The sequence below is a fragment of the Pimephales promelas genome, chromosome 7, assembly GCF_988280905.1.
Source record: "Pimephales promelas chromosome 7, fPimPro1.hap1.1, whole genome shotgun sequence".
Lineage (NCBI taxonomy): Eukaryota > Metazoa > Chordata > Actinopteri > Cypriniformes > Leuciscidae > Pimephales > Pimephales promelas.
Genome location: NC_142775.1, coordinates 3,723,418 through 3,867,596, shown reverse-complemented (window position 1 = coordinate 3,867,596; position 144,179 = coordinate 3,723,418). Strand labels below are relative to the sequence as shown.

The window sequence follows — 144,179 nt, the reverse complement described above, 5'->3', positions numbered from 1 at the left end:
GACTAGGGTGTGTCCTGTAGGGTAGTGGTGGGTGGGACACAGGCCACACCCTAGATTGCCAAAAAACGACAAACAATTTAAAAAAAAATCGTAAAATAAAATCCAAAATACAGTTTTGTTTGTAATGAAACAAAGTCAAATACATTTTCAAATGACAAAGCGCAACTAATACCTGACAGTTCACCCCAAGTAAACTTGAAGTTTGGACTAGGGTGTGTCCTGTAGGGTAGTGGTGGGTGGGACACAGGCCACACCCTAGATTGCCAAAAATTGACAAACAATTAAAAAGAAAAATGGTCAAATAAAATCTAAAATATAGTTTTATTTGTAATGAAACAAAGTCAAATACATTTTCAAATGACAAAGCGCAACTAATACCTGACAGTTCACCCCAAGTAAACTTGGAGTTAGGACTAGGGTGTGTCCTGTAGGGTAGTGGTGGGTTGGACACAGGCCACACCCTAGATTGCCAAAAATTGACAAACAATTAAAAAGAAAATGGTCAAATAAAATCTAAAATATAGTTTTATTTATAATGAAACAAAGTCAAATACATTTTCAAATGACAAAGCGCAACTAATACCTGACAGTTCACCCCAAGTAAACTTGGAGTTAGGACTAGGGTGTGTCCTGTAGGGTAGTGGTGGGTGGGACACAGGCCACACCCTAGATTGCCAAAAATTGACAAACAATTAAAAAAAAAAGGTCAAATAAAATCTAAAATATAGTTTTGTTTGTAATGAAACAAAGTCAAATACATTTTCAAATGACAAAGCGCAACTAATACCTGACAGTTCACCCCAAGTAAACTTGGAGTTTGGACTAGGGTGTGTCCTGTATTGTAGTGGTGGGTGGGACACAGGCCACACCCTAGATTGCCAAAAATTGCCAAACAATTAAAAAAAAATGGTCAAATAAAATCTAAAATATAGTTTTGTTTGTAATGAAACAAAGTCAAATACATTTTCAAATGACAAAGCGCAACTAATACCCGACAGTTCACCCCAAGTAAACTTGGAGTTAGGACTAGGGTGTGTCCTGTAGGGTAGTGGTGGGTGGGACACAGGCCACACCCTAGATTGCCAAAAATTGCCAAACAATTAAAAAAAAAAAGGTCAAATAAAATCTAAAATATAGTTTTGTTTGTAATGAAACAAAGTCAAATACATTTTCAAATGACAAAGCGCAACTAATACCTGACAGTTCACCCCAAGTAAACTTGAAGTTAGGACTAGGGTGTGTCCTGTAGGGTTGTGGTGGGTGGGACACAGGCCACACCCTAGATTGCCAAAAATCGACAAACAATTTAAAAAAATCGTAAAATAAAATCTAAAATATAGTTTTGTTTGTAATGAAACAAAGTCAAACACATTTTCAAATGACAAAGCGCAACTAACACCCAGATATAATTGTTTTAAAATAGAAAATCTGTGGTTAATTTGCTTTTTCGTCGCAATGGCTCCTAGCTCTGGTGCAGTCCTCTGGGTTGAACTGACCAATTATTTGCCCATGGAACAGTCTGTCTTAGTCTGCATCCAGAAAACCTGTATCCGTCTTCACAGTTAGGTAAAAGATGCCATTTCAGTTCAGCTAAGTAGGGAAGTTGTAGTGTTGCACTATGTGCGGGGAAATTAGCAATGGACAAAAAGCGCACTGCGCATTGTATATCTTGGAAAGTTAGAAAATTAGACAAAGCTGGCAGTTCACCCTAAGTAAACACTTGGAGTTAGGACTAGGGTGTGTCCTGTAAGGTAGTGGTGGGTAGGACACAGGCCACACCCTAGATTGCCAAAAAACGACAAACAATTAAAAAGAAAAATAGTCAAATAAAATCTAAAATATAGTTTTGTTTGTAATGAAACAAAGTCAAATACATTTTCAAATGACAAAGCGCAACTAATACCTGACAGTTCACCCCAAGTAAACTTGGAGTTAGGACTAGGGTGTGTCCTGTAGGGTAGTGGTGGGTGGGACACAGGCCACACCCTAGATTGCCAAAAATTGACAAACAATTAAAAAGAAAAATAGTCAAATAAAATCTAAAATATAGTTTTATTTGTAATGAAACAAAGTCAAATACATTTTCAAATGACAAAGCGCAACTAATACCTGACAGTTCACCCCAAGTAAACTTGGAGTTAGGACTAGGGTGTGTCCTGTAGGGTTGTGGTGGGTGGGACACAGGCCACACCCTAGATTGCCAAAAAACTACAAACAATTAAATAAAATGATCAAATAAAATGTAAAATATAGTTTTGTTTGAAATGAAACAAAGTCAAACACAATTTCAAATGACAAAGCGCAACTAATACCCAGATATAATTGTTTTAAAATAGAAAATCTGTGGTTAATTTGACTTTTCGTCGCAATGGCTCCTAGCTCTGGTGCAGTCCTCTGGGTTGAACTGACCAATTATTAGGCGATGCTGGATGGCCCTCGGTGGACGCCTCGACGCTCCCCCGCACCCGGTGGACGGCGACGGCTCCTCGGGTGCCTTGGGCAGACGGCAGGAGTCCCCCGCTCCCTGCTCCTCACCTTAACTGGCGGATGGCAGCAGGCTCCGGCCCACAGCAAGCGGCGGTGACTCCTCCTCTCCCTCCCGGAAGGCAGCCGCCCCTCCATTCCCAGGCGGTCGGCGGTGAGCTCGGCGTTCCACCGGCAACGCACCCCAGCGCCCCGCCTCGAGTGTCCATGGCAGCGAGTCCCCCGCTCCCTGCTCCTCCCCTTATGCGGCGGACGGCAGCAGGCTCCGGCCCACGGCGAGCGTCGGCGACTCGCGCACCATGCTCGATGGCACTGCCGATTCCCCACAGCGGCGATGACTTTTGGACAGCCTTGGAAAGTTAGAAAATTAGACAAAGCTGGCAGTTCACCCCACGTAAACACTTGGAGTTAGGACTAGGGTGTGTCCTGTAAGGTAGTGGTGGGTGGGACACAGGCCACACCCTAGATTGCCAAAAAACGACAAACAATTTAAAAAAAAATCGTAAAATAAAATCCAAAATATAGTTTTGTTTGTAATGAAACAAAGTCAAATACATTTTCAAATGACAAAGCGCAACTAATACCTGACAGTTCACCCCAAGTAAACTTGGAGTTTGGACTAGGGTGTGTCCTGTAGGGTAGTGGTGGGTGGGACACAGGCCACACCCTAGATTGCCAAAAATTGACAAACAATTAAAAAGAAAATGGTCAAATAAAATCTAAAATATAGTTTTATTTGTAATGAAACAAAGTCAAATACATTTTCAAATGACAAAGTGCAACTAATACCTGACAGTTCACCCCAAGTAAACTTGGAGTTAGGACTAGGGTGTGTCCTGTAGGGTAGTGGTGGGTGGGACACAGGCCACACCCTAGATTGCCAAAAATTGCCAAACAATTAAAAAAAAAAATGGTCAAATAAAATCTAAAATATAGTTTTGTTTGTAATGAAACAAAGTCAAATACATTTTCAAATGACAAAGCGCAACTAATACCTGACAGTTCACCCCAAGTAAACTTGGAGTTAGGACTAGGGTGTGTCCTGTAGGGTAGTGGTGGGTGGGACACAGGCCACACCCTAGATTGCCAAAAAATGACAAACAATTAAAAAAAATGGTCAAATAAAATCTAAAATATAGTTTTGTTTGTAATTAAACAAAATCAAATACATTTTCAAATGACAAAGCGCAACTAATACCCAGATATAATTGTTTTAAAATAGAAAATCTGTGGTTAATTAGCTTTTTCGACGCAATGGCTCCTAGCTCTGGTGCAGTCCTCTGGGTTGAACTGACCAATTATTTGCCCATGGAACAGTCTGTCTTAGTCTGCATCCAGAAAACCTGTATCCGTCTTCACAGTTAGGTAAAAGCTGCCATTTCAGTTCAGCTAAGTAGGGAAGTTGTAGTGTTGCACTATGTGCGGGGAAATTAGCAATGGACAAAAAGCGCACTGCGCATTGTATATCTTGGAAAGTTAGAAAATTAGACAAAGCTGGCAGTTCACCCCAAGTAAACACTTGGAGTTAGGACTAGGGTGTGTCCTGTAAGGTAGTGGTGGGTGGGACACAGGCCACACCCTAGATTGCCAAAAAACGACAAACAATTAAAAAAAAATCGTAAAATAAAATCCAAAATATAGTTTTGTTTGTAATGAAACAAAGTCAAACACAATTTCAAATGACAAAGCGCAACTAATACCCAGATATAATTGTTTAAAAATAGAAAATCTGTGGTTAATTTGACTTTTCGTCGCAATGGCTCCTAGCTCTGGTGCAGTCCTCTGGGTTGAACTGACCAATTATTAGGCGATGCTGGATGGCCCTCGGTGGACGCCTCCACGCTCCCCCGCACCCGGTGGACGGCGACGGCTCCTCGGGTGCCTTGGGCAGACGGCAGGAGTCCCCCGCTCCCTGCTCCTCCCCTTAACTGGCGGATGGCAGCAGGCTCCGGCCCACGGCAAGTGGCGGTGACTCCTCCTCTCCCTCCCGGAAGGCAGCCGCCCCTCCATTCCCAGGCGGTCGGCGGTGAGCTCGGCGTACCACCGGCAACGCACCCCAGCGCCCCGCCTCGAGTGTCCATGGCAGCGAGTCCCCCGCTCCCTGCTCCTCCCCTTATGCGGCGGACGGCAGCAGGCTCCGGCCCACGGCGAGCGTCGGCGACTCGCGCACCATGCTCGATGGCACTGCCGATTCCCCACAGCGGCGATGACTCTCGGACAGCCTTGGAAAGTTAGAAAATTAGACAAAGCTGGCAGTTCACCCCACGTAAACACTTGGAGTTAGGACTAGGGTGTGTCCTGTAAGGTAGTGGTGGGTGGGACACAGGCCACACCCTAGATTGCCAAAAAACGACAAACAATTTAAAAAAAATCGTAAAATAAAATCCAAAATATAGTTTTGTTTGTAATGAAACAAAGTCAAATACATTTTCAAATGACAAAGCGCAACTAATACCTGACAGTTCACCCCAAGTAAACTTGGAGTTTGGACTAGGGTGTGTCCTGTAGGGTAGTGGTGGGTGGGACACAGGCCACACCCTAGATTGCCAAAAATTGACAAACAATTAAAAAAAAAATTATAAAATAAAATCCAAAATATAGTTTTGTTTGTAATGAAACAAAGTCAAATACATTTTCAAATGACAAAGTGCAACTAATACCTGACAGTTCACCCCAAGTAAACTTGGAGTTAGGACTAGGGTGTGTCCTGTAGGGTAGTGGTGGGTTGGACATGGGCCACACCCTAGATTGGCAAAAATTGACAAACAATTAAAAAGAAAAAGGTCAAATAAAATCTAAAATATAGTTTTGTTTGTAATGGAACAAAGTCAAATACATTTTGAAATGACAAAGCGCAACTAATACCTGACAGTTCACCCCAAGTAAACTTGGAGTTTGGACTAGGGTGTGTCCTGTAGGGTAGTGGTGGGTGGGACACAGGCCACACCCTAGATTGCCAAAAATTGCCAAACAATTAAAAAAAAAATGGTTAAATAAAATCTAAAATATAGTTTTGTTTGTAATGAAACAAAGTCAAATACATTTTCAAATGACAAAGCGCAACTAATACCTGACAGTTCACCCCAAGTAAACTTGGAGTTAGGACTAGGGTGTGTCCTGTAGGGTAGTGGTGGGTGGGACACAGGCCACACCCTAGATTGCCAAAAAATGACAAACAATTAAAAAAAAATGGTCAAATAAAATCTAAAATATAGTTTTATTTGTAATTAAACAAAGTCAAATACATTTTCAAATGACAAAGCGCAACTAATACCCAGATATAATTGTTTTAAAATAGAAAATCTGTGGTAATTAGCTTTTTCGTCGCAATGGCTCCTAGCTCTGGTGCAGTCCTCTGGGTTGAACTGACCAATTATTTGCCCATGGAACAGTCTGTCTTAGTCTGCATCCAGAAAACCTGTATCCGTCTTCACAGTTAGGTAAAAGCTGCCATTTCAGTTCAGCTAAGTAGGGAAGTTGTAGTGTTGCACTATGTGCGGGGAAATTAGCAATGGACAAAAAGCGCACTGCGCATTGTATATCTTGGAAAGTTAGAAAATTAGACAAAGCTGGCAGTTCACCCCAAGTAAACACTTGGAGTTAGGACTAGGGTGTGTCCTGTAAGGTAGTGGTGGGTGGGACACAGGCCACACCCTAGATTGCCAAAAAACGACAAACAATTAAAAAAAAATCGTAAAATAAAATCCAAAATATAGTTTTGTTTGTAATGAAACAAAGTCAAACACAATTTCAAATGACAAAGCGCAACTAAAACCCAGATATAATTGTTTTAAAATAGAAAATCTGTGGTTAATTTGACTTTTCGTCGCAATGGCTCCTAGCTCTGGTGCAGTCCTCTGGGTTGAACTGACCAATTATTAGGCGATGCTGGATGGCCCTCGGTGGACGCCTCGATGCTCCCCCGCACCCGGTGGACGGCGACGGCTCCTCGGGTGCCTTGGGCAGACGGCAGGAGTCCCCCGCTCCCTGCTCCTCCCCTTAACTGGCGGATGGCAGCAGGCTCCGGCCCACGGCAAGCGGCGGTGACTCCTCCTCTCCCTCCCGGAAGGCAGCCGCCCCTCCATTCCCAGGCGGTCGGCGGTGAGCTCGGCGTACCACCGGCAACGCACCCCAGCGCCCCGCCTCGAGTGTCCATGGCAGCGAGTCCCCCGCTCCCTGCTCCTCCCCTTATGCGGCGGACGGCAGCAGGCTCCGGCCCACGGCGAGCGTCGGCGACTCGCGCACCATGCTCGATGGCACTGCCGATTCCCCACAGCGGCGATGACTCTCGGACAGCCTTGGAAAGTTAGAAAATTAGACAAAGCTGGCAGTTCACCCCACGTAAACACTTGGAGTTAGGACTAGGGTGTGTCCTGTAAGGTAGTGGTGGGTGGGACACAGGCCACACCCTAGATTGCCAAAAAACGACAAACAATTAAAAAACAAATCGTAAAATAAAATCCAAAATATAGTTTTGTTTGTAATGAAACAAAGTCAAATACATTTTCAAATGACAAAGCGCAACTAATACCTGACAGTTCACCCCAAGTAAACTTGGAGTTTGGACTAGGGTGTGTCCTGTAGGGTAGTGGTGGGTGGGACACAGGCCACACCCTAGATTGCCAAAAATTGACAAACAATTAAAAAGAAAAATGGTCAAATAAAATCTAAAATATAGTTTTATTTGTAATGAAACAAAGTCAAATACATTTTCAAATGACAAAGCGCAAGTAATACCTGACAGTTCACCCCAAGTAAACTTGGAGTTAGGACTAGGGTGTGTCCTGTAGGGTAGTGGTGGGTGGGACACAGGCCACACCCTAGATTGCCAAAAATTGACAAACAATTTAAAAAAAAAGGTCAAATAGAATCTAAAATATAGTTTTGTTTGTAATGAAACAAATTCAAATACATTTTCAAATGACAAAGCGCAACTAATACCTGACAGTTCACCCCAAGTAAACTTGGAGTTTGGACTAGGGTGTGTCCTGTAGGGTAGTGGTGGGTGGAACACAGGCCACACCCTAGATTGCCAAAAATTGACAAACAATTAAAAAAAAATGGTCAAATAAAATCTAAAATATAGTTTTGTTTGTAATTAAACAAAGTCAAATACATTTTCAAATGACAAAGCGCAACTAATACCTGACAGTTCACCCCAAGTAAACTTGGAGTTTGGACTAGGGTGTGTCCTGTAGGGTAGTGGTGGGTGGGACACAGGCCACACCCTAGATTGCCAAAAAACGACAAACAATTTAAAAAAAAATCGTAAAATAAAATCCAAAATATAGTTTTGTTTGTAATTAAACAAAGTCAAATACATTTTCAAATGACAAAGCGCAACTAATACCTGACAGTTCACCCCAAGTAAACTTGGAGTTTGGACTAGGGTGTGTCCTGTAGGGTAGTGGTGGGTGGGACACAGGCCACACCCTAGATTGCCAAAAATTGACAAACAATTAAAAAAGAAAAATGGTCAAATAAAATCTAAAATATAGTTTTATTTGTAATGAAACAAAGTCAAATACATTTTCAAATGACAAAGCGCAACTAATACCTGACAGTTCACCCCAAGTAAACTTGGAGTTAGGACTAGGGTGTGTCCTGTAGGGTAGTGGTGGGTGGGACAAAGGCCACACCCTAGATTGCCAAAAATTGACAAACAATTAAAAAAAAAAAGGTCAAATAGAATCTAAAATATAGTTTTGTTTGTAATGAAACAAAGTCAAATACATTTTCAAATGACAAAGCGCAACTAATACCTGACAGTTCACCCCAAGTAAACTTGGAGTTAGGACTAGGGTGTGTCCTGTAGGGTAGTGGTGGGTGGAACACAGGCCACACCCTAGATTGCCAAAAATTGACAAACAATTAAAAAAAAAAAGGTCAAATAAAATCTAAAATATAGTTTTGTTTGTAATGAAACAAAGTCAAATACATTTTCAAATGACAAAGCGCAACTAATACCCAGATATAATTGTTTTAAAATAGAAAATCTGTGGTTAATTAGCTTTTTCGTCGCAATGGCTCCTAGCTCTGGTGCAGTCCTCTGGGTTGAACTGACCAATTATTTGCCCATGGAACAGTCTGTCTTAGTCTGCATCCAGAAAACCTGTATCCGTCTTCACAGTTAGGTAAAAGCTGCCATTTCAGTTCAGCTAAGTAGGGAAGTTGTAGTGTTGCACTATGTGCGGGGAAATTAGCAATGGACAAAAAGCGCACTGCGCATTGTATATCTTGGAAAGTTAGAAAATTAGACAAAGCTGGCAGTTCACCCCAAGTAAACACTTGGAGTTAGGACTAGGGTGTGTCCTGTAGGGTAGTGGTGGGTGGGACACAGGCCACACCCTAGATTGCCAAAAAACGACAAACAATTAAAAAAAAAACTCTCAAAATAAAATCCAAAATATAGTTTTGTTTGTAATGAAACAAAGTCAAACACAATTTCAAATGACAAAGCGCAACTAATACCCAGATATAATTGTTTTAAAATAGAAAATCTGTGGTTAATTTGACTTTTCGTCGCAATGGCTCCTAGCTCTGGTGCAGTCCTCTGGGTTGAACTGACCAATTATTAGGCGATGCTGGATGGCCCTCGGTGGACGCCTCGACGCTCCCCCGCACCCGGTGGACGGCGACGGCTCCTCGGGTGCCTTGGGCAGACGGCAGGAGTCCCCCGCTCCCTGCTCCTCCCCTTAACTGGCGGATGGCAGCAGGCTCCGGCCCACGGCAAGTGGCGGTGACTCCTCCTCTCCCTCCCGGAAGGCAGCCGCCCCTCCATTCCCAGGCGGTCGGCGGTGAGCTCGGCGTACCACCGGCAACGCACCCCAGCGCCCCGCCTCGAGTGTCCATGGCAGCGAGTCCCCCGCTCCCTGCTCCTCCCCTTATGCGGCGGACGGCAGCAGGCTCCGGCCCACGGCGAGCGTCGGCGACTCGCACACCATGCTCGATGGCACTGCCGATTCCCCACAGCGGCGATGACTCTCGGACAGCCTTGGAAAGTTAGAAAATTAGACAAAGCTGGCAGTTCACCCCACGTAAACACTTGGAGTTAGGACTAGGGTGTGTCCTGTAAGGTAGTGGTGGGTGGGACACAGGCCACACCCTAGATTGCCAAAAAACGACAAACAATTTTAAAAAAATCGTAAAATAAAATCCAAAATATAGTTTTGTTTGTAATGAAACAAAGTCAAATACATTTTCAAATGACAAAGCGCAACTAATACCTGACAGTTCACCCCAAGTAAACTTGGAGTTAGGACTAGGGTGTGTCCTGTAGGGTAGTGGTGGGTGGGACAAAGGCCACACCCTAGATTGCCAAAAATTGACAAACAATTAAAAAAAAAAAGGTCAAATAGAATCTAAAACATAGTTTTGTTTGTAATGAAACAAAGTCAAATACATTTTCAAATGACAAAGCGCAACTAATACCTGACAGTTCACCCCAAGTAAACTTGGAGTTTGGACTAGGGTGTGTCCTGTAGGGTAGTGGTGGGTGGAACACAGGCCACACCCTAGATTGCCAAAAATTGACAAACAATTAAAAAAAAAAGGTCAAATAAAATCTAAAATATAGTTTTGTTTGTAATGAAACAAAGTCAAATACATTTTCAAATGACAAAGCGCAACTAATATCTGACAGTTCACCCCAAGTAAACTTGGAGTTAGGACTAGGGTGTGTCCTGTAGGGTAGTGGTGGGTGGGACACAGGCCACACCCTAGATTGCCAAAAATTGACAAACAATTTAAAAAAAAAATGGTCAAATAAAATCTAAAATATAGTTTTATTTATAATGAAACAAAGTCAAATACATTTTCAAATGACAAAGCGCAACTAATACCCAGATATAATTGTTTTAAAATAGAAAATCTGTGGTTAATTAGCTTTTTCGTCGCAATGGCTCCTAGCTCTGGTGCAGTCCTCTGGGTTGAACTGACCAATTATTTGCCCATGGAACAGTCTGTCTTAGTCTGCATCCAGAAAACCTGTATCCGTCTTCACAGTTAGGTAAAAGCTGCCATTTCAGTTCAGCTAAGTAGGGAAGTTGTAGTGTTGCACTATGTGCGGGGAAATTAGCAATGGACAAAAAGCGCACTGCGCATTGTATATCTTGGAAAGTTAGAAAATTAGACAAAGCTGGCAGTTCACCCCAAGTAAACACTTGGAGTTAGGACTAGGGTGTGTCCTGTAAGGTAGTGGTGGGTGGGACATAGGCCACACCCTAGATTGCCAAAAAACGACAAACAATTAAAAAAAAATCGTAAAATAAAATCCAAAATATAGTTTTGTTTGTAATGAAACAAAGTCAAACACAATTTCAAATGACAAAGCGCAACTAATACCCAGATATAATTGTTTTAAAATAGAAAATCTGTGGTTAATTTGATTTTTCGTCGCAATGGCTCCTAGCTCTGGTGCAGTCCTCTGGGTTGAACTGACCAATAATTAGGCGATGCTGGATGGCCCTCGGTGGACGCCTCGATGCTCCCCCGCACCCGGTGGACGGCGACGGCTCCTCGGGTGCCTTGGGCAGACGGCAGGAGTCCCCCGCTCCCTGCTCCTCCCCTTAACTGGCGGATGGCAGCAGGCTCCGGCCCACGGCAAGCGGCGGTGACTCCTCCTCTCCCTCCCGGAAGGCAGCCGCCCCTCCATTCCCAGGCGGTCGGCGGTGAGCTCGGCGTACCACCGGCAACGCACCCCAGCGCCCCGCCTCGAGCATCCATGGCCGCGAGTCCCCCGCTCCCTGCTCCTCCCCTTATGCGGTTTGACGGCAGCAGGCTCCGGCCCACGGCGAGCGTCGGCGACTCTCGCACCATGCTCGATGGCACTGCCGATTCCCCACAGCGGCGATGACTCTCGGACAGCCTTGGAAAGTTAGAAAATTAGACAAAGCTGGCAGTTCACCCCACGTAAACACTTGGAGTTAGGACTAGGGTGTGTCCTGTAAGGTAGTGGTGGGTGGGACACAGGCCACACCCTAGATTGCCAAAAAACGACAAACAATTTAAAAAAAAATCATAAAATAAAATCCAAAATATAGTTTTGTTTGTAATGAAACAAAGTCAAATACATTTTCAAATGACAAAGCGCAACTAATACCTGACAGTTCACCCCAAGTAAACTTGGAGTTTGGACTAGGGTGTGTCCTGTAGGGTAGTGGTGGGTGGGACACAGGCCACACCCTAGATTGCCAAAAATTGACAAACAATTAAAAAGAAAAATGGTCAAATAAAATCTAAAATATAGTTTTATTTGTAATGAAACAAAGTCAAATACATTTTCAAATGACAAAGCGCAACTAATACCTGACAGTTCACCCCAAGTAAACTTGGAATTAGGACTAGGGTGTGTCCTGTAGGGTAGTGGTGGGTGGGACACAGGCCACACCCTAGATTGCCAAAAATTGACAAACAATTAAAAAAAAATCATAAAATAAAATCCAAAATATAGTTTTGTTTGTAATGAAACAAAGTCAAATAAATTTTTTAAATGACAAAGCGCAACTAATACCTGACAGTTCACCCCAAGTAAACTTGGAGTTTGGACTAGGGTGTGTCCTGTAGGGTAGTGGTGGGTGGGACACAGGCCACACCCTAGATTGCCAAAAATTGCCAAACAATTAAAAAAAAAATGGTCAAATAAAATCTAAAATATAGTTTTGTTTGTAATGAAACAAAGTCAAATACATTTTCAAATGACAAAGCGCAACTAATACCTGACAGTTCACCCCAAGTAAACTTGGAGTTAGGACTAGGGTGTGTCCTGTAGGGTAGTGGTGGGTGGGACACAGGCCACACCCTAGATTGCCAAAAATTGACAAACAATTAAAAAGAAAAATGGTCAAATAAAATCCAAAATACAGTTTTGTTTGTAATGAAACAAAGTCAAATACATTTTCAAATGACAAAGCGCAACTAATACCTGACAGTTCACCCCAAGTAAACTTGAAGTTTGGACTAGGGTGTGTCCTGTAGGGTAGTGGTGGGTGGGACACAGGCCACACCCTAGATTGCCAAAAATTGACAAACAATTAAAAAGAAAAATGGTCAAATAAAATCTAAAATATAGTTTTATTTGTAATGAAACAAAGTCAAATACATTTTCAAATGACAAAGCGCAACTAATACCTGACAGTTCACCCCAAGTAAACTTGGAGTTAGGACTAGGGTGTGTCCTGTAGGGTAGTGGTGGGTTGGACACAGGCCACACCCTAGATTGCCAAAAATTGACAAACAATTAAAAAAAAAAAGGTCAAATAAAATCCAAAATATAGTTTTGTTTGTAATTAAACAAAGTCAAATACATTTTCAAATGACAAAGCGCAACTAATACCTGACAGTTCACCCCAAGTAAACTTGGAGTTAGGACTAGGGTGTGTCCTGTAGGGTAGTGGTGGGTTGGACACAGGCCACACCCTAGATTGCCAAAAATTGACAAACAATTAAAAAGAAAATGGTCAAATAAAATCTAAAATATAGTTTTATTTATAATGAAACAAAGTCAAATACATTTTCAAATGACAAAGTGCAACTAATACCTGACAGTTCACCCCAAGTAAACTTGGAGTTAGGACTAGGGTGTGTCCTGTAGGGTAGTGGTGGGTGGGACACAGGCCACACCCTAGATTGCCAAAAATTGACAAACAATTAAAAAAAAAAAGGTCAAATAAAATCTAAAATATAGTTTTGTTTGTAATGAAACAAAGTCAAATACATTTTCAAATGACAAAGCGCAACTAATACCTGACAGTTCACCCCAAGTAAACTTGGAGTTTGGACTAGGGTGTGTCCTGTATTGTAGTGGTGGGTGGGACACAGGCCACACCCTAGATTGCCAAAAATTGCCAAACAATTAAAAAAAAATGGTCAAATAAAATCTAAAATATAGTTTTGTTTGTAATGAAACAAAGTCAAATACATTTTCAAATGACAAAGCGCAACTAATACCTGACAGTTCACCCCAAGTAAACTTGGAGTTAGGACTAGGGTGTGTCCTGTAGGGTAGTGGTGGGTGGGACACAGGCCACACCCTAGATTGCCAAAAAATGACAAACAATTAAAAAAAAAAAGGTCAAATAAAATCCAAAATATAGTTTTGTTTGTAATGAAACAAAGTCAAATACATTTTCAAATGACAAAGTGCAACTAATACCTGACAGTTCACCCCAAGTAAACTTGGAGTTAGGACTAGGGTGTGTCCTGTAGGGTAGTGGTGGGTTGGACACAGGCCACACCCTAGATTGCCAAAAATTGACAAACAATTAAAAAGAAAATGGTCAAATAAAATCTAAAATATAGTTTTGTTTGTAATGAAACAAAGTCAAATACATTTTCAAATGACAAAGCGCAACTAATACCTGACAGTTCACCCCAAGTAAACTTGGAGTTAGGACTAGGGTGTGTCCTGTAGGGTAGTGGTGGGTGGGACACAGGCCACACCCTAGATTGCCAAAAATTGCCAAACAATTAAAAAAAAAAAGGTCAAATAAAATCTAAAATATAGTTTTGTTTGTAATGAAACAAAGTCAAATACATTTTCAAATGACAAAGCGCAACTAATACCTGACAGTTCACCCCAAGTAAACTTGGAGTTTGGACTAGGGTGTGTCCTGTAGGGTAGTGGTGGGTGGGACACAGGCCACACCCTAGATTGCCAAAAATTGACAAACAATTAAAAAAAAAATTATAAAATAAAATCCAAAATATAGTTTTGTTTGTAATGAAACAAAGTCAAATACATTTTCAAATGACAAAGTGCAACTAATACCTGACAGTTCACCCCAAGTAAACTTGGAGTTAGGACTAGGGTGTGTCCTGTAGGGTAGTGGTGGGTTGGACACGGGCCACACCCTAGATTGCCAAAAATTGACAAACAATTAAAAAGAAAAATGGTCAAATAAAATCTAAAATATAGTTTTATTTGTAATGAAACAAAGTCAAATACATTTTCAAATGACAAAGCGCAACTAATACCTGACAGTTCACCCCAAGTAAACTTGGAGTTAGGACTAGGGTGTGTCCTGTAGGGTAGTGGTGGGTGGGACACAGGCCACACCCTAGATTGCCAAAAATTGACAAACAATTAAAAAAAAAAAGGTCAAATAAAATCTAAAATATAGTTTTGTTTGTAATGAAACAAAGTCAAATACATTTTGAAATGACAAAGCGCAACTAATACCTGACAGTTCACCCCAAGTAAACTTGGAGTTTGGACTAGGGTGTGTCCTGTAGGGTAGTGGTGGGTGGGACACAGGCCACACCCTAGATTGCCAAAAATTGCCAAACAATTAAAAAAGAAATGGTTAAATAAAATCTAAAATATAGTTTTGTTTGTAATGAAACAAAGTCAAATACATTTTCAAATGACAAAGCGCAACTAATACCTGACAGTTCACCCCAAGTAAACTTGGAGTTAGGACTAGGGTGTGTCCTGTAGGGTAGTGGTGGGTGGGACACAGGCCACACCCTAGATTGCCAAAAAATGACAAACAATTAAAAAAAAATGGTCAAATAAAATCTAAAATATAGTTTTGTTTGTAATTAAACAAAGTCATATACATTTTCAAATGATAAAGCGCAACTAATACCTAGATATAATTGTTTTAAAATAGAAAATCTGTGGTTAATTAGCTTTTTCGTCGCAATGGCTCTTAGCTCTGGTGCAGTCCTCTGGGTTGAACTGACCAATTATTTGCCCATGGAACAGTCTGTCTTAGTCTGCATCCAGAAAACCTGTATCCGTCTTCACAGTTAGGTAAAAGCTGCCATTTCAGTTCAGCTAAGTAGGGAAGTTGTAGTGTTGCACTATGTGCGGGGAAATTAGCAATGGACAAAAAGCGCACTGCGCATTGTATATCTTGGAAAGTTAGAAAATTAGACAAAGCTGGCAGTTCACCCCAAGTAAACACTTGGAGTTAGGACTAGGGTGTGTCCTGTAAGGTAGTGGTGGGTGGGACACAGGCCACACCCTAGATTGCCAAAAAACGACAAACAATTAAAAAAAAAAATCGTAAAATAAAATCCAAAATATAGTTTTGTTTGTAATGAAACAAAGTCAAACACAATTTCAAATGACAAAGCGCAACTAAAACCCAGATATAATTGTTTTAAAATAGAAAATCTGTGGTTAATTTGACTTTTCGTCGCAATGGCTCCTAGCTCTGGTGCAGTCCTCTGGGTTGAACTGACCAATTATTAGGCGATGCTGGATGGCCCTCGGTGGACGCCTCGATGCTCCCCCGCACCCGGTGGACGGCGACGGCTCCTCGGGTGCCTTGGGCAGACGGCAGGAGTCCTCCGCTCCCTGCTCCTCCCCTTAACTGGCGGATGGCAGCAGGCTCCAGCCCACGGCAAGTGGCGGTGACTCCTCCTCTCCCTCCCGGAAGGCAGCCGCCCCTCCATTCCCAGGCGGTCGGCGGTGAGCTCGGCGTACCACCGGCAACGCACCCCAGCGCCCCGCCTCGAGTGTCCATGGCAGCGAGTCCCCCGCTCCCTGCTCCTCCCCTTATGCGGCGGACGGCAGCAGGCTCCGGCCCACGGCGAGCGTCGGCGACTCGCGCACCATGCTCGATGGCACTGCCGATTCCCCACAGCGGCGATGACTCTCGGACAGCTTTGGAAAGTTAGAAAATTAGACAAAGCTGGCAGTTCACCCCACGTAAACACTTGGAGTTAGGACTAGGGTGTGTCCTGTAAGGTAGTGGTGGGTGGGACACAGGCCACACCCTAGATTGCCAAAAAACGACAAACAATTTAAAAAGAAATCGTAAAATAAAATCCAAAATATAGTTTTGTTTGTAATGAAACAAAGTCAAATACATTTTCAAATGACAAAGCGCAACTAATACCTGACAGTTCACCCCAAGTAAACTTGGAGTTTGGACTAGGGTGTGTCCTGTAGGGTAGTGGTGGGTGGGACACAGGCCACACCCTAGATTGCCAAAAATTGACAAACAATTAAAAAGAAAAATGGTCAAATAAAATCTAAAATATAGTTTTATTTGTAATGAAACAAAGTCAAATACATTTTCAAATGACAAAGCGCAACTAATACCTGACAGTTCACCCCAAGTAAACTTGGAGTTAGGACTAGGGTGTGTCCTGTAGGGTAGTGGTGGGTGGGACACAGGCCACACCCTAGATTGCCAAAAATTGACAAACAATTAAAAAACAAAGGTCAAATAGAATCTAAAATATAGTTTTGTTTGTAATTAAACAAAGTCAAATACATTTTCAAATGACAAAGCGCAACTAATACCTGACAGTTCACCCCAAGTAAACTTGGAGTTAGGACTAGGGTGTGTCCTGTAGGGTAGTGGTGGGTGGGACACAGGCCACACCCTAGATTGCCAAAAATTGACAAACAATTTAAAAAAAAATGGTCAAATAAAATCTAAAATATAGTTTTGTTTGTAATGAAACAAAGTCAAATACATTTTCAAATGACAAAGCGCAACTAATACCTGACAGTTCACCCCAAGTAAACTTGGAGTTTGGACTAGGGTGTGTCCTGTAAGGTAGTGGTGGGTGGGACACAGGCCACACCCTAGATTGCCAAAAAACGACAAACAATTAAAAAAAAAATCGTAAAATAAAATCCAAAATATAGTTTTGTTTGTAATGAAACAAAGTCAAACACAATTTCAAATGACAAAGCGCAACTAATACCCAGATATAATTGTTTTAAAATAGAAAATCTGTGGTTAATTTGACTTTTCGTCGCAATGGCTCCTAGCTCTGGTGCAGTCCTCTGGGTTGAACTGACCAATTATTAGGCGATGCTGGATGGCCCTCGGTGGACGCCTCGATGCTCCCCCGCACCCGGTGGACGGCGACGGCTCCTCGGGTGCCTTGGGCAGACGGCAGGAGTCCCCCGCTCCCTGCTCCTCCCCTTAACTGGCGGATGGCAGCAGGCTCCGGCCCACGGCAAGTGGCGGTGACTCCTCCTCTCCCTCCCGGAAGGCAGCCGCCCCTCCATTCCCAGGCGGTCGATGGTGAGCTCGGCGTTCCACCGGCAACGCACCCCAGCGCCCCGCCTCGAGTGTCCATGGCAGCGAGTCCCCCGCTCCCTGCTCCTCCCCTTATGCGGCGGACGGCAGCAGGCTCCGGCCCACGGCGAGCGTAGGCGACTCGCACACCATGCTCGATGGCACTGCCGATTCCCCACAGCGGCGATGACTCTCGGACAGCCTTGGAAAGTTAGAAAATTAGACAAAGCTGGCAGTTCACCCCACTTAAACACTTGGAGTTAGGTCTAGGGTGTGTCCTTTAAGGTAGTGGTGGGTGGGACACAGGCCACACCGTAGATTGCCAAAAAACGACAAACAATTTAAAAACAAATCGTAAAATAAAATCCAAAATATAGTTTTGTTTGTAATGAAACAAAGTCAAACACAATTTCAAATGACAAAGCGCAACTAATACCCAGATATAATTGTTTTAAAATAGAAAATCTGTGGTTAATTTGACTTTTCGTCGCAATGGCTCCTAGCTCTGGTGCAGTCCTCTGGGTTGAACTGACCAATTATTAGGCGATGCTGGATGGCCCTCGGTGGACGCCTCGATGCTCCCCCGCACCCGGTGGACGGCGACGGCTCCTCGGGTGCCTTGGGCAGACGGCAGGAGTCCCCCGCTCCCTGCTCCTCCCCTTAACTGGCGGATGGCAGCAGGCTCCGGCCCACGGCAAGTGGCGGTGACTCCTCCTCTCCCTCCCGGAAGGCAGCCGCCCCTCCATTCCCAGGCGGTCGGCGGTGAGCTCGGCGTTCCACCGGCAACGCACCCCAGTGCCCCGCCTCGAGTGTCCATGGCAGCGAGTCCCCCGCTCCCTGCTCCTCCCCTTATGCGGCGGACGGCAGCAGGCTCCGGCCCACGGCGAGCGTCGGCGACTCGCACACCATGCTCGATGGCACTGCCGATTCCCCACAGCGGCGATGACTCTCGGACAGCCTTGGAAAGTTAGAAAATTAGACAAAGCTGGCAGTTCACCCCACGTAAACACTTGGAGTTAGGACTAGGGTGTGTCCTGTAAGGTAGTGTTGGGTGGGACACAGGCCACACCCTAGATTGCCAAAAAACGACAAACAATTTAAAAAAAAATCGTAAAATAAAATCCAAAATATAGTTTTGTTTGTAATTAAAAAAGTCAAATACATTTTCAAATGACAAAGCGCAACTAATACCTGACAGTTCACCCCAAGTAAACTTGGAGTTTGGACTAGGGTGTGTCCTGTAGGGTAGTGGTGGGTGGGACACAGGCCACACCCTAGATTGCCAAAAATTGACAAACAATTAAAAAGAAAAATGGTCAAATAAAATCTAAAATATAGTTTTATTTGTAATGAAACAAAGTCAAATACATTTTCAAATGACAAAGCGCAACTAATACCTGACAGTTCACCCCAAGTAAACTTGGAGTTAGGACTAGGGTGTGTCCTGTAGGGTAGTGGTGGGTGGGACAAAGGCCACACCCTAGATTGCCAAAAATTGACAAACAATTAAAAAAAAAAAGGTCAAATAGAATCTAAAATATAGTTTTGTTTGTAATGAAACAAAGTCAAATACATTTTCAAATGACAAAGCGCAACTAATACCTGACAGTTTACCCCAAGTAAACTTGGAGTTTGGACTAGGGTGTGTCCTGTAGGGTAGTGGTGGGTGGAACACAGGCCACACCCTAGATTGCCAAAAATTGACAAACAATTAAAAAAAAAAAGTCAAATAAAATCTAAAATATAGTTTTGTTTGTAATGAAACAAAGTCAAATACATTTTCAAATGACAAAGCGCAACTAATATCTGACAGTTCACCCCAAGTAAACTTGGAGTTAGGACTAGGGTGTGTCCTGTAGGGTAGTGGTGGGTGGGACACAGGCCACACCCTAGATTGCCAAAAATTGACAAACAATTTAAAAAAAAATGGTCAAATAAAATCTAAAATATAGTTTTGTTTGTAATTAAACAAAGTCAAATACATTTTCAAATGACAAAGCGCAACTAATACCCAGATATAATTGTTTTAAAATAGAAAATCTGTGGTTAATTAGCTTTTTCGTCGCAATGGCTCCTAGCTCTGGTGCAGTCCTCTGGGTTGAACTGACCAATTATTTGCCCATGGAACAGTCTGTCTTAGTCTGCATCCAGAAAACCTGTATCCTTCTTCACAGTTAGGTAAAAGCTGCCATTTCAGTTCAGCTAAGTAGGGAAGTAGTAGTGTTGCACTATGTGCGGGGAAATTAGCAATGGACAAAAAGCGCACTGCGCATTGTATATCTTGGAAAGTTAGAAAATTAGACAAAGCTGGCATTTCACCCCAAGTAAACACTTGGAGTTAGGACTAGGGTGTGTCCTGTAAGGTAGTGGTGGGTGGGACACAGGCCACACCCTAGATTGCCAAAAAACGACAAACAATTAAAAACAAATCGTAAAATAAAATCCAAAATATAGTTTTGTTTGTAATGAAACAAAGTCAAACACAATTTCAAATGACAAAGCGCAACTAATACCCAGATATAATTGTTTTAAAATAGAAAATCTGTGGTTGATTTGACTTTTCGTCGCAATGGCTCCTAGCTCTGGTGCAGTCCTCTGGGTTGAACTGACCAATTATTAGGCGATGCTGGATGGCCCTCGGTGGACGCTTCGATGCTCCCCCGCACCCGGTGGACGGCGACGGCTCCTCGGGTGCCTTGGGCAGACGGCAGGAGTCCCCCGCTCCCTGCTCCTCCCCTTAACTGGTGGATGGCAGCAGGCTCCGGCCTTCGGCAAGCGGCGGTGACTCCTCCTCTCCCTCCCGGAAGGCAGCCGCCCCTCCATTCCCAGGCGGTCGGCGGTGAGCTCGGCGTACCACCGGCAACGCACCCCAGCGCCCCGCCTCGAGCGTCCATGGCCGCGAGTCCCCCGCTCCCTGCTCCTCCCCTTATGCTGCGGACGGCAGCAGGCTCCGGCCCACGGCGAGCGGCGGCGACTCGCGCACCATGCTCGATGGCACTGCCGATTCCCCACAGCGGCGATGACTCTCGGACAGCCTTGGAAAGTTAGAAAATTAGACAAAGCTGGCAGTTCACCCCACGTAAACACTTGGAGTTAGGACTAGGGTGTGTCCTGTAAGGTAGTGGTGGGTGGGACACAGGCCACACCCTAGATTGCCAAAAAACGACAAACAATTTAAAAAAAATCGTAAAATAAAATCCAAAATATAGTTTTGTTTGTAATGAAACAAAGTCAAATACATTTTCAAATGACAAAGCGCAACTAATACCTGACAGTTCACCCCAAGTAAACTTGGAGTTAGGACTAGGGTGTGTCCTGTAGGGTAGTGGTGGGTGGAACACAGGCCACACCCTAGATTGCCAAAAATTGACAAACAATTAAAAAAAAATGGTCAAATAAAATCTAAAATATAGTTTTGTTTGTAATTAAACAAAGTCAAATACATTTTCAAATGACAAAGCGCAACTAATACCTGACAGTTCACCCCAAGTAAACTTGGAGTTAGGACTAGGGTGTGTCCTGTAGGGTAGTGGTGGGTGGGACACAGGCCACACCCTAGATTGCCAAAAATTGACAAACAATTTAAAAAAAAAAGGTCAAATAAAATCTAAAATATAGTTTTGTTTGTAATGAAACAAAGTCAAATACATTTTCAAATGACAAAGCGCAACTAATACCTGACAGTTCACCCCAAGTAAACTTGGAGTTTGGACTAGGGTGTGTCCTACAGGGTAGTGGTGGGTGGGACACAGGCCACACCCTATATTGCCAAAAATTGACAAACAATTAAAAAAAAAAAGGTAAAAAAAAATCTAAAATATAGTTTTGTTTGTAATGAAACAAAGTCAATTACATTTTCAAATGACAAAGCGCAACTAATACCTGACAGTTCACCCCAAGTAAACTTGGAGTTTGGACTAGGGTGTGTCCTGTAAGGTAGTGGTGGGTGGGACACAGGCCACACCCTAGATTGCCAAAAAACCACAAACAATTACAAAAAAATTCGTAAAATAAAATCCAAAATATAGTTTTGTTTGTAATGAAACAAAGTCAAATACATTTTCAAATGACAAAGCGCAACTAATACCTGACAGTTCACCCCAAGTAAACTTGGAGTTTGGACTAGGGTGTGTCCTGTAGGGTAGTGGTGGGTGGGACACAGGCCACACCCTAGATTGCCAAAAAACGACAAACAATTTAAAAAAAATCGTAAAATAAAATCCAAAATACAGTTTTGTTTGTAATGAAACAAAGTCAAATACATTTTCAAATGACAAAGCGCAACTAATACCTGACAGTTCACCCCAAGTAAACTTGAAGTTTGGACTAGGGTGTGTCCTGTAGGGTAGTGGTGGGTGGGACACAGGCCACACCCTAGATTGCCAAAAATTGACAAACAATTAAAAAGAAAAATGGTCAAATAAAATCTAAAATATAGTTTTATTTGTAATGAAACAAAGTCAAATACATTTTCAAATGACAAAGCGCAACTAATACCTGACAGTTCACCCCAAGTAAACTTGGAGTTAGGACTAGGGTGTGTCCTGTAGGGTAGTGGTGGGTGGGACACAGGCCACACCCTAGATTGCCAAAAATTGACAAACAATTAAAAAAAAAAAGGTCAAATAGAATCTAAAATATAGTTTTGTTTGTAATGAAACAAAGTCAAATACATTTTCAAATGACAAAGCGCAACTAATACCTGACAGTTCACCCCAAGTAAACTTGGAGTTTGGACTAGGGTGTGTCCTGTAGGGTAGTGGTGGGTGGAACACAGGCCACACCCTAGATTGCCAAAAATTGACAAACAATTTAAAAAAAATGGTCAAATAAAATCTAAAATATAGTTTTGTTTGTAATTAAACAAAGTCAAATACATTTTCAAATGACAAAGCGCAACTAATACCTGACAGTTCACCCCAAGTAAACTTGGAGTTTGGACTAGGGTGTGTCCTGTAAGGTAGTGGTGGGTGGGACACAGGCCACACCCTAGATTGCCAAAAAACCACAAACAATTAAAAAAAAAATCGTAAAATAAAATCCAAAATATAGTTTTGTTTGTAATGAAACAAAGTCAAATACATTTTCAAATGACAAAGCGCAACTAATACCTGACAGTTCACCCCAAGTAAACTTGGAGTTTGGACTAGGGTGTGTCCTGTAGGGTAGTGGTGGGTGGGACACAGGCCACACCCTAGATTGCCAAAAAACGACAAACAATTTAAAAAAAAATCGTAAAATAAAATCCAAAATACAGTTTTGTTTGTAATGAAACAAAGTCAAATACATTTTCAAATGACAAAGCGCAACTAATACCTGACAGTTCACCCCAAGTAAACTTGAAGTTTGGACTAGGGTGTGTCCTGTAGGGTAGTGGTGGGTGGGACACAGGCCACACCCTAGATTGCCAAAAATTGACAAACAATTAAAAAGAAAAATGGTCAAATAAAATCTAAAATATAGTTTTATTTGTAATGAAACAAAGTCAAATACATTTTCAAATGACAAAGCGCAACTAATACCTGACAGTTCACCCCAAGTAAACTTGGAGTTAGGACTAGGGTGTGTCCTGTAGGGTAGTGGTGGGTTGGACACAGGCCACACCCTAGATTGCCAAAAATTGACAAACAATTAAAAAAAAAAAGGTCAAATAAAATCCAAAATATAGTTTTGTTTGTAATGAAACAAAGTCAAATACATTTTCAAATGACAAAGTGCAACTAATACCTGACAGTTCACCCCAAGTAAACTTGGAGTTAGGACTAGGGTGTGTCCTGTAGGGTAGTGGTGGGTTGGACACAGGCCACACCCTAGATTGCCAAAAATTGACAAACAATTAAAAAGAAAATGGTCAAATAAAATCTAAAATATAGTTTTATTTATAATGAAACAAAGTCAAATACATTTTCAAATGACAAAGCGCAACTAATACCTGACAGTTCACCCCAAGTAAACTTGGAGTTAGGACTAGGGTGTGTCCTGTAGGGTAGTGGTGGGTGGGACACAGGCCACACCCTAGATTGCCAAAAATTGACAAACAATTAAAAAAAAAAAGGTCAAATAAAATCTAAAATATAGTTTTGTTTGTAATGAAACAAAGTCAAATACATTTTCAAATGACAAAGCGCAACTAATACCTGACAGTTCACCCCAAGTAAACTTGGAGTTTGGACTAGGGTGTGTCCTGTATTGTAGTGGTGGGTGGGACACAGGCCACACCCTAGATTGCCAAAAATTGCCAAACAATTAAAAAAAAATGGTCAAATAAAATCTAAAATATAGTTTTGTTTGTAATGAAACAAAGTCAAATACATTTTCAAATGACAAAGCGCAACTAATACCTGACAGTTCACCCCAAGTAAACTTGGAGTTAGGACTAGGGTGTGTCCTGTAGGGTAGTGGTGGGTGGGACACAGGCCACACCCTAGATTGCCAAAAAATGACAAACAATTAAAAAAAAAAAGGTCAAATAAAATCCAAAATATAGTTTTGTTTGTAATGAAACAAAGTCAAATACATTTTCAAATGACAAAGTGCAACTAATACCTGACAGTTCACCCCAAGTAAACTTGGAGTTTGGACTAGGGTGTGTCCTGTAGGGTAGTGGTGGGTTGGACACAGGCCACACCCTAGATTGCCAAAAATTGACAAACAATTAAAAAGAAAATGGTCAAATAAAATCTAAAATATAGTTTTGTTTGTAATGAAACAAAGTCAAATACATTTTCAAATGACAAAGCGCAACTAATACCTGACAGTTCACCCCAAGTAAACTTGGAGTTAGGACTAGGGTGTGTCCTGTAGGGTAGTGGTGGGTGGGACACAGGCCACACCCTAGATTGCCAAAAATTGCCAAACAATTAAAAAAAAAATGGTCAAATAAAATCTAAAATATAGTTTTGTTTGTAATGAAACAAAGTCAAATACATTTTCAAATGACAAAGCGCAACTAATACCTGACAGTTCACCCCAAGTAAACTTGGAGTTTGGACTAGGGTGTGTCCTGTAGGGTAGTGGTGGGTGGGACACAGGCCACACCCTAGATTGCCAAAAATTGACAAACAATTAAAAAAAAAATTATAAAATAAAATCCAAAATATAGTTTTGTTTGTAATGAAACAAAGTCAAATACATTTTCAAATGACAAAGTGCAACTAATACCTGACAGTTCACCCCAAGTAAACTTGGAGTTAGGACTAGGGTGTGTCCTGTAGGGTAGTGGTGGGTTGGACACGGGCCACACCCTAGATTGCCAAAAATTGACAAACAATTAAAAAGAAAAATGGTCAAATAAAATCTAAAATATAGTTTTATTTGTAATGAAACAAAGTCAAATACATTTTCAAATGACAAAGCGCAACTAATACCTGACAGTTCACCCCAAGTAAACTTGGAGTTAGGACTAGGGTGTGTCCTGTAGGGTAGTGGTGGGTGGGACACAGGCCACACCCTAGATTGCCAAAAATTGACAAACAATTAAAAAAAAAAAGGTCAAATAAAATCTAAAATATAGTTTTGTTTGTAATGAAACAAAGTCAAATACATTTTGAAATGACAAAGCGCAACTAATACCTGACAGTTCACCCCAAGTAAACTTGGAGTTTGGACTAGGGTGTGTCCTGTAGGGTAGTGGTGGGTGGGACACAGGCCACACCCTAGATTGCCAAAAATTGCCAAACAATTAAAAAAAAAATGGTTAAATAAAATCTAAAATATAGTTTTGTTTGTAATGAAACAAAGTCAAATACATTTTCAAATGACAAAGCGCAACTAATACCTGACAGTTCACCCCAAGTAAACTTGGAGTTAGGACTAGGGTGTGTCCTGTAGGGTAGTGGTGGGTGGGACACAGGCCACACCCTAGATTGCCAAAAAATGACAAACAATTAAAAAAAATGGTCAAATAAAATCTAAAATATAGTTTTGTTTGTAATGAAACAAAGTCAAATACATTTTCAAATGACAAAGCGCAACTAATACCCAGATATAATTGTTTTAAAATAGAAAATCTGTGGTTAATTAGCTTTTTCGTCGCAATGGCTCCTAGCTCTGGTGCAGTCCTCTGGGTTGAACTGACCAATTATTTGCCCATGGAACAGTCTGTCTTAGTCTGCATCCAGAAATCCTGTATCCGTCTTCACAGTTAGGTAAAAGCTGCCATTTCAGTTCAGCTAAGTAGGGAAGTTGTAGTGTTGCACTATGTGCGGGGAAATTAGCAATGGACAAAAAGCGCACTGCGCATTGTATATCTTGGAAAGTTAGAAAATTAGACAAAGCTGGCAGTTCACCCCAAGTAAACACTTGGAGTTAGGACTAGGGTGTGTCCTGTAAGGTAGTGGTGGGTGGGACACAGGCCACACCCTAGATTGCCAAAAAACGACAAACAATTAAAAGAAATCGTAAAATAAAATCCAAAATATAGTTTTGTTTGTAATGAAACAAAGTCAAACACAATTTCAAATGACAAAGCGCAACTAATACCCAGATATAATTGTTTTAAAATAGAAAATCTGTGGTTAATTTGACTTTTCGTCGCAATGGCTCCTAGCTCTGGTGCAGTCCTCTGGGTTGAACTGACCAATTATTAGGCGATGCTGGATGGCCCTCGGTGGACGCCTCGACGCTCCCCCGCACCCGGTGGACGGCGACAGCTCCTCGGGTGCCTTGGGCAGACGGCAGGAGTCCCCCGCTCCCTGCTCCTCCCCTTAACTGGCGGATGGCAGCAGGCTCCGGCCCACGGCAAGTGGCGGTGACTCCTCCTCTCCCTCCCGGAAGGCAGCCGCCCCTCCATTCCCAGGCGGTCGGCGGTGAGCTCGGCGTACCACCGGCAACGCACCCCAGCGCCCCGCCTCAAGTGTCCATGGCAGCGAGTCCCCCGCTCCCTGCTCCTCCCCTTATGCGGCGGACGGCAGCAGGCTCCGGCCCACGGCGAGCGTCGGCGACTCGCACACCATGCTCGATGGCACTGCCGATTCCCCACAGCGGCGATGACTCTCGGACAGCCTTGGAAAGTTAGAAAATTAGACAAAGCTGGCAGTTCACCCCACGTAAACACTTGGAGTTAGGACTAGGGTGTGTCCTGTAAGGTAGTGGTGGGTGGGACACAGGCCACACCCTAGATTGCCAAAAAACAACAAACAATTTTAAAAAAATCGTAAAATAAAATCCAAAATATAGTTTTGTTTGTAATGAAACAAAGTCAAATACATTTTCAAATGACAAAGCGCAACTAATACCTGACAGTTCACCCCAAGTAAACTTGGAGTTAGGACTAGGGTGTGTCCTGTAGGGTAGTGGTGGGTGGGACAAAGGCCACACCCTAGATTGCCAAAAATTGACAAACAATTAAAAAAAAAAAGGTCAAATAGAATCTAAAACATAGTTTTGTTTGTAATGAAACAAAGTCAAATACATTTTCAAATGACAAAGCGCAACTAATACCTGACAGTTCACCCCAAGTAAACTTGGAGTTTGGACTAGGGTGTGTCCTGTAGGGTAGTGGTGGGTGGAACACAGGCCACACCCTAGATTGCCAAAAATTGACAAACAATTAAAAAAAAAAGGTCAAATAAAATCTAAAATATAGTTTTGTTTGTAATGAAACAAAGTCAAATACATTTTCAAATGACAAAGCGCAACTAATATCTGACAGTTCACCCCAAGTAAACTTGGAGTTAGGACTAGGGTGTGTCCTGTAGGGTAGTGGTGGGTGGGACACAGGCCACACCCTAGATTGCCAAAAATTGACAAACAATTTAAAAAAAAAATGGTCAAATAAAATCTAAAATATAGTTTTATTTATAATGAAACAAAGTCAAATACATTTTCAAATGACAAAGCGCAACTAATACCCAGATATAATTGTTTTAAAATAGAAAATCTGTGGTTAATTAGCTTTTTCGTCGCAATGGCTCCTAGCTCTGGTGCAGTCCTCTGGGTTGAACTGACCAATTATTTGCCCATGGAACAGTCTGTCTTAGTCTGCATCCAGAAAACCTGTATCCGTCTTCACAGTTAGGTAAAAGCTGCCATTTCAGTTCAGCTAAGTAGGGAAGTTGTAGTGTTGCACTATGTGCGGGGAAATTAGCAATGGACAAAAAGCGCACTGCGCATTGTATATCTTGGAAAGTTAGAAAATTAGACAAAGCTGGCAGTTCACCCCAAGTAAACACTTGGAGTTAGGACTAGGGTGTGTCCTGTAAGGTAGTGGTGGGTGGGACATAGGCCACACCCTAGATTGCCAAAAAACGACAAACAATTAAAAAAAAATCGTAAAATAAAATCCAAAATATAGTTTTGTTTGTAATGAAACAAAGTCAAACACAATTTCAAATGACAAAGCGCAACTAATACCCAGATATAATTGTTTTAAAATAGAAAATCTGTGGTTAATTTGATTTTTCGTCGCAATGGCTCCTAGCTCTGGTGCAGTCCTCTGGGTTGAACTGACCAATAATTAGGCGATGCTGGATGGCCCTCGGTGGACGCCTCGATGCTCCCCCGCACCCGGTGGACGGCGACGGCTCCTCGGGTGCCTTGGGCAGACGGCAGGAGTCCCCCGCTCCCTGCTCCTCCCCTTAACTGGCGGATGGCAGCAGGCTCCGGCCCACGGCAAGCGGCGGTGACTCCTCCTCTCCCTCCCGGAAGGCAGCCGCCCCTCCATTCCCAGGCGGTCGGCGGTGAGCTCGGCGTACCACCGGCAACGCACCCCAGCGCCCCGCCTCGAGCATCCATGGCCGCGAGTCCCCCGCTCCCTGCTCCTCCCCTTATGCGGTTTGACGGCAGCAGGCTCCGGCCCACGGCGAGCGTCGGCGACTCTCGCACCATGCTCGATGGCACTGCCGATTCCCCACAGCGGCGATGACTCTCGGACAGCCTTGGAAAGTTAGAAAATTAGACAAAGCTGGCAGTTCACCCCACGTAAACACTTGGAGTTAGGACTAGGGTGTGTCCTGTAAGGTAGTGGTGGGTGGGACACAGGCCACACCCTAGATTGCCAAAAAACGACAAACAATTTAAAAAAAAATCATAAAATAAAATCCAAAATATAGTTTTGTTTGTAATGAAACAAAGTCAAATACATTTTCAAATGACAAAGCGCAACTAATACCTGACAGTTCACCCCAAGTAAACTTGGAGTTTGGACTAGGGTGTGTCCTGTAGGGTAGTGGTGGGTGGGACACAGGCCACACCCTAGATTGCCAAAAATTGCCAAACAATTAAAAAAAAAATGGTCAAATAAAATCTAAAATATAGTTTTGTTTGTAATGAAACAAAGTCAAATACATTTTCAAATGACAAAGCGCAACTAATACCTGACAGTTCACCCCAAGTAAACTTGGAGTTTGGACTAGGGTGTGTCCTGTAGGGTAGTGGTGGGTGGGACACAGGCCACACCCTAGATTGCCAAAAATTGACAAACAATTAAAAAGAAAAATGGTCAAATAAAATCTAAAATATAGTTTTATTTGTAATGAAACAAAGTCAAATACATTTTCAAATGACAAAGCGCAACTAATACCTGACAGTTCACCCCAAGTAAACTTGGAATTAGGACTAGGGTGTGTCCTGTAGGGTAGTGGTGGGTGGGACACAGGCCACACCCTAGATTGCCAAAAATTGACAAACAATTAAAAAAAAATCATAAAATAAAATCCAAAATATAGTTTTGTTTGTAATGAAACAAAGTCAAATAAATTTTTTAAATGACAAAGCGCAACTAATACCTGACAGTTCACCCCAAGTAAACTTGGAGTTTGGACTAGGGTGTGTCCTGTAGGGTAGTGGTGGGTGGGACACAGGCCACACCCTAGATTGCCAAAAATTGCCAAACAATTAAAAAAAAAATGGTCAAATAAAATCTAAAATATAGTTTTGTTTGTAATGAAACAAAGTCAAATACATTTTCAAATGACAAAGCGCAACTAATACCTGACAGTTCACCCCAAGTAAACTTGGAGTTAGGACTAGGGTGTGTCCTGTAGGGTAGTGGTGGGTGGGACACAGGCCACACCCTAGATTGCCAAAAAATGACAAACAATTAAAAAAAAATGGTCAAATAAAATCTAAAATATAGTTTTGTTTGTAATTAAACAAAGTCAAATACATTTTCAAATGACAAAGCGCAACTAATACCCAGATATAATTGTTTTAAAATAGAAAATCTGTGGTTAATTAGCTTTTTCGTCGCAATGGCTCCTAGCTCTGGTGCAGTCCTCTGGGTTGAACTGACCAATTATTTGCCCATGGAACAGTCTGTCTTAGTCTGCATCCAGAAAACCTGTATCCGTCTTCACAGTTAGGTAAAAGCTGCCATTTCAGTTCAGCTAAGTAGGGAAGTTGTAGTGTTGCACTATGTGCGGGGAAATTAGCAATGGACAAAAAGCGCACTGCGCATTGTATATCTTGGAAAGTTATAAAATTAGACAAAGCTGGCAGTTCACCCCAAGTAAACACTTGGAGTTAGGACTAGGGTGTGTCCTGTAAGGTAGTGGTGGGTGGGACACAGGCCACACCCTAGATTGCCAAAAAACGACAAACAATTAAAAAAAAAAGGTCAAATAAAATCTAAAATATAGTTTTGTTTGTAATGAAACAAAGTCAAATACATTTTCAAATGACAAAGCGCAACTAATACCTGACAGTTCACCCCAAGTAAACTTGGAGTTTGGACTAGGGTGTGTCCTGTAGGGTAGTGGTGGGTGGAACACAGGCCACACCCTAGATTGCCAAAAATTGACAAACAATTAAAAAAAAATGGTCAAATAAAATCTAAAATATAGTTTTGTTTGTAATTAAACAAAGTCAAATACATTTTCAAATGACAAAGCGCAACTAATACCTGACAGTTCACCCCAAGTAAACTTGGAGTTAGGACTAGGGTGTGTCCTGTAGGGTAGTGGTGGGTGGGACACAGGCCACACCCTAGATTGCCAAAAATTGACAAACAATTTAAAAAAAAATGGTCAAATAAAATCTAAAATATAGTTTTGTTTGTAATGAAACAAAGTCAAATACATTTTCAAATGACAAAGCGCAACTAATACCTGACAGTTCACCCCAAGTAAACTTGGAGTTTGGACTAGGGTGTGTCCTGTAAGGTAGTGGTGGGTGGGACACAGGCCACACCCTAGATTGCCAAAAAACCACAAACAATTAAAAAAAAAATCGTAAAATAAAATCCAAAATATAGTTTTGTTTGTAATGAAACAAAGTCAAATACATTTTCAAATGACAAAGCGCAACTAATACCTGACAGTTCACCCCAAGTAAACTTGGAGTTTGGACTAGGGTGTGTCCTGTAGGGTAGTGGTGGGTGGGACACAGGCCACACCCTAGATTGCCAAAAAACGACAAACAATTTAAAAAAAAATCGTAAAATAAAATCCAAAATACAGTTTTGTTTGTAATGAAACAAAGTCAAATACATTTTCAAATGACAAAGCGCAACTAATACCTGACAGTTCACCCCAAGTAAACTTGAAGTTTGGACTAGGGTGTGTCCTGTAGGGTAGTGGTGGGTGGGACACAGGCCACACCCTAGATTGCCAAAAATTGACAAACAATTAAAAAGAAAAATGGTCAAATAAAATCTAAAATATAGTTTTATTTGTAATGAAACAAAGTCAAATACATTTTCAAATGACAAAGCGCAACTAATACCTGACAGTTCACCCCAAGTAAACTTGGAGTTAGGACTAGGGTGTGTCCTGTAGGGTAGTGGTGGGTTGGACACAGGCCACACCCTAGATTGCCAAAAATTGACAAACAATTAAAAAGAAAATGGTCAAATAAAATCTAAAATATAGTTTTATTTATAATGAAACAAAGTCAAATACATTTTCAAATGACAAAGCGCAACTAATACCTGACAGTTCACCCCAAGTAAACTTGGAGTTAGGACTAGGGTGTGTCCTGTAGGGTAGTGGTGGGTGGGACACAGGCCACACCCTAGATTGCCAAAAATTGACAAACAATTAAAAAAAAAAGGTCAAATAAAATCTAAAATATAGTTTTGTTTGTAATGAAACAAAGTCAAATACATTTTCAAATGACAAAGCGCAACTAATACCTGACAGTTCACCCCAAGTAAACTTGGAGTTTGGACTAGGGTGTGTCCTGTATTGTAGTGGTGGGTGGGACACAGGCCACACCCTAGATTGCCAAAAATTGCCAAACAATTAAAAAAAAATGGTCAAATAAAATCTAAAATATAGTTTTGTTTGTAATGAAACAAAGTCAAATACATTTTCAAATGACAAAGCGCAACTAATACCCGACAGTTCACCCCAAGTAAACTTGGAGTTAGGACTAGGGTGTGTCCTGTAGGGTAGTGGTGGGTGGGACACAGGCCACACCCTAGATTGCCAAAAATTGCCAAACAATTAAAAAAAAAAAGGTCAAATAAAATCTAAAATATAGTTTTGTTTGTAATGAAACAAAGTCAAATACATTTTCAAATGACAAAGCGCAACTAATACCTGACAGTTCACCCCAAGTAAACTTGGAGTTAGGACTAGGGTGTGTCCTGTAGGGTAGTGGTGGGTGGGACACAGGCCACACCCTAGATTGCCAAAAAACGACAAACAATTAAAAAAAAAATGGTCAAATAAAATCTAAAATATAGTTTTGTTTGTAATTAAACAAAGTCAAATACATTTTCAAATGACAAAGCGCAACTAATACCCAGATATAATTGTTTTAAAATAGAAAATCTGTGGTTAATTAGCTTTTTCGTCGCAATGGCTCCTAGCTCTGGTGCAGTCCTCTGGGTTGAACTGACCAATTATTTGCCCATGGAACAGTCTGTCTTAGTCTGCATCCAGAAATCCTGTATCCGTCTTCACAGTTAGGTAAAAGCTGCCATTTCAGTTCAGCTAAGTAGGGAAGTTGTAGTGTTGCACTATGTGCGGGGAAATTAGCAATGGACAAAAAGCGCACTGCGCATTGTATATCTTGGAAAGTTAGAAAATTAGACAAAGCTGGCAGTTCACCCCAAGTAAACACTTGGAGTTAGGACTAGGGTGTGTCCTGTAAGGTAGTGGTGGGTGGGACACAGGCCACACCCTAGATTGCCAAAAAACGACAAACAATTAAAAACAAATCGTAAAATAAAATCCAAAATATAGTTTTGTTTGTAATGAAACAAAGTCAAACACAATTTCAAATGACAAAGCGCAACTAATACCCAGATATAATTGTTTTAAAATAGAAAATCTGTGGTTAATTTGACTTTTCGTCGCAATGGCTCCTAGCTCTGGTGCAGTCCTCTGGGTTGAACTGACCAATTATTAGGCGATGCTGGATGGCCCTCGGTGGACGCCTCGATGCTCCCCCGCACCCGGTGGACGGCGACGGCTCCTCGGGTGCCTTGGGCAGACGGCAGGAGTCCCCCGCTCCCTGCTCCTCCCCTTAACTGGCGGATGGCAGCAGGCTCCGGCCCACAGCAAGTGGCGGTGACTCCTCCTCTCCCTCCCGGAAGGCAGCCGCCCCTCCATTCCCAGGCGGTCGGCGGTGAGCTCGGCGTTCCACCGGCAACGCACCCCAGCGCCCCGCCTCGAGTGTCCATGGCAGCGAGTCCCCCGCTCCCTGCTCCTCCCCTTATGCGGCGGACGGCAGCAGGCTCCGGCCCATGGCGAGCGTCGGCGACTCGCACACCATGCTCGATGGCACTGCCGATTCCCCACAGCGGCGATGACTCTCGGACAGCCTTGGAAAGTTAGAAAATTAGACAAAGCTGGCAGTTCACCCCACGTAAACACTTGGAGTTTGGACTAGGGTGTGTCCTGTAGGGTAGTGGTGGGTGGGACACAGGCCACACCCTAGATTGCCAAAAAACGACAAACAATTTAAAAAAAAATCGTAAAATAAAATCCAAAATACAGTTTTGTTTGTAATGAAACAAAGTCAAATACATTTTCAAATGACAAAGCGCAACTAATACCTGACAGTTCACCCCAAGTAAACTTGGAGTTTGGACTAGGGTGTGTCCTGTAGGGTAGTGGTGGGTGGGACACAGGCCACACCCTAGATTGCCAAAAAACGACAAACAATTTAAAAAAAAATCGTAAAATAAAATCCAAAATACAGTTTTGTTTGTAATGAAACAAAGTCAAATACATTTTCAAATGACAAAGCGCAACTAATACCTGACAGTTCACCCCAAGTAAACTTGAAGTTTGGACTAGGGTGTGTCCTGTAGGGTAGTGGTGGGTGGGACACAGGCCACACCCTAGATTGCCAAAAATTGACAAACAATTAAAAAGAAAAATGGTCAAATAAAATCTAAAATATAGTTTTATTTGTAATGAAACAAAGTCAAATACATTTTCAAATGACAAAGCGCAACTAATACCTGACAGTTCACCCCAAGTAAACTTGGAGTTAGGACTAGGGTGTGTCCTGTAGGGTAGTGGTGGGTTGGACACAGGCCACACCCTAGATTGCCAAAAATTGACAAACAATTAAAAAGAAAATGGTCAAATAAAATCTAAAATATAGTTTTATTTATAATGAAACAAAGTCAAATACATTTTCAAATGACAAAGCGCAACTAATACCTGACAGTTCACCCCAAGTAAACTTGGAGTTAGGACTAGGGTGTGTCCTGTAGGGTAGTGGTGGGTGGGACACAGGCCACACCCTAGATTGCCAAAAATTGACAAACAATTAAAAAAAAAAGGTCAAATAAAATCTAAAATATAGTTTTGTTTGTAATGAAACAAAGTCAAATACATTTTCAAATGACAAAGCGCAACTAATACCTGACAGTTCACCCCAAGTAAACTTGGAGTTTGGACTAGGGTGTGTCCTGTATTGTAGTGGTGGGTGGGACACAGGCCACACCCTAGATTGCCAAAAATTGCCAAACAATTAAAAAAAAATGGTCAAATAAAATCTAAAATATAGTTTTGTTTGTAATGAAACAAAGTCAAATACATTTTCAAATGACAAAGCGCAACTAATACCCGACAGTTCACCCCAAGTAAACTTGGAGTTAGGACTAGGGTGTGTCCTGTAGGGTAGTGGTGGGTGGGACACAGGCCACACCCTAGATTGCCAAAAATTGCCAAACAATTAAAAAAAAAAAGGTCAAATAAAATCTAAAATATAGTTTTGTTTGTAATGAAACAAAGTCAAATACATTTTCAAATGACAAAGCGCAACTAATACCTGACAGTTCACCCCAAGTAAACTTGGAGTTAGGACTAGGGTGTGTCCTGTAGGGTAGTGGTGGGTGGGACACAGGCCACACCCTAGATTGCCAAAAAACGACAAACAATTAAAAAAAAAATGGTCAAATAAAATCTAAAATATAGTTTTGTTTGTAATTAAACAAAGTCAAATACATTTTCAAATGACAAAGCGCAACTAATACCCAGATATAATTGTTTTAAAATAGAAAATCTGTGGTTAATTAGCTTTTTCGTCGCAATGGCTCCTAGCTCTGGTGCAGTCCTCTGGGTTGAACTGACCAATTATTTGCCCATGGAACAGTCTGTCTTAGTCTGCATCCAGAAATCCTGTATCCGTCTTCACAGTTAGGTAAAAGCTGCCATTTCAGTTCAGCTAAGTAGGGAAGTTGTAGTGTTGCACTATGTGCGGGGAAATTAGCAATGGACAAAAAGCGCACTGCGCATTGTATATCTTGGAAAGTTAGAAAATTAGACAAAGCTGGCAGTTCACCCCAAGTAAACACTTGGAGTTAGGACTAGGGTGTGTCCTGTAAGGTAGTGGTGGGTGGGACACAGGCCACACCCTAGATTGCCAAAAAACGACAAACAATTAAAAACAAATCGTAAAATAAAATCCAAAATATAGTTTTGTTTGTAATGAAACAAAGTCAAACACAATTTCAAATGACAAAGCGCAACTAATACCCAGATATAATTGTTTTAAAATAGAAAATCTGTGGTTAATTTGACTTTTCGTCGCAATGGCTCCTAGCTCTGGTGCAGTCCTCTGGGTTGAACTGACCAATTATTAGGCGATGCTGGATGGCCCTCGGTGGACGCCTCGATGCTCCCCCGCACCCGGTGGACGGCGACGGCTCCTCGGGTGCCTTGGGCAGACGGCAGGAGTCCCCCGCTCCCTGCTCCTCCCCTTAACTGGCGGATGGCAGCAGGCTCCGGCCCACAGCAAGTGGCGGTGACTCCTCCTCTCCCTCCCGGAAGGCAGCCGCCCCTCCATTCCCAGGCGGTCGGCGGTGAGCTCGGCGTTCCACCGGCAACGCACCCCAGCGCCCCGCCTCGAGTGTCCATGGCAGCGAGTCCCCCGCTCCCTGCTCCTCCCCTTATGCGGCGGACGGCAGCAGGCTCCGGCCCATGGCGAGCGTCGGCGACTCGCACACCATGCTCGATGGCACTGCCGATTCCCCACAGCGGCGATGACTCTCGGACAGCCTTGGAAAGTTAGAAAATTAGACAAAGCTGGCAGTTCACCCCACGTAAACACTTGGAGTTTGGACTAGGGTGTGTCCTGTAGGGTAGTGGTGGGTGGGACACAGGCCACACCCTAGATTGCCAAAAAACGACAAACAATTTAAAAAAAAATCGTAAAATAAAATCCAAAATACAGTTTTGTTTGTAATGAAACAAAGTCAAATACATTTTCAAATGACAAAGCGCAACTAATACCTGACAGTTCACCCCAAGTAAACTTGAAGTTTGGACTAGGGTGTGCCCTGTAGGGTAGTGGTGGGTGGGACACAGGCCACACCCTAGATTGCCAAAAATTGACAAACAATTAAAAAGAAAAATGGTCAAATAAAATCCAAAATACAGTTTTGTTTGTAATGAAACAAAGTCAAATACATTTTCAAATGACAAAGCGCAACTAATACCTGACAGTTCACCCCAAGTAAACTTGAAGTTTGGACTAGGGTGTGTCCTGTAGGGTAGTGGTGGGTGGGACACAGGCCACACCCTAGATTGCCAAAAATTGACAAACAATTAAAAAGAAAAATGGTCAAATAAAATCTAAAATATAGTTTTATTTGTAATGAAACAAAGTCAAATACATTTTCAAATGACAAAGCGCAACTAATACCTGACAGTTCACCCCAAGTAAACTTGGAGTTAGGACTAGGGTGTGTCCTGTAGGGTAGTGGTGGGTTGGACACAGGCCACACCCTAGATTGCCAAAAATTGACAAACAATTAAAAAAAAAAAGGTCAAATAAAATCCAAAATATAGTTTTGTTTGTAATTAAACAAAGTCAAATACATTTTCAAATGACAAAGCGCAACTAATACCTGACAGTTCACCCCAAGTAAACTTGGAGTTAGGACTAGGGTGTGTCCTGTAGGGTAGTGGTGGGTTGGACACAGGCCACACCCTAGATTGCCAAAAATTGACAAACAATTAAAAAGAAAATGGTCAAATAAAATCTAAAATATAGTTTTATTTTGTAATGAAACAAAGTCAAATACATTTTCAAATGACAAAGTGCAACTAATACCTGACAGTTCACCCCAAGTAAACTTGGAGTTAGGACTAGGGTGTGTCCTGTAGGGTAGTGGTGGGTGGGACACAGGCCACACCCTAGATTGCCAAAAATTGACAAACAATTAAAAAAAAAAAGGTCAAATAAAATCTAAAATATAGTTTTGTTTGTAATGAAACAAAGTCAAATACATTTTCAAATGACAAAGCGCAACTAATACCTGACAGTTCACCCCAAGTAAACTTGGAGTTTGGACTAGGGTGTGTCCTGTATTGTAGTGGTGGGTGGGACACAGGCCACACCCTAGATTGCCAAAAATTGCCAAACAATTAAAAAAAAATGGTCAAATAAAATCTAAAATATAGTTTTGTTTGTAATGAAACAAAGTCAAATACATTTTCAAATGACAAAGCGCAACTAATACCTGACAGTTCACCCCAAGTAAACTTGGAGTTAGGACTAGGGTGTGTCCTGTAGGGTAGTGGTGGGTGGGACACAGGCCACACCCTAGATTGCCAAAAATTGCCAAACAATTAAAAAAAAAAAGGTCAAATAAAATCTAAAATATAGTTTTGTTTGTAATGAAACAAAGTCAAATACATTTTCAAATGACAAAGCGCAACTAATACCTGACAGTTCACCCCAAGTAAACTTGGAGTTTGGACTAGGGTGTGTCCTGTAGGGTAGTGGTGGGTGGGACACAGGCCACACCCTAGATTGCCAAAAATTGACAAACAATTAAAAAAAAAAATTATAAAATAAAATCCAAAATATAGTTTTGTTTGTAATGAAACAAAGTCAAATACATTTTCAAATGACAAAGTGCAACTAATACCTGACAGTTCACCCCAAGTAAACTTGGAGTTAGGACTAGGGTGTGTCCTGTAGGGTAGTGGTGGGTTGGACACGGGCCACACCCTAGATTGCCAAAAATTGACAAACAATTAAAAAGAAAAATGGTCAAATAAAATCTAAAATATAGTTTTATTTGTAATGAAACAAAGTCAAATACATTTTCAAATGACAAAGCGCAACTAATACCTGACAGTTCACCCCAAGTAAACTTGGAGTTAGGACTAGGGTGTGTCCTGTAGGGTAGTGGTGGGTGGGACACAGGCCACACCCTAGATTGCCAAAAATTGACAAACAATTAAAAAAAAAAAGGTCAAATAAAATCTAAAATATAGTTTTGTTTGTAATGAAACAAAGTCAAATACATTTTGAAATGACAAAGCGCAACTAATACCTGACAGTTCACCCCAAGTAAACTTGGAGTTTGGACTAGGGTGTGTCCTGTAGGGTAGTGGTGGGTGGGACACAGGCCACACCCTAGATTGCCAAAAATTGCCAAACAATTAAAAAAGAAATGGTTAAATAAAATCTAAAATATAGTTTTGTTTGTAATGAAACAAAGTCAAATACATTTTCAAATGACAAAGCGCAACTAATACCTGACAGTTCACCCCAAGTAAACTTGGAGTTAGGACTAGGGTGTGTCCTGTAGGGTAGTGGTGGGTGGGACACAGGCCACACCCTAGATTGCCAAAAAATGACAAACAATTAAAAAAAAATGGTCAAATAAAATCTAAAATATAGTTTTGTTTGTAATTAAACAAAGTCAAATACATTTTCAAATGATAAAGCGCAACTAATACCCAGATATAATTGTTTTAAAATAGAAAATCTGTGGTTAATTAGCTTTTTCGTCGCAATGGCTCTTAGCTCTGGTGCAGTCCTCTGGGTTGAACTGACCAATTATTTGCCCATGGAACAGTCTGTCTTAGTCTGCATCCAGAAAACCTGTATCCGTCTTCACAGTTAGGTAAAAGCTGCCATTTCAGTTCAGCTAAGTAGGGAAGTTGTAGTGTTGCACTATGTGCGGGGAAATTAGCAATGGACAAAAAGCGCACTGCGCATTGTATATCTTGGAAAGTTAGAAAATTAGACAAAGCTGGCAGTTCACCCCAAGTAAACACTTGGAGTTAGGACTAGGGTGTGTCCTGTAAGGTAGTGGTGGGTGGGACACAGGCCACACCCTAGATTGCCAAAAAACGACAAACAATTAAAAAAAAAAATCGTAAAATAAAATCCAAAATATAGTTTTGTTTGTAATGAAACAAAGTCAAACACAATTTCAAATGACAAAGCGCAACTAAAACCCAGATATAATTGTTTTAAAATAGAAAATCTGTGGTTAATTTGACTTTTCGTCGCAATGGCTCCTAGCTCTGGTGCAGTCCTCTGGGTTGAACTGACCAATTATTAGGCGATGCTGGATGGCCCTCGGTGGACGCCTCGATGCTCCCCCGCACCCGGTGGACGGCGACGGCTCCTCGGGTGCCTTGGGCAGACGGCAGGAGTCCTCCGCTCCCTGCTCCTCCCCTTAACTGGCGGATGGCAGCAGGCTCCAGCCCACGGCAAGTGGCGGTGACTCCTCCTCTCCCTCCCGGAAGGCAGCCGCCCCTCCATTCCCAGGCGGTCGGCGGTGAGCTCGGCGTACCACCGGCAACGCACCCCAGCGCCCCGCCTCGAGTGTCCATGGCAGCGAGTCCCCCGCTCCCTGCTCCTCCCCTTATGCGGCGGACGGCAGCAGGCTCCGGCCCACGGCGAGCGTCGGCGACTCGCGCACCATGCTCGATGGCACTGCCGATTCCCCACAGCGGCGATGACTCTCGGACAGCTTTGGAAAGTTAGAAAATTAGACAAAGCTGGCAGTTCACCCCACGTAAACACTTGGAGTTAGGACTAGGGTGTGTCCTGTAAGGTAGTGGTGGGTGGGACACAGGCCACACCCTAGATTGCCAAAAAACGACAAACAATTTAAAAAGAAATCGTAAAATAAAATCCAAAATATAGTTTTGTTTGTAATGAAACAAAGTCAAATACATTTTCAAATGACAAAGCGCAACTAATACCTGACAGTTCACCCCAAGTAAACTTGGAGTTTGGACTAGGGTGTGTCCTGTAGGGTAGTGGTGGGTGGGACACAGGCCACACCCTAGATTGCCAAAAATTGACAAACAATTAAAAAGAAAAATGGTCAAATAAAATCTAAAATATAGTTTTATTTGTAATGAAACAAAGTCAAATACATTTTCAAATGACAAAGCGCAACTAATACCTGACAGTTCACCCCAAGTAAACTTGGAGTTAGGACTAGGGTGTGTCCTGTAGGGTAGTGGTGGGTGGGACACAGGCCACACCCTAGATTGCCAAAAATTGACAAACAATTAAAAAAAAAAGGTCAAATAGAATCTAAAATATAGTTTTGTTTGTAATTAAACAAAGTCAAATACATTTTCAAATGACAAAGCGCAACTAATACCTGACAGTTCACCCCAAGTAAACTTGGAGTTAGGACTAGGGTGTGTCCTGTAGGGTAGTGGTGGGTGGGACACAGGCCACACCCTAGATTGCCAAAAATTGACAAACAATTTAAAAAAAAATGGTCAAATAAAATCTAAAATATAGTTTTGTTTGTAATGAAACAAAGTCAAATACATTTTCAAATGACAAAGCGCAACTAATACCTGACAGTTCACCCCAAGTAAACTTGGAGTTTGGACTAGGGTGTGTCCTGTAAGGTAGTGGTGGGTGGGACACAGGCCACACCCTAGATTGCCAAAAAACGACAAACAATTAAAAAAAAAATCGTAAAATAAAATCCAAAATATAGTTTTGTTTGTAATGAAACAAAGTCAAACACAATTTCAAATGACAAAGCGCAACTAATACCCAGATATAATTGTTTTAAAATAGAAAATCTGTGGTTAATTTGACTTTTCGTCGCAATGGCTCCTAGCTCTGGTGCAGTCCTCTGGGTTGAACTGACCAATTATTAGGCGATGCTGGATGGCCCTCGGTGGACGCCTCGATGCTCCCCCGCACCCGGTGGACGGCGACGGCTCCTCGGGTGCCTTGGGCAGACGGCAGGAGTCCCCCGCTCCCTGCTCCTCCCCTTAACTGGCGGATGGCAGCAGGCTCCGGCCCACGGCAAGTGGCGGTGACTCCTCCTCTCCCTCCCGGAAGGCAGCCGCCCCTCCATTCCCAGGCGGTCGGCGGTGAGCTCGGCGTTCCACCGGCAACGCACTTCAGCGCCCCGCCTCGAGTGTCCATGGCAGCGAGTCCCCCGCTCCCTGCTCCTCCCCTTATGCGGCGGACGGCAGCAGGCTCCGGCCCACGGCGAGCGTTGGCGACTCGCACACCATGCTCGATGGCACTGCCGATTCCCCACAGCGGCGATGACTCTCGGACAGCCTTGGAAAGTTAGAAAATTAGACAAAGCTGGCAGTTCACCCCACTTAAACACTTGGAGTTAGGTCTAGGGTGTGTCCTTTAAGGTAGTGGTGGGTGGGACACAGGCCACACCCTAGATTGCCAAAAAACGACAAACAATTTAAAAACAAATCGTAAAATAAAATCCAAAATATAGTTTTGTTTGTAATGAAACAAAGTCAAACACAATTTCAAATGACAAAGCGCAACTAATACCCAGATATAATTGTTTTAAAATAGAAAATCTGTGGTTAATTTGACTTTTCGTCGCAATGGCTCCTAGCTCTGGTGCAGTCCTCTGGGTTGAACTGACCAATTATTAGGCGATGCTGGATGGCCCTCGGTGGACGCCTCGATGCTCCCCCGCACCCGGTGGACGGCGACGGCTCCTCGGGTGCCTTGGGCAGACGGCAGGAGTCCCCCGCTCCCTGCTCCTCCCCTTAACTGGCGGATGGCAGCAGGCTCCGGCCCACGGCAAGTGGCGGTGACTCCTCCTCTCCCTCCCGGAAGGCAGCCGCCCCTCCATTCCCAGGCGGTCGGCGGTGAGCTCGGCGTTCCACCGGCAACGCACCCCAGTGCCCCGCCTCGAGTGTCCATGGCAGCGAGTCCCCCGCTCCCTGCTCCTCCCCTTATGCGGCGGACGGCAGCAGGCTCCGGCCCACGGCGAGCGTCGGCGACTCGCACACCATGCTCGATGGCACTGCCGATTCCCCACAGCGGCGATGACTCTCGGACAGCCTTGGAAAGTTAGAAAATTAGACAAAGCTGGCAGTTCACCCCACGTAAACACTTGGAGTTAGGACTAGGGTGTGTCCTGTAAGGTAGTGTTGGGTGGGACACAGGCCACACCCTAGATTGCCAAAAAACGACAAACAATTTAAAAAAAAATCGTAAAATAAAATCCAAAATATAGTTTTGTTTGTAATTAAAAAAGTCAAATACATTTTCAAATGACAAAGCGCAACTAATACCTGACAGTTCACCCCAAGTAAACTTGGAGTTTGGACTAGGGTGTGTCCTGTAGGGTAGTGGTGGGTGGGACACAGGCCACACCCTAGATTGCCAAAAATTGACAAACAATTAAAAAAAAAAAGGTCAAATAGAATCTAAAATATAGTTTTGTTTGTAATGAAACAAAGTCAAATACATTTTCAAATGACAAAGCGCAACTAATACCTGACAGTTTACCCCAAGTAAACTTGGAGTTTGGACTAGGGTGTGTCCTGTAGGGTAGTGGTGGGTGGAACACAGGCCACACCCTAGATTGCCAAAAATTGACAAACAATTAAAAAAAAAAAGTCAAATAAAATCTAAAATATAGTTTTGTTTGTAATGAAACAAAGTCAAATACATTTTCAAATGACAAAGCGCAACTAATATCTGACAGTTCACCCCAAGTAAACTTGGAGTTAGGACTAGGGTGTGTCCTGTAGGGTAGTGGTGGGTGGGACACAGGCCACACCCTAGATTGCCAAAAATTGACAAACAATTTAAAAAAAAATGGTCAAATAAAATCTAAAATATAGTTTTGTTTGTAATTAAACAAAGTCAAATACATTTTCAAATGACAAAGCGCAACTAATACCCAGATATAATTGTTTTAAAATAGAAAATCTGTGGTTAATTAGCTTTTTCGTCGCAATGGCTCCTAGCTCTGGTGCAGTCCTCTGGGTTGAACTGACCAATTATTTGCCCATGGAACAGTCTGTCTTAGTCTGCATCCAGAAAACCTGTATCCTTCTTCACAGTTAGGTAAAAGCTGCCATTTCAGTTCAGCTAAGTAGGGAAGTAGTAGTGTTGCACTATGTGCGGGGAAATTAGCAATGGACAAAAAGCGCACTGCGCATTGTATATCTTGGAAAGTTAGAAAATTAGACAAAGCTGGCATTTCACCCCAAGTAAACACTTGGAGTTAGGACTAGGGTGTGTCCTGTAAGGTAGTGGTGGGTGGGACACAGGCCACACCCTAGATTGCCAAAAAACGACAAACAATTAAAAACAAATCGTAAAATAAAATCCAAAATATAGTTTTGTTTGTAATGAAACAAAGTCAAACACAATTTCAAATGACAAAGCGCAACTAATACCCAGATATAATTGTTTTAAAATAGAAAATCTGTGGTTGATTTGACTTTTCGTCGCAATGGCTCCTAGCTCTGGTGCAGTCCTCTGGGTTGAACTGACCAATTATTAGGCGATGCTGGATGGCCCTCGGTGGACGCCTCGATGCTCCCCCGCACCCGGTGGACGGCGACGGCTCCTCGGGTGCCTTGGGCAGACGGCAGGAGTCCCCCGCTCCCTGCTCCTCCCCTTAACTGGCGGATGGCAGCAGGCTCCGGCCTTCGGCAAGCGGCGGTGACTCCTCCTCTCCCTCCCGGAAGGCAGCCGCCCCTCCATTCCCAGGCGGTCGGCGGTGAGCTCGGCGTACCACCGGCAACGCACCCCAGCGCCCCGCCTCGAGCGTCCATGGCCGCGAGTCCCCCGCTCCCTGCTCCTCCCCTTATGCTGCGGACGGCAGCAGGCTCCGGCCCACGGCGAGCGGCGGCGACTCGCGCACCATGCTCGATGGCACTGCCGATTCCCCACAGCGGCGATGACTCTCGGACAGCCTTGGAAAGTTAGAAAATTAGACAAAGCTGGCAGTTCACCCCACGTAAACACTTGGAGTTAGGACTAGGGTGTGTCCTGTAAGGTAGTGGTGGGTGGGACACAGGCCACACCCTAGATTGCCAAAAAACGACAAACAATTTAAAAAAAAATCATAAAATAAAATCCAAAATATAGTTTTGTTTGTAATGAAACAAAGTCAAATACATTTTCAAATGACAAAGCGCAACTAATACCTGACAGTTCACCCCAAGTAAACTTGGAGTTTGGACTAGGGTGTGTCCTGTAGGGTAGTGGTGGGTGGGACACAGGCCACACCCTAGATTGCCAAAAATTGCCAAACAATTAAAAAAAAAATGGTCAAATAAAATCTAAAATATAGTTTTGTTTGTAATGAAACAAAGTCAAATACATTTTCAAATGACAAAGCGCAACTAATACCTGACAGTTCACCCCAAGTAAACTTGGAGTTTGGACTAGGGTGTGTCCTGTAGGGTAGTGGTGGGTGGGACACAGGCCACACCCTAGATTGCCAAAAATTGACAAACAATTAAAAAGAAAAATGGTCAAATAAAATCTAAAATATAGTTTTATTTGTAATGAAACAAAGTCAAATACATTTTCAAATGACAAAGCGCAACTAATACCTGACAGTTCACCCCAAGTAAACTTGGAATTAGGACTAGGGTGTGTCCTGTAGGGTAGTGGTGGGTGGGACACAGGCCACACCCTAGATTGCCAAAAATTGACAAACAATTAAAAAAAAATCATAAAATAAAATCCAAAATATAGTTTTGTTTGTAATGAAACAAAGTCAAATAAATTTTTTAAATGACAAAGCGCAACTAATACCTGACAGTTCACCCCAAGTAAACTTGGAGTTTGGACTAGGGTGTGTCCTGTAGGGTAGTGGTGGGTGGGACACAGGCCACACCCTAGATTGCCAAAAATTGCCAAACAATTAAAAAAAAAATGGTCAAATAAAATCTAAAATATAGTTTTGTTTGTAATGAAACAAAGTCAAATACATTTTCAAATGACAAAGCGCAACTAATACCTGACAGTTCACCCCAAGTAAACTTGGAGTTAGGACTAGGGTGTGTCCTGTAGGGTAGTGGTGGGTGGGACACAGGCCACACCCTAGATTGCCAAAAAATGACAAACAATTAAAAAAAAATGGTCAAATAAAATCTAAAATATAGTTTTGTTTGTAATTAAACAAAGTCAAATACATTTTCAAATGACAAAGCGCAACTAATACCCAGATATAATTGTTTTAAAATAGAAAATCTGTGGTTAATTAGCTTTTTCGTCGCAATGGCTCCTAGCTCTGGTGCAGTCCTCTGGGTTGAACTGACCAATTATTTGCCCATGGAACAGTCTGTCTTAGTCTGCATCCAGAAAACCTGTATCCGTCTTCACAGTTAGGTAAAAGCTGCCATTTCAGTTCAGCTAAGTAGGGAAGTTGTAGTGTTGCACTATGTGCGGGGAAATTAGCAATGGACAAAAAGCGCACTGCGCATTGTATATCTTGGAAAGTTATAAAATTAGACAAAGCTGGCAGTTCACCCCAAGTAAACACTTGGAGTTAGGACTAGGGTGTGTCCTGTAAGGTAGTGGTGGGTGGGACACAGGCCACACCCTAGATTGCCAAAAAACGACAAACAATTAAAAAAAAAAGGTCAAATAAAATCTAAAATATAGTTTTGTTTGTAATGAAACAAAGTCAAATACATTTTCAAATGACAAAGCGCAACTAATACCTGACAGTTCACCCCAAGTAAACTTGGAGTTTGGACTAGGGTGTGTCCTGTAGGGTAGTGGTGGGTGGAACACAGGCCACACCCTAGATTGCCAAAAATTGACAAACAATTAAAAAAAAATGGTCAAATAAAATCTAAAATATAGTTTTGTTTGTAATTAAACAAAGTCAAATACATTTTCAAATGACAAAGCGCAACTAATACCTGACAGTTCACCCCAAGTAAACTTGGAGTTAGGACTAGGGTGTGTCCTGTAGGGTAGTGGTGGGTGGGACACAGGCCACACCCTAGATTGCCAAAAATTGACAAACAATTTAAAAAAAAATGGTCAAATAAAATCTAAAATATAGTTTTGTTTGTAATGAAACAAAGTCAAATACATTTTCAAATGACAAAGCGCAACTAATACCTGACAGTTCACCCCAAGTAAACTTGGAGTTTGGACTAGGGTGTGTCCTGTAAGGTAGTGGTGGGTGGGACACAGGCCACACCCTAGATTGCCAAAAAACCACAAACAATTAAAAAAAAAATCGTAAAATAAAATCCAAAATATAGTTTTGTTTGTAATGAAACAAAGTCAAATACATTTTCAAATGACAAAGCGCAACTAATACCTGACAGTTCACCCCAAGTAAACTTGGAGTTTGGACTAGGGTGTGTCCTGTAGGGTAGTGGTGGGTGGGACACAGGCCACACCCTAGATTGCCAAAAAACGACAAACAATTTAAAAAAAAATCGTAAAATAAAATCCAAAATACAGTTTTGTTTGTAATGAAACAAAGTCAAATACATTTTCAAATGACAAAGCGCAACTAATACCTGACAGTTCACCCCAAGTAAACTTGAAGTTTGGACTAGGGTGTGTCCTGTAGGGTAGTGGTGGGTGGGACACAGGCCACACCCTAGATTGCCAAAAATTGACAAACAATTAAAAAGAAAAATGGTCAAATAAAATCTAAAATATAGTTTTATTTGTAATGAAACAAAGTCAAATACATTTTCAAATGACAAAGCGCAACTAATACCTGACAGTTCACCCCAAGTAAACTTGGAGTTAGGACTAGGGTGTGTCCTGTAGGGTAGTGGTGGGTTGGACACAGGCCACACCCTAGATTGCCAAAAATTGACAAACAATTAAAAAGAAAATGGTCAAATAAAATCTAAAATATAGTTTTATTTATAATGAAACAAAGTCAAATACATTTTCAAATGACAAAGCGCAACTAATACCTGACAGTTCACCCCAAGTAAACTTGGAGTTAGGACTAGGGTGTGTCCTGTAGGGTAGTGGTGGGTGGGACACAGGCCACACCCTAGATTGCCAAAAATTGACAAACAATTAAAAAAAAAAGGTCAAATAAAATCTAAAATATAGTTTTGTTTGTAATGAAACAAAGTCAAATACATTTTCAAATGACAAAGCGCAACTAATACCTGACAGTTCACCCCAAGTAAACTTGGAGTTTGGACTAGGGTGTGTCCTGTATTGTAGTGGTGGGTGGGACACAGGCCACACCCTAGATTGCCAAAAATTGCCAAACAATTAAAAAAAAATGGTCAAATAAAATCTAAAATATAGTTTTGTTTGTAATGAAACAAAGTCAAATACATTTTCAAATGACAAAGCGCAACTAATACCCGACAGTTCACCCCAAGTAAACTTGGAGTTAGGACTAGGGTGTGTCCTGTAGGGTAGTGGTGGGTGGGACACAGGCCACACCCTAGATTGCCAAAAATTGCCAAACAATTAAAAAAAAAAAGGTCAAATAAAATCTAAAATATAGTTTTGTTTGTAATGAAACAAAGTCAAATACATTTTCAAATGACAAAGCGCAACTAATACCTGACAGTTCACCCCAAGTAAACTTGGAGTTAGGACTAGGGTGTGTCCTGTAGGGTAGTGGTGGGTGGGACACAGGCCACACCCTAGATTGCCAAAAAACGACAAACAATTAAAAAAAAAATGGTCAAATAAAATCTAAAATATAGTTTTGTTTGTAATTAAACAAAGTCAAATACATTTTCAAATGACAAAGCGCAACTAATACCCAGATATAATTGTTTTAAAATAGAAAATCTGTGGTTAATTAGCTTTTTCGTCGCAATGGCTCCTAGCTCTGGTGCAGTCCTCTGGGTTGAACTGACCAATTATTTGCCCATGGAACAGTCTGTCTTAGTCTGCATCCAGAAATCCTGTATCCGTCTTCACAGTTAGGTAAAAGCTGCCATTTCAGTTCAGCTAAGTAGGGAAGTTGTAGTGTTGCACTATGTGCGGGGAAATTAGCAATGGACAAAAAGCGCACTGCGCATTGTATATCTTGGAAAGTTAGAAAATTAGACAAAGCTGGCAGTTCACCCCAAGTAAACACTTGGAGTTAGGACTAGGGTGTGTCCTGTAAGGTAGTGGTGGGTGGGACACAGGCCACACCCTAGATTGCCAAAAAACGACAAACAATTAAAAACAAATCGTAAAATAAAATCCAAAATATAGTTTTGTTTGTAATGAAACAAAGTCAAACACAATTTCAAATGACAAAGCGCAACTAATACCCAGATATAATTGTTTTAAAATAGAAAATCTGTGGTTAATTTGACTTTTCGTCGCAATGGCTCCTAGCTCTGGTGCAGTCCTCTGGGTTGAACTGACCAATTATTAGGCGATGCTGGATGGCCCTCGGTGGACGCCTCGATGCTCCCCCGCACCCGGTGGACGGCGACGGCTCCTCGGGTGCCTTGGGCAGACGGCAGGAGTCCCCCGCTCCCTGCTCCTCCCCTTAACTGGCGGATGGCAGCAGGCTCCGGCCCACAGCAAGTGGCGGTGACTCCTCCTCTCCCTCCCGGAAGGCAGCCGCCCCTCCATTCCCAGGCGGTCGGCGGTGAGCTCGGCGTTCCACCGGCAACGCACCCCAGCGCCCCGCCTCGAGTGTCCATGGCAGCGAGTCCCCCGCTCCCTGCTCCTCCCCTTATGCGGCGGACGGCAGCAGGCTCCGGCCCATGGCGAGCGTCGGCGACTCGCACACCATGCTCGATGGCACTGCCGATTCCCCACAGCGGCGATGACTCTCGGACAGCCTTGGAAAGTTAGAAAATTAGACAAAGCTGGCAGTTCACCCCACGTAAACACTTGGAGTTTGGACTAGGGTGTGTCCTGTAGGGTAGTGGTGGGTGGGACACAGGCCACACCCTAGATTGCCAAAAAACGACAAACAATTTAAAAAAAAATCGTAAAATAAAATCCAAAATACAGTTTTGTTTGTAATGAAACAAAGTCAAATACATTTTCAAATGACAAAGCGCAACTAATACCTGACAGTTCACCCCAAGTAAACTTGAAGTTTGGACTAGGGTGTGCCCTGTAGGGTAGTGGTGGGTGGGACACAGGCCACACCCTAGATTGCCAAAAATTGACAAACAATTAAAAAGAAAAATGGTCAAATAAAATCCAAAATACAGTTTTGTTTGTAATGAAACAAAGTCAAATACATTTTCAAATGACAAAGCGCAACTAATACCTGACAGTTCACCCCAAGTAAACTTGAAGTTTGGACTAGGGTGTGTCCTGTAGGGTAGTGGTGGGTGGGACACAGGCCACACCCTAGATTGCCAAAAATTGACAAACAATTAAAAAGAAAAATGGTCAAATAAAATCTAAAATATAGTTTTATTTGTAATGAAACAAAGTCAAATACATTTTCAAATGACAAAGCGCAACTAATACCTGACAGTTCACCCCAAGTAAACTTGGAGTTAGGACTAGGGTGTGTCCTGTAGGGTAGTGGTGGGTTGGACACAGGCCACACCCTAGATTGCCAAAAATTGACAAACAATTAAAAAAAAAAAGGTCAAATAAAATCCAAAATATAGTTTTGTTTGTAATTAAACAAAGTCAAATACATTTTCAAATGACAAAGCGCAACTAATACCTGACAGTTCACCCCAAGTAAACTTGGAGTTAGGACTAGGGTGTGTCCTGTAGGGTAGTGGTGGGTTGGACACAGGCCACACCCTAGATTGCCAAAAATTGACAAACAATTAAAAAGAAAATGGTCAAATAAAATCTAAAATATAGTTTTATTTTGTAATGAAACAAAGTCAAATACATTTTCAAATGACAAAGTGCAACTAATACCTGACAGTTCACCCCAAGTAAACTTGGAGTTAGGACTAGGGTGTGTCCTGTAGGGTAGTGGTGGGTGGGACACAGGCCACACCCTAGATTGCCAAAAATTGACAAACAATTAAAAAAAAAAAGGTCAAATAAAATCTAAAATATAGTTTTGTTTGTAATGAAACAAAGTCAAATACATTTTCAAATGACAAAGCGCAACTAATACCTGACAGTTCACCCCAAGTAAACTTGGAGTTTGGACTAGGGTGTGTCCTGTATTGTAGTGGTGGGTGGGACACAGGCCACACCCTAGATTGCCAAAAATTGCCAAACAATTAAAAAAAAATGGTCAAATAAAATCTAAAATATAGTTTTGTTTGTAATGAAACAAAGTCAAATACATTTTCAAATGACAAAGCGCAACTAATACCTGACAGTTCACCCCAAGTAAACTTGGAGTTAGGACTAGGGTGTGTCCTGTAGGGTAGTGGTGGGTGGGACACAGGCCACACCCTAGATTGCCAAAAATTGCCAAACAATTAAAAAAAAAAAGGTCAAATAAAATCTAAAATATAGTTTTGTTTGTAATGAAACAAAGTCAAATACATTTTCAAATGACAAAGCGCAACTAATACCTGACAGTTCACCCCAAGTAAACTTGGAGTTTGGACTAGGGTGTGTCCTGTAGGGTAGTGGTGGGTGGGACACAGGCCACACCCTAGATTGCCAAAAATTGACAAACAATTAAAAAAAAAATTATAAAATAAAATCCAAAATATAGTTTTGTTTGTAATGAAACAAAGTCAAATACATTTTCAAATGACAAAGTGCAACTAATACCTGACAGTTCACCCCAAGTAAACTTGGAGTTAGGACTAGGGTGTGTCCTGTAGGGTAGTGGTGGGTTGGACACGGGCCACACCCTAGATTGCCAAAAATTGACAAACAATTAAAAAGAAAAATGGTCAAATAAAATCTAAAATATAGTTTTATTTGTAATGAAACAAAGTCAAATACATTTTCAAATGACAAAGCGCAACTAATACCTGACAGTTCACCCCAAGTAAACTTGGAGTTAGGACTAGGGTGTGTCCTGTAGGGTAGTGGTGGGTGGGACACAGGCCACACCCTAGATTGCCAAAAATTGACAAACAATTAAAAAAAAAAAGGTCAAATAAAATCTAAAATATAGTTTTGTTTGTAATGAAACAAAGTCAAATACATTTTGAAATGACAAAGCGCAACTAATACCTGACAGTTCACCCCAAGTAAACTTGGAGTTTGGACTAGGGTGTGTCCTGTAGGGTAGTGGTGGGTGGGACACAGGCCACACCCTAGATTGCCAAAAATTGCCAAACAATTAAAAAAGAAATGGTTAAATAAAATCTAAAATATAGTTTTGTTTGTAATGAAACAAAGTCAAATACATTTTCAAATGACAAAGCGCAACTAATACCTGACAGTTCACCCCAAGTAAACTTGGAGTTAGGACTAGGGTGTGTCCTGTAGGGTAGTGGTGGGTGGGACACAGGCCACACCCTAGATTGCCAAAAAATGACAAACAATTAAAAAAAAATGGTCAAATAAAATCTAAAATATAGTTTTGTTTGTAATTAAACAAAGTCAAATACATTTTCAAATGATAAAGCGCAACTAATACCCAGATATAATTGTTTTAAAATAGAAAATCTGTGGTTAATTAGCTTTTTCGTCGCAATGGCTCTTAGCTCTGGTGCAGTCCTCTGGGTTGAACTGACCAATTATTTGCCCATGGAACAGTCTGTCTTAGTCTGCATCCAGAAAACCTGTATCCGTCTTCACAGTTAGGTAAAAGCTGCCATTTCAGTTCAGCTAAGTAGGGAAGTTGTAGTGTTGCACTATGTGCGGGGAAATTAGCAATGGACAAAAAGCGCACTGCGCATTGTATATCTTGGAAAGTTAGAAAATTAGACAAAGCTGGCAGTTCACCCCAAGTAAACACTTGGAGTTAGGACTAGGGTGTGTCCTGTAAGGTAGTGGTGGGTGGGACACAGGCCACACCCTAGATTGCCAAAAAACGACAAACAATTAAAAAAAAAAATCGTAAAATAAAATCCAAAATATAGTTTTGTTTGTAATGAAACAAAGTCAAACACAATTTCAAATGACAAAGCGCAACTAAAACCCAGATATAATTGTTTTAAAATAGAAAATCTGTGGTTAATTTGACTTTTCGTCGCAATGGCTCCTAGCTCTGGTGCAGTCCTCTGGGTTGAACTGACCAATTATTAGGCGATGCTGGATGGCCCTCGGTGGACGCCTCGATGCTCCCCCGCACCCGGTGGACGGCGACGGCTCCTCGGGTGCCTTGGGCAGACGGCAGGAGTCCTCCGCTCCCTGCTCCTCCCCTTAACTGGCGGATGGCAGCAGGCTCCAGCCCACGGCAAGTGGCGGTGACTCCTCCTCTCCCTCCCGGAAGGCAGCCGCCCCTCCATTCCCAGGCGGTCGGCGGTGAGCTCGGCGTACCACCGGCAACGCACCCCAGCGCCCCGCCTCGAGTGTCCATGGCAGCGAGTCCCCCGCTCCCTGCTCCTCCCCTTATGCGGCGGACGGCAGCAGGCTCCGGCCCACGGCGAGCGTCGGCGACTCGCGCACCATGCTCGATGGCACTGCCGATTCCCCACAGCGGCGATGACTCTCGGACAGCTTTGGAAAGTTAGAAAATTAGACAAAGCTGGCAGTTCACCCCACGTAAACACTTGGAGTTAGGACTAGGGTGTGTCCTGTAAGGTAGTGGTGGGTGGGACACAGGCCACACCCTAGATTGCCAAAAAACGACAAACAATTTAAAAAGAAATCGTAAAATAAAATCCAAAATATAGTTTTGTTTGTAATGAAACAAAGTCAAATACATTTTCAAATGACAAAGCGCAACTAATACCTGACAGTTCACCCCAAGTAAACTTGGAGTTTGGACTAGGGTGTGTCCTGTAGGGTAGTGGTGGGTGGGACACAGGCCACACCCTAGATTGCCAAAAATTGACAAACAATTAAAAAGAAAAATGGTCAAATAAAATCTAAAATATAGTTTTATTTGTAATGAAACAAAGTCAAATACATTTTCAAATGACAAAGCGCAACTAATACCTGACAGTTCACCCCAAGTAAACTTGGAGTTAGGACTAGGGTGTGTCCTGTAGGGTAGTGGTGGGTGGGACACAGGCCACACCCTAGATTGCCAAAAATTGACAAACAATTAAAAAAAAAAGGTCAAATAGAATCTAAAATATAGTTTTGTTTGTAATTAAACAAAGTCAAATACATTTTCAAATGACAAAGCGCAACTAATACCTGACAGTTCACCCCAAGTAAACTTGGAGTTAGGACTAGGGTGTGTCCTGTAGGGTAGTGGTGGGTGGGACACAGGCCACACCCTAGATTGCCAAAAATTGACAAACAATTTAAAAAAAAATGGTCAAATAAAATCTAAAATATAGTTTTGTTTGTAATGAAACAAAGTCAAATACATTTTCAAATGACAAAGCGCAACTAATACCTGACAGTTCACCCCAAGTAAACTTGGAGTTTGGACTAGGGTGTGTCCTGTAAGGTAGTGGTGGGTGGGACACAGGCCACACCCTAGATTGCCAAAAAACGACAAACAATTAAAAAAAAAATCGTAAAATAAAATCCAAAATATAGTTTTGTTTGTAATGAAACAAAGTCAAACACAATTTCAAATGACAAAGCGCAACTAATACCCAGATATAATTGTTTTAAAATAGAAAATCTGTGGTTAATTTGACTTTTCGTCGCAATGGCTCCTAGCTCTGGTGCAGTCCTCTGGGTTGAACTGACCAATTATTAGGCGATGCTGGATGGCCCTCGGTGGACGCCTCGATGCTCCCCCGCACCCGGTGGACGGCGACGGCTCCTCGGGTGCCTTGGGCAGACGGCAGGAGTCCCCCGCTCCCTGCTCCTCCCCTTAACTGGCGGATGGCAGCAGGCTCCGGCCCACGGCAAGTGGCGGTGACTCCTCCTCTCCCTCCCGGAAGGCAGCCGCCCCTCCATTCCCAGGCGGTCGGCGGTGAGCTCGGCGTTCCACCGGCAACGCACTTCAGCGCCCCGCCTCGAGTGTCCATGGCAGCGAGTCCCCCGCTCCCTGCTCCTCCCCTTATGCGGCGGACGGCAGCAGGCTCCGGCCCACGGCGAGCGTTGGCGACTCGCACACCATGCTCGATGGCACTGCCGATTCCCCACAGCGGCGATGACTCTCGGACAGCCTTGGAAAGTTAGAAAATTAGACAAAGCTGGCAGTTCACCCCACTTAAACACTTGGAGTTAGGTCTAGGGTGTGTCCTTTAAGGTAGTGGTGGGTGGGACACAGGCCACACCCTAGATTGCCAAAAAACGACAAACAATTTAAAAACAAATCGTAAAATAAAATCCAAAATATAGTTTTGTTTGTAATGAAACAAAGTCAAACACAATTTCAAATGACAAAGCGCAACTAATACCCAGATATAATTGTTTTAAAATAGAAAATCTGTGGTTAATTTGACTTTTCGTCGCAATGGCTCCTAGCTCTGGTGCAGTCCTCTGGGTTGAACTGACCAATTATTAGGCGATGCTGGATGGCCCTCGGTGGACGCCTCGATGCTCCCCCGCACCCGGTGGACGGCGACGGCTCCTCGGGTGCCTTGGGCAGACGGCAGGAGTCCCCCGCTCCCTGCTCCTCCCCTTAACTGGCGGATGGCAGCAGGCTCCGGCCCACGGCAAGTGGCGGTGACTCCTCCTCTCCCTCCCGGAAGGCAGCCGCCCCTCCATTCCCAGGCGGTCGGCGGTGAGCTCGGCGTTCCACCGGCAACGCACCCCAGTGCCCCGCCTCGAGTGTCCATGGCAGCGAGTCCCCCGCTCCCTGCTCCTCCCCTTATGCGGCGGACGGCAGCAGGCTCCGGCCCACGGCGAGCGTCGGCGACTCGCACACCATGCTCGATGGCACTGCCGATTCCCCACAGCGGCGATGACTCTCGGACAGCCTTGGAAAGTTAGAAAATTAGACAAAGCTGGCAGTTCACCCCACGTAAACACTTGGAGTTAGGACTAGGGTGTGTCCTGTAAGGTAGTGTTGGGTGGGACACAGGCCACACCCTAGATTGCCAAAAAACGACAAACAATTTAAAAAAAAATCGTAAAATAAAATCCAAAATATAGTTTTGTTTGTAATTAAAAAAGTCAAATACATTTTCAAATGACAAAGCGCAACTAATACCTGACAGTTCACCCCAAGTAAACTTGGAGTTTGGACTAGGGTGTGTCCTGTAGGGTAGTGGTGGGTGGGACACAGGCCACACCCTAGATTGCCAAAAATTGACAAACAATTAAAAAAAAAAAGGTCAAATAGAATCTAAAATATAGTTTTGTTTGTAATGAAACAAAGTCAAATACATTTTCAAATGACAAAGCGCAACTAATACCTGACAGTTTACCCCAAGTAAACTTGGAGTTTGGACTAGGGTGTGTCCTGTAGGGTAGTGGTGGGTGGAACACAGGCCACACCCTAGATTGCCAAAAATTGACAAACAATTAAAAAAAAAAAGTCAAATAAAATCTAAAATATAGTTTTGTTTGTAATGAAACAAAGTCAAATACATTTTCAAATGACAAAGCGCAACTAATATCTGACAGTTCACCCCAAGTAAACTTGGAGTTAGGACTAGGGTGTGTCCTGTAGGGTAGTGGTGGGTGGGACACAGGCCACACCCTAGATTGCCAAAAATTGACAAACAATTTAAAAAAAAATGGTCAAATAAAATCTAAAATATAGTTTTGTTTGTAATTAAACAAAGTCAAATACATTTTCAAATGACAAAGCGCAACTAATACCCAGATATAATTGTTTTAAAATAGAAAATCTGTGGTTAATTAGCTTTTTCGTCGCAATGGCTCCTAGCTCTGGTGCAGTCCTCTGGGTTGAACTGACCAATTATTTGCCCATGGAACAGTCTGTCTTAGTCTGCATCCAGAAAACCTGTATCCTTCTTCACAGTTAGGTAAAAGCTGCCATTTCAGTTCAGCTAAGTAGGGAAGTAGTAGTGTTGCACTATGTGCGGGGAAATTAGCAATGGACAAAAAGCGCACTGCGCATTGTATATCTTGGAAAGTTAGAAAATTAGACAAAGCTGGCATTTCACCCCAAGTAAACACTTGGAGTTAGGACTAGGGTGTGTCCTGTAAGGTAGTGGTGGGTGGGACACAGGCCACACCCTAGATTGCCAAAAAACGACAAACAATTAAAAACAAATCGTAAAATAAAATCCAAAATATAGTTTTGTTTGTAATGAAACAAAGTCAAACACAATTTCAAATGACAAAGCGCAACTAATACCCAGATATAATTGTTTTAAAATAGAAAATCTGTGGTTGATTTGACTTTTCGTCGCAATGGCTCCTAGCTCTGGTGCAGTCCTCTGGGTTGAACTGACCAATTATTAGGCGATGCTGGATGGCCCTCGGTGGACGCCTCGATGCTCCCCCGCACCCGGTGGACGGCGACGGCTCCTCGGGTGCCTTGGGCAGACGGCAGGAGTCCCCCGCTCCCTGCTCCTCCCCTTAACTGGCGGATGGCAGCAGGCTCCGGCCTTCGGCAAGCGGCGGTGACTCCTCCTCTCCCTCCCGGAAGGCAGCCGCCCCTCCATTCCCAGGCGGTCGGCGGTGAGCTCGGCGTACCACCGGCAACGCACCCCAGCGCCCCGCCTCGAGCGTCCATGGCCGCGAGTCCCCCGCTCCCTGCTCCTCCCCTTATGCTGCGGACGGCAGCAGGCTCCGGCCCACGGCGAGCGGCGGCGACTCGCGCACCATGCTCGATGGCACTGCCGATTCCCCACAGCGGCGATGACTCTCGGACAGCCTTGGAAAGTTAGAAAATTAGACAAAGCTGGCAGTTCACCCCACGTAAACACTTGGAGTTAGGACTAGGGTGTGTCCTGTAAGGTAGTGGTGGGTGGGACACAGGCCACACCCTAGATTGCCAAAAAACGACAAACAATTTAAAAAAAATCGTAAAATAAAATCCAAAATATAGTTTTGTTTGTAATGAAACAAAGTCAAATACATTTTCAAATGACAAAGCGCAACTAATACCTGACAGTTCACCCCAAGTAAACTTGGAGTTAGGACTAGGGTGTGTCCTGTAGGGTAGTGGTGGGTGGAACACAGGCCACACCCTAGATTGCCAAAAATTGACAAACAATTAAAAAAAAATGGTCAAATAAAATCTAAAATATAGTTTTGTTTGTAATTAAACAAAGTCAAATACATTTTCAATTGACAAAGCGCAACTAATACCTGACAGTTCACCCCAAGTAAACTTGGAGTTAGGACTAGGGTGTGTCCTGTAGGGTAGTGGTGGGTGGGACACAGGCCACACCCTAGATTGCCAAAAATTGACAAACAATTTAAAAAAAAAAGGTCAAATAAAATCTAAAATATAGTTTTGTTTGTAATGAAACAAAGTCAAATACATTTTCAAATGACAAAGCGCAACTAATACCTGACAGTTCACCCCAAGTAAACTTGGAGTTTGGACTAGGGTGTGTCCTACAGGGTAGTGGTGGGTGGGACACAGGCCACACCCTATATTGCCAAAAATTGACAAACAATTAAAAAAAAAAAGGTAAAAAAAAATCTAAAATATAGTTTTGTTTGTAATGAAACAAAGTCAATTACATTTTCAAATGACAAAGCGCAACTAATACCTGACAGTTCACCCCAAGTAAACTTGGAGTTTGGACTAGGGTGTGTCCTGTAAGGTAGTGGTGGGTGGGACACAGGCCACACCCTAGATTGCCAAAAAACCACAAACAATTACAAAAAAATTCGTAAAATAAAATCCAAAATATAGTTTTGTTTGTAATGAAACAAAGTCAAATACATTTTCAAATGACAAAGCGCAACTAATACCTGACAGTTCACCCCAAGTAAACTTGGAGTTTGGACTAGGGTGTGTCCTGTAGGGTAGTGGTGGGTGGGACACAGGCCACACCCTAGATTGCCAAAAAACGACAAACAATTTAAAAAAAAATCGTAAAATAAAATCCAAAATACAGTTTTGTTTGTAATGAAACAAAGTCAAATACATTTTCAAATGACAAAGCGCAACTAATACCTGACAGTTCACCCCAAGTAAACTTGAAGTTTGGACTAGGGTGTGTCCTGTAGGGTAGTGGTGGGTGGGACACAGGCCACACCCTAGATTGCCAAAAATTGACAAACAATTAAAAAGAAAAATGGTCAAATAAAATCTAAAATATAGTTTTATTTGTAATGAAACAAAGTCAAATACATTTTCAAATGACAAAGCGCAACTAATACCTGACAGTTCACCCCAAGTAAACTTGGAGTTAGGACTAGGGTGTGTCCTGTAGGGTAGTGGTGGGTGGGACACAGGCCACACCCTAGATTGCCAAAAATTGACAAACAATTAAAAAAAAAAAGGTCAAATAGAATCTAAAATATAGTTTTGTTTGTAATGAAACAAAGTCAAATACATTTTCAAATGACAAAGCGCAACTAATACCTGACAGTTCACCCCAAGTAAACTTGGAGTTTGGACTAGGGTGTGTCCTGTAGGGTAGTGGTGGGTGGAACACAGGCCACACCCTAGATTGCCAAAAATTGACAAACAATTTAAAAAAAATGGTCAAATAAAATCTAAAATATAGTTTTGTTTGTAATTAAACAAAGTCAAATACATTTTCAAATGACAAAGCGCAACTAATACCTGACAGTTCACCCCAAGTAAACTTGGAGTTTGGACTAGGGTGTGTCCTGTAAGGTAGTGGTGGGTGGGACACAGGCCACACCCTAGATTGCCAAAAAACCACAAACAATTAAAAAAAAAATCGTAAAATAAAATCCAAAATATAGTTTTGTTTGTAATGAAACAAAGTCAAATACATTTTCAAATGACAAAGCGCAACTAATACCTGACAGTTCACCCCAAGTAAACTTGGAGTTTGGACTAGGGTGTGTCCTGTAGGGTAGTGGTGGGTGGGACACAGGCCACACCCTAGATTGCCAAAAAACGACAAACAATTTAAAAAAAAATCGTAAAATAAAATCCAAAATACAGTTTTGTTTGTAATGAAACAAAGTCAAATACATTTTCAAATGACAAAGCGCAACTAATACCTGACAGTTCACCCCAAGTAAACTTGAAGTTTGGACTAGGGTGTGTCCTGTAGGGTAGTGGTGGGTGGGACACAGGCCACACCCTAGATTGCCAAAAATTGACAAACAATTAAAAAGAAAAATGGTCAAATAAAATCTAAAATATAGTTTTATTTGTAATGAAACAAAGTCAAATACATTTTCAAATGACAAAGCGCAACTAATACCTGACAGTTCACCCCAAGTAAACTTGGAGTTAGGACTAGGGTGTGTCCTGTAGGGTAGTGGTGGGTTGGACACAGGCCACACCCTAGATTGCCAAAAATTGACAAACAATTAAAAAAAAAAAGGTCAAATAAAATCCAAAATATAGTTTTGTTTGTAATGAAACAAAGTCAAATACATTTTCAAATGACAAAGTGCAACTAATACCTGACAGTTCACCCCAAGTAAACTTGGAGTTAGGACTAGGGTGTGTCCTGTAGGGTAGTGGTGGGTTGGACACAGGCCACACCCTAGATTGCCAAAAATTGACAAACAATTAAAAAGAAAATGGTCAAATAAAATCTAAAATATAGTTTTATTTATAATGAAACAAAGTCAAATACATTTTCAAATGACAAAGCGCAACTAATACCTGACAGTTCACCCCAAGTAAACTTGGAGTTAGGACTAGGGTGTGTCCTGTAGGGTAGTGGTGGGTGGGACACAGGCCACACCCTAGATTGCCAAAAATTGACAAACAATTAAAAAAAAAAAGGTCAAATAAAATCTAAAATATAGTTTTGTTTGTAATGAAACAAAGTCAAATACATTTTCAAATGACAAAGCGCAACTAATACCTGACAGTTCACCCCAAGTAAACTTGGAGTTTGGACTAGGGTGTGTCCTGTATTGTAGTGGTGGGTGGGACACAGGCCACACCCTAGATTGCCAAAAATTGCCAAACAATTAAAAAAAAATGGTCAAATAAAATCTAAAATATAGTTTTGTTTGTAATGAAACAAAGTCAAATACATTTTCAAATGACAAAGCGCAACTAATACCTGACAGTTCACCCCAAGTAAACTTGGAGTTAGGACTAGGGTGTGTCCTGTAGGGTAGTGGTGGGTGGGACACAGGCCACACCCTAGATTGCCAAAAAATGACAAACAATTAAAAAAAAAAAGGTCAAATAAAATCCAAAATATAGTTTTGTTTGTAATGAAACAAAGTCAAATACATTTTCAAATGACAAAGTGCAACTAATACCTGACAGTTCACCCCAAGTAAACTTGGAGTTTGGACTAGGGTGTGTCCTGTAGGGTAGTGGTGGGTTGGACACAGGCCACACCCTAGATTGCCAAAAATTGACAAACAATTAAAAAGAAAATGGTCAAATAAAATCTAAAATATAGTTTTGTTTGTAATGAAACAAAGTCAAATACATTTTCAAATGACAAAGCGCAACTAATACCTGACAGTTCACCCCAAGTAAACTTGGAGTTAGGACTAGGGTGTGTCCTGTAGGGTAGTGGTGGGTGGGACACAGGCCACACCCTAGATTGCCAAAAATTGCCAAACAATTAAAAAAAAAAATGGTCAAATAAAATCTAAAATATAGTTTTGTTTGTAATGAAACAAAGTCAAATACATTTTCAAATGACAAAGCGCAACTAATACCTGACAGTTCACCCCAAGTAAACTTGGAGTTTGGACTAGGGTGTGTCCTGTAGGGTAGTGGTGGGTGGGACACAGGCCACACCCTAGATTGCCAAAAATTGACAAACAATTAAAAAAAAAATTATAAAATAAAATCCAAAATATAGTTTTGTTTGTAATGAAACAAAGTCAAATACATTTTCAAATGACAAAGTGCAACTAATACCTGACAGTTCACCCCAAGTAAACTTGGAGTTAGGACTAGGGTGTGTCCTGTAGGGTAGTGGTGGGTTGGACACGGGCCACACCCTAGATTGCCAAAAATTGACAAACAATTAAAAAGAAAAATGGTCAAATAAAATCTAAAATATAGTTTTATTTGTAATGAAACAAAGTCAAATACATTTTCAAATGACAAAGCGCAACTAATACCTGACAGTTCACCCCAAGTAAACTTGGAGTTTGGACTAGGGTGTGTCCTGTAGGGTAGTGGTGGGTGGGACACAGGCCACACCCTAGATTGCCAAAAATTGCCAAACAATTAAAAAAAAAATGGTTAAATAAAATCTAAAATATAGTTTTGTTTGTAATGAAACAAAGTCAAATACATTTTCAAATGACAAAGCGCAACTAATACCTGACAGTTCACCCCAAGTAAACTTGGAGTTAGGACTAGGGTGTGTCCTGTAGGGTAGTGGTGGGTGGGACACAGGCCACACCCTAGATTGCCAAAAAATGACAAACAATTAAAAAAAATGGTCAAATAAAATCTAAAATATAGTTTTGTTTGTAATTAAACAAAGTCAAATACATTTTCAAATGACAAAGCGCAACTAATACCCAGATATAATTGTTTTAAAATAGAAAATCTGTGGTTAATTAGCTTTTTCGTCGCAATGGCTCCTAGCTCTGGTGCAGTCCTCTGGGTTAAACTGACCAATTATTTGCCCATGGAACAGTCTGTCTTAGTCTGCATCCAGAAAACCTGTATCCGTCTTCACAGTTAGGTAAAAGCTGCCATTTCAGTTCAGCTAAGTAGGGAAGTAGTAGTGTTGCACTATGTGCGGGGAAATTAGCAATGGACAAAAAGCGCACTGCGCATTGTATATCTTGGAAAGTTAGAAAATTAGACAAAGCTGGCAGTTCACCCCAAGTAAACACTTGGAGTTAGGACTAGGGTGTGTCCTGTAAGGTAGTGGTGGGTGGGACACAGGCCACACCCTAGATTGCCAAAAAACGACAAACAATTAAAAAAAAAAATCGTAAAATAAAATCCAAAATATAGTTTTGTTTGTAATGAAACAAAGTCAAACACAATTTCAAATGACAAAGCGCAACTAAAACCCAGATATAATTGTTTTAAAATAGAAAATCTGTGGTTAATTTGACTTTTCGTCGCAATGGCTCCTAGCTCTGGTGCAGTCCTCTGGGTTGAACTGACCAATTATTAGGCGATGCTGGATGGCCCTCGGTGGACGCCTCGATGCTCCCCCGCACCCGGTGGACGGCGACGGCTCCTCGGGTGCCTTGGGCAGACGGCAGGAGTCCTCCGCTCCCTGCTCCTCCCCTTAACTGGCGGATGGCAGCAGGCTCCAGCCCACGGCAAGTGGCGGTGACTCCTCCTCTCCCTCCCGGAAGGCAGCCGCCCCTCCATTCCCAGGCGGTCGGCGGTGAGCTCGGCGTACCACCGGCAACGCACCCCAGCGCCCCGCCTCGAGTGTCCATGGCAGCGAGTCCCCCGCTCCCTGCTCCTCCCCTTATGCGGCGGACGGCAGCAGGCTCCGGCCCACGGCGAGCGTCGGCGACTCGCGCACCATGCTCGATGGCACTGCCGATTCCCCACAGCGGCGATGACTCTCGGACAGCTTTGGAAAGTTAGAAAATTAGACAAAGCTGGCAGTTCACCCCACGTAAACACTTGGAGTTAGGACTAGGGTGTGTCCTGTAAGGTAGTGGTGGGTGGGACACAGGCCACACCCTAGATTGCCAAAAAACGACAAACAATTTAAAAAGAAATCGTAAAATAAAATCCAAAATATAGTTTTGTTTGTAATGAAACAAAGTCAAATACATTTTCAAATGACAAAGCGCAACTAATACCTGACAGTTCACCCCAAGTAAACTTGGAGTTTGGACTAGGGTGTGTCCTGTAGGGTAGTGGTGGGTGGGACACAGGCCACACCCTAGATTGCCAAAAATTGACAAACAATTAAAAAGAAAAATGGTCAAATAAAATCTAAAATATAGTTTTATTTGTAATGAAACAAAGTCAAATACATTTTCAAATGACAAAGCGCAACTAATACCTGACAGTTCACCCCAAGTAAACTTGGAGTTAGGACTAGGGTGTGTCCTGTAGGGTAGTGGTGGGTGGGACACAGGCCACACCCTAGATTGCCAAAAATTGACAAACAATTAAAAAAAAAAGGTCAAATAGAATCTAAAATATAGTTTTGTTTGTAATTAAACAAAGTCAAATACATTTTCAAATGACAAAGCGCAACTAATACCTGACAGTTCACCCCAAGTAAACTTGGAGTTAGGACTAGGGTGTGTCCTGTAGGGTAGTGGTGGGTGGGACACAGGCCACACCCTAGATTGCCAAAAATTGACAAACAATTAAAAAAAAAAGGTCAAATAGAATCTAAAATATAGTTTTGTTTGTAATAAAACAAAGTCAAATACATTTTCAAATGACAAAGCGCAACTAATACCTGACAGTTCACCCCAAGTAAACTTGAAGTTTGGACTAGGGTGTGTCCTGTAGGGTAGTGGTGGGTGGGACACAGGCCACACCCTAGATTGCCAAAAATTGACAAACAATTAAAAAGAAAAATGGTCAAATAAAATCTAAAATATAGTTTTATTTGTAATGAAACAAAGTCAAATACATTTTCAAATGACAAAGCGCAACTAATACCTGACAGTTCACCCCAAGTAAACTTGGAGTTAGGACTAGGGTGTGTCCTGTAGGGTAGTGGTGGGTGGGACACAGGCCACACCCTAGATTGCCAAAAATTGACAAACAATTAAAAAAAAAAAGGTCAAATAGAATCTAAAATATAGTTTTGTTTGTAATGAAACAAAGTCAAATACATTTTCAAATGACAAAGCGCAACTAATACCTGACAGTTCACCCCAAGTAAACTTGGAGTTTGGACTAGGGTGTGTCCTGTAGGGTAGTGGTGGGTGGAACACAGGCCACACCCTAGATTGCCAAAAATTGACAAACAATTTAAAAAAAATGGTCAAATAAAATCTAAAATATAGTTTTGTTTGTAATTAAACAAAGTCAAATACATTTTCAAATGACAAAGCGCAACTAATACCTGACAGTTCACCCCAAGTAAACTTGGAGTTTGGACTAGGGTGTGTCCTGTAAGGTAGTGGTGGGTGGGACACAGGCCACACCCTAGATTGCCAAAAAACCACAAACAATTAAAAAAAAAATCGTAAAATAAAATCCAAAATATAGTTTTGTTTGTAATGAAACAAAGTCAAATACATTTTCAAATGACAAAGCGCAACTAATACCTGACAGTTCACCCCAAGTAAACTTGGAGTTTGGACTAGGGTGTGTCCTGTAGGGTAGTGGTGGGTGGGACACAGGCCACACCCTAGATTGCCAAAAAACGACAAACAATTTAAAAAAAAATCGTAAAATAAAATCCAAAATACAGTTTTGTTTGTAATGAAACAAAGTCAAATACATTTTCAAATGACAAAGCGCAACTAATACCTGACAGTTCACCCCAAGTAAACTTGAAGTTTGGACTAGGGTGTGTCCTGTAGGGTAGTGGTGGGTGGGACACAGGCCACACCCTAGATTGCCAAAAATTGACAAACAATTAAAAAGAAAAATGGTCAAATAAAATCTAAAATATAGTTTTATTTGTAATGAAACAAAGTCAAATACATTTTCAAATGACAAAGCGCAACTAATACCTGACAGTTCACCCCAAGTAAACTTGGAGTTTGGACTAGGGTGTGTCCTGTAGGGTAGTGGTGGGTGGGACACAGGCCACACCCTAGATTGCCAAAAATTGACAAACAATTAAAAAAAAAAGGTCAAATAGAATCTAAAATATAGTTTTGTTTGTAATTAAACAAAGTCAAATACATTTTCAAATGACAAAGCGCAACTAATACCTGAAAGTTCACCCCAAGTAAACTTGGAGTTAGGACTAGGGTGTGTCCTGTAGGGTAGTGGTGGGTGGGACACAGGCCACACCCTAGATTGCCAAAAATTGACAAACAATTAAAAAGAAAAATGGTCAAATAAAATCTAAAATATAGTTTTATTTGTAATGAAACAAAGTCAAATACATTTTCAAATGACAAAGCGCAACTAATACCTGACAGTTCACCCCAAGTAAACTTGGAGTTTGGACTAGGGTGTGTCCTGTAGGGTAGTGGTGGGTGGGACACAGGCCACACCCTAGATTGCCAAAAATTGACAAACAATTAAAAAAAAAAGGTCAAATAGAATCTAAAATATAGTTTTGTTTGTAATTAAACAAAGTCAAATACATTTTCAAATGACAAAGCGCAACTAATACCTGAAAGTTCACCCCAAGTAAACTTGGAGTTAGGACTAGGGTGTGTCCTGTAGGGTAGTGGTGGGTGGGACACAGGCCACACCCTAGATTGCCAAAAATTGACAAACAATTTAAAAAAAAATGGTCAAATAAAATCTAAAATATAGTTTTGTTTGTAATGAAACAAAGTCAAATACATTTTCAAATGACAAAGCGCAACTAATACCTGACAGTTCACCCCAAGTAAACTTGGAGTTTGGACTAGGGTGTGTCCTGTAAGGTAGTGGTGGGTGGGACACAGGCCACACCCTAGATTGCCAAAAAACTACAAACAATTAAAAAAAAAATCGTAAAATAAAATCCAAAATATAGTTTTGTTTGTAATGAAACAAAGTCAAACACAATTTCAAATGACAAAGCGCAACTAATACCCAGATATAATTGTTTTAAAATAGAAAATCTGTGGTTAATTTGACTTTTCGTCGCAATGGCTCCTAGCTCTGGTGCAGTCCTCTGGGTTGAACTGACCAATTATTAGGCGATGCTGGATGGCCCTCGGTGGACGCCTCGATGCTCCCCCGCACCCAGTGGACGGCGACGGCTCCTCGGGTGCCTTGGGCAGACGGCAGGAGTCCCCCGCTCCCTGCTCCTCCCCTTAACTGGCGGATGGCAGCAGGCTCCGGCCCACGGCAAGTGGCGGTGACTCCTCCTCTCCCTCCCGGAAGGCAGCCGCCCCTCCATTCCCAGGCGGTCGGCGGTGAGCTCGGCGTTCCACCGGCAACGCACCCAAGCGCCCCGCCTCGAGTGTCCATGGCAGCGAGTCCCCCGCTCCCTGCTCCTCCCCTTATGCGGCGGACGGCAGCAGGCTCCGGCCCACGGCGAGCGTCGGCGACTCGCACACCATGCTCGATGGCACTGCCGATTCCCCACAGCGGCGATGACTCTCGGACAGCCTTGGAAAGTTAGAAAATTAGACAAAGCTGGCAGTTCACCCCACGTAAACACTTGGAGTTAGGTCTAGGGTGTGTCCTTTAAGGTAGTGGTGGGTGGGACACAGGCCACACCCTAGATTGCCAAAAAACGACAAACAATTTAAAAAGAAATCGTAAAATAAAATCCAAAATATAGTTTTGTTTGTAATGAAACAAAGTCAAATACATTTTCAAATGACAAAGCGCAACTAATACCTGACAGTTCACCCCAAGTAAACTTGGAGTTTGGACTAGGGTGTGTCCTGTAGGGTAGTGGTGGGTGGGACACAGGCCACACCCTAGATTGCCAAAAATTGACAAACAATTAAAAAGAAAAATGGTCAAATAAAATCTAAAATATAGTTTTATTTGTAATGAAACAAAGTCAAATACATTTTCAAATGACAAAGCGCAACTAATACCTGACAGTTCACCCCAAGTAAACTTGGAGTTAGGACTAGGGTGTGTCCTGTAGGGTAGTGGTGGGTGGGACACAGGCCACACCCTAGATTGCCAAAAATTGACAAACAATTTAAAAAAAAAATGGTCAAATAAAATCTAAAATATAGTTTTGTTTGTAATTAAACAAAGTCAAATACATTTTCAAATGACAAAGCGCAACTAATACCCAGATATAATTGTTTTAAAATAGAAAATCTGTGGTTAATTAGCTTTTTCGTCGCAATGGCTCCTAGCTCTGGTGCAGTCCTCTGGGTTGAACTGACCAATTATTTGCCCATGGAACAGTCTGTCTTAGTCTGCATCCAGAAAACCTGTATCCTTCTTCACAGTTAGGTAAAAGCTGCCATTTCAGTTCAGCTAAGTAGGGAAGTAGTAGTGTTGCACTATGTGCGGGGAAATTAGCAATGGACAAAAAGCGCACTGCGCATTGTATATCTTGGAAAGTTAGAAAATTAGACAAAGCTGGCAGTTCACCCCAAGTAAACACTTGGAGTTAGGACTAGGGTGTGTCCTGTAAGGTAGTGGTGGGTGGGACACAGGCCACACCCTAGATTGCCAAAAAACGACAAACAATTAAAAACAAATCGTAAAATAAAATCCAAAATATAGTTTTGTTTGTAATGAAACAAAGTCAAACACAATTTCAAATGACAAAGCGCAACTAATACCCAGATATAATTGTTTTAAAATAGAAAATCTGTGGTTAATTTGACTTTTCGTCGCAATGGCTCCTAGCTCTGGTGCAGTCCTCTGGGTTGAACTGACCAATTATTAGGCGATGCTGGATGGCCCTCGGTGGACGCCTCGATGCTCCCCCGCACCCGGTGGACGGCGACGGCTCCTCGGGTGCCTTGGGCAGACGGCAGGAGTCCCCCGCTCCCTGCTCCTCCCCTTAACTGGCGGATGGCTCCGGCCCACGGCAAGTGGCGGTGACTCCTCCTCTCCCTCCCGGAAGGCAGCCGCCCCTCCATTCCCAGGCGGTCGGCGGTGAGCTCGGCGTTCCACCGGCAACGCACCCCAGCGCCCCGCCTCGAGTGTCCATGGCAGCGAGTCCCCCGCTCCCTGCTCCTCCCCTTATGCGGCGGACGGCAGCAGGCTCCGGCCCACGGCGAGCGTCGGCGACTCGCACACCATGCTCGATGGCACTGCCGATTCCCCACAGCGGCGATGACTCTCGGACAGCCTTGGAAAGTTAGAAAATTAGACAAAGCTGGCAGTTCACCCCACGTAAACACTTGGAGTTAGGACTAGGGTGTGTCCTGTAAGGCAGTGGTGGGTGGGACACAGGCCACACCCTAGATTGCCAAAAAACGACAAACAATTTAAAAAAAAATCGTAAAATAAAATCCAAAATATAGTTTTGTTTGTAATGAAACAAAGTCAAATACATTTTCAAATGACAAAGCGCAACTAATACCTGACAGTTCACCCCAAGTAAACTTGAAGTTTGGACTAGGGTGTGTCCTGTAGGGTAGTGGTGGGTGGGACACAGGCCACACCCTAGATTGCCAAAAATTGACAAACAATTAAAAAGAAAAATGGTCAAATAAAATCTAAAATATAGTTTTGTTTGTAATGAAACAAAGTCAAATACATTTTCAAATGACAAAGCGCAACTAATACCTGACAGTTCACCCCAAGTAAACTTGGAGTTTGGACTAGGGTGTGTCCTGTAAGGTAGTGGTGGGTGGGACACAGGCCACACCCTAGATTGCCAAAAAACCACAAACAATTAAAAAAAAATCGTAAAATAAAATCCAAAATATAGTTTTGTTTGTAATGAAACAAAGTCTAACACAATTTCAAATGACAAAGCGCAACTAATACCCAGATATAATTGTTTTAAAATAGAAAATCTGTGGTTAATTTGACTTTTCGTCGCAATGGCTCCTAGCTCTGGTGCAGTCCTCTGGGTTGAACTGACCAATTATTAGGCGATGCTGGTTGGCCCTCGGTGGACGCCTCGATGCTCCCCCGCACCCGGTGGACGGCGACGGCTCCTCGGGTGCCTTGGTTAGACGGCAGGAGTCCCCCGCTCCCTGCTCCTCCCCTTAACTGGCGGATGGCAGCAGGCTCCGGCCCACGGCAAGTGGCGGTGACTCCACCTCTCCCTCCCGGAAGGCAGCCGCCCCTCCATTCCCAGGCGGTCGGCGGTGAGCTCGGCGTACCACCGGCAACGCACCCCAGCGCCCCGCCTCGAGTGTCCATGGCAGCGAGTCCCCCGCTCCCTGCTCCTCCCCTTATGCGGCGGACGGCAGCAGGCTCCGGCCCACGGCGAGCGTCGGCGACTCGCGCACCATGCTCGATGGCACTGCCGATTCCCCACAGCGGCGATGACTCTCGGACAGCCTTGGAAAGTTAGAAAATTAGACAAAGCTGGCAGTTCACCCCACGTAAACACTTGGAGTTAGGACTAGGGTGTGTCCTGTAAGGTAGTGGTGGGTGGGACACAGGCCACACCCTAGATTGCCAAAAAACGACAAACAATTTAAAAAAAAATCGTAAAATAAAATCCAAAATATAGTTTTGTTTGTAATGAAACAAAGTCAAATACATTTTCAAATGACAAAGCGCAACTAATACCTGACAGTTCACCCCAAGTAAACTTGAAGTTTGGACTAGGGTGTGTCCTGTAGGGTAGTGGTGGGTGGGACACAGGCCACACCCTAGATTGCCAAAAATTGACAAACAATTAAAAAGAAAAATGGTCAAATAAAATCTAAAATATAGTTTTATTTGTAATGAAACAAAGTCAAATACATTTTCAAATGACAAAGCGCAACTAATACCTGACAGTTCACCCCAAGTAAACTTGGAGTTAGGACTAGGGTGTGTCCTGTAGGGTAGTGGTGGGTGGGACAAAGGCCACACCCTAGATTGCCAAAAATTGACAAACAATTAAAAAAAAAAAGGTCAAATAAAATCCAAAATATAGTTTTGTTTGTAATGAAACAAAGTCAAATACATTTTCAAATGACAAAGTGCAACTAATACCTGACAGTTCACCCCAAGTAAACTTGGAGTTAGGACTAGGGTGTGTCCTGTAGGGTAGTGGTGGGTTGGACACAGGCCACACCCTAGATTGCCAAAAATTGACAAACAATTAAAAAGAAAATGGTCAAATAAAATCTAAAATATAGTTTTATTTATAATGAAACAAAGTCAAATACATTTTCAAATGACAAAGCGCAACTAATACCTGACAGTTCACCCCAAGTAAACTTGGAGTTAGGACTAGGGTGTGTCCTGTAGGGTAGTGGTGGGTGGGACACAGGCCACACCCTAGATTGCCAAAAATTGACAAACAATTAAAAAAAAAAGGTCAAATAAAATCTAAAATATAGTTTTGTTTGTAATGAAACAAAGTCAAATACATTTTCAAATGACAAAGCGCAACTAATACCTGACAGTTCACCCCAAGTAAACTTGGAGTTTGGACTAGGGTGTGTCCTGTATTGTAGTGGTGGGTGGGACACAGGCCACACCCTAGATTGCCAAAAATTGCCAAACAATTAAAAAAAAATGGTCAAATAAAATCTAAAATATAGTTTTGTTTGTAATGAAACAAAGTCAAATACATTTTCAAATGACAAAGCGCAACTAATACCTGACAGTTCACCCCAAGTAAACTTGGAGTTAGGACTAGGGTGTGTCCTGTAGGGTAGTGGTGGGTGGGACACAGGCCACACCCTAGATTGCCAAAAAATGACAAACAATTTAAAAAAAATGGTCAAATAAAATCTAAAATATAGTTTTGTTTGTAATTAAACAAAGTCAAATACATTTTCAAATGACAAAGCGCAACTAATACCCAGATATAATTGTTTTAAAATAGAAAATCTGTGGTTAATTAGCTTTTTCGTCGCAATGGCTCCTAGCTCTGGTGCAGTCCTCTGGGTTGAACTGACCAATTATTTGCCCATGGAACAGTCTGTCTTAGTCTGCATCCAGAAATCCTGTATCCGTCTTCACAGTTAGGTAAAAGCTGCCATTTCAGTTCAGCTAAGTAGGGAAGTTGTAGTGTTGCACTATGTGCGGGGAAATTAGCAATGGACAAAAAGCGCACTGCGCATTGTATATCTTGGAAAGTTAGAAAATTAGACAAAGCTGGCAGTTCACCCCAAGTAAACACTTGGAGTTAGGACTAGGGTGTGTCCTGTAAGGTAGTGGTGGGTGGGACACAGGCCACACCCTAGATTGCCAAAAAACGACAAACAATTAAAAACAAATCGTAAAATAAAATCCAAAATATAGTTTTGTTTGTAATGAAACAAAGTCAAACACAATTTCAAATGACAAAGCGCAACTAATACCCAGATATAATTGTTTTAAAATAGAAAATCTGTGGTTAATTTGACTTTTCGTCGCAATGGCTCCTAGCTCTGGTGCAGTCCTCTGGGTTGAACTGACCAATTATTAGGCGATGCTGGATGGCCCTCGGTGGACGCCTCGATGCTCCCCCGCACCCGGTGGACGGCGACGGCTCCTCGGGTGCCTTGGGCAGACGGCAGGAGTCCCCCGCTCCCTGCTCCTCCCCTTAACTGGCGGATGGCAGCAGGCTCCGGCCCACGGCAAGTGGCGGTGACTCCTCCTCTCCCTCCCGGAAGGCAGCCGCCCCTCCATTCCCAGGCGGTCGGCGGTGAGCTCGGCGTTCCACCGGCAACGCACCCCAGCGCCCCGCCTCGAGTGTCCATGGCAGCGAGTCCCCCGCTCCCTGCTCCTCCCCTTATGCGGCGGACGGCAGCAGGCTCCGGCCCACGGCGAGCGTCGGCGACTCGCACACCATGCTCGATGGCACTGCCGATTCCCCACAGCGGCGATGACTCTCGGACAGCCTTGGAAAGTTAGAAAATTAGACAAAGCTGGCAGTTCACCCCACGTAAACACTTGGAGTTAGGACTAGGGTGTGTCCTGTAAGGTAGTGGTGGGTGGGACACAGGCCACACCCTAGATTGCCAAAAAACGACAAACAATTTAAAAAAAAATCGTAAAATAAAATCCAAAATATAGTTTTGTTTGTAATGAAACAAAGTCAAATACATTTTCAAATGACAAAGCGCAACTAATACCTGACAGTTCACCCCAAGTAAACTTGAAGTTTGGACTAGGGTGTGTCCTGTAGGGTAGTGGTGGGTGGGACACAGGCCACACCCTAGATTGCCAAAAATTGACAAACAATTAAAAAGAAAAATGGTCAAATAAAATCTAAAATATAGTTTTATTTGTAATGAAACAAAGTCAAATACATTTTCAAATGACAAAGCGCAACTAATACCTGACAGTTCACCCCAAGTAAACTTGGAGTTTGGACTAGGGTGTGTCCTGTATTGTAGTGGTGGGTGGGACACAGGCCACACCCTAGATTGCCAAAAATGGCTAAACAATTAAAAAAAAATGGTCAAATAAAATCTAAAATATAGTTTTGTTTGTAATGAAACAAAGTCAAATACATTTTCAAATGACAAAGCGCAACTAATACCTGACAGTTCACCCCAAGTAAACTTGGAGTTAGGACTAGGGTGTGTCCTGTAGGGTAGTGGTGGGTGGGACACAGGCCACACCCTAGATTGCCAAAAAATGACAAACAATTTAAAAAAAATGGTCAAATAAAATCTAAAATATAGTTTTGTTTGTAATTAAACAAAGTCAAATACATTTTCAAATGACAAAGCGCAACTAATACCCAGATATAATTGTTTTAAAATAGAAAATCTGTGGTTAATTAGCTTTTTCGTCGCAATGGCTCCTAGCTCTGGTGCAGTCCTCTGGGTTGAACTGACCAATTATTTGCCCATGGAACAGTCTGTCTTAGTCTGCATCCAGAAAACCTGTATCCGTCTTCACAGTTAGGTAAAAGCTGCCATTTCAGTTCAGCTAAGTAGGGAAGTTGTAGTGTTGCACTATGTGCGGGGAAATTAGCAATGGACAAAAAGCGCACTGCGCATTGTATATCTTGGAAAGTTAGAAAATTAGACAAAGCTGGCATTTCACCCCAAGTAAACACTTGGAGTTAGGACTAGGGTGTGTCCTGTAAGGTAGTGGTGGGTGGGACACAGGCCACACCCTAGATTGCCAAAAAACGACAAACAATTAAAAACAAATCAGAAAAAAAAATCCAAAATATAGTTTTGTTTGTAATGAAACAAAGTCAAACACAATTTCAAATGACAAAGCGCAACTAATACCCAGATATAATTGTTTTAAAATAGAAAATCTGTGGTTAATTTGACTTTTCGTCGCAATGGCTCCTAGCTCTGGTGCAGTCCTCTGGGTTGAACTGACCAATTATTAGGCGATGCTGGATGGCCCTCGGTGGACGCCTCGATGCTCCCCCGCACCCGGTGGACGGCGACGGCTCCTCGGGTGCCTTGGGCAGACGGCAGGAGTCCCCCGCTCCCTGCTCCTCCCCTTAACTGGCGGATGGCAGCAGGCTCCGGCCCACGGCAAGTGGCGGTGACTCCTCCTCTCCCTCCCGGAAGGCAGCCGCCCCTCCATTCCCAGGCGGTCGGCGGTGAGCTCGGCGTACCACCGGCAACGCACCCCAGCGCCCCGCCTCGAGTGTCCATGGCAGCGAGTCCCCCGCTCCCTGCTCCTCCCCTTATGCGGCGGACGGCAGCAGGCTCCGGCCCACGGCGAGCGTCGGCGACTCGCACACCATGCTCGATGGCACTGCCGATTCCCCACAGCGGCGATGACTCTCGGACAGCCTTGGAAAGTTAGAAAATTAGACAAAGCTGTCAGTTCACCCCACGTAAACACTTGGAGTTAGGACTAGGGTGTGTCCTGTAAGGTAGTGGTGGGTGGGACACAGGCCACACCCTAGATTGCCAAAAAACGACAAACAATTTAAAAAAAAATCGTAAAATAAAATCCAAAATATAGTTTTGTTTGTAATGAAACAAAGTCAAATACATTTTCAAATGACAAAGCGCAACTAATACCTGACAGTTCACCCCAAGTAAACTTGAAGTTTGGACTAGGGTGTGTCCTGTAGGGTAGTGGTGGGTGGGACACAGGCCACACCCTAGATTGCCAAAAATTGACAAACAATTAAAAAGAAAAATGGTCAAATAAAATCTAAAATATAGTTTTATTTGTAATGAAACAAAGTCAAATACATTTTCAAATGACAAAGCGCAACTAATACCTGACAGTTCACCCCAAGTAAACTTGGAGTTTGGACTAGGGTGTGTCCTGTAGGGTAGTGGTGGGTGGAACACAGGCCACACCCTAGATTGCCAAAAATTGACAAACAATTTAAAAAAAATGGTCAAATAAAATCTAAAATATAGTTTTGTTTGTAATTAAACAAAGTCAAATACATTTTCAAATGACAAAGCGCAACTAATACCTGACAGTTCACCCCAAGTAAACTTGGAGTTAGGACTAGGGTGTGTCCTGTAGGGTAGTGGTGGGTGGGACACAGGCCACACCCTAGATTGCCAAAAATTGACAAACAATTTAAAAAAAAATGGTCAAATAAAATCTAAAATATAGTTTTGTTTGTAATGAAACAAAGTCAAATACATTTTCAAATGACAAAGCGCAACTAATACCTGACAGTTCACCCCAAGTAAACTTGGAGTTAGGACTAGGGTGTGTCCTGTAAGGTAGTGGTGGGTGGGACACAGGCCACACCCTAGATTGCCAAAAAACGACAAACAATTTAAAAAAAAATCGTAAAATAAAATCCAAAATATAGTTTTGTTTGTAATGAAACAAAGTCAAATACATTTTCAAATGACAAAGCGCAACTAATACCTGACAGTTCACCCCAAGTAAACTTGGAGTTAGGACTAGGGTGTGTCCTGTAGGGTAGTGGTGGGTGGGACACAGGCCACACCCTAGATTGCCAAAAATTGACAAACAATTAAAAAAAAAAGGTCAAATAAAATCTAAAATATAGTTTTGTTTGTAATGAAACAAAGTCAAATACATTTTCAAATGACAAAGCGCAACTAATACCTGACAGTTCACCCCAAGTAAACTTGGAGTTTGGACTAGGGTGTGTCCTGTAGGGTAGTGGTGGGTGGGACACAGGCCACACCCTAGATTGCCAAAAATTGCCAAACAATTAAAAAAAAAATGGTCAAATAAAATCTAAAATATAGTTTTGTTTGTAATGAAACAAAGTCAAATACATTTTCAAATGACAAAGCGCAACTAATACCCAGATATAATTGTTTTAAAATAGAAAATCTGTGGTTAATTAGCTTTTTCGTCGCAATGGCTCCTAGCTCTGGTGCAGTCCTCTGGGTTGAACTGACCAATTATTTGCCCATGGAACAGTCTGTCTTAGTCTGCATCCAGAAATCCTGTATCCGTCTTCACAGTTAGGTAAAAGCTGCCATTTCAGTTCAGCTAAGTAGGGAAGTTGTAGTGTTGCACTATGTGCTGGGAAATTAGCAATGGACAAAAAGCGCACTGCGCATTGTATATCTTGGAAAGTTAGAAAATTAGACAAAGCTGGCAGTTCACCCCAAGTAAACACTTGGAGTTAGGACTAGGGTGTGTCCTGTAAGGTAGTGGTGGGTGGGACACAGGCCACACCCTAGATTGCCAAAAAACGACAAACAATTAAAAAAAAAATCGTAAAATAAAATCCAAAATATAGTTTTGTTTGTAATTAAACAAAGTCAAATACATTTTCAAATGACAAAGCGCAACTAATACCTGACAGTTCACCCCAAGTAAACTTGGAGTTTGGACTAGGGTGTGTCCTGTAGGGTAGTGGTGGGTGGGACACAGGCCACACCCTAGATTGCCAAAAATTGACAAACAATTAAAAAGAAAAATGGTCAAATAAAATCTAAAATATAGTTTTATTTGTAATGAAACAAAGTCAAATACATTTTCAAATGACAAAGCGCAACTAATACCTGACAGTTCACCCCAAGTAAACTTGGAGTTAGGACTAGGGTGTGTCCTGTAGGGTAGTGGTGGGTGGGACACAGGCCACACCCTAGATTGCCAAAAATTGACAAACAATTTAAAAAAAAAATGGCCAAATAAAATCTAAAATATAGTTTTGTTTGTAATTAAACAAAGTCAAATACATTTTCAAATGACAAAGCGCAACTAATACCCAGATATAATTGTTTTAAAATAGAAAATCTGTGGTTAATTAGCTTTTTCGTCGCAATGGCTCCTAGCTCTGGTGCAGTCCTCTGGGTTGAACTGACCAATTATTTGCCCATGGAACAGTCTGTCTTAGTCTGCATCCAGAAATCCTGTATCCGTCTTCACAGTTAGGTAAAAGCTGCCATTTCAGTTCAGCTAAGTAGGGAAGTTGTAGTGTTGCACTATGTGCGGGGAAATTAGCAATGGACAAAAAGCGCACTGCGCATTGTATATCTTGGAAAGTTAGAAAATTAGACAAAGCTGGCAGTTCACCCCAAGTAAACACTTGGAGTTAGGACTAGGGTGTGTCCTGTAAGGTAGTGGTGGGTGGGACACAGGCCACACCCTAGATTGCCAAAAAACGACAAACAATTAAAAGAAATCGTAAAATAAAATCCAAAATATAGTTTTGTTTGTAATGAAACAAAGTCAAACACAATTTCAAATGACAAAGCGCAACTAATACCCAGATATAATTGTTTTAAAATAGAAAATCTGTGGTTAATTTGACTTTTCGTCGCAATGGCTCCTAGCTCTGGTGCAGTCCTCTGGGTTGAACTGACCAATTATTAGGCGATGCTGGATGGCCCTCGGTGGACGCCTCGACGCTCCCCCGCACCCGGTGGACGGCGACGGCTCCTCGGGTGCCTTGGGCAGACGGCAGGAGTCCCCCGCTCCCTGCTCCTCCCCTTAACTGGCGGATGGCAGCAGGCTCCGGCCCACGGCAAGTGGCGGTGACTCCTCCTCTCCCTCCCGGAAGGCAGCCGCCCCTCCATTCCCAGGCGGTCGGCGGTGAGCTCGGCGTACCACCGGCAACGCACCCAAGCGCCCCGCCTCGAGTGTCCATGGCAGCGAGTCCCCCGCTCCCTGCTCCTCCCCTTATGCGGCGGACGGCAGCAGGCTCCGGCCCACGGCGAGCGTCGGCGACTCGCACACCATGCTCGATGGCACTGCCGATTCCCCACAGCGGCGATGACTCTCGGACAGCCTTGGAAAGTTAGAAAATTAGACAAAGCTGGCAGTTCACCCCACGTAAACACTTGGAGTTAGGACTAGGGTGTGTCCTGTAAGGTAGTGGTGGGTGGGACACAGGCCACACCCTAGATTGCCAAAAAACGACAAACAATTTTAAAAAAAATCGTAAAATAAAATCCAAAATATAGTTTTGTTTGTAATGAAACAAAGTCAAATACATTTTCAAATGACAAAGCGCAACTAATACCTGACAGTTCACCCCAAGTAAACTTGGAGTTTGGACTAGGGTGTGTCCTGTAGGGTAGTGGTGGGTGGGACACAGGCCACACCCTAGATTGCCAAAAATTGACAAACAATTAAAAAGAAAAATGGTCAAATAAAATCTAAAATATAGTTTTATTTGTAATGAAACAAAGTCAAATACATTTTCAAATGACAAAGCGCAACTAATACCTGACAGTTCACCCCAAGTAAACTTGGAGTTAGGACTAGGGTGTGTCCTGTAGGGTAGTGGTGGGTGGGACACAGGCCACACCCTAGATTGCCAAAAATTGACAAACAATTAAAAAAAAATCATAAAATAAAATCCAAAATATAGTTTTGTTTGTAATGAAACAAAGTCAAATACATTTTCAAATGACAAAGTGCAACTAATACCTGACAGTTCACCCCAAGTAAACTTGGAGTTAGGACTAGGGTGTGTCCTGTAGGGTAGTGGTGGGTGGGACACAGGCCACACCCTAGATTGCCAAAAATTGCCAAACAATTAAAAAAAAAATGGTCAAATAAAATCTAAAATATAGTTTTGTTTGTAATGAAACAAAGTCAAATACATTTTCAAATGACAAAGCGCAACTAATACCCAGATATAATTGTTTTAAAATAGAAAATCTGTGGTTAATTAGCTTTTTCGTCGCAATGGCTCCTAGCTCTGGTGCAGTCCTCTGGGTTGAACTGACCAATTATTTGCCCATGGAACAGTCTGTCTTAGTCTGCATCCAGAAAACCTGTATCCGTCTTCACAGTTAGGTAAAAGCTGCCATTTCAGTTCAGCTAAGTAGGGAAGTTGTAGTGTTGCACTATGTGCTGGGAAATTAGCAATGGACAAAAAGCGCACTGCGCATTGTATATCTTGGAAAGTTAGAAAATTAGACAAAGCTGGCAGTTCACCCCAAGTAAACACTTGGAGTTAGGACTAGGGTGTGTCCTGTAAGGTAGTGGTGGGTGGGACACAGGCCACACCCTAGATTGCCAAAAAACGACAAACAATTAAAAAAAAAATCGTAAAATAAAATCCAAAATATAGTTTTGTTTGTAATTAAACAAAGTCAAATACATTTTCAAATGACAAAGCGCAACTAATACCTGACAGTTCACCCCAAGTAAACTTGGAGTTTGGACTAGGGTGTGTCCTGTAGGGTAGTGGTGGGTGGGACACAGGCCACACCCTAGATTGCCAAAAATTGACAAACAATTAAAAAGAAAAATGGTCAAATAAAATCTAAAATATAGTTTTATTTGTAATGAAACAAAGTCAAATACATTTTCAAATGACAAAGCGCAACTAATACCTGACAGTTCACCCCAAGTAAACTTGGAGTTAGGACTAGAGTGTGTCCTGTAGGGTAGTGGTGGGTGGAACACAGGCCACACCCTAGATTGCCAAAAATTGACAAACAATTAAAAAAAAATGGTCAAATAAAATCTAAAATATAGTTTTGTTTGTAATGAAACAAAGTCAAATACATTTTCAAATGACAAAGCGCAACTAATATCTGACAGTTCACCCCAAGTAAACTTGGAGTTAGGACTAGGGTGTGTCCTGTAGGGTAGTGGTGGGTGGAACACAGGCCACACCCTAGATTGCCAAAAATTGACAAACAATTAAAAAAAAATGGTCAAATAAAATCTAAAATATAGTTTTGTTTGTAATTAAACAAAGTCAAATACATTTTCAAATGACAAAGCGCAACTAATACCCAGATATAATTGTTTTAAAATAGAAAATCTGTGGTTAATTAGCTTTTTCGTCGCAATGGCTCCTAGCTCTGGTGCAGTCCTCTGGGTTGAACTGACCAATTATTTGCCCATGGAACAGTCTGTCTTAGTCTGCATCCAGAAATCCTGTATCCGTCTTCACAGTTAGGTAAAAGCTGCCATTTCAGTTCAGCTAAGTAGGGAAGTTGTAGTGTTGCACTATGTGCGGGGAAATTAGCAATGGACAAAAAGCGCACTGCGCATTGTATATCTTGGAAAGTTAGAAAATTAGACAAAGCTGGCAGTTCACCCCAAGTAAACACTTGGAGTTAGGACTAGGGTGTGTCCTGTAAGGTAGTGGTGGGTGGGACACAGGCCACACCCTAGATTGCCAAAAAACGACAAACAATTAAAAGAAATCGTAAAATAAAATCCAAAATATAGTTTTGTTTGTAATGAAACAAAGTCAAACACAATTTCAAATGACAAAGCGCAACTAATACCCAGATATAATTGTTTTAAAATAGAAAATCTGTGGTTAATTTGACTTTTCGTCGCAATGGCTCCTAGCTCTGGTGCAGTCCTCTGGGTTGAACTGACCAATTATTAGGCGATGCTGGATGGCCCTCGGTGGACGCCTCGACGCTCCCCCGCACCCGGTGGACGGCGACGGCTCCTCGGGTGCCTTGGGCAGACGGCAGGAGTCCCCCGCTCCCTGCTCCTCCCCTTAACTGGCGGATGGCAGCAGGCTCCGGCCCACGGCAAGCGGCGGTGACTCCTCCTCTCCCTCCCGGAAGGCAGCCGCCCCTCCATTCCCAGGCGGTCGGCGGTGAGCTCGGCGTTCCACCGGCAACGCACCCCAGCGCCCCGCCTCGAGTGTCCATGGCAGCGAGTCCCCCGCTCCCTGCTCCTCCCCTTATGCGGCGGACGGCAGCAGGCTCCGGCCCACGGCGAGCGTCGGCGACTCGCACACCATGCTCGATGGCACTGCCGATTCCCCACAGCGGCGATGACTCTCGGACAGCCTTGGAAAGTTAGAAAATTAGACAAAGCTGGCAGTTCACCCCAAGTAAACACTTGGAGTTAGGACTAGGGTGTGTCCTGTAAGGTAGTGGTGGGTGGGACACAGGCCACACCCTAGATTGCCAAAAAAACGACAAACAATTTAAAAAAAAATCGTAAAATAAAATCCAAAATATAGTTTTGTTTGTAATGAAACAAAGTCAAATACATTTTCAAATGACAAAGCGCAACTAATACCTGACAGTTCACCCCAAGTAAACTTGGAGTTTGGACTAGGGTGTGTCCTGTAGGGTAGTGGTGGGTGGGACACAGGCCACACCCTAGATTGCCAAAAATTGACAAACAATTAAAAAAAAAAAGGTCAAATAAAATCTAAAATATAGTTTTGTTTGTAATGAAACAAAGTCAAATACATTTTCAAATGACAAAGCGCAACTAATACCCAGATATAATTGTTTTAAAATAGAAAATCTGTGGTTAATTAGCTTTTTCGTCGCAATGGCTCCTAGCTCTGGTGCAGTCCTCTGGGTTGAACTGACCAATTATTTGCCCATGGAACAGTCTGTCTTAGTCTGCATCCAGAAAACCTGTATCCGTCTTCACAGTTAGGTAAAAGCTGCCATTTCAATTCAGCTAAGTAGGGAAGTTGTAGTGTTGCACTATGTGCGGGGAAATTAGCAATGGACAAAAAGCGCACTGCGCATTGTATATCTTGGAAAGTTAGAAAATTAGACAAAGCTGGCAGTTCACCCCAAGTAAACACTTGGAGTTAGGACTAGGGTGTGTCCTGTAAGGTAGTGGTGGGTGGGACACAGGCCACACCCTAGCAAAAAAAAGACTGCAGCTGGAGAATAGAGATACGTATAGATTCCGCTATCGCGTCTGTTTTAGAAGAAATCGACAGCACATTCGTTTTTAAGGCGAACAGAGAACTGCAATAAAGGCATTTGTCGATCGTCAAGATGTGTTTGCCGTCCTTCCTACAGGATTCGGCAAAAGTTTAATTTATCATCTGGCTCCAATGGCCGCTAAGAAGACGGGACATTGTGGTTTGGGACATGTCATTGTGGTTTCTCCTTTGGTCGCACTCATGGAAGACCAAGTTAAAGAAGCAACCGAAATAGGCATCAAGCGATGCAACTCGTCAAAGCCATCGTTGCATCAAACAATGGTGACACTTTATTATACGTACTCGTACACCATACCCATTCTGGTAGTGACTGTACCCCTTATAAGCAGTGTATTTTTTTTAAATAAATCATTAGATGCTACTTGTCATTTTTGTATTTAAATCATCATTAAATACATAATTACAACATCATTTGGCTCAAGACTCAAATGAACACGCTTCTTTAACCTGGCGTCTTTTGTCATCTCTCCATTTATTCAAATCAGTCAAGTCGCGCTCCAGCCGTGTTATAAAGTTGAGACTCAAAAATGTTAGTTCAAGAATGTTTTCCGAGTTTGCAAGTACTCGGCGAATCCTTGAATTCATTTTGCAACCCCGGCAAAGGTCGTTAACACTTTTTTTTTTCTTTTAAATAATTTTTCCGGAGTGCGTGCAGTTCAGTTCTGTTGACAACTCGCTCAACATCCATCACTCACTGCGTTGCTCTTATTGTTTGTAGGTCTATCCAATTGCGTGCAGAGGTTTTTTTGGGTTTTTTTCCTGGTTCGATTAAGACACGCCTCATAATCAAAGCCCTATTGAGCAGTATCAGACTCACAGACTGAATAGAATATGAATTTGAGTAAATCCACTGTCTATGGACATCGCGTCCCGGATTGATTTGATACGGAACGAAACATTTTACATTTAAGTAAGGGACAAAAAAGAAAAATTCTTTGTAATCTTCTTTGATGAACCAAATCCCTTGAAACTTGCGTTTTCCAAGCATCACATTTCAGCAGTTTCAACCTATTTTTGCAATGTCTCATGGTGTGTCTGTGAAATGTCTCCGGAGCAAATCGCCAGATTTTTTATTTTCAGATTATGGATTTTTTTCTTGCACAAAATAAATTCAAGCACTCTCAAGAACCTGTGTCTATGCATGTTTATTTTTTCAAGAACTTTCCAGGGCCTTGAAAAAAAATCAGACTTTCAAGGATTTCAAGGACCCATGGGAACCCATGTGATCATCAGACCCAATCCTGCCTGTTTTAGCACTGCATTTCTTAAAGGGTTAATTTACACAAAGAAGAAAAGTCTAATTTATTCACCCTCATGACGGTCCAAACCTGGAAGACTTTCGTTCATCTTCAGAACACAAATGAAGATCTTTTCAATGAAATCTAATCGATTTCCCCTCCGTTGACACCAAGTGACACTTTGATGCTTCAAAAAGTTTATAGAGATCATACAACTAATTCACATGAATTGAGCGGTTTATTCCACATTTTCTGAGAAATTTGATCACTTTATATGATGAATATAAGCTTTTATTCACTTTTATCATGGATAGATGCACTTTTATCGTGGATCGATGCACTTTTAACGCTTCAAACTGTTAGTTGCAATACACTGCCATTATAAATATATTCATCAACTCACACATCAGATGTGGTAAACAGAAGCTCAAGCATGTGTGCTTGATTTTCGTGAACCAATGAGAATCACGCGACAGGTTTGAGCTTCCGTCTAAAGTTTTTAATTCGTTTTACAATTTCTTTATGAAGTGTTAAAGTGGTAGTTGCATCGCTGTCAGTGGGTGGACAGAAAAGGCTCAGATTTCATTAAAAATACCTTCATTTGTGTTACGAAGATGAACGATAGTCTTTCGGGTTTGGAATGATACACACTGTTAACCTATTAATATGGTGTTTACAATGGATTTATTAAGCAAAAAAAAAAAAAAAAAAAAAAGACCATGGTCAGGTGTGTTGCAGTGGCAAACACTTTCTATTCAGGATTCAGTACATCGGACTGAATTCAGTTTTAAGTTTAGTGTAAATAAATGACCATTTGGTGTAAATGAAGCACTCTGCCTCATCCAGAAATAAACTCAGGGTAGTGACCCAGAAATGGATTTATTTTCTGCATAGGCCCGGGTCAGTTGCCCCACACGTCAGAGTTCACTATCTCAGACTCGATGATGCGCGCAGTTCTGTTAGTGTTTATTAGCCACCATCTTGATGTACTGCAGGGCGTTGTGTGCCGCGGCGTTGTGGGCGTTACTGCTGGTCATGCCAGAGCCGTGACACACCGTCACCGGCCGGGTCGACAGCTCCACCAAACACTGGTATTGCCCGTTCACGGTGAGCTCATCTGAAGAACACACACACAATACTTACAGCGCTTAAAAGGAGAAGCTCAATTTAAAATAAAAATGGGCCCATGATTCACTCACCCCCTAATCATCCTATGTGTGTATGACTTTCTACTTTCAGACGAATACAATCACTTTTATTAAAAACATCCTCGTAGATGGATGCACTTTCATCATGGATCGATTAACTTTTATCGTAGATAGACGCACTTTTATCGTGGATAGATGCACTTTTATGATGGATAGATGCACTTTTATGATGGATAGATGCACTTTTATGATGGATAGATGGACTTTTATGGTGGATAGACGCACTTTTATGATGGATAGACGCACTTTCATCATGGATAGATGCACTTTTATCGTGGATAGATGCACTTTTATGATGGATAGATGCACTTTTATGATGGATAGACGCACTTTCATCATGGATAGATGCACTTTTATGATGGATAGATACACTTATGATGGATAGATACACTTATGATGGATAGATGCACTTTTATGATGGACAGACGCACTTTCATCGTGGATAGACGCACTTTTATGATGGATAGACGCACTTTCATCATGGATAGATGCACTTTTATCGTGGATAGATGCACTTTTATCGTGGATAGATGCACTTTTATCGTGGATAGATGCACTTTTATGATGGATAGACGCACTTTTATCATGGACAGATGCACTTTCATCATGGATAGATTCACTTTTATGATGGACAGATGCACTTTTATCGTGGATAAATGCACTTTTATGATGGATAGACGCACTTTCATCATGGATAGATGCACTTTTATGATGGATAGATACACTTATGATGGATAGATGCACTTTTATGATGGACAGACGCACTTTCATCGTGGATAGACGCACTTTTATGATGGATAGACGCACTTTCATCGTGGATAGATGCACTTTTATCGTGGATAGATGCACTTTTATGATGGATAGACACACTTTCATCGTGGATAGATGCACTTTTATCGTGGATAGATTCACTTTTATGATGGATAGATGCACTTTTATTGTGGATAGATTCACTTTTATCATGGATAGATGCACTTTTATAATGGATAGATGCACTTTTATCGTGAATAGATGCACTTTTATTGTGGATAGATTCACTTTTATCATGATAGATTCACTTTTATCATGGATAGATGCACTTTTGTCGTGGATCGATGCACTTTTAACGCTTCAAACTGTTAGTTGCAATACACTGCCATTATAAAAGTAAATCATGGGCTTATTTTCATTTTATAGTAAACTATCCCTTTAAGACACAAAACAACACACAGGAAGAAAGTGAGGAGCAGGAACGCACCGAGGTCTATGTATGCGACCTGAAAGCCCAGCTCCAGCGAGACCTCCAGCAGCATCTGGATGTAGTCTGTGTTGGGGATGCTGAGAGGAGTCATCTTCAGGAGAGAGATCTTCTCGCCCGTCGACTGCCGGAAGCTCTCCACATACACACGAGCAGGAGGGCTCTGGGGACCACATGACACGTCACACAAAAACAGTTACAAAGGCAATTTATTTAAATATAGATTTATACATCATATGAAAGCTGAGTAATTAAACTTTCCATTGACGTGTGGTTTGTTAGCTTAGGAGAATATTTACATACAATAGGTCAATAGATCTTGAATCTGCAGGTGCAAAAAAAAAAAAAAAATCGAAACATTGAGAAAATCGCCTTTAAATTTGTGCATTTATGTTCAAGATTGTGCAGCACTCACAAAAATACATGTTTTATATATTTACAGTAGGAAATGTACAAAATATCTTCACGGAACATGATCTTGACTTAATACCCTAATGATTTTTGGCATAAAATAAAAATCTATAATTTTGACCCATACTATGTATTGTTGGCTATTGCCACAGATACACTTGTGCGACTCGTGATCCAGGGTCACATATCATCTAAAGCCCAATCCTGAGCTTGTTGGCGAGACTGTGCTTGATGGAGACTCACTCAGCCATGATTCAATGGCAAAACAATTCCTCATGCTGAAATATTGATGAAACGGCTTGCAAATGCAAATCTCTTATGAATCAAGGTGACGTGTTCAATTCTTCAGGCACTTTATGTTCCAGGGCTGATTTTTCATTGTTACATGAAGGTCACATTGAAACTGCATTGGAAACTTTTTACCATGTCTTTTTGTCATTTACTTTTTCTACTTAAAAGCTAGTTAACTGTGTAGCTTACTGTTTTATTTTCGTCACAGAGCCAGGCATTCAATCCCAAACTATGAAATTTCATCGTGAAGACATGAGTTATGCTCATATGCCTATGAAAAAGTTTTTAATGGGCTCTATGCACGGCGGTATTTCCGGTGAAGCATTAGGGATGCTCGATAACTTCCGCCGATCGTAGAGTCCAATGCAATACCGAGAATTTATATTGAATTTTATACTCCATGGTTATACTAAAGAAACGTTAGTCACAAAAACAGATAAAACAGACACCCCTCGTTGTGTTTATGCTTCTTTTTAAAATTATATTAAATAAATATAACTATATATAAAATTACATCTAAACGTATGTACGTTTCGTTTCAAAGACGGGAGGACAGTAAATATTGAAGACTCTGCCATAATCCCGTTTTCCTCGGTTTTCCTCCGCTTTAATCTCCACAACCGGAAATGGACGAGCATCCTTACGTCAAATGCGGAAATTATGCGTGCATATAGCCCATTACATAATAAAAATGTTCAATCAAAATAAAGTCATGTTTTAGAGTGAACCATGGCACTGTGTTCTTGATTCATTGTTATTAATAAGACACTTTCCCGGGGTCAATATTTTGTTGATTCTGGAGCAACATTTCTGTCCAAAAATGTAGTCCTAACCCCATCCCAAACCCATATCCCAAAATCCATCCCAAACCCTATCCCATATCCCAAATCCATCCCAACTTCAAACCGAACCCTGAACCCACATATAAGTTGTTGACCAAACCCTGGTTGTAGGCATAACCTTGACAAAAACTGCAAACTTGTCCCTCAAATCTGATTGGTTGATTATGATGTTGATCCAGGATCAGCTTGGTGAAATCACGTTCATTGGGATCAATTACAGAAATCCATGCAAATACTGAATGTTTTTTAGATGTGCACTCCTTAAAGGGATAGTTCACCCAAAAATGAAAATTAGCCCATGATCTACTCGCACTCAAGCCGACGCCGTCCTAGGTGTACATGACATCTTTTTTCAGACGAATGCTATCAGAGTTAAATATAAAAAAAAATGTCCTGGCCTCTTCCAAGCTTTATAATGTCAGGAAGCGAGTTATCAGGGATGAGATTGTGCGAGTGAAACCCCAGCATAAAAGCACTTTTTACTTTTTAAACAGTTTTTATCAGCCATTTACTGCATGAACTACCAGGAACTGTGATGAGTGACACACATGGAAATATGTTTAACAGATATAATTTATTTCTAGTAATACAAAACAGGACGTCTTAACTTATCTTTGGGGGAAATGTAAGGATAATGATTCTGTAGTTCTGTAAAGAAAACAACAATTTCCAATACCGATCAATCTCATTCAGCAAATACAATTCCACTCAAACTTCTACAATAGGAATAGGCAACACAAAATGTTTTTTGTGTGTGTTTTGGTAAACTGCACATCATATTCTGGCTACAGATAAAACAACCTAAGAACCAATTATGAATTATATTAATGCTTTTTACGCATTAGAAAATGAAGACTACACAATCTTATCAGCATGATGAATAAATTATATCAACTGGAATAAACCGTACACAGAACGGGAGCAGAGAATGTGACCGATCGAGCTTTGCGTGCTCTTTACACGCATCCAATAAGCAATTTAGCACCGTAGGCTACATATGTTAGTATGCACTTGTTTAGCCTACCAGATGCACGTATTGCTTTTGCGTATAAAGAGCGAGCCGCCTAATAAAAGCACTCGTGCTATAGGCCCGACTCGAGTTATAAATTTCAACGACTTACCCAAAACTTCCAAACGCACCCGGTTTTATTTTAGTCGATAAAGTTTTAAATATGGATATTTTTCTTACACAAACTCATTGCTTCGCTTCAGAAGGCCTTTATTAACCCACAGGAGCTGTGTGGAGCACTTTTAGATGCACTTTTATCATGGATAGATGCACTTTTATCGACTTCAAAACAGAAACAGCCATTCACTCCCATTATAAAGCTTGGAAGAGGCCAGGACATGTTTTAATATAACTCTGATCGTATTCGTCTGAAAGAAGAAAGTCAGATACACCTAGGATGACTTGATGGTGAGTAAATCATGGGCTATTTTTTATTTTTTGGTGAACTAACCCTATAAACCTAAGGATTAATCAATAATTTCCAGTGAAAGAATCCCAACACATCTCTGAACGGATGAAAGTCACTAACCCACGTGATCTCGGTAGACCCGGACAGACTCTGCAGTTTCTCCAGCATGCGTTCAGCGGCTGCTCGTCTGGCCAGCTTCTTCGAGCTGCCGGCCCCTGATGAGCAAAAGCACATGACAGGGCATCAGTCCTCCTGCGCTCAGCCTGAGCTGAGGTGTCTGTGTGAAAGAGCTGACGGCACCTGACTCCTCCAGGCCCTCCAGACGACAGGTCACGGTGAACTCCTTCATGTGATCTGGACCCGTTTCCATACACACCAAATACTCCGGCAGACACCACACCCGCTGCATGGCCAGTTCCTCATAAAACACACAACAGAGTTTAAATCAAAACTGACTTTTTTGTTGACAGAAAATTGCAGTATTTAATATAAATTATGTATCTGTGCACATCATTTTTTAAATACATGTGCCCTTTATAATATGCACCCACAGCTAGCCTAGCTTAGCACAAAGACTGGAAGTAAATGGCTCCTGCTAGCATTCCAATAAGCGACAAAATAATAGAAACATTTTCCTATATGTTGTGATTTGTAGAAGTATGCAAACGCAGATGCAGCAACGCTGTTTTCCATAATAATAATAATAATAGTTGTGGTTCATTATGTGAAGAGCTTGATCAGATACCTGCAGTATTCCCACAGGATTGGACCCGTCACCGCCTTCAGGAAAAAGACCATTGTCTCTCTGATTCTGACCACTGTGAAAGATTCAGAACATTTGGATCAGTTTTAACTGAGGTAATGAACCTATAATGGTTTATTTCCCTCTCTCTACGGTGTGTATTTTACTTTGGCAGGGGGTCTCGGTTCAATAATTTCAAGGCGGCTTCTGCAGCGTCATGTTTAGCCGCCTTTTTAGTCGCTCCTTGCCCTTTAAGAAGAAAAAAACGATTATCTAAAATACTAGTGTACACTTACTTACTTATTCATACCTGATGCTATTATAATACTTATGGGAATAAAAGATGACCTTTGCATGTGACATCTCCTATGGTGACACTGAAGATGAAGGAAGAAGGCTGGTGCGCGTCTCCGTCAGCGAGAGCGTGTATGAGCTCGTATTGGGGCGCGCTGCCGATTTTGATGCCGTATTCGTGCAGGATCTGGATTGGCGTTTTATCCTGACAGCAGACTCGTTGATGAGCCATCGCGACACTGGGACTAGAACAATATGTGTGTTACCACGTCAGAATAATGAGCAAACAAAACGCAAAGAGTCCGACAGGACAAATACAGCTCCAAAACACATCAAATATAACGTTACAGTGTTGATATTGAGCACTGCGTAAGAGACCCTAAACAATAACACATCCTGCCCATGTAAAACAGTCTAGCGCCCAACTCAGTCCAATCCGATGCAGATATTACAATAAACAGACACGTACGTGTTGAAATACAGCGATTGTTAAATGTAGAAGAAAGAAGAAAAGGTTGTATGGGTTCCTTACTGAGAATCAGCCATTATTGCTATCCGTATGCCGCTTCTACTTTGATTGGCACAAGCATTGGCCAATAGAATTCCTCTATACTGAGTATAAGCCCCGCCTTCCAAATGGACCTCCTCCAGGGAAAGCCCCCAAGCTGAGCCCAAAATGCGTATCGTTGTGGAGAAAACTGGAAATGTGCCTTTCTTGAGTGAAAGTCAATGGAGGATATTCCTCACGCACTGCTTGATCAGATTTGTAGGTTAAACTTTAACATTATTTGCATATATCATATCATAGAGCCATTCATGTTAGCCGTTGGAATGGTTGCTATGCTATCACACTTTCAATCAGATTCTCGGGCCCCGCCTCTCATACGTTTGTGTTGGTCGGTGTGTGTGTTTATTATGTCTAGTGTCACTGGCCCATAGCCATTACATAGATAAAACAGTAATATCCTATACTAAACCAAACTATATATAATTTGAAAGCGTACAATTATGTATAGGTAACAACAACGGCTCTGGTTGTGACAATCTGATTCAGATTTAAAGGGACAGTTCACCCAAAAATTAAAATTTGGAAGGGACGTAAGTCTTGCAGGCTGCAGACAGATAAGATTGGGTAGATGGGCTCTGATAAAAGGGGAAATCTGTTGCTGTTGTTTATTGTAATTCCACCTTTAATAAATAATGGAGATCTACTAAATATTAATGAGATGGGGAAAAAAATCAGAAAAGCCCTGAGCATGTACAAACTCACAGAAAACACAGCCTCACAGAAATACAACTGCACACAAAATTAGGACTTCCACCAGAAACCACCCAAGGCCAATGACAAATCATTGAACCAAATTCTTTTGTATTTGTTTTAAAATACAAACTTTCACTTTATTGTTATTGTTTATATGATATCTTTTTTATTTTTGATTACAAGTATATTAATGTATGACGTTACTAATGCAATGTGAAGCTTCCTTTTACTGTACCAAAATAAATCTTAAAGGAACAGTTCACCCAAAAATGTAATTTTGATCATTTATTCACCCTCGTGTTGTTCCAGACCAGTGTATTTCTTTGTTGAACAAAAAATAAGATATTTAAAAAAGACTTTTTAAAGAAAATAAGTGACACCAAAAAAAATCGAACACCCAATAATGTGTAATTTCTTTGAATCTCCTTTCGAATACAACATTCCAATTACTAGACAAAAAAATGTAATCCTGAGAAAAGTATATTTTGAGGGGAATTCATCTTTGGCTAAGCCCCGCCCCCCTTAGTTACCGTTGCTACATCCATCAAACTTCATCTGCGCTCTGCATGGCTTATGTTTCTGCAACAGCTCTTCCTGCTGAAATGTTATCAAACTTTTATAAAGCAGCAAATAAAGTGTCCGATAAAAGTAAGCAAAAGAGGCTACAATATGCGTTCGAACGAAGGCTATTCAAGACATACAGGTGAAACGCAAGAAACAACAAGGCATCCAAAATAGAGGCAAAAGCATAACGTAACCGGTCACAGTCAAAAAATGAACCACCGCATTTCCTACTAATGGAGACGGAGGCTGGGACTAGTAATATCAGGGAGCAACCTAATAGCCTGCCGAAACCAAAAATATGAGACGCCTGTGTTGAAAGTCAATGGAGCGCAGTGAAAAAGTGTCCGACCTCTGTGGGATCTCGTTCTTGGCTGCGCTGTGATTGGTCAAGCTACATTCTAGGGTGTGGCTTAGTCAAAGGTGAATTTCTCCATAGACCTCCATTCGTTACACTCGTCCTGTGAGCGCCCTCATCTGGGACCAGAGTGGAACTGCAACCAGTTCAGAAGCGGAAGTTACTGAGAGTGGAAGTTTTCCCTATATTAGGCATTAAACAAATATTTATATATATATATATTTGTTATAACTGTCATTATGTCCTGACAGTAGAGTATGAGACAGAAAATCTGTAAAAAAAAAAAAAAATCAAGCTCTGGCTACTCCCAGTGGTCCTATTGCCATTTGCAGAAATACACCGCTCCCGGTCAGAAACAACCAATCAGAGCCAGTAGGAGTGTCTTAGCAGTGTCAATCACGCTCGTGTACGCGCTGATCACACCCCTCTCTTCCCCGGCGTACTGCCGTTCAAACCAAACTCAAGATTGCCGGTGTGCTGCAGTTGTGCTAATGGCGGAGAAACAACCTAAACTGCTCATTTTCCGAGTGACACCTAATCATAAAACAAAGAAGGGTAAAAGGAAAACATGATGACGATTTACAGGCGAAAAAGAAAGAATTATCGCTGAATTATCCATTGTCGCTGAAATAATATTGTGGCGAGCAGGACCAGGCCGAGGGACCGGGACATGAGAGTGGCGGACACGAAATGGGCTGATGGCACAATATGGCTGTGTGCATTGTCCTATTTGTCAAGTTCAAGGGTCTATAAAAACACTGGTGCTAAAAAAAAGTGGTCAAAATTTGGTTTTCATTAGGGCAGTACATCATCCTATTTCAAGGCCTCGGTCTGCTTTAACATACTCTATGGCGTAGAAAGCACACAGTGAAATGGGCTGATGGTGCAATAAGAGGCTCAGTGTGCATTGTCTATGCTAAGGTTAATGGTTTCATGCGCACATTAAAGTCTGCATTTTTTTTAGTGGCTCTGTAAGAATGCTAAGAATATCATGAGAAGAAACCCAAAACGCTCATAACCTGCATTTTTGCATAATGCATTTATTCATCATTTTTGTCAATCACTAAACAGCTGCCATGAAAACACACTTTCTGTATGATAAATTTATTTTCATTAAATTCTTAATTTTCTCTATCATATAAAACTAAATTGGGCGAATAATCTGGAAATGCAAATATTTTTTTTCCATACTCGCCTTTCTTTTTTACATACTTTTCCAGACCTGGAAATTTCTAAAATCAAATTCCATACTTTTCCAAACGGCGTAGGAACCCTGGAAAGTTTTTCAACAGCTTCTTACAAAAGATATTCACCAAAAAATATTGCAATATTAATAGAATTCGTATGTACAGTAGCAGTAGCCGATCTATTGGACCACCCGAGGATCCATAGAAAGGTTCATTCAAGTAATACAGTAAATTGCATAGATGGTAATGTTTGGCAAATCGGAAATTATGGTAAATTTTGAAATGGCATTATAAATATCTCAAATATTTAATTTCCTTTTTTTGTGCATGGGGGAAGCGGAAACTGTCACGAACGGGGAGTATTTTCCGCAATCCCTAATCTCAAGTAAAACCAATGATACGGCTCAGCATGTGAATACCCGACGACGGGCCGTGAACTGGAGGACATCATGGAGGGGGAGTTGTGGGAGGAGGGAAAACCACTCTCTTGGTGAGGGTGAACTCCGGCTGTGGCATCTGCTTCCTCAGACCACTCTTGTCCGTCTTCCTGCTCACGTCTCCGTTCACCTGCGTCAGAATGGACAGTAGATCTATCCCCCTGCATGCACACGACACAGTTAAGCTTAGTTACTTCCATCTCAATCAGTGCATTCATTCATTGCCAAACATGCTTGAGGGATTTATATCCACATATTAATATAAGCATATTAAACTATGCTTGCATTTACATAATGCAATCCACTAACGTACAGTATATTAGGAGTGGAGTATTGAATGCTGAATACTGTGCAGTGTACCATACTCAAGCACAAAAATGGTAACTTTAAATACGTGACAGCCAAATTCAGCCAATAAATCAAGAGGAATAAAAAGGAATATGCATACAAAACAAATCTGCACACTGTGCAAGGCAAAGGCTACGTATTATATATGCTAAGCTAAAATATAGTGTCGCAGTATTGCTATTGACAATAAATGTGATATTAACCTGAATATTCAATGTTTTAAATATTGCATACACGATAATATCGTAAATAATTCAGCGCCAGGATCTGGTTTATACTCCAGTATAAGATGCGGCGTGTCAAGAGACTCTACCTACACATGGAAAAAAGTTGTTACACTCTCAGCTGTCACTGGGGCCGTACCTTTTCAAAAGGTACACTTTGGTACCTTAAGGGTGCATATCGGTACCTTAATGGTACATATTAGCACCTAAAATGAACATATCAACACTTAAAATGTACATATTAGTACCTAAAATGTACATATTAGCACCGGAAATGTACATATTAGCACCTAGAATGTACATATCAACAATTAAAATGTACATATTAGTACCTGAAATGTACATATTAGTACCTGAAATGAACATATCAACTCTTAAAATGTACATATTAGTACCTAAAATGAACATACCAACACTTAAAATGTACATATTAGCACCTGACGTCACAGATTCAGGTGGTATACAGTACATATTAGCACCTGAAATGTACATATTAGCACCTAAAATGAACATATCAACACTTAAAATGTACATATTAGCACCGGAAATGTACATATTAGCACCTAAAATGTACATATTAGCACCCAGAATGTACATATCAACACTTAAAATGTACATATTAGCACCTGAAATGTACATATTAGCACCTAGAATGTACATATCAACACTTAAAATGTACATATCAACACTTAAAATGTACATATTAGCACTTGAAATGTACATATTAGCACCTAAAATGAACATATCAACACTTAAAATGTACATATTAGTACCTAAAATGAACATACCAACACTTAAAATGTACATATTAGCACCTGAAATGTACATATTAGCACCTAAAATGTACATATTAGCACCTAGAATGAACATACCAACACTTAAAATGTACATATTAGCACCTGAAATGTACATATTAGCACAAAAAATGTACATATTAGCACATAAAATGTAAATATTAGTTAGGGTGACCATATTTTAATTACCAAAAGCCAGGACACTCGGCCCGGCAAACAGATCATTAATTTGGCCTACTCAAATGATACTCAAAGTTTACTCAAAGATACCTTATTAATTTCAATACATTTAAAGTAGGTTATGCCTCCTCTGTATGGATAGAAAATTATTATATTGTTATAAGAAAACAGGACATGTCCTGGGAAAACAGGACAGTTGGTCACCCTATATTAGTACCTAAAATGGACAAAAGTGTACCTTTTGAAAAGGTACAGCCCCAGTGACAGCTTTACCTTTTTTCTGAGAGTGTATACGCCTCGGTATAGTCGAAAGTTTTGTCCCCAAATGACACTTATAACATATAAAAGGATGGTTACTGCGACATTTGTATATATTCTAAATAAAATTCAAAGATTGTACTGAATGTTTGCTTATTTGGCTCAAGATAAGGCTTTATTAAGTCCTCATGTCATGCAAACAAGATACTCTAAATGTTCGTTAAATCTGTTTTCGGGAAACAGCGACTCGAAACTGCTGATAACGACAGAAGTTGACCACAGTTGTCTAACGATGCTTTCGGGAAACAGTGACTTGTTGAACTGCTGATAATAATGTTTATGAGTTTTACATAAACTTATGCAGGGGTGTGAAGTCCAGGTTCAGGCAGTAAAAGTCCTCCTCGGTATTTTGTTCCGATCACCTGGATTTGCTAATTAGTGTTTTTTCAGCCAGGAGACAGAACTAATTAGTGTAATTAGCTGGTGAAATAAACATATGGCAGGACTTCTACTCTCGGACCCCTGTGCTGTGTCCCAATTCGCCTACTTATAGTACGCCATTTATCTAAACCTCTCTATAACCGCCAGACTCGCGCGTCCTCCATTTCTGTAGTTTTTAAACACTTTTCACTCGTGTTTGTAGTTCTAACCGAATCCTCGTCCAATGCGCGACGGGTTGTGGGCAATATCAGCCGTTAGAGTGTGCGTCGATCCGCACTTCTGGATAGTAGACCATCTGGGTCTCTTTGAAACACTCATTTCAACATAATACGATTTGGCACATACTAATTCTATTTTCCAATACTTTTAATATGCGAATTGGGTCGCAGCACTGGACTTTCCAGCTCTGCTGATTGAATAGCACTGTGTGGTCTTGGAGGTGTGCTCACCTTGGCACCAGCAGCTTCAGATTGTGGCAGAGGGACTGTATGAACCAGGAGCCCTTGCCCTTTTCCCTGAATGAGACATGGTAAGGTACGGTTGCGGTGGCTAGCAGGTAGTCCGCCGCCTCGGGGATGGAGTCTCTGGGTACAGCTGCGTCGCTGACCGGCGTGTCCTCATCTTCTGGGAAAGATTGACCAAACACTGCTCTCTGCTCTCTGGTGCCCCTGCAGGCCTGGATGAAGAACAGTTTGGGTTTCTGGAAGAGAGAGGGGCAGCACACTGGACTCAGAGTCTCCGTCAGCTCTCTGACGGTGACGGTCTGTCCATCGACCCCGGCGATGCCATCCACGCGCCCGTGGCTCAGCACGCAGCACACCACGCAGTCCGCCGGTGTGTGGTCACGGGACGCCAGATCCTTCAACACCTGCAGCATACGCATGCGATCGCAGTTCTCCTCAACCACCACCTCGAAGCCCAACCACTGGAACACAGCCTCCAGACTGGCTGCACACACACACACACAAGTTACGCACAGTGAGGAACCGAAGTAACCACTTCAAAATAGTTTGTAAAATATTTCAATGATCAGCTGTCCACTAATTTGTCCGCTTAATGCTGGTTCTCTGCATTTGTGCTCTCTCACTCTCTCTCTCATACTTATTGTTTATGGATTTATCAAAGACACAAAATTCATGTAGTTTACTTGCTGTCATCGTCCTCCTGCCACATACTCTCTTTGGTCATGGCTCGCTGGTTTGCATTAAGAAAAAAAAGTTATGGATATTGTGTTTTAGTGCTCAATCTTCCAACTAGTGGTTAAAGTATGGAAGCTTGTTTCCGCCACTGAATATAAAAATACAATGAATAACTGTGACTTTTTATCTCACAATTCTGACTTTTTTTCTCACAATTGTAAGTTTATATCTCGCAATTCTGACTTTATTTCTCAGAATTGCAAGATAAAAAGTCAGAATTGCGAGATATAAAGTCAGAATTGCGTGATATAGTCGCAATTGCGTGATATAAAGTCAGAATTGCGAGATATAAAATCAGAATTGCGTGATATAGTCGCAATTGCGTGATATAAAGTCAGAATTGCGAGATATAAAGTCAGAATTGCGAGATATAAAGTCAGAATTGCGAGATATAAAGTCAGAATTGCGTGATATAAAGTCAGAATTGCGAGATATAAAGTCAGAATTGCGAGATATAAAGTCAGAATTGCGTGATATAAAGTCAGAATTGCGAGATATAAAGTCAGAATTGCGAGATATAAAGTCAGAATTGCGTGATATAGTCGCAATTGCGTGATATAAAGTCAGTGTTATTTTCTGAGAAAAAAAGACCGAAGTGCGACTTTTTATCTCACAATTCTGATTTTTTTTCTCACAATTGGGAGTTTACATCTCGCAATTCTGACTTTATAACACATAATTGCGAGTTTATATGTCGAAATTCTGACATCTTTTCTCAGAATTGTGAGATATAAACTCGCAACTGCGAGACCCTCAGAATAGTTTAAATCTCACAATTCTGACTTTATATCTCGCAATTCTGACTTTATATCTCGCAATTCTGACTTTATAACTCGCAATTGTGACTTTATATCTCGCAACTCTGACTTTATATCTCGCAATTCTGACTTTATATCTCGCAATTCTGACTTTATATCTCGCAATTCTGACTTTATATCTCGCAATTCTGACTTTATATTTCACAATTCTGACTTTATAACTTGCAATTCTGACTTCATAACTTGCAATTCTGACTTTATATCTCACAATTCTGACTTTACATCTCGCAATTCTGACTTTCCATCTCGCAATTCTGACTTTCCATCTCGCAATTCTGAGAAATAATGTCAGAATTGCGAGAAGTAAACTCGCAATTGTGAGAAAAAAAGTCAGAATTGTGAAATAAAAAGTCCCAATTACCTTTTATATTTTTTATTCTATGGCGGAAACAAGCTTCCATATTAAAGTACTCAACTACCCATCTAGGATTTTTAAAATCTTTGTTAAAGAGTTATAACCAACCAAACTAACCAACTACAAGGTGAATCGCAATGATACAAACTAGTTTCAAAGCAAAAAAGTATTTAAAAATCGAACAAAAAGACAAACACTGTGTACTTAACACTGTGTATTTAATTAGGGAACTATCCATTCCTTTAGGAATGAATTAATTCCATTAATAATATCCATTAATCCCATTAAGTATTAGAACTCAATGACTTCCTTCTAGTGGTTAAAGTACTCAACTACCCAACTAGTCTGTGCAAACTCTATTATGGATTTTTAAAAGTCTTCGTTAAACAGTTATAAGCAATGAACCGAATGTAACAAACTCGTTTCAAAGAAAAAAAGTATTTAAAAAAATCGATCAAAAAGACAAAGATGCAAGACTGTGTGCTTAGTGACTAACAACTATCCATTCCATTAAAAATTAATGAATTCCATTAAGCACTGCAAATGACATAATCAAATTAAAAATTATGGAGAAGAATAAAACCATTACTTTAAATATTTTGATTACAATATATTTTATAATTAAAATATAAAAGAGGCATATATTTACAAATATTTAAGTATTTTGACAGCTTTGATTTGTCGCTTGCTGTGCTTCATGGGAGTGGGCGGAGCGAGTGATTTGTTTCACTCTGATTGGTGGAATTTCTCTACAGCATCATGGGTAATGCAGTTTTTCACCAGGAATTCCACACAATTCTTGGAAAAATACATTGAAATAATGTGAACTGATGGCTTTAACAAAAGGATATAAGGATAAGCCATCGATTAAAAGTCGATATGCCTTTAAAGGTTTGTAAGTTATCTTTAAAAGTCCATTTCCCCATGGAGAAAATTAACCGAATTTTTATTTTCAGAACCAACCGTTGCAATCTATGGAAAAGAGATAAAAACATCACCTATAAAAAAAATCTCTATCACACTGACGCAAGCATGTGTTCATATCGGTCTGAACAGATAATAATAGCCGAACAGATCTATATATATATATATATATATATCTGAACAGATTAATAGCCGTTTGTTCAAATTTAAATATTCGTCGCAACAAATTCTAGCATAATTTTGGTCTGAATGGGCCTTTAATATTTTTTTGAAGGAGAAACCCGAGCCATGTCTAGAGACCAGAATATCATTTTGACTTGGGTTGGTGACAAAAACCCCAAGAAACCACATAGCAACACACTCAAAACCACTCCGCAACCAATGCTGATAGTGTTGTGTTATCAGGCTATCGACATGCTCATTGGTTTTAGTTGTGTTCGTTACACTAACCTTTGTCAATGTCTGTTCCTTCTCTGTTTCCCAGAGTGCAATCTCTGAAGTCTCGGTTGTTGATGATTAAACAGACTCCTCTGCTGTCCCCTTGCATCTCATACTGCGGGGTCTGCCATTCACAACATGCAGTGTTAGGCGCGCAAATGTGATGAACTTCAGGTCTGATTTAAGCAGGGGTGTCCAGTATAACACAATATAGTATACGCTAATATGGTTAGCTACACAGATCATGGCCAAATAGAGCAAAACTAATAAACTCTTAAAGGATTAGTTCAAGGTTCAAGGTCCAAATGACAGTTTCATTGCAGCTACAAGGGGCTTTAAAAGGAGAGTCACGAACGCCGCCGCGCATCACAGAACAGAGCAAGGTGAGCATTTGTGCTTATAAAACTTAAACTTTGTTATTTATTTTTGAAATGAGCGATCGTTTCGCTTGATAAGACCCCTTATTCATCGTCTGGAGTTGTTTAAAGCCCTTTGAACAGTTTACACTGAAACTGTCGTTTGGACCTTGAACCGTTTGGACCCCATTGAAGTCCATTATATGGAGAAAAATCCTGGAATGTTTTCATCAAAAACCTTAATTTCTTTTCGACTGAAGAAAGAAAGACATGGACATCTTGGATGACATGGGGGTGAGTAAATTATCAGCAAAAGTTTTTTTTTTAAGTGAACTACTCCTTTAAACAGATGTACTACAGAACAAGAGCGTTCTCTTAAAGTATCGCGTTTCCCAGAGAAACTTTGCATTTTCTCACAAAAGTATTGTGTTCCCTCAAGAAACTTTGTGTTCTAGTGCAAAACTCTATTGCAAAATGTCTCTCTCGTTTTCAAATGCAACAGACTTGATGAATATTTTGAATAAAAAACTGTTACAAAGAAACACCTTAATGTAATAAAGATAGCCTACCAGAAATATGTTTGCATTTGGTTGATTAAAGGGATACTCCACTTTTTATAAATACGCTCATTCAACAACTCCCCCAGAGTTAAACTGTTGAGTTTTACCTTTTTTGAATCCATTCAGCCGATCTCCGGTTCTGGCGGTACCACTTTTAGCATAGCTTAGCATACATCATTGAAGTGCACAAGACCATTAGCATTTCTCCCAAAAAAATGACCAAAGTGTTTCGATATTTTTCCTACTTAAAACTTGACTCTTCAGAAAGTTGCGATTTTCTAGGCCGATATGGCTAGGAACTATACTCTCATTCCAGCGTAATAATCAGGAAACTTGATATGACACAGCGCCTGAAAATAGCCCCTAGCTTCTAACATGACCGGGACTAAGTTTGTGTAGTCATTACGCCTGCTGCACTCGTGGTACGGCAGTAAAGTGTCTTGATTATTACGCAGGAATGAGAGTATAGTTCCTAGTCATATCAGCCTAGAAAATCACATCTTTACATTTTCCGTCTGTCTTAGTGCACGGCGTAACTACAGAAGAGTCACGTTTTAAATAGGAAAAATATCGAAACACTTTGGTCATTTCTTTTATTTTGAGAAATGCTAATGGTCTTGTCCACTTCAATGATGTATGCTAAGCTATGCTAAAAGTGGTACCGCCAGAACCGGAGATCGGCTAAATGGATTCAAAAACGGTAAAACTCAACAGTTTAACTCTGGGGGAGTTGTAAAATGAGCGTATTTCCAAAAAAAGCGGAGTATCCCTTTAAGCTTATCATGTCCTGAACCGAGGTCCGAGAATAAAGATCTTACCTCTGGATTTTCAGTCTGACTCTGATCTAAGACAAAGAGATAAAAAAAAAATGAGTATAAGATGAAAACAGAGATGACACATGATGTTGTATTGGGCATTTCCTACAGTACCTCCACTATTCTCAGACGCTCTCAGACTGAGTCTGTCCACCCGGTCCTCCATTGTGTCCACTGTTAAGAAGAACAACGCCATACAAATATGCTTTGAGTTTGATGCATTTATCATTTTTGTATATTTAAATTCCCATTTCTTGTAAATAATTCGTGTTAAGTTTTACATGGAGTTTCTACATAAGCATGTAAAGTCACTTCACCTGATGTCAGCGGCGAGGGCTGTGGGATGAAGAGAGAAAGAGACAAAGTTCAACAGTAATAACTAGTGAGTGAAAACTATTTTAACAAGATGAAACACAAAATGAGATGCTAAGCATAATGATTTTTTTTATGTTAATGTTAATATATTTTTCAAAAGTGTCAGTAAGGACATTTATAATGTAATAAAAGATTTCTATTTCAAACGAATGCTGTTCTTTTGAACTTTCTATTCATCAAATTTCAACACTGATAATAATCATAAATGTTTCTTGAGCATCAGATCGTCATATTAGAGTGATTTCTGAAGGATCATGTGACACTGAAGACTGGAGTAATGATGCTGAAAATACAGCTTTGATCACAGAGTTATTTAAGATATTTTAAATGGCATTATTGTGCAATATTACTATTTACTGTATTTCTGATCAAATAAATGCAGCCTTGGTGAGCAGAAGAGACTTCTAGCAATATATATATATATATATATATATATATATATATATATATATATATATATACAGTATATATATATATATATATATATATATATATATATATATATATATATTAGGGCTGTGCAAAAGTTAATTGCGATTAATCGCATCCAAAATAAAAGTCTGTGTTTACATAGTATATTTGTGTGTGCTGTATATAATTATTTCGTATATATAAATACACACACATGCATGTATATGTTTAAGAAAATGTGTTATTCCTATATAAAATATTTATATTTGTGTAATATAGATTATGTATTTATATATATATATATACAGAATTTAAGCGCAAATAATTCTTAAATATATACATGCATGCATAGGTATTTATATATACAAAATAATTATATACAGCACACACAAATATATTATGTAAAACAGACTTTTATTTTGGATGCGATTAATCGCAATTCACTTTTGCACAGCCCTAATATATATATGAAGAGTTCAGATGCAAAAGCCTCTAAATGCCATTTGAAATGTTCTTCTTTAATGATGATTTTTATCAAACTTGTATATTTAAGTTCAGTAATTTCACTTAAATAACAATTAATAGGTAATTATCATTGCCATTTAAGTGAAATCACTGAACTTAAATATACAAGCTTGATAAAAATCATCATTAAAGAAGAAAATTTCAAATGGCATTTAGAGGCTTTTGCATCTGAACTCTTCATATATATCTTACCAACCCCAAACTTTTGAGTTGAAGTGAATATAGTGTATTTTGAAGTCACTAGTCAGTGAAATGAAAATCTAAAACTATTCCCCTTCTTATAATCTTATATATGCATACAAACATGGAAATAATAAACATTTTTTATAATTTAATTTTTTTTATAAACATAAAAAATATTCCCCTCTTACATTCCACAGAAAAAAAGGGTGACGTAAGGAGTACTATATGAACATGAATGCAAATGAAGTTATACCGGAGCTGGTGTGTACGACACGGAGGAATTAATCCCGGTCTCTTGAGCAATAACCGTTCCACCAGCTGCAATAAGACAGAAAACAACGCAGTTATTCTAATTCTATAGAATGCAACCATCATAATTATATGAGTCACATTTTAGAACATGCATAACATCAATCAACACATTTTGTAGCAAAAACTCCCAGATCTCCTCGCAGTCTTGATTTACAGTAGTTTAACTTATTTTACATATAAGAGAGGCAAATTAATAAATCATAGATATCTATTTCACACATCACATCATTAAATAATAAATAATAAAACAGTCGCACTCACAACTCTCTGCTTTGTATTGAATAATTCTTTTTTCTAAACCGGGATGAATTTTGGCTATGATATCCTGCAGAACGTCCAAATTATCTTCACCCAAAAGGTCTTCCTTCTCCATCTCCAAAAACAACTGCAGCAGCGTCTAAAACACACGCAGAGATGTGCCGTCAGACTAAAACACACGTGTTTAAAGAAGGTTTAGTCAAACACCACATGCTGAAATGTGCCGGACTGATGTGGTGATGGCGTCTCTCACCACTTCCTTCTCCAGTTTTTTGCGCGGCAGTGTTTTGATGAGGAGGAATTTAATGTTTTTCAGGTCCTGATCACAGATGGACTCCGACACCTCGTACAACAACTGTCTGAAATGCAGAGAAATAAACACTGTTCATTATTTCAAAGATATTTTTTAACATAACTCTAATTCTGTTCGGCTGAAAAAAGAAAGTCACATCTAGGATGGCTTGCGGGTGAATAAATCATGGGATAATTTTCATTTTTGGGTGAACTATCCCATTATATAATACCAGTGCCTTTTGGATAGTAGATTTTTGCATGGTCAACATGCCTGAATGTGAGACACCCTTTCAACATACACGTCTCTATAGAGTGCCGAAGTTATCACGTCACTTTGTAGGCCAAAACGCGCAAGCGAGTTAGCATTTTAGCACTCCCGGTTCCCTCGCCCCGAATGGGTTTTTGCTAAATCGCCTGAAATAAGGTCTGTGGTGAACAAAGCGCGTCTAAATATTTTCACGTTTTGATCTACGACATAAAACACACAGTTATGATATGATCTGCTTGTGTTTTTTTTTTACTTTATTGTGTCTGCTTGTGGTTTTTTAACTTTAAATAGGCTTCAAAATTTAAAAATTTTGGACTTACTTGTAAAGATTATGTTGATAGACAAAACGTGTAAGGGTCACAACTCTTTGTTAAACACAGATCTTATTTTTTGCGACTCAGGGAATCCATGACTTCCGAGTTGTACTACAAAATGATGTCATCACTTCGGCACTCTATAGAGAGCCTTAGTCCCTCCCCTTCCGGTCGACCACCATGGGACCTTATTTCGGAAAAATATTGTATGGTAGTCAATTTAAAATATACATTTTAAAGTAAAGAAAGTCGCAGTTTGATGTAAAACCGTTGAGGTATAAGACTGTGAATATACGTAATTACAAAGACTACAAACCCCAAAGGCGCACATTTTCTCTCAATGACTGAAGCTAACTTTACTGAGGCAATTGTCTGTGATTGTTTCTATAGTCTTACGTTATAATCGTAACGTTACGCCGTCATACCTGAGTGTTTTGTACCAAACTGCACACACACGAGCAGCGGATCTCACTCGTTGTTTCGCGTCCCGGGAGATGTAGTTCATAGAGCGATTTTCACATAAAACTAAATGTTACTCTTCTGTTTTATTACAAACTGCGACGTTTTTGACTTTCAGAATTATCTTTTAAATTGACAAACATCATATGTGTAATTGAGGGCACAGTTCAGACGGAATAAAAAGATAAGTTATCTCTCGACATTGACTACCATACATACTTTTTCCGAAATAAGGTCCCAAGAGCCGGAAGCGAAGGGGCGGGACTTAGGCTCTCTATAGACCTTATTGACAGCAGCGCCATCTTTGATTTTTAATGTGAATGAAAGCGAGACTACGAGGGACAGACTACTCTTCTAGGATGTACTTTTATTCGTAGAAACGATCTTTCAAAGAAATTTCAGTAGACAAAAAAACTCCAGACAACATGAGCGGTGAAAAAGTCATCTAGGAGATTTTGAAAACACGGTAAGTCTATAATCCCTCACAGCCTCGCTTACTGTATACCTGTCATGGCGCTGCTCTGAATCAGGTCTATTACAAACAGAAGATAGAATAAGGTCTGTCCTCACCTGTACCGGGAGACACGCTGAGGTAATGTTGAGAAGTCAGTTTGCGTGAAAGCATCAAAGTGCAGATTGCGGATCAGGCTGTTGCGTTTCATGATCCTGAGCAGCTCCAGAAGCAGCCATGGGTCCTCCGACGACAGCAGGTCCTGGTTCTCCAGAAGAACGAAGAGTTGTGTGCCTGCGCTCACAGTGCTGAGGTCTTTAGCAGCGATGAGATCTGAGCACAGGAACACCAGGTCCTGCACTTCATCGGCCGTGAGAGACTCCTGTACTCGTAACAGCACCTGCTGAAACTCCAGCTCCTGCTCAGAGAAACAAGCTCTGCTGTGGGACACAGTGCTGATGCTGCATGATGGCTCAACGTTTCATTTAAAGGGATGGTTTGCAGTAATTTCAACATAGGCTCCTTTGCACTATGACCACGAGCCAAACACCCCTCCGGAAGCCTTTTTTCCGTTGGTCGAACATTATTGGAGGACCCACGGGGTCAAATTTGACCGCTGTTAATTGCTGCTCCCCCAAAATTAACAAACAAACAAAAAAATAGTCAAATTTAACTTCAAAAGTCCAGAGTGCCACTTCTGGTCCCTGCATAGAGACACCTAGTGGAGGAATGTTGAAGTCACAAGTGCCGGTGGTGCTAACAAGATGGCTGATGGCAGTAAATGATGAAAGAATTTTCATTTTTGGGTGAACTAACCCTTTAAACAAATGTCGGGTCAAAAATGACCCTCGGGTGTATGGGTTAAACAAGTGTCGGGTCAAAAATGACCCTCGGGTGTATGGGTTAAACAGATGTCGGGTCAAAAATGACCCTCGGGTGTATGGGTTAAACAAGTGTCGGGTCAAAAATGACCCTCGGGTGTATGGGTTAAACAAGTGTCGGGTCAAAAATGACCCTCGGGTGTATGGGTTAAACAAGTGTCGGGTCAAAAATGACCCTCGGGTGTATGGGTTAAACAAATGTCGGGTCAAAAATGACCCTCGGGTGTATGGGTTAAACAAATGTCGGGTCAAAAATGACCCTCGGGTGTATGGGTTAAACAAATGTCGGGTCAAAAATGACCCTCGGGTGTATGGGTTAAACAAATGTCGGGTCAAAAATGACCCTCGGGTGTATGGGTTAAACAAATGTCGGGTCAAAAATGACCCTCGGGTGTATGGGTTAAACAGATGTCGGGTCAAAAATGACCCTCGGGTGTATGGGTTAAACAAATGTCGGGTCAAAAATGACCCTCGGGTGTATGGGTTAAACAAATGTCGGGTCAAAAATGACCCTCGGGTGTATGGGTTAAACAAGTGTCGGGTCAAAAATGACCCTCGGGTGTATGGGTTAAACAAATGTCGGGTCAAAAATGACCCTCGGGTGTATGGGTTAAACAAATGTCGGGTCAAAAATGACCCTCGGGTGTATGGGTTAAACAAATGTCGGGTCAAAAATGACCCTCGGGTGTATGGGTTAAACAAATGTCGGGTCAAAAATGACCCTCGGGTGTCTGGGTTAAACAAATGTCGGGTCAAAAATGACCCTTTGGTTCTTTGAGTGACTTTGATGGGGAATGGTGACAGTCCTGTATTTGGCTAAAGCCTTGAAATAATTTCATATATGTTTCTAAGTTACCTCAGTACTTTTCAGGGAGTATGGCCACTCCCTTTTCAGGACAGGGAAAGCAACACAGAAAGATCACTGTAAGACAAGTATTGAAGCAACTTGAAGCTGATGATAGTGACCCTGGCCAGTGGACAGTGATAGCGATTCTAATGAATTGTTTCAACCGAATGAAAATGATGTAGATGAATCTTGTGCCCAAGACAAGGCACATCAGGCAAGCCACAAAGGTTGTGATCTTGGTTGTGGAAGATCACAGGTTGTGAAAAACAAACTTGCCGGGACTGTAATACTTGTAAAAATCAAATGCAGCATTGTCTGACCACTAATAAGACTACACAGTTCACCATTGCAGACTACACAGTGACAGATAAAAAAATTAACCTAAAACAAGATACAGACTCAGCTCTCACACACACACACACAACCATGCCATAGAAACTCACACAGGAAAATGTGGCCGTCACAGGAAGACAGATCTACTGCAATCACAACAAACCTGTGTTGTAGCAGCACCACCACATACACACAAATAATACAAGAAAACACACACACACAATACCTGCTCTTCTTGTTAGGAGAATGCATTTTTTAAAATTTGCAGTATTTCCATTTTTCTTAAAGTGAAACTTCCTTTTTCATACTGTATTCTTTTTATTCTATATATGCAAGTCAGCTGTAAATGCTGTGAGGAAATATAAATGTATATGAGTATTTGTCATGCTAATAAAGCACAAGTCTTAATCAATCGAGGTGAGAGTTTGATTATTCCCTCAGCTTTTCCTGATGGTTTGGTCACATTCAGTTCTCGTAGGAAAAGCAGTTTGTGGAAATGCTGGAAATGCTACACTTTTGAAAGCTGAACTTCTGACATGCTACTGAAGAAATCTAGTTTTGCAACTGTGCATTACTGTTCACCGCTGGTGTTACTCACTCTGACTCAGTTGTGTGTGTGTGTCACACATCGTCTGTGTTATACAGGTTAGATAAGGTTAAGCAGACAAGAACAGTGTGCATTTACTTTTAAATTGTAACATATTTAGATATAAGTTTAGCATGTGCAGGATGATGATGCATCTGTCAATGTGTTATTATAGGAAATAAATAGAATGTTTGTTAATTTAGTTGTTCTACAAGAAGACATAAAATTATTAAAAGAGGCCATCTTTATAGAACGTAAAAATGATTGGCTATAATTGTTATCTCTCTCTCTCTCTCTCTCTCTCTATATATATATATATATATATATATATATATATATATATATTTATGTGTCATTAATGTAAAATATTAAATCAAATATTAAAATTGAATTTTGACAATTTAGTTGATAACAACTGAATAACAGATGACAGGCAAAGAAGAATTCCAGTAGAAGAGATTCATCTGAAAGGTCAAATTATTCCGTAGCTTATATATGCAAATATTTAATTGCCCATGATTTAACTGAAGATATGTCATAACAGCAACACTATGAATGCAAATGTAATGATTTCACTTAACCTATAGGCCTAAGTTTTCGTGCAAACAAAGTGAATCTATTGAAATCTAATTCATGGAAATACTGAATAATAACCGTATAAATTTGCCTTTACTGAACCAGTTAGTTTAGAATTACTCATAATCATTCCTAACTTGGATGGGGAATGAAAGCGGAAGTTGTTCGTTAACAAGAAATTAGTTAGAATTTCTGACTGAATTGTCATTGTGATGTTTGACGAAGTAAAACGGCTTATCAGATGAGAAAAAAATTGTGGGGCAGCCAGGACTTGATTTTGTTGAGTTTAGGTGTAGTCGGGGAGGTGAAACATGTTTCAGAGACATTTTCATTCAAAACTTGTCTTTATGATCAATACAACGTATTTGTTGGCATTCAAAAATAACATAAGCCTACTACAGTATTTAAATATTACTGTAGGGGCCGTTTCAACCAGTTTTATTTTAATAAACATGACACAATATAACATTGTTATTCGTGACTACATGATTCACAATAACTAATAAATAACTAATAAAACACACATATGCTGCGTTGATCGTGTCAGGGCCTAGCCGGCCGCCTGTTCACATCGTGTCTTTTGCAAAGCGCGCTCTTTTTTTCCAAGCGCCACATCGAGATAAAAACATCTCAACCTGACGATCTCAACTTTTCAGAATGCCGAAGTGCGCTGTAAGTCACATGGCAAGAACCAAACCCAACCTATGCACCAGAGAAACGTGGGCGTCGTCATCTTTAGAATATTGTCTTTGAACTTCCGTTTTTGTGGTTGCTCTGTATATTTCTATGGCATCGCTGTCGAGGAGTAATTAGCGGGTGAAGTGGATACTAATTGTAGAGTTAACAAAGGTTATCATGACCATTGTAATGTTTATCATAAGCATTGTAAAGCAGATGTCTTAAATACGAGCACTTCATTCATTCCTATGCAAGATCGCTTTGAAAATACAGACCGGAAGTCAAAAGCGCAGAGCTAAAAAGGGGCGAGGCTACATAAGGTCTATAGTATCCAGCTGCAGAGCCGCAGCACACCAGTTTCAGAGCCAGAACCCCAGCGCCAGAACCGGAAGTAAGGGGCGGAGCTTACGTTCTAACCAACACCAGCGCCAGGGCCATAAGTGAGGGGCGGAGCTTAGGTTCGAAACCTAATAACGCCACCTAACGTAATTTGGAGGGTATTTTACACATGAAACAGCAAGCCGTCCTACTGTGTGTTATAATGCTACATTACAGTACAATAAGCATTTTAAAACATTGATTTTGTTTAATATAATTATATCGTTTCAGTTATCCGTTTCATTGTAGGCTATTATGAGTTACTTCCTGATCATGATGGTGAAAAAATAATACTTGAAACTTATGGGCATTTTAATATAACATTTTAATTTTAGCTAACCAGTTTATACATGTAGGCCTACGTGAAGATTTATGAAGGTAAGACCTTTGTTTTTGGTTTTTATGAGTTAACTTTGTAAAATAAAGCTTTGAAAGATATAAAACAAGACAAGCATTGGAGGTTTTCAAAATTATACACAATTCGGTATGATTAGACCTCTGTGATATATTTTTTTATTTGTGTTTACAAAAATCTTAAATTGTTTTGATATTGAATTTATGTATTTGTGAGATAATTTTGATTAAGATGATTAAAAAATAGAATAAAAAAACGCATGGGTATTTTTTTAATAAAATATACTTTATTTCACAAGAACATGTGCAGCACGCATTTTTTCGTGTAAAATAATAATTTCAAAATCTAAAAAAGAGAGAGAAAATTTGGCATTGTTTTAAACGAAACAATAAAAATGTATACAAAATGACCAATTCAACCCTATAGGCCTGTTTTATCACAACAATCTTTTATAAATTTAACTTACAATGTATCAAATGAGGAACTCACTTTCAGGCCCATTTTGTCCTTACATTCATGCTAAAATAACTATAATGCAATAATAATAATTCCGCCCCTCTCTCACTTCCGGTTCTTGCGCTGGGTTCTGAAACTGGTGGTGCTGCGGGTCTGCTAGCAACGACAGGCGCCCCCTGAGCGCAACCGCTACCGGGCTTTGGGAAAAGGAGAACGCGGCTTGCCTAGCGTTTTCTAAAAGCCGGTGTTTTTCGGCGCTATGTGTGAATGGCGCCTTAAGTCAGTAAAACTCATCTCGTGACTGCGAGTCTTCATTATGTCAGAAAAGTGATCAGTGTTATGGTCCAGTCTTGTTCTTACCTTCTGTGAAGTCGTCATAGTGTTCACGGTGAAGATATCAAGGCTTTGTCACGAATAGCCTATTTATCAGTAGGCTAACATTCATTTCTACAGTAGAGATCGAAAGTAGTCAGTGTGTGGACACGCCTCTGATCTCTCCCGAACTTCCTTCCTTTTTATATGACAGCCCAGAATGCTAGTTTCGTTTCCGATATTTCTACTCACACATAGAGACAAACGGTGAAGGATCATCTCTCCATACATCTCTCTAGTATCGCTGAAAAACGCGAAAGGCTGATAATAATATTCAACAGGTTTTTTTCTCCCTCATTTATATCATAGGCCTAACACTCCAGGTGAGATATTTATAGGCTCTATATTCCTTATCTATCTATCTATCTATCTATCTATCTATCTATCTATCTATCTATCTATCTTTCTTTCTTTCTAACTAATCTTTACTTCTTCTATCTAATATTTCTTTTGATTCTATCTAATATTTCTTTCATTCTATCTTTCTATCAATATATATATATATATATAAATGTGAGAGACAAAATAAGATGCCATGTTTCGAGAGTTTTTTAACACTACTCTGTTATCCTTATAATATGCTAGCTGTCTTTACAAGTTGTGTATAGCCTATGTTTTTTTTTTTAATGTTACATCTCAAGAATTTTTATGTAGAGGTTTACAGTATAATTATTTCCAAAAAGTATAAAGTAGCCTATCTCTTTCTAAATACCTCTTGTTTTTTTCATATATTTTTTTTACAATAATAAAAGTTTCTGTAATTCAATGTCCCACACAGTATACACACCTCATATCAAACCATTTTACTGCATCTTTTAGGAGATACATCACTTTAGCTGACTTTAGAGGCCTTATAGAAATAACAAATGGCCAGTTCTTAGGGTATACTCAGGGTATCAACTCATATAAGTATAATTATATCAGTATTCAACTCATCAAAACATGGAGATGAGTAACATTCCTATTTGTACACCTATACAGACCTCTTTTCTAATAAGTGGGAAAAACTAAGTCAGTTTCAATACGGGACGTCCCATACAGCACAACTCATCAAACCATTTTATAGGACATCCCCTATAAAAACTGACCATTGTTTTTTCTAGTTACTTTTTCTAGTATTGTATCTGTTCACATTTGAAATCAGAATTAATTGATGATTTTGCTCTGTCCTGTACAGCACAACTGTGTCTGTATTAATATGTGCTTTATAAATAAAGTGAACATTGAACAAGAGTATCTTTCACTTGTGTTGGGTATTGACCCACTGAATGCCGATTCTTTATTGTGCTTAACCGCTTCAGTACTCTGATCAAGGAGTAGGAGTCATCATCAGATATTTCCACCTTTTATTTCTGTGCAGGTTTCACCATTAAAACATATGAGCTATGCTTTTGAGGTAGTTTCTGCAATAAACAAATAAACAAACATAAATAACTAAATGTTAATCATACATACTCGCAGTTGTGATAAATGGCACATTAACAATTAAACACTTTTAACAGTTCTCTCTCAGTGAGTTTAGCATAACAGAAATAAGCAAACAGAAGATAACAGAGCATATAAAACCTAAAGGTATATTATACAGCGTCCTCGTAGTATTAAAGTATGAGTATAATATCTTATATAGATGCATAAACATAACTAAACGAGGTATATCCGAAAATATCCACATTAGCCATAAAGCTATCGGCACTTCCACGTGCGTCACACGCGTCTCACGCGACAAACTAATGTACAGAAAGATCGCGGAACACCTGCGGCTTACAGACTTAATGTTTAAGATAAACATGCAATATTATAAATATAATCAGGAAATGAACTTACTTCGTCAAGAACTTTCCCTGCACTCAGAAATACTGCACGACTGGAAAAATACGTCATACTCTGACTGCGCTGTATGCACAACTTAACCCTGTCACTTCCGCTCAAACAGCGTCCAACCAAATTGCGTACTACTACCCACATCCCACATACTAAGTATTCTACATAATACACACTGTAAATATAAACTACAGCAGTAGATAATACTTAAACCCAGTAAAGAATTCACAACAACTTGGTTCCCAGCATTTCAGCCAAGCAAAAGGTTCAAGATAACATGTTCCTTTAAAGCTGAATTCAGTCTTGGTCAAAGCACTGCGTCTTCATGCCTTTCCCAGGTCCAGCCGCTGTTGCTTAGTTCTGATCATCTCCACTCGATCATCTGCACGGAGCCGGTGTGCTTCGCCCAACAGGACCGGATTAGGCTGGACACACTTCAAGGGTCAGCTAATGTCCTCCAGCAAATCCCACAGCAACAATGCTTTCCACATATGTGACCTCTAAACTAATCATGTCTCGTGTAATCCCTCAAACTTAGAAATCCTGAGAGCAATACATTTACCTCATAAAAGTAATTCAATAGAAAATAACGTTTTGTACTGTATTACATATTTATTATATGTACATTTATTTTTTCTGTAAATCTGAATAAATCTAACAATCCTAAAAGTTTTTATATCAACCATTTAAAACAAAGTTAATTATAACTTAAATATTAATAACTGTGAATGTGATCTTAAAGGGTAGCTAAACCCTAAAGCAATTTTTTTTTTTAGTTAATGATCTGTAAGAATGGGGCTTTTTTAATGCTGATCATTGATTCGAGTAACTTTTTTGACATTTGTGTATAAAGTGTTCTATTTCTACAATATATGGTGTAAAAATGTCTTAGTGCTGCCCTCTTCAGGTTGAACGGTGGCTACTGCAGTTGAATTTTCCTATTGGATGTTTGCGGTTCTTCGTGGCGTGCGGAGGTTTCAGCTCACCACGCCCTTGGCACGAGCTACCACGCCCTCAGCAGTTTCTTGTTTCGTCAAAACCACTGCAAGTCAAAAGTTGGAATTACGAGTATTGAAAACGATCAGGATAGAGTATTGTAGCATCTTTTTAGCATAGCATTTATATTGTTATTTTGTGTAGCCTAGTTAGTTAGTAGCATTAGTACATTTAGGATAGCACCCGATCTCACAGGAATTCGTACGAATTTTACGAGGTGGCTAATTCGTAACAATTCGTACGACCTCACTTTGCTAAATCGTACATATTTTACGAATTAGCCAATTCGCATGAATTCGTACGAATGACCTACCCCTGACCCCGCCCCTAAACATCACGTGGGTTTTGACAAATCGTACGAATTCGTACGAGTGAGGTCGTATGAATTAGTACGAATTAGCCACTTTTGAATCACTCGTACGAATTTGTACGAATTGGTCGTGAGATAGCGTAGGATTAATCAGTGTTTAGTACAGTGATCAGGATGGTAACCCTTACGAAAAAGAAGTTTATTCAAGTGTGCCATTAGTATACTTCTTTTAAACTAAAAATAAGAAAGTATACTTTCAGTTTATTTTTCCTGTACTTCTCAGAAGTATGCTATATGTACTTCTCAGAAATATACTTCAAATTACACTTAAGTGTACTTGACTTATACTGAGAGAAAAGCAAATATATTTGTCCTGTACTTGTACGCAATCTTTTGATCCAGAAATACTTAAAAGTATAAATTCAAAGTATAGTTGTATAAGTATTACAGTAAAAAAGTAAACTACTAGTATACCCATAAATTCACTTGCAGTACACATGAGATATATAATTATGAACTAGTTGTGCACTTACTGTTACACTTATACACATAAACAACTTTTAACACTTTTATATACTAAAATTGGGCCAATTTAGTCCCAAGCGGTATTAAAATTACACTTACAAGTTTACTATTGTGACATTAGTATATTTACTACATAATGTACTTAAAGCAACACCAAGTTACTTTTGTTCTCGGGGTCCCCCTACAGTTGGGAAACAGTATTGTCCTCTACTACTGTCGTAAACTCTGTTATCCCACATGCACGCGCATTTGTTGACAACAACCATGATAGCCCTGAACACTGTAGGAGGAGGTCACATGCAGGTGTTCTGCTTGCGTCGAGTGTGAAATGTCTCCATCCCAGGTACAGTATTTCAGCATGTCATATGAATATCATTTCATAGGTTTTTTTTTTCTTTTTTTCTAACGACAAATGATCGCGACGCTCACGTTTACAAGCCAGCGTCATTATAGTAGCGTAGTCTATTGGTTGCCGTTTTACTGAATCTATATGATGCTTCAATGCAATGTTTGAGTGGTAGAGAATACCCATATATCGTCAATATTATAATATCAAGCTACCATAAATGAATCAGCAAAATCGGTTTGCATTACAGCTTGAGGAAAGGAAAATAAACGAATATCACAGACATGTTAATAGTATCCAAAAATATGATTTTGTACATCTTATATATTTCCTTGCAAGAATGTAGCAAACTTGTACACGCCGTTTAGAAGTTAAAACACCAGTTAACTTTATTTTGAAGATAAACGGAGGATAGGATAGCTTTCATAGTAAGGCAGACAAAAAAAAAAACTGAGAATAGAGATAGGCTATGCAAGCAATATAACGTACTAGTCCAGCATGACAGCCAAGTAACGTTACGCATCGGTTCGCCCCCGTTCTCCTCCTTCAGCTCATGCCAGAAAACACTGGCCCAAAGTTAAACCTCGTTCTGCCTTTAACACGATCACGTTTCTCTTTTTGCTTTCGTCCGATAAAACCTTTGCTTTCTTGTTTTTCTGCGCTGCTTCGGCCATGAATATAACAGCACGTCCGATTTTAAGGAAGTGGGATGGTGGTGGAAGTGACGTATATGCCGTACAGCAGTCGAATTTTGTAGTTCTCTTTGTTCGCGGGGTTACTACCCGAAACCCGAAGTTTAAAAGTACAATTAAAAATGCTACAGACCCCGTTGGGCTATGGCAGACGTGTCATTCAACCTATTGTAAGTCAATGTACCATCAGACTTGGAAATATATTATGAAGGTTGAACAGTTACCTGGTGTTACTAAAATATACTTGAACATTACTTGAATATACCAAACACTGCTCCTCCTGCATGGACTCCACCACCGCAGCGGTGTCTTGATGTGAGTGATCATTTTAATCACAATTTATGGTCAGGCTAAAGTTAATCCTCTGTGGTCGACAAACGTGCCGGTGCATTTTGCTGGATTTTTTCACGTAGCGGCAAAATATCAATATGAGTATATGCCTACAGTACAGAGTGCGTGCTGACATCAACTCGACAGAACTTATCAGATGCCGATCGCGATGCAGGAGAGCAGCTGCGCTGATTGTCAGTTGTTGTCATGGAGAAATCCTGTACAAACTCTGCAATGGCAGAGCCATCGCCGACGACTGATGACGTATCGGGTTCATGAAGGTTTGTTCCATTTCGTAGGGGAATATTTCAATCCCTTGGCCCTTGTGACTCTGTTTTAAGGGCCAAGGGTTACACTCGAAAACAAGGGGTAGGGCCAAGGGGTGAATTGGGATTCAGCCTAAGAGTCACGAGTGCGGCACTGCCACTACAAATGCACTTTAATAAAATAATGTCTGAAACCACCACTTACTGTTAACTACCCACAACATTTGAAAAAGAAAAAAATAGAGGGAACATTGCCCCAAAATGTTATAAATTGTTCAATACTTTACAAATTTATAATCACAGCATAAATGAAGAAGCCCAACAACTATACAATTTAATTTTATACAATCAGTGTCACATGATCATCATGAAGCACATCTCAAATGCAAATAAAGCATACACTCTAAAAAATCATTCTCCCCTAAAGTATTACATTTGGACAAAACATCAACATCGTAAAACTCTGTAAAGCTGCTTGGAAAAACATGATTTTCCATGGTTTCAACATGAAACAAGAAACAAATCAACACACTATATACAAATTGAAACTATTATGATTACAATGCATGTAAATGAGTTTAGAGTTGTTTGGTGTCTTTATTTCCATCCACAGCTCCAGGTAAAGATGCTGATTTTGCAGTTTTCTCCAACATGCGCTGTAAAGCTGTACCTTTAGTCCCAAACCCAGGGCCTTAGAAATGGAGAGACAAGAGATAAATCATGAAATATGAACAAGCTGACCTGTAGGATAGGATCAACATTTAGTATTCAATGTTCAAGTGAAATTGTATAAATCATAAGAACACTTTTGTGTTACTGAATCGTGTCATATCTCGTTCTCATCACATTTTTTTATTGGTTCATTCTTAGTGTTTATCTCAGTCTTAACTTACGTTCGCTTCATGGAACAGCCCTGGTCATTCAGAAGAATCTCCACCTCGTGGCTGCAGCAACCGTCACGGATAGTCCGACTGTTATCATATGTGCATTTATGAGACGGGTTATTACAAATGAACCTTCATACTCAGAAAGCACTTAAGAGTCTTTAACAAACCTGATATTTGCTTTTAATTGACTTTAATCATTGTTATAACAATAGTGTGAGAGTTATTGAATTGTTAATGAACTATGAGATTTAGGGTGGATGTAAAGAAAACTTGATTTATGAATAACAATTCTCAAACTATTGATCTGTTCCTTACAAAAATGTATAATGTGACTCAGGAAAACATGTACTGTGCCCCAAAAGTCGTTCTTTTCTAGTGTAAAGCTTGTAAGCTGAACTCTCCATGAAATTGCATGCAAAATCTGTATAATGATAAACCAATACAAACCTGTTAAATGTCATCACACAACCTGGTCTTGTGTTTAAGCTCTTCAAGATCTCGATTGCATCCTTCTGTAATGAGTCAGCCTGTACCCTAGATGTGGAAACACATTATACAGATACAATTAATAATATTGATAATGTCATTCTTCATCTGCTTCTTGCACATTCATTTAAACTTTTCCATAACAGTTTAAACAGATGAAGGCCATGAACTACAGATGGGCGGATTCATTTGCTTTGTAAGGTTATCTGATATAGCAACAGCATTGCAAAATTGCCTAAATAAATAAATAAATAAATAAAATAATAATTATACTACAATAATATATTAACAATAAAGAAATACAGTAGTTCCTTTGTCTACTAAACCATTTTGTGTTTCTAAGGTTTTTTAATTCCTCAAAGGTGTGTGACTGTGTGATCAGTGTCATTAATTCATAGACTTTTATTGATTTAGTTCACTAAAAAAATGTAACTCTGTCATGTCATTCATAACCTGTGTGTCTTTCTTTCTTCAGCAGAACACAGAAGAAGATATTTTTAATAATGCTGGTAATAAAACAGTTTTGGTTCATTGTATTTCTTGTCCAAACAATGGAAGTCAATGGGATCTGAAAGTGTGTGTTAAACAAGCATTCGTTAAAATAACATCTTTTGCTCCTCAGAGGAAAGCAGGTTTGGAACAACATGAGGACGAGTAAATGATGACAGAATTCCCCTCTTTAGATGAACTATCCCTCTGAATATTAAATACACAGTTCTCATCAACAGACACATTCACATAGAAACAGGACAGAGGAGATTTCAGATGTTTCTCACCTGAGTTCGGTTAGACTGGGGCACTTCTGGATCATCTGGAGGATCTGAACAGAAAACTCCTCATTTAGACACTTCAAGCTCATTTTCATCTTCTTCAGGTTAGAGAAGGAATGGAGAGCAGTCAGGAATGCATTGAATTCCCTTTGGTCAATTATCTGAACAAGTTTGGTCCAGTCGTTGTTGAGCGATGAGAGTGGAAAGGTGAGACTGAATGATTGCAAATCCACAGGGGGAAGCAGGACAAACACTATCTGGAAACTATTAAAGAAAGAAATTAAGAAATAATATTGTTGTTGTGTCTACAAGTCAATAATTTATTGCTAAGAATATCATTTTGTGATTTAAAATAATTATGATTAATTAGGGTTCCCTTTCGTAGTCACTTCGAGTTACGTCAGAAGTGACGGAGATTGGGGGTTTCGCATAGAAAGCCAATCCTCTTCGAGTATTTAATCACGAGCCAATGGCATGCAATGCCTTGGGGCTGCGGAAATTTGCATAGCGTACTCCGCCCTACTCCGTGAGTATAAAAGGAGGAAGTGAACGCAACCGCAGTATGTTTTCGCTTCGGAGCCAAGAGACTTCTTCACTCCTTAAAGCCATTCTCACTGACAAGACTCTTCGAGACGAGCGTCCTCTTCAGTGTTGGTGTGACAGCGGTACCCAGCGAGATTCTGCATTGCCTGCGATCTGAGCAGTGGTCTGCCAGACTTTGCGCTTCTCCCTGGACGCCTCAGCGCTGAAAGAGTGAATTTCCTCCTCTCTATTGAAAGAGCTACACGTGGCACGTCTTTTTAAAGATGGTTCGCCCGTGTTCTTCTGGATGCGGTCGATTCATGTCGTCCTCTGATGGTCACGATCGCTGCTCTGTTTGCCTGGGCATTCAGCATGCAGCAGCAGCGTTCGTGGATGACTCATGTTCCTTTTGTGGGGATATGACCATCTCTACACTGCGATCGAGACTCAATGATCTGACTAAAGTGAGAGTCCCCGCGTCCGCTACTCGTTCAGCTTCTTCTTCAAGAAGCTCTTCGATTCGCGGACAGGGTGATCTGACGGTGACGGTGTGGAACAAAAACCCGACGAGAGATCCTCGGGCCACACCCCCCGCCCCAGTGTCAGAGCCAGCGAGCGCTGCTTCGATTCAGGCGTCTGCCTCTTCACAGGTACCGTCTGTTTCGTTCGGCGCTCCAGAGGATGACGCGATGTCGATCGCGGCATCACAGGGCGGGTTTGAGTCCTCGGGAAGTGAGGATGCGGCTGCGTTGCCTCCCTCGGGAGCGCCAGAGTTGCCCGTGTCTGATCCCGAGATGACGGCCATGCTGTCTCGGGCCGCCGTGAGTATCGGGTTGGAGTGGAACCCTCCGCCCTGCCCCGATCTCTCACGGATGGATAATTGGTTTTTGGGGAAAGCTGCCGCCGCAAGGCCACAGCCGAACCCAATTCCCTTTTTTCCCGAGCTGCATGTGGAGCTGACGCGCACTTGGAAGGCTCCTTTGACCTCTTGAGAGCGCGCTCCAGCCTCCCCCACCTTTCCTCCCCTTGACGGCGCGGCTGCCCGTGGGTACGCTGGGATTCCTCCGGTGGAACGCTCTGTTGCGATGCAACTGTGTCCACAGAGCGCGTCCTCCCGTGGGACTCCTAAGCACCCATCCAAAGCCTGTAGGTTCTCGTCGTCTATGGCGGCGCGATCCTATAGAGCGGCGGGACAGGCGGCTGCCGCTTTGCATGCCTTGAGCACTTTGCCAAACTGTTTTTCAAGCCAAACTGCTCAGGGACATGCACGAGGGCGGGACTGGCCCAGCGGCTTTTAACGAGCTGCGAGCTGCCACTGACCTCGCTCTCCGGGCGTCGAAAGTGGCCGCTCGCTCTGTTGGGCAGGTGATGGCCACTAGTGTGGTCCAGGAGCGCCACCTTTGGCTCAACCTGGCAGACACAAAGGACGCTGAGCGGACACGTCTGCTCGACGCCCCCCTCTCCCAGGTTGGCCTGTTCGGCGGTGCGGTTGAGGACTTCGCCCAGCAGTTCTCAACTGCCCAGAAGCAGACGGAGGCCATTAAACACATTCTGCCCTGACGGTCAGCTGCTGCCTCCACCCAGCCGTCGGCCCAGACGCCTCCCTCTGCTCGCCGCCGAGGACGCCCCCCTGCGGCTCCCCTCCCTCCCACGCGTCCCCAGCAGCAGTCTTCACCCGGGACGTGGATGAGGCCGCAGGCATGCGTCGCAGCCCCATCAGGCCGCGCGCCCCGCTAAACGCCAGGCGAAGCGGCGTCCCTGAGACGGGCTGCTCAGTGATGAAGTCAAGTGTTTCCCAGGAGGAAGTAGCAGGCCCCCTCCTTCCCCCGGTGGAGGGCCGGGGGAGAATCTTTTGTTCTCAGCTCCCCGCTGCTCACCCACGGGTTGGTTAAAGCACCCTGAGTTGGTTAAAGAAAGCACCCTGAGTTGGTTAAAGAAAGACTTGACATCATCACTGAGCACACAGACTGGAATGAGTACGCTCGTCTCCCCAGCGCGTCGACCCTCTCATTCCTCTCTGTCTCTGAGGGTGCGGAAGGGAGTGTGTGTCGTCCCTCGACTACGCCACTCCCCTCCCCCTCTGTCGCCAGACCCCCGGCAGAACAGACCCCCGTGGAACGCTGGTCCTTCCCTGGTCTCTTCTGTCGGGGAACGGGGCTCGACTGTGCATCCGCACGGGGTAACACCCGAGCGCATGCTGGTCTCCCCGCCCCGCTGCCCCTCCGGGGGGATGTCTGTGGTTCACATGACCCCGCTGGTTCACTTCCTGGGAGCTTGGCTTGAGCTCCCCGGGCTGTCCCGCTGAGTCATTAGAACGATCAGATTCGGCTACGCGATTCAGTTCGCACGGTCTCCTCCCCGTTTCAGGGGAGTTCGCTCCACTATGGTCGGTGGCAATGCCCCGGTCATGAGAGCGGAAATTGCGACCCTGCTGGCGAAGGCTGCAGTCGAGACGGTCCCTCCAGCCGTGGTGAGGTCCGGGTTTTACAGCCCCTACTTCATTGTCCCCAAGAAGACCGGTGGGTTACGGCCGATCCTGGATCTGCGCATTTTGAACCGTACTCTTCATCGGCTACCGTTCAAAATGCTCACAGCCAAACGCATTTTCGAATGCGTACGGCCTCTGGATTTGTTTGCAGCAATCGACCTGAAGGACGCGTACTTTCATGTCTCCATATTGCCTCGACACAGACCGTTTCTTCGGTTTGCCTTCGAAGGCCAGGCATATCAGTACACGGTTCTCCCATTCGGGTTAGCTCTGTCTCCTCGCGTCTTCACGAAGATCGTCGAGGCAGCCCTTGTTCCCCTTCGCGAACATGGGGTTCGCATCCTGAACTATCTCGACGATTGGCTGATACTGGCTCACTCTCGAGAACAGGTTTGCGAACACAGAGACCTGGTGCTTCAGCACCCAGCCCGTCTGGGCCTTCGGGTCAACCGGGAGAAGAGCAAACTTTGCCCCGTGCAGAGGATCTCTTTTCTCTGCATGGAGATAGACTCGGTCGCCATGTCCGCGCAGCTCACGAACGAGCGCGCGCACTCACTGCTGACTTGTCTTCGACAGTTCGAGGGCAAGAGTGCGGTCCCACTGAAACTTTTTCAGAGGCTCCTGGGGCATATGGCATCCGCAGCCGCGGCAACGCCGCTTGGATTGCTTCATATAAGACCGCTTCAGCTGTGGCTTCGCGATCGAGGCCCGAGGTGGGCATGGCATCGCGGCTCGCTCCGAGTTCCAGTGACTCCAGCGTGCCGCCGTACCTTCTTCCTGTGGTCGAACTTCAGCTTCTTGCGGGCCGGTGTCCCGCTTCAGCGAGCTTCCAGGCTTCTCGTTGTCTCCACGGATGCATCCACCACGGGTTGGGGTGCCATGTGCAATGGGCATGCAGCCGCGGGTTCCTGGACAGGACCCCAGCGCCTCATGCACATCAATTGCCTCGAGCTGTTGGCAGTACGCCTGGCCCTGCACCGCTTTCGAGCACTGCTCAGGGGTCAACACGTACTTGTCCGTTCAGACAACACCACTGCTGTAGCGTACATCAACCACCAGGGGGGTCTACGCTCGCGCCAGTTGTCGCAGTTCGCCCGCCACCTCTTGCTATGGAGTCAAAAGCACCTGAGGTCCCTTCGTGCAGTGTACATTCCAGGAGACTGGAACCTGGCAGCCGACGAGCTGTCACGGGTCCGCCCTATCTCCGGCGAATGGCGACTCCATTCCCAGACGGTCCAGCTGATCTGGGACCAGTTCGGGGAAGCTCAGATAGACCTGTTTGCCTCCCGGGACTCATCCTACTGCGCCCAGTTTTATTCCCTGTCCGAGGGCACGCTCGGCACAGATGCACTGGCGCACAGCTGGCCGCGGGGCCCACGCAAGTATGCGTTTCCCCCAGTGAGCCTTCTTGCACGGGTGTTGTGCAAGATCAAGGAGGACGAGGAGCAGGTCTTGCTGGTAGCCCCTTATTGGCCCACCAAGACGTGGTTCTCCGAACTCATGCTCCTCGCGACACCACCTCCTTGGCCTATTCCTCTGAGACAAGATCTACTCACTCAGAGACGGGGCACTCTGTGGCACCCTCGTCCCGAGCTGTGGAGGCTACACGTGTGGCTCCTGGACGGGACGAGGCAGGTTTGACTTCCGCTAGAGCGTCGTCCACGAGACACCTTTATGCGTTGAAGTGGAACCTCTTCGTCAACTGGTGCTCTTCTCGCGGAGAAGACCCCCGGAGATGTTCGATCAGTGTCGTGCTTTCCTTCCTGCAAGAAGGGTTAGAGTGTTGGCTGTCGCCCTCCACCCTTAAGGTTTACGTCGCGGCCATTGCCGCGTCTCATGACGCAGTAGAAGGTAAGTCCATTGGGAAGCATGACCTGGTCATCAGGTTCATGAGGGGAGCGAGGAGGCCAAATCCGCCTCGTCCTCCCCTCGTGCCCTCTTGGGACTTCTCAGTAGTTTTAAGTGCTCTGCAGAGGCCTCCCTTTGAGCCTTTGCAATCGGTAGAGTTAAAGTTTCTGTCTATGAAGACAGCACTCCTGGTTGCATTGGCCTCCATCAAGAGGGTAGGGGACCTGCACGCATTCTCCGTTGACGAAGCGTGCCTGGAGTTCGGGCCGGCTTACTCTCACATGATCTTGAGACCCCGGCCTGGATATGTGCCCAAGGTTCCCACCACTCCCTTCCGGGACCAGGTGGTGAACCTGCAAGCGCTGCCCCTGGAGGAGGCAGACCCAGCCTTGGCACTGCTCTGTCCGGTACGTGCACTCCGCACCTACGTCGACAGAACGCTGTGTTTCAGGACCTCAGACCAGCTCTTTGTCTGTCATGGGGGGAGCCAGAAGGGAAGGGCTCTCTCAAAGCAACGGCTATCTCACTGGATAGTGGACGCCATTGCTTTGTCTTACCAGCAGCAAGGTCGACCGTGCCCCCTTGGTGTGACGGCCCATTCCACTCGGAGTGTGGCCTTCTCTTGGGCTCTAGCGCATGGCGCCTCGCTTACAGACATCTGCAGAGCTGCAGGCTGGGCGACACCAAACACCTTCGCGAGATTCTATAATCTGCGAGTCGAACCGGTGTCTTCTCATGTACTCGCTTCCGCCAGTACTGGACCCGCTTAGGTGTCTTCGCTTGCTCGCCATTCCACTCCTCGGACTGGATACGTGCGATATTCCTCAGTAGTCTTCCGTGAAGCCTTGAGTCCTCCAGCACCTATGCTGTGGGCACCTCTGCTGTTGCTCTGGTTGCTGGCTAGGTGCCTCCATGTGCACGGTTCCCGACGGTAACTGTCTCATCTGTATTTCCACTGTAAGCCTCTCTGAGCATGTGTCTTCCCTTGGCAAGCCATCTGCCACCCCTGGAGCTATTCTAGTAACCACCTGCGGTTGGTGCTCCAGTGATCTGCATATGTGTCCCTATGCGGCCATATGTGTATTCGTAAGTCCTCCCTACGGAAGGCATCTGGTAGCATTCTCCCTCCCTGGATATGTTTCCCAGTGTACCTTGGTATTCTTGTGTCAAAGTAGGAGTCCTGGTGATTACCAGGTTCATTGGTCTAGACTTTCGCAGGGCACTGGAAGACAGCTGTAAGATGGTGTGATGGCATTGACCCCCAATCTCCGTCACTTCTGACGTAACTTGAAGTGACTACGAAAGGGAACGTCTCGGTTACGGATGTAACCCTCGTTCCCTGAGTAGGGAACGGAGACGTTACGTCTCCCTGCCACTTCTGCTGTACCGCTGGGTAGACGCCTGAGTTCATTCTTGGCTCCTCAGCGAAGACATACTGCGGTTGCATGCCATTGGCTCGTGATTAAATACTCGAAGAGGATTTGCTTTCTATGCGAAACCCCCAATCTCCGTCACTTCTGACGTAACGTCTCCGTTCCCTACTCAGGGAACGAGGGTTACATCCGTAACCGAGGCGTTTTTTGTGCACCAGCCAATATTTGCAATAGTCAAAAAAAGATAAGTATACACCATATATTTTAACTGTTTTGGGAGACCAGTTTAGTTGCATTATTACTATTATAATTATAATCTATTAGATTGCACCAAAGATGCCAGATAAACGGGAGAACAAGATGATTTATTTGGTTATACAAAACATATTAATCATATAATTATTTCTGGTTATCATGTAAAAAAAAAACATTTGATGAAAAGAAAAAAAATAAATTCTTCTTCACCTGGACGGCTCTTTGATGATTGACAGAAGTGAGATGTCTTGACATGATTGGAGATTTCTTTTACCAACACTGCAAATCAAAGCACAGAAAAAATATACATGAACGAAAAGTGAAACAAAAGCACATTAAAGGATGATAGCACACGTGCATAAAACACATCAAATGTATAAAATATATTTTAATTCATTACCTCCGTGAGCTCAGGGTCTGTCCTCTCGTGAGAGCGTTGATCAGTTCACCGAGATCACAGTCTGATGGACCGCTTATAGTCAATCTTCAAAAACAAATCCAGAACATCACTGTACAGACTAATAAAGTTTAACTTACAATAGCAAATTAGAGATTAGATAATAATTACACCCACCAAATATCTGTTTTAGACCAGCACATTTACCTTGCTTCTTCAAACTTGTGAAGTTCAGGCAAAATCATAGACAGACATTCCGATGTTAAATCCAAAGAGATGTCTTCAATTCTCTGACAGCACTGACAGCAGTACAGCAGGGCACAGACGTCTGCTCTACTGAGGAAACACATTCCTAGATCAATCCATTTCCAGGATCCCATTACTTCTTTCACAAAGTCTTCTTCATGAAGTTCATAGAGACAGTGAAGAATAAATTCTTCTCCCGGATCCAAGAAACAATCTTCAACCTTTTCTAAAATCCATTCTTTCAGATGATCTTGTGTTTCTGGACGAATTAACAGACCATGTTCTTCAAGTGTGAGTCTCACGTCCTTATTTAACAAACCAAATGCAAATTTCACCACAGCTTCAAAATGTGGTTTTGAGGAACAATCCATTAAAAGTTTCCTCAGGGACTTTTCTTCATCCAGAAGGACATAGTACAGAGCACAGAAGAACTCCTGAAAGCTGAGATGCATGAAACTGAACATCGTCTCCTGGTAGATTCGTCTCTTAAACAGGAACTTGCACAAGAATGGATTTCCAGCCGGGTCTGAAATGGTTTCATTCACACTTTTCTCATCCAGCAGGACTTGCCATTCCTGCATCCCTCTCTCTGCCAGCTGACCCAGACTCCTCAGCAGGGTCGGGACGGACTGACTCAAACCCTGGCAGTGATGCTCCAGAAGAGTGCACACAAAGTCCACGTAGATGGAGGTGGTGGTTTCCAGTCCACTTGTCGAATCTGCTCCATATGTGAATCGCTCCTGGATAGTTGTGCAGATGATCCAGCAGACGACAGGGATTGAGCAGGCAGTGATGAGGGTTTCATTTGCCTTCACATATGTATAAGCCTTCCTGAAACGTTCCTCATTTCGAAAAAACTTCTGGAAGTACTCCTCCACCCCCTTTTCTGAAAATCCCACAATCTCAGAGAAACGCTGAGGTCTTTTGAGCAGTTTACTGAGTGTGTCCGTAGCTGTAGATCTGGAGGAGACCAGCAGGAAAGACTCTGGCAGGATTCGACGCCTCAGCAGGGCACAAAGAGTGTCCACAGGTCGGGCTTTCTGAAGCAGATCAGTGTGTGCTGACATGTCATTATTAATGTCCTGTGGGAGTTTCAGCTCATCAAATCCATCAATGACCACAAGCACCTTCTCTGGCGACTGCTGTAAAATCTGTGAGATCTCATGTGATGTTAAACTACAACTGCAGCTCAAGATCTCCACCAAACTCTTCTCGCCAGGAATGTGATTTATTTCTTTACACTTTAAGTGGAACACAATATCAAACCGCTCTTTGTAGAGGTCACCAGATGCCCAGTCCATCATGATCTTCTGCACAGTGAAAGATTTCCCGTTTCCAGAGTTTCCCTGCAGTATCACAGAACTGGGACTGATCCCGTGGTCATCTGGGTCGAACAGAGAGTTGAGATGGAGAGAGTCTCCACTGCTCCTGGAGCCGAGGACCTGCTGGAAGCGCTCTCCACTGGAGCGGATCTCTTCTTCTCGCTCTATTCGATCTCTATTTTTCTGAAGTATCAGAGGATGTACGAAGCGCTCAGACAGCAGCACATCTTCACCAACCCGTGAGTTATACTCAGTCACACACTGATACTCGCTGCAGATCTGCTTTATATGTTTGTCAATCACTGGGCTGATTTCTGTAGAAACAGTCAATGTTAATGTTTTTTTCCTGATTATAATACAGTAAAAAATTCCAGAGCAGGCAAATCGACCCCTTTTCAGTTAGTAAACATGGTGACGTTTTTTATGGGCGGAGCTTAGGTGGAGGCAGAACGATCCCTCCGGTCACTAATCATAGATTTTGACTTCTTGCTCTTAGTAGTACTTAATAAGACAGACATTTCCCATGCCCCAGAAATAAAAATTTCTATTAATAACCAATATTGAGTGTTCACTGCAGCGAGTAATTGGTTGTAATGTTCATGTAGCTACATCAAGTTAACTGATCGAAATATTCATAATCGATTATAACAAGTTATGATTGATTATTAATATTTCATAGAGCTAATTTGCTAGAATATTTTCTAGAAATAAAAATTATAGGTACAGCATATTCATTTTTCATTGATTCTAGCACCCAACAAGGTGACATTTAATAATAAAACTATTTTAAGCTCCTTATGTGTCCGAATCTGTGCTGGTTTGTACTGGCCGCCTCCAGTTTCCCCTTTGTTTTGCCTCCAGCTAGCGCAGTGCCGTGACTGTGACGTCTGCGTAAAAGGGGTCTATACCAACTAAATTACGAGGTCAATGGAGTGCAAGATTTAAAACATTATTATTAAATTCATCAGTCACCTGTGCTTTTGCCATGTCCTGTGGAGCCTGTAGAACATCAGACACACTTGATTAACACATTTCACATATATTCAAACATTTTACATCAATCCATCTATCTCAATATCTATCTCACTGTCTGTCCATCCATCTGTCTATTGCTGTACAAATATATTAGACCACCACCCAATGCAAGGTTTGTCCACAACTGCCCTAAACTAACAGTATTGGTGATACACATGAGAATAAATATGTACAGACTGCACATCATTGAAAACACTAAAAGAACTTCAAGTCTATCCATAAGTGGAAATCCGTAAGTTATTTTTGCAATTTTTTTTTTTTTTTTAGCAATTTTCTACTTCCAGTTTGAAAGACTGTGAAACTCTCAGCTGATTCACATCTATCTACAGGAATACGATGCCCATCACTGTATAAATTAGAGATGCACCGATTGACCGGCGAGTGACCGGAACCGGACGATTTTCACGTGATCGGCAACCGGCCAGTCAGTCTGACATATGCCGATTTTATGTCGGTCAAATGGACTCGGGCGCCGCACGATTAACATCGCGCAGCATCAGCATCACACGTGCACACAGAACGCACATGTAGGAAACCTCGTGAATTACGGCCGTTTCATCCCTTATTTACACCGCAAGCGTGAGCGGCGCAGATTTTTTCCGGCTTGCATGTAAATCAATGAGTGCGTTCACACCGGGAGCAGGAGCAGCGCGAGCGTCAAGCAGGAGCGTCGCGTGAGCAGTGAAGCGGTTTCTGCTCTGTGTAACCTGTATTTTTTCAGCGTTGCTAGCACTCAATTAAAGTGAAAGCACACCTTTGATGAAAAAAAGGATTTAAAAGTGCTCAAAATGCACATAATTTGCATGTCGAGTGTTTTAACAAGAACTGGAGTACCCATTTAAACTTGTTATTATTGAGTTTGAGTAAAAGTATATGGTGTTTTATAAATATATATATATTTAATATATCCAAACTATTTAATATATCCGCCAATCCAAACTATATGCTAATTGACGATAGTGGTCCTGATAGACATAAGTTAACAAGACTAAAATAAAGATAGGACAAAATATTTAAGGATTCTGCAAGAGCTTCTGCAATTTGAGCAATAACTGTAAAAGTACATATTTTAATAGTACACATCTCAGTACATACTGTAGGTCTAGACACATGTGGTACAATAGCCAAAATGACTTACCTAAGTCGCTAAGCAGAAGTGGCTCATTCTTTTCCAGGCAAGAATAAAAGGCAGATTTAACCTTGTTTCCTCCAGAGATCAACACTTCATATAACTCTCTCATTTTCTCCTGGTTAATATTTGCTGCTCTGATCTTACTGTACGGCTCCGGTTGCAGCATGCCAGCAGACAGCAGCTCATCCGTTATCGCCATCACATTCTTTACTCTCTGGACAAGTTTATCCCAGTAGCCGTCCACAAACCGAGCACCTGGTAGAGAGATAATAACATAACTGCTCACAAAAATCCAGCTAAAACCAGCCTAGGCTGGTTGGCTGGTCTTAGCTGGTTTAAGCTGGAAGTAGCTGGTTTTAGTTGGTCACCCAGCCTGACTTAGCTGGTTAAGCTGGTCTCCCAGCCTGGCTACCAACTTGACCAGCTAAGACCAGCCTGACCAGCTGAAAAAGTGTTCAAAACCCCTCTAAAACCAGCCTGATAAACCAACTAACCAGGCTGGGAGACCAGCCAAAACCAGCCTTGGCTGGTTTTAGCTGGATTTTTCAGCAGGGGTGATTTCATTAGATTTAAGAACGGTATATTATGTAGTGTAGCAAGTACTTATTTGAGCCACTTCACTTAATCAGGGTAATGCAGATTATCTTTCATATGACTATCTCTGCTTTTACTGTGGTAACTACTTACGCTCTGAGTCTTGGTCCATGGTGTCTCATAAGTGTCTATGACGTGTTGTAGAGAGCTGTCTTAAGTTGTCCTCTAGGAAATGAAACACAATGCAGATAGTGTGAGATGGTTGAAGAGAGCTTTTGTGACCCATGGTTAAAGATAACAATATTGGTATTCAGTAAATTAAAGGTGCCATATGTAATAATTGAGGTAACAATATACGAAAAATGAGCTACACGCATCAAAAGAATGAGAAGAAATAAGTGCAAAGATGTCATTAAAAAACTGACAAGTTATAGTGCTGCCGAGATATTAACCTGAATTAGCATGCTAAATTACTAGCCCCGGCCCGGCAGGTGTCGTAATACCAGTTCCGGCCATGGGAGGCGGTATGCGGACGGGCAACGTTAGCACCAGCCAAACTGCAATACGCGAGTGAGTCGCGCTCGCGCCGGCTTGTGTGTGTGTGTACTTGAACCTGATGTCAGTCGTGTGGAAATACAGCCCACTACTACATTTCAGTTCAGGGAAGAGTTCAAAAAATGATTGGTCGACATTATGCATGAGGAATACATTTTGGTAAGTTGTAGCATACTGTATCTTTCACCAGTGTTCGTATTCTTTTTCCAGCTAGTAGAGACGATCGGTTCACGTGCGCTAGGGATCTGTAGTGTAACATGTACAAGCGCCAAAACGGTATTTATTCTTTGAATTGCGTAATATAACCTTAACTAACCTGCTTGCTAAGTGTCAATTGCGTGTGTCTCATGGTGAATTCACGGCGCTAGATTGATCAACATCAGCGAATGCTGTCTGTCAAATTAATTCACTAACAATAAAAGTGTAATATGAACAAAACGAATACCATAAACTTCAAATAATTGCCCAAGCTTTTATTTTCCCATACCGTCGAAATGCACCAGCTTGTTTTTGAGATCTATGAGGCGGTCTTCATCATTTAGTGTTGAGATTCATAGTGTTTAGTTTAGTTCACTCTAGTGTTTAGTTCATTGAGTCTCTGATCTCTAAAAATCTCCAAATGTTCCACGTGAAACTGCGGTCTTCCAACCTTTTACTATCATGTCAAATGATTTGAATAACATGCGCGATGGTTGGAGCACAAGTCATTTTTTGGAGGTATACTGCCCCCATCTGTTATGGAATATGGAGTAGGATTTGATTTATTATGGTAGATGGCACCTTTAAGTGGCATGTACAAACAATAATCTAACATGCAGCCCAAATTTGGCCTTTACTGAATATACAGTCAGGAAACAAAAAGGTAGCAGACTGATGTAATGGCGTATGTATGACACGCCAATCCGTATTTCCATTTTTGACGTGCTATCAACACGCATTATCGCTTTTCAGCGCGTTTATGAACGCCGTTGACTTAACGTTACATTACTGTATAAATATATGACCTTCCCCAACCCCGTCCCTAAACCTACCCGTCACTGGAGTTAATACCATTTATGAGTCTTCCCCTACCATAGGAAAAAAAAAAATATCGCTCCCCAGATGTAGATCTACATTTTTCTTTTATACACACACAAAATTCCATAAACAGCACTTCTAAGACACAGCAATTATAAACACAGCTTTCTAAATAAAAATCTAAGAATAGAAATAAATAAAGGTAAAAATATAAAAGTACCTCAAGTAAAAATATACACTAAATATATTCCAACACTGAATATATTCGACGGGACTCGGGAGCAAAGTTAATATGTCCTAGAATATAAAAAAAATAAGAATGTAATGCAGCATAGTGCAACAGTGCAAATTTTGCATCAGTACAGTAGTAAATAAATAGTAAAAGTGCATGTCAGCCGTGACTATGAGGGGGTGATAGCTTTCACGGCTCTGGGGAAAAAAAACTGTTTTTAAGTCTAGTTGTGGTGGTCTTGATGCTTCTGTACCGCCTTCCCGAAGGAAGTGGTACGAACAGTTTATTTCCCGGGTGGACGGGATTCGCCACGATGCGGCTGGCCCTCTTCCTGATTCGGACAGCGTATATTGTGTCCAGATCTAGTAGATGGCCACCCGTGATCCTCTGAGCAGTTCTCACCACCCGTGCCAAGTCCTTTCTTTCCTTTGCGGTGCAGCTGCCATACCACACCGTTGCGTTTAAACAAAGTATGCTTTCTATTGTAGCTCTATAGAAGTTTTTAAGCAACTGAGAGTCCAGTCCAGTTACGTTTTAACTTCCTGAGGAAGAACAGACGTTGTTGCGCCTTCTTCACCAGGTGTGATGTATTAACCGACCATGACAGGTCTGATGAAATATGGACTCCGAGGAACTTAATACTATCCACTACATCTCCCCGTATACAGAGAGGAGCATGCTCTGTCTTCCTGGACCTTCTGAAGTCCACTATGACTTCTTTGGTCTTATTGGTATTCAAAATAAGATTATTTGTTGAACATCAATATATCAGGTGCTGGATCTCCTCTCTGTATTGAGTCTCATCATTGTCAGATATGAGACCAACCACGGTGGTATCATCTGCAAACTTCACGAGCACGTTTGTGGAGTGAATAGCAAGACTGTCATGAGTAAAAAGGCTGAAGAGGACCGGGCTGAGCACACAGCCTTGCGGTGTTCCAGTGTTCAGGATCAGACTGGAAGATGTAAGGTTCCCTATCCTCACCACCTGTGGACGATTCGTGAGAAAATCCCTAATCCAGGAACACAGTGAAACTGATAGACCCAGGTTGAGGAGCTTCAGCACCAGCTTATCTGGGAGAACTGTGTTAAAAGCTGAGCTGAAGTCCACCAATAACATCCTAACATAGGTGTTGGGGTGCTTCAGATGTGTCATGGCTGTATGGAGTGCTAGTGAGACAGCATCGCCGGTTCCAATTTCCTCCTGTAGGCGAACTGAAGGCTGTCGAGACCCTCAGGAATAACCTCTCTGATGTGATTAAGGAGGATCCTTTGCCAGAAAGCAAACTGACATTGAATCAACGTGGAAATATGACATCGAAACAACGTTGATCTGACATAGTTTTGCTCATCGAATTAACGTTGAACCAACGTCAGACGCGTCATTCTTCAAAACTAACGGAAAATCAACTTGAAATCAACGCGTTGTTTCAACGTTATGGAAGCAAACCAATTTTCGATTTTCATTTAGCTTTGAAGAATGCCGCGTCTGACGTTGGTTCAACGTTAATTCGTGTGTGAGTGTTAATGTATCCACATGTCCTGCTGTACTCAGGAATCTCATGTACAAATGTATGTGTAGACTAGCGGAGTCACATAACAGCATCATCAAAACACTAGTGAATCCGGCATTGAGTGCTGTTAGGTTCACTTCTGGTTTGTGGAATCACTGGCGTTTTAGTTTGTATGTTAACATTTGAACACTTTTTGTGTGTATTGTAGAATACTGACTGTGTAGTCATTTTATAGAACTCTGTTCTTTTTTCTTCCTTTTTTTTCCTCTCTCTTTCTTCCTTTTCTTAATGTACTTTGTAATATTATGGTATATGTATAGGGCTATGGACCATCTTGTGTATGTGTCCTGAATAAAGACGATTACGATTACGAATTCGATGAGCAAAATCAACGTTGTTTCAGTGTCATGAGAGACGTCGTTTCCACGTTGATTCAATGTCAGTTTGCTGTCTGGGCTAATCCTTTCAAAACACTTCATGATTACCGGGGTTAGGGCAACTGGACGATAATCATTGAGGCATGTGCCCGCTGATTTTTTCGGGACAGGCACAATAATAGAGGTTTTGAGTTGCAATGCAGAGCCCTGCTCATAGCATACATAGCTGTAGGCCCTATAGGCCAATTATATGCTTGTAAACATTCGGGATGCGCGCGCAGCTTGGTTGCAGAAGCGAGAGCGCGGGAGAGGTGTTAGCTAGCAAAATAATACATTACGTTATCGTTACGTAGTTAGATATCAACATTACATTTTATATTGATTAGATTGTACATATTTAAAATGTTCTCCGCGTATTACAACAGCTTGTCACCCAGCGATAAGAGCTGTTATTCAACTAAGCTTACCTTAATGAGTGGGATACGTCTTACAGATCCGTTTGCCATAGAGCTTTGTCAATGGTCAAACGACGAAACGAAATGGCCAAGCATTCAGTGGCCAGAAATATATAATTACCTGATCGACACTCCAAGTGTTTATACCCAGGAGAAGTTGAAAGCGTACAAATCTCTTGATGCCTATAATTTTGTTCTGTGTGGTCATGTCCAAGACATACAACTGCAAAAAGTAATGAGTCAGAATGAAGTGTAAATAGAAGCAAATTATTTAATACACACTAGTATTTTACATCGAAGCACAATAAAAAAAAAATAAAAAAAGTACAGCAATAATTATTATCAATTTAACCAATTATAAATTCATTAATAAAATGTATACAGAAAATCTGATAGCTGTATTTATTGTTTCTTCTATTTTATTTATGTTTTGAGTCTGCCCTTTTTTTTTACTTGGCACGGCTGCTATCACTATGTCATAGTTTGGTTTTGTACTGTTTTCTCTGACATTTTCATTAGAACTATGTTAATATGTTTGTTTTATTTTTTTAAATTAATTACATTTTTGTTGTTATTGTTAAAATTAATATATATATACAGTATATACACATATTATACACATATATACATATGTATATTATTACTCATAGTCTATTAATGTAATTTACTTAATTGTTCACTGATCCTTCTCTGTTCTGTTGCAGTCACCACCACCTAAAAAAATAATAATTAAAAAAAAAACGTTAACCGCTTCAAGTTATCTTCTTGGGACTATGCATTTACAGAGGTTTGTTAATGCTCCACACACAATCACCATGTCATCTAAGAGGTCAACTTAGACTGTGAGTGGAATAACAGTTGTCAGAATTTTGAAGTTTTTCCATCTACCAATTACTCTTTCAATGTGTATTCTCACATTAGACAAACGCCTTGATGTGTCCACTTCTTGAGCAGAGAGCTGCTTCTTTCCTTTGGTAAAGTGAGGGATCCTAAGTGTGGCACCGCGTGTAGCAAGCTCATCTCTGATGGTGAAACCACGATCTGCTAGAATCTCATCATTATGCTCTAGAAGGTCATAAAATCCAGACTCTGCTGTAATTTGTTTATCGGAAACACGCCCGCCCCAACCTGCCGACAGAAAAGTAATGGCTCCTGCAGGTGACATGCCAACTAAATATTTTACAGTGTTGTGGCTTTTATAAGTTGAGTACGTCTGGGCTCTGGAGGTTAAATTTGTGGGTCTGTTTATAAAAATTTCTGTGCAGTCAATGATGCACCTGCAACGTTTATATTTAGGTTTAAAACATTTTGGCATATTCTTTAATATTGCTTGCTTGCTTGGCCACTTAATGAGAGGTTTTAAAGTCGCAGACATGACAGGGAGCCAACTTCTCAAAATTTTCGACACGTCACATTCTGTTACATTAAATCTGAAAGCAATATCCTTGTTGCTGAGTCCTAATCTTAGTTTCATTAGGGTAACTAATAGATGGTCCTCTAGGCTCATAGAGCCACGCACAACCTCTACACTGCCTTTAAGTTTCTGAATCAACCACTCAAAAATGACACTGGTCAGACCTGTGAAAAACAGAACATGCACCGCTTTGCTCTTGATAGAGCTAAAGGAAAACTGTGTTTTTCTGAGTGTTTCCTTTAGTTCCTCCTTCTCTGATTTCAGTTTGTTGATCTCTGAACGCAGGTTGACACACTCTGCAGAAAGTTGGCTGTACTTGAGTTTCAGCTCATCATGGAGAACCTTAGTGACTGTGGCTTCTGAAATAGATAGAGTAGATTGTTGTTGACTTCTAAAAGATGCACAGTAACTTGTTTTAGCTTCTATTTTCTCTATTATTTGATGTATGTTTTAAGAGAGCATGTGCTCTCTTAAAAAAAAATTAGAAACAGGGTGACATGATTCATCATAATAGTGACTGCCCTACATTAGTTAAAATTTTAGAAGTTCTTACCTGTGAAAGGACCAGAACCAGGCTCCATTCTGCAGTCATCTGAGGACAGGCAAGCGGCTGAGGATTCTGATGCAACCTCATCTGTAACTTCTGTGGATAGGTGGACGTGATCTGGGGGTCTGTGTGTGGTTTCCTCTCTTGTTCTTTTCCTCTTAAATCTGATACTCAGAGAAGAGAGCAAGCAGTCAGGCCAAAATAGTTTAGTTGCTTGGTAGATCACAGAGGCTATCAGTTCCCCAAATGAAGTCAAGTTTAAATCACATAGCATCCCTCAAAGGACTTAACAGAAACGATCTAGTCCAAGAAATCCTCTTGACAAAAATAATGTGACATAAAATTAATGGCCATAAATTCCATGCTATTCAATGCATGCAGAGAATGGATGGTGAGTAATGATGTGATCCGAGCGAGCAACTAAATGAGGTGAAAGTGACAATATTTACCTCTCAAGTTTTGCGTCGCCTTTGTTTATTTGACACTGGGTTGAGTAGGAAAAAACAGACGGGACAAAGTCAGGACTACTGGAGTCCATGGACACCTCTCCTGTACAAAAAGTTAGGTCTGTTAGTGTTACAGTTAAATTTAGTCTGAGTTCGCTATAACCGCGTTATTAGCCAAATACTAGGTAACGTTACACTTGCTACTAGACTAGCTACCAAGCAAAACAAGGTAACGCAACTGAACAAAGGTCGTTCGTTATTCTATTGTTAGATAAGTGTACTTAATACATCAGAGTTTTTGTTGTAAACTTAATAGAGTGATGTGGGTGATTTAGCGCAACTTCACTTACCTGATATGAAGTGAGAACTGCAGAGTCGGGCATTTTTAATTAGGTTGTCGTTCCAGTCGATTCTTCTGATGGCTTGTAACCAAAGACGTCTGCGGTTGGCGTTAAAAGGAGTGTGAGTTGATGGTATTCGGTAAAACTTCAGATCTTTATTTACAGACTTTCGATTCTGGCAACCCACTGCACAACACGACATTTTTCCGGGCTTGTTTCAGCGGCTAGCTTGAAGCTTCTGCAACCGACATGCGCAGTTGCACCTGCGTGACGTCAGTGTGACGTAGGGTGATAATTCCCCTATTCACCAATGGTCTTACAAATGTTTAATTCTCCCCAACAACCAGAGCTATTATTATTATTATTTTTTTTTATTTTTTTTAGTTAACTAAAGTGTTTCACACCCAGTGCTACTTTAGTTGTACTAAAAAAAGTTATATTAGTCCAGTTTTAGTCTACCATCACCTTCCTCGCTAACTATAGTTACTTTTATTTTGAAAGTGTTTCCGGTTACATTCGCTTCCAAAAAAGGAATAGACAACGTGACACCCGTTTTTGGTTTATAAACGAAACACGAATTGACAAAAGTTCAATGACTCACTTCATTCTTTGTTCAAAAAGGAATAACGATAAAATGATCCCCAAAAAACGAAAAACAGGTGTTCTGACAATTCATGCTACCCATCGAGATTTGCTACTTATCGGTTATGCGCATATGCAGACTCACAGTTTGTTTGTTTTTTTTAACAAAAGGTACATTTTCCTGTTATAATGTATAATTTCCCTTTAAAAAAATGCTTACTACCATATGAATATTTGTACGGTCAGCCAGCTGAAAAAGAATAACTGCGTTTCAGTTACTATGAGGAAAGGTGTTACTTTGACAAGTCAACGATGAATATTGTATGATAGTTTTTACTTTTCACACCGTTTTAAAAATAAAAACAGTAGTCTACAGTACACAGTAGCTACTCATAACTTAGAATTGTATTATAAATGTATTGCATACGACTTTAATCGGCATTCTGTGATCAATTCGCGCTACGGTAGCATTTTTCGACAAGGCAGCAAAAATCGACAGAACACGAGTTGTTTTTAATTGGTTTTTCGTTTTTTGATTCTGACACCAAAAACGGTTAACGTTATTTGGTTTTTCTATTTGAAACAAAAAACAGACAAACGGTATTTTCGTTTTATAATTACAAACGAATTACGGATTATCCAGAGATCCCCTGACCATATTCCACCTTGAACTAATACACTCATCCACTTATTGTAATATCTAATCATTTGAATTGATCTCTGTTTGTGATGGCAAAAACTGATAGCGATAACAAGTTAAAAGTTTCTCTTACCTGATATGGCTTGATGTTTGCAGGACCTCACACATCCTGTGTTCGCATTTCAGCTTCTGTTCTCCTCTGTTTACATTTCACAGTTCAAAATAAGTATTTAACAGGAGTAAGGATTAATGCCCTGTTTACACGAGAACACTCGGTGAAAACGTAAAAATATTTTACCGGATGTGCCTTTCGTTTACACGGCGACGGCGTTTTGGGGGTTTAAAAACGCAAAAAAAGTGAAAACACCCAAAAGGTCAAATCCAGAGTTCCCGTCTAAAGGTAAAAGAAATGGACCGAGCGACCCCGTTGATTTCAACGGAGAACACTGAAGCCCGTTATAAACCAGAGCCGCTGACGTGGCAAACTGGCAATAGGCTATTTGAAAAATGCTGGAAAAATGGACACCGGATAGAGGGGGTGTTGTATCGTAGATACCAAAGAAAAACTCAGAGAAAACAGGAACTTCAGGATGGTCTCTTTTTATTAGGACTCATCTCTGTAGCCAGCCACACACAAATACAAGCGCCCCACATGCGCGTTCTTCTCTGATTTTAACAGTGGACCAGCCCACAACACAGTGTGCCACCGCCCCCTACTGGACAAACCCAAGAACACCCTTAACATACAACATTTCCCCTCCACTTAACTCAGAGGCAAATCTTTCCCAAAACACATATTCTAGGACAATTTTACAATGATTTTTTTTCACATAACACAATTAATAAATCAATAATTTCTTCTTAATGACACTATTTCTTATGTCACAAAGTCTTTAAAATATGCTGGTGGTTTCCTCTCTCTTACTGAGCGTCGTAGACCTCCAGAGGCTGCACTCTCAGGCTCATTTCTATTTGCAGTTTGAGTCAATTCAGGCATTCTTTGAGCACTGGGTGAATCTGGCAACTGATTTCTTTGACATCCAGATTTCAAACTTTCAGGCTCCCAGTTATCTGAAGATTCCAGGGTTGACGACGTACTGAGTGATTCAGGCCTTGTAATATCAGCATCCATTGACACCACCTCAGAATCATAAGGTTCCCCCAAGACCTCTTGAAAGTCTTTAGTCAGGATCTCTTTTTGTTGTCGACTGAATAATTGATCCACATGACGTCGCACTATTTGGGCACTTCCTATTGCTACTTTATAGGATACAGGTCCTGTTATTTCCTGAATTACTCCCTGCACCCATTTTGGTCCATAGCCAAAGTTCCTAGTGTACACTGTATCTCCTACTTCAAAATACCGAGATTTTACATGTTGATCGTGTTGGTCTTTTTGAACTTGTTGTTTCAATTCAATTTTGCTGGTGAAGTCAGGGTGCATTTTATCTAGGGTGCATCGCAATTTTCTCCCCATCATCATTTCAGCAGGTGACAATCCCGTTGTAGACTGGGGTGTAATACGATAACTAAATAATGCTCTATGCAACTTGGTGTCCATAGTGTTCCCAGAACTTTTTTTCATGAGGTCCTTAAACGTGTGGACTGCCCGCTCAGCAAGGCCATTTGATGATGGATGATACGGGGCAGAAGTAACATGCGTTATGCCATTTCTCGACATAAATTCTTTGCTCATTCCACTTACAAAACACTGAGCATTATCAGACACCATCATTTCGGGAATGCCATGGGTACTGAAACTCTTTCTGAGACACTCAAGAGTATTTACTGTGGTTGCTGAATTTACGGGATATGCCTCAATCCACTTAAACATCATTAAAAACATCTTCCCCAAGAATGGACCAGCATAGTCCATATGCACTCTTCTCCACGGCTGTCGTGGCCACTCCCACGGATGAAGTGGTGCACCTACAGGGCTTTTTCTCTGTTCTTGACACACAGTACAATCTTTTACTCGGGCCTCAATGTCGGCATCTAAATTTGGCCACCACAGATAACTCCTGGCCAGGCCTTTCATCCTTGACATACCTGGGTGAGACTGATGTAGCTGTTCCAGTAACCCCGAACGTCCTTGCTCTGGAATGATGATGCGGGCTCCCCACAGCACACACCCGTCTTGAACACTGAGCTCTTGTTGCCTCTGTTTATAAGGTGCAAATTCATTTGTATTACTGTGATCAGGCCAACCTTTAAACACATACTCACGCACTCTAGAGAGGACAGGATCTCGAGTTGTCCATTGCTTGATTTGCCCTGATGTCGTCAAAGGACTTACAGCACTGTCTAACATCAAGACATAATCCTCTTTCAATTCTTTCTGTGGATTCTCTGGAACAGGAAGACGGCTGAGGGCATCTGCATTTCCATTGTCCTTGCCCGCTCTATAAGAAATGACATACTCATATGCCCCCAACATCACTGCCCATCTCATAATTCTTTGCGAGACCATCTGTGGCACAGCTTTCAGTTCATTCAGTAAACTTAGTAAGGGTTTATGGTCTGTACAGATCACAAATTTACGGCCATACAGATATTTATGGAATTTCTTTACCCCGAACACTACAGCTAAACCCTCCTTCTCCAGTTGCGAGTAGTTTTTTTCTGCTACTGTAAGTGTTCGTGATACAAACCCAATGGGTCTCTCTGTTCCATCTGCCATACGATGTGCCAACACGGCTCCCAGACCGTATGCTGAAGCATCACAAGAAAGCACTAATTCTTTCTTCTCATCATAGTGAATTAACACACGGTTAGACTGCAGTAACTCCTTAGATTTTTTAAAAGCTACCTCTTGGTCCTCTTTCCAACACCATGGGAACTTCCTTCTTCAAAAGCCTATGCAAAGGAGCAAGCAGTGTTGAGAGATTTGGCAGAAACCTGTTATAAAAATTCAACAGTCCCACATATGCTTTCAGCTCTGTTACTGACGTCGGTTTTGGTGCATCTTGAACTGCTTGAACTTTTTCAGGAACTGGATGAATACCAGTGGCATCCACTTTGTGTCCCAGGAAAATGACTTGCTTCTCCAAGAATTGACACTTTCCCCTTTTTAACCTCAAACCATACTCCTCCAACCGCTGCAACACTTGATCCAGGGTCCTCAAATGCTCCTGATCATCTTTTCCTGTTAGCAAGATATCGTCCAGATATACAGAGACCTAAGATCCTGTGATCTTAAGGAACGCGGTGGATTGTAGGGCGAAAGAAGGTCCGTTAAGTACATAGGAGCTAAACCATTGAGGGCTTTATAGGTCAGTAGTAGTACTTTGTAGTTGATACGGAACTTAATAGGTAACCAGTGTAGAGATGATAAAATCTACATTTCTACAACTTCTGTTACATTTTCGTTACATTTTCTGATCAGTTTTTCCCCTGCCAAAACGTAATCTGACCGTCCGTCCGTTGCACGTTTGTCTCACTAGTGACATTTGGTTGCCATGGAAATATCAACCCGGTCACACTAAATGTGTCTCGCACGCAGTGTGTTAATCGTGCAATTTATACGCGAAAATGTGTTTTTACGTGCATAGGAAACGCACCGTGTGTAATATATGTTTCTTTAGGATTATAGCAAGCCAAGAGGTTCAGAATAACACCATCAATTAATCGCGTTTACTGCCAAACATAGTTATTAACATAGTAAGGATAAGCATGATGTGTAGCTATATATTGCCTAATTACAAGCTTGTTTCAGAAATGGTGACAATTTTTTTCCATCATTATTGAACATCATTATAGGAGTATTAAGTTGAATGAGTTAGAATTAAATGTTTTATTAATCATTAGAAAATAGACATTAAGAGAATCAATTGTTATGCAAGTACTTTTACTTTTAATACTTAAAGTACATTTAAAATCAGGTACTTTTTACTTAAGTATGGTTGTCATTGTGTTACTTCTACTTTTACTAAAGTAAATATTTATCTGGTTATTTGTACTTTTACTTAAGTACTGAGATTCAGTACTTCCTCCACCACTGTTGCGGTCTAGTATAACACCCAGGTCTTTTACTGTAGTGGATAATGTAACAGGACATCCGTCTATATTAAAGTTGTGTTGTAAGAGGTTTTGTGAGTGGTTTTTGGACCAATAAGTAATACCTTCGTTTTATCGGAATTTAATAGCAGGAAATTACGCGTCATCCAGCATTTTATATCTTTGAGACAATCTGTCATTTTAGATGAGTTAGTGTTTTCATCTGGTCGTGATGAAATATATAATTGAGTGTCGTCAGCATAACAGTGGAAATGAATTCCATGTTTTCTTATAATATTACTGTTACGGAACAGACTCCAGAGTACACAGGGGAATTGATGATAACCAGCTTTATTGGTATAACAGAAGGTAAGTCACAGAGGGAATGGATAACAGTGCTGGATGGCGGAAGATGGATATGCCAATCGACTGTCCTTACTGGTGATGAGGAAGAATGGTGTAGGTAATAGAAGGATCTCTTGATGCTTTAGGAGAGGAACGGAGAGATAGCTGGAGATCGTACGGAGATCGCAGGAGCTTGGAGTGATGAATGGAGTAATCGCTGGAGATCAGGGATATCGCTGGAGATGCTGGAGATAATGGAGATAATGCTGGATAGCTGGTAAGATAGCAACGACGTGAGTCTGTACATCTACAAACGAGACCAGACAAAGTGACTGTGGCTAACGAGTGCTTAAATACATCCTGTGAAGAGTGTCTGATGTCGTGCAGGTGTGTGAATAATTAATACTCAGGTGAAGGTGATCTCTGTGATGATGTGGTGATGGAACCTGGCTGATCTCTGACAGTACCCCCCCCTCCACGGCCCGCTCCCGAGGGCCGTGGACCCCGACGTCGTGGTGGTCGACCTCTTCCTCGGGGTGCTGGGCGGTCTGGGTGAGTATCGTGGAAAGTGGTGAGGAGGGTCGGATCTAGTATATCCTCCCTGGGTGTCCATGAACGTTCCTCAGGTCCATAGCCTTCCCAGTCCACTAAATACTCTAGACGACCGCCACGACGTCGGGAGTCCAAAATTTCCTTGACAGTGTAGACTGTTCCATCCTCAAGTACCAATGGCAGGGGGGGTTCTTCCACAGGTTCAGGTTCTGTTGAGGGAATAGGAACAGGTGAGTAATAGGGCTTGAGAAGTGATACATGAAAGGTAGGATGAATTCTGTAGTGTGGGGGTAACTGTAGTTGGTAAGAAACTGGATTAATTTGCCGTGTGATGATGAAGGGACCAATGTATCTGGGACTCAGCTTCTTGCAAGGCAGGCGTAGCTTGATATCCCTTGTAGAGAGCCATACCTTCTGTCCAGGCTGGTAAGTGGGTGGTTCAGCTCTTCGGGTGTCTGCCTGGACCCTTTGTCTGCGCACCGCCCTCTGGATGTGATGATGGGCGTCGTCCCAGACTCTCTCACTCTCTCGGAACCAATAGTCAACCGACGGAACATCAGAGGGTTCTCCTGACCACGGAAACAATGGAGGCTGGTAACCGAGTACGCACTGGAAGGGAGTGAGACCAGTAACAGACTGACGTAGTGAGTTCTGGGCGTACTCGGCCCAGCCTAAGAATTGGTGCCAGGAGTTCTGATGACCATGACAGAAGGTTCTCAGGAAGCGTCCAATTTCCTGAATCTTTCTCTCCGTTTGCCCATTGGTCTGAGGATGGTAACCTGACGACAAGCTAACGGCCACCCCCAGGAGTTTGAAGAAAGCTTTCCAGACCTGGGAAATGAACTGCGGCCCTCTGTCTGAAACAATATCCTCTGGAATTCCGTAATATCGGAACACGTGGTTGAACAGCAACTCGGCTGTTTCCAGGGCAGTAGGAAGTCCTCTTAATGGGATGAGACGGCAGGACTTGGAAAAGCGATCAACAATTACAAAGATGCAGGTATTACCTTCTGAGGGTGGTAGGTCAGTAGCGAAATCAACTCCTAGATGTGACCAGGGGCGTCGGGGAATGGGTAGTGGAAGGAGCTTGCCGGATGGAAGATGACGTGGGTTCTTGGTGATAGCACAGTCTGAGCATCCCTGGACGAATCTTCTCACATCCCTTGCCATGTTGGGCCACCAGAAGCGATCTTGAAGCAGTAAGAGGGTGCGATTTGCCCCAGGATGACCAGTGCCCACGGACGAATGTGCAGAGTGTATAAGGTTATTGCGTTGTGACCGAGGAACAAAGAGGTGATTGGGTGGACATCCTGGCGGAGATGGGTTAGCGACACTGGAGGAGGTGATCTGTTGATGTAGAGACCATTTAATGGGACTCAGAAGAATCTTTTGGGGCAAGATGGGTTCAGGATCCTCTGTGTTTTCCTCGGGATTGTAGAGACGAGATAAAGCATCTGCTTTGAGGTTCTTTGTACCAGGACGATATGAAATGTCAAAGTTAAAACGGGTGAAGAACAAAGCCCATCTCGCCTGCCGGGGATTAAGACGTTTGGCCTCTCGGAGATATTGCAGATTTTTATGATCAGTAAGAACTGTGAATCTTTCCTTGGCCCCCTCTAACCAGTGTCTCCATTCTTCCAGAGCAAGCTTGATGGCTAGTAGTTCTCTATTGCCAATGTCGTAATTCATCTCTGCTGGGGAAAGTTCTGGATTACACTCACCCATGGACGTGGTGGACGAATGGGGCAGACGGAAATGAGGTGTCCTGCATCGCCACAATACAAACAGAGACCCTGGGTCATCCTCCTCTGTCGCTCAGAACGTGAAAGACGGGTGCTGTCAACTTGCATGGGGACTAGTTCTTGAGAACTGGCTAGTTCGGGTTGACGAGATGGAAGAGGTGAAAACTGACTCTGCATATCTCCTAGGCATGGTTGCATACGACGATCGGTGCGGATGGCGAGATGCATGAACCTTTCCAGACCAATGGCGTCGTCGTAGGCGGCGAGATGTAGTCGTAGCCCTGGATTTAAACCTTGCCGATAGGTAGTAAGGAGAGAACGCTCGTTCCACCCACTGGCTGTTGCTAGGGTTCGAAACTTAAGAGTGTAATCGGAGACTGAATCAGCATTTTGTTTGAGATGATATAATTTCTCACCCGTGGTTGAATCACCATCTGGAATTCCGAAGACCTCTCGGAAATGATCAATAAAGTTGTTGAATGTACGTGTGACTGCAGTCTCTTGATTCCAGATAGTTTGAGCCCAATGCAGAGCTCGCCCCCTCAATAAGGAAATGACATATGCGATTTTCGCGCGTTCTGTGGGATAACGCGGAGACTGCATCTCCAAAGCCAGTGAGCACTGTAGTAGAAATCCCTCGCACTCCTCCGCCACGCCAGAGAAGGGCGCTGGAGTGGCTATGGGACTGACGGTGGCGTGTGGCGAAGAAGGATCGATGTCGGATGATGCGGAAGCGGCTGACGACAGTGCATGTTTGAAGACGTCCACCAACTCTTCGAATGATTCAGGGGAACTCATTTTACAGCTGTTCTTATATAATTTGGTCTGGTCTTCTGTTACGGAACAGACTCCAGAGTACACAGGGGAATTGATGATAACCAGCTTTATTGGTATAACAGAAGGTAAGTCACAGAGGGAATGGATAACAGTGCTGGATGGCGGAAGATGGATATGCCAATCGACTGTCCTTACTGGTGATGAGGAAGAATGGTGTAGGTAATAGAAGGATCTCTTGATGCTTTAGGAGAGGAACGGAGAGATAGCTGGAGATCGTACGGAGATCGCAGGAGCTTGGAGTGATGAATGGAGTAATCGCTGGAGATCAGGGATATCGCTGGAGATGCTGGAGATAATGGAGATAATGCTGGATAGCTGGTAAGATAGCAACGACGTGAGTCTGTACATCTACAAACGAGACCAGACAAAGTGACTGTGGCTAACGAGTGCTTAAATACATCCTGTGAAGAGTGTCTGATGTCGTGCAGGTGTGTGAATAATTAATACTCAGGTGAAGGTGATCTCTGTGATGATGTGGTGATGGAACCTGGCTGATCTCTGACAATTACCAAGTGGCAGCATATATATTGAGAATAGCAGAGGGCCTAAAACCGATCCTTGCGGTACTCCATAGTCTACAGACGTTATCTTTGATTTTTTCCCATTTAAACAGACAAAATGAGAACGGTCCGATAAGTACGATCTAAACCAGCTTAATGCCTGTCCCTGGACACCGGTGAAGTTTTGTAGTCGATCCAAGAGTATTTTATGATCTATAGTGTCAAACGCAGCGCTAAGATCAAGTAGGACTAGTATTGAGAGACAGCCTTGGTCAGAAGCTAAAAGTAAATCATTTGTAATTGTCATTTGTTAATCATTAATCAATAAATCATTTGTTTTCGTACTAAGATGCGGACTGAATCCTGACTGGATTTTTTCATAGATATCATTTTCTTGCAGAAAAGAGCACAATTGAGCGGACACTACTTTTTCTATTATTTTGGACATAAATGGAAGATTTGAAATGGGTCTGTAATTTGCTAAGTTATTTGGATCTAATTGCGGTTTCTTAATGAGCGGTTTTATTACAGCCAGCTTGTATATTTTTGGAACATGACCTAAAGA

At 41.7% G+C, this 144,179-nt stretch overlaps 4 protein-coding genes and 1 pseudogene across 6 annotated transcripts; all 5 read right to left on the bottom strand.

Annotated features, from left to right (window-relative positions):
* Positions 1–82,490: 82,490 nt before the first annotated feature.
* On the bottom strand, positions 82,491–88,934 carry prkra (protein kinase, interferon-inducible double stranded RNA dependent activator). Of its 2 annotated transcripts, none has more exons than XM_039658614.2 (8): positions 88,648–88,934; positions 88,170–88,360; positions 87,989–88,070; positions 87,825–87,897; positions 87,380–87,497; positions 87,200–87,294; positions 84,118–84,280; positions 82,491–82,789 (listed from the first exon to the last, which is right to left on the bottom strand). In XM_039658614.2, the coding sequence occupies exons 1-8, from the start codon at positions 88,659–88,661 to the stop codon at positions 82,632–82,634; spliced, it is 894 nt and encodes a 297-aa protein (XP_039514548.2). In that variant the 5' UTR covers positions 88,662–88,934; the 3' UTR covers positions 82,491–82,631. The 2 variants fall into 2 exon arrangements, with proteins under 2 accessions (XP_039514548.2, XP_039514549.2); XM_039658615.2 differs by having other exon boundaries at positions 88,585–88,687.
* Positions 88,935–91,388: 2,454 nt separating this feature from the next.
* On the bottom strand, positions 91,389–110,868 carry casp10 (caspase 10, apoptosis-related cysteine peptidase). 2 transcript variants are annotated; one of them, XM_089132962.1, is made up of 11 exons: positions 110,766–110,868; positions 103,599–103,897; positions 101,947–102,052; positions 101,697–101,832; positions 101,377–101,441; positions 99,947–99,965; positions 99,744–99,803; positions 99,633–99,658; positions 97,911–98,022; positions 94,614–95,112; positions 91,389–92,080 (listed from the first exon to the last, which is right to left on the bottom strand). In XM_089132962.1, exons 1-11 carry the CDS (start codon positions 110,820–110,822, stop codon positions 91,930–91,932), a joined length of 1,530 nt encoding a protein of 509 aa, XP_088989088.1. In that variant the 5' UTR covers positions 110,823–110,868; the 3' UTR covers positions 91,389–91,929. The 2 variants fall into 2 exon arrangements, with proteins under 2 accessions (XP_088989088.1, XP_088989089.1); XM_089132963.1 differs by lacking the exon at positions 110,766–110,868 and adding an exon at positions 108,930–109,062.
* A 3,514-nt stretch (positions 110,869–114,382) lies between these two features.
* Positions 114,383–136,351, bottom strand: LOC120469555 (NACHT, LRR and PYD domains-containing protein 1 homolog). The gene is made up of 12 exons (XM_089132957.1): positions 135,941–136,351; positions 135,776–135,841; positions 127,676–127,747; positions 126,995–127,243; positions 125,794–125,820; positions 123,461–125,135; positions 123,257–123,340; positions 123,067–123,135; positions 116,377–116,634; positions 115,562–115,648; positions 115,121–115,198; positions 114,383–114,918 (listed from the first exon to the last, which is right to left on the bottom strand). Exons 3-12 carry the CDS (start codon positions 127,692–127,694, stop codon positions 114,900–114,902), a joined length of 2,565 nt encoding a protein of 854 aa, XP_088989083.1. The 5' UTR covers positions 127,695–127,747; positions 135,776–135,841; positions 135,941–136,351; the 3' UTR covers positions 114,383–114,899.
* On the bottom strand, positions 116,643–118,609 carry LOC148978243 (uncharacterized; annotated as a pseudogene).
* Positions 131,459–135,751, bottom strand: LOC120471555 (uncharacterized). The gene is made up of 4 exons (XM_039661413.2): positions 134,430–135,751; positions 134,083–134,182; positions 133,640–133,797; positions 131,459–133,445 (listed from the first exon to the last, which is right to left on the bottom strand). The coding sequence occupies exons 1-4, from the start codon at positions 134,620–134,622 to the stop codon at positions 132,508–132,510; spliced, it is 1,389 nt and encodes a 462-aa protein (XP_039517347.2). The 5' UTR covers positions 134,623–135,751; the 3' UTR covers positions 131,459–132,507.
* Positions 136,352–144,179: the final 7,828 nt, after the last annotated feature.

Excerpts from the sequence above, each read along its gene's own strand:
- LOC120469555 (XM_089132957.1), bottom strand. Across the intron at positions 125,821-126,994 it reads ACTTCTGCTTAGCGACTTAG|GCTCCACAGGACATGGCAAA; the intron begins GTAAGTCATTTT and ends GATGTTCTACAG. Across the intron at positions 116,635-123,066 it reads ATCATCAAAGAGCCGTCCAG|TTTCCAGATAGTGTTTGTCC; the intron begins GTGAAGAAGAAT and ends TTTCTTTAATAG.
- LOC120471555 (XM_039661413.2), bottom strand. The coding sequence starts at position 134,622 with ATGTCGTGTTGTGCAGTGGGTTGCCAGAATCGAAAGTCTGTAAATAAA. Across the intron at positions 133,798-134,082 it reads GGCGACGCAAAACTTGAGAG|ATTTAAGAGGAAAAGAACAA; the intron begins GTAAATATTGTC and ends TCTGAGTATCAG. Across the intron at positions 133,446-133,639 it reads TGGTTCTGGTCCTTTCACAG|AAGCCACAGTCACTAAGGTT; the intron begins GTAAGAACTTCT and ends TATCTATTTCAG.
- casp10 (XM_089132962.1), bottom strand. The coding sequence starts at position 110,822 with ATGACGTATTTTTCCAGTCGTGCAGTATTTCTGAGTGCAGGGAAAGTT. Across the intron at positions 101,442-101,696 it reads TCAATACAAAGCAGAGAGTT|CTGGTGGAACGGTTATTGCT; the intron begins GTGAGTGCGACT and ends GTCTTATTGCAG. Across the intron at positions 95,113-97,910 it reads AGGAACAGACATTGACAAAG|CCAGTCTGGAGGCTGTGTTC; the intron begins GTTAGTGTAACG and ends GTGTGTGTGCAG.
- prkra (XM_039658614.2), bottom strand. Across the intron at positions 88,071-88,169 it reads AGGAGATGTCACATGCAAAG|GGCAAGGAGCGACTAAAAAG; the intron begins GTCATCTTTTAT and ends TTCTTCTTAAAG. Across the intron at positions 84,281-87,199 it reads GGTCTACCGAGATCACGTGG|AGCCCTCCTGCTCGTGTGTA; the intron begins GTTAGTGACTTT and ends TGTGGTCCCCAG.